The sequence below is a fragment of the Juglans regia genome, chromosome 10 (assembly GCF_001411555.2).
Source record: "Juglans regia cultivar Chandler chromosome 10, Walnut 2.0, whole genome shotgun sequence".
NCBI classification, from domain to species: domain Eukaryota; kingdom Viridiplantae; phylum Streptophyta; class Magnoliopsida; order Fagales; family Juglandaceae; genus Juglans; species Juglans regia.
In genome coordinates this window covers 21742264-21886442 of record NC_049910.1, presented here as the reverse complement: position 1 = coordinate 21886442, position 144179 = coordinate 21742264, and the positions used below count along the sequence as shown (strand labels likewise).

The following is a 144179-nucleotide window of genomic DNA, read 5'->3' as shown; positions in this document are numbered from 1 at the left end:
AATTAACCTACCTCACAACAATAGAAACGCTATGACAGTGTTGGCACAACTCCTTTCGCTGTGACTACTTGTTTCCTTCGAAGACTCCGACTCCAAAGGGACTTGAACACTTAGTATCTCAAAAGTGATTTTAGCTTTTACTATAAGCCATTTCTAGGGCAGTATCGTCAGGTGTCCTTCTAACGTCCTTCTGACTATTGATGTGTCTGAATTGGAGCCCTTTAGTCTGAGTCATCCATCTGCAAAATGACAAAGACAGACAAGTGGGACAACACACACACGTCTCTATGGCTTGCCTTGCATATAATCCATAGTCCTTCCAAAGTGGCCTTCCACCAGGCGTTGGGCCATACTTCTAAGTTTAGAAGATAAAGCCTGCAGAGGTGTACCCTTTCCCTGCAGATCCACTCCAGATGTGACCTTTGAAATGGAGTGTGGGCTTTAGCATAATAATAGTTTTCAGGCTACCATTCAGATGGCACCCTACGAGGTATTATATAAAAGAAAATGCAGATCCCCGTTGTATTGGGATGAAGTGGGAGAAAAGAAAGTGTTAGGACCCGAGCATTTACAAGAAGTTCAAAAACAAGTAACCATGATTCAAGAAACAATGAAAGTAGCCCAGAACAGCCAAAAGAGCTATGTTGATAATCGATGAAAGAATTTGGAGTTTGCAGTAGGAGATTGGGTATACCTCAAAGTATCCATTAAAAGAGTCGTACATTTCGGTAAAAAGGAAAAGTTGAGTCCCCGATCCGTAGGACCCTATGAGGTAATCGAAAGAGTTGGTCCAGTAGCTTACAGATTGGATCTTCCAGGAGAGATGCGGGGAATACATAATGTGTTTCATGTGTCAACCTTGAAGAAGAGCCTTGCAGAAAGACGGCCAGTGGTAATGGAGCCCTGTGAGATTCGACTTCAGCCTAACTTGTCTTATAAAGAATGACCAGTGCAGATTGTGGACCGCAAAAAACAAGAGTTGAGGAATCGAAAGATACCTCTAGTGAAAGTACTTTGGAATAACCCAGATTTTGAAGAAGCAACTTGGGAATGGGAGGATACACTGAGAAGTGAATACCATCATTTGTTTGTATCTTAGCACTCTTGATGTATGCATGAAGTTTTTGATATATATATATATATATATATAAATACATATATGTATGTGTGAATGTTTTGTTCTATGTGAAATATGTTTGTTCCATGTTAGTTTAAGTGTGGTAACCTTGTGTGCACCTACCACCAAACCCTTGGAACAGGGGAGGGAACGATCTAGAAGGACCCCACGTATGTCTATTTCTTCAGTGGTGCAATTGAGAGAACGAAGAGAACGTCATATCAGAGACCACCTCAGGAGAAAGCAACAACTGATAGAGAACAATCAAGACAGATGGAGATTTTTTAGCATCATCGCACTCATGTGATCGATGCGGATTCTCGAGGAAGGCTTCATTTTCGACGAGCATTACCACATGAGGAGCGGCAACCGTGATGTAGCTTGAAGGAAGCAAAAAGAAGAAATATGCGCAATTTTGATCTAGAGGCAGAATCGAGTCGCACAACATAAGAACGCGCAAGTAGGTTTATACCTTGTGAGACCTCGGACACGTCTGTGAATCGTTTCTTTTCCATGAAGAAGGTCAATCAATCGAGGATACAGAGCTCGAGATAGAGCATAGGTTGAACGAGATGCGGGTCAAGATGTATTTTGATTACGACTTGGAAGCAATATTATGCTTTTCACAGGATTCTGTGCCATAAAGGGCTAATGAAGTACCCTCATCCTCAACATCGTCCGAGAAGTCTACGGCCGCTTATGGAAGAGGTAGTAGCCTGGTATTTCTTCTTACAAATGTTTTGATTGATGGTTGTGGTGCTGATTTCAAGGACGAAATCTTTTTCTACTGAGGGGAGGATGTGATGATCCAAGTTTTTCTAAACATGGCCCATAGAATTCATTCTTGGTTGCCATAGCATTTTAAGAGCCTTAGTTACTTTTGGAAGGCCTTAGAGTCTTTGATTTAGTGATTTGAGCCCAAGAAGGGAGTGACCCTAGATTGCTTTGTAATTTTCGGCCCTATTTAGAAACTCAGGCCCAATGACTTTATGCCCATGACCCAAACCTTAGTCACTAGTGCCATGTGTCATACATATGTTGTACTATAAATCTGATCTTAATAGTGGGCTAAGGGGGAGAGAGAAGTGTAGGAAAACACCAAAAGGTGGCTTGCACGCCTACCCTAGAGGATTTGCCACTTGTCAACATGCTAGAAACCTTCTAGAAAAATCAAGGTACAAAAGGAACCTAGAAAGATTAAAGGATTTTCAGCCAAGCCATTTTCCCACACGCCTAGAACCTTGTTTTGGCCTTATTTCGAGTTTCAATGTAAATTTCATGGAAATGGAAGCCTAGGAAAGAGGAAGGAAGTTTCTCTAGAAATGATGCATGGGAAACTGAAGGGGCACATGGGATTTCGGAGTTTTGTCAGAATTTTCCAAGTGTCAAGCATGTGTTTTGCTTCTAGAAGATTAGATGGAGGTGTTTTGACCTAAAAACCCAAAAGGCCGAATGATTTGAGATCAAGTGATGCCCTATAAATCCTCACACACTCAAGAACACAAAATAAGATTTTTATAGGCACTTTCTAATGAAGCACATTCGGATTTACAACTTGCTAGTATTTTCTTACGTAAATTTTTGTAAGTATACATTCAACTTACTCTTGGTTAATACTTGTATATATTTATGTAAATCATTTCATTGTTATGTTTGCTTTGTTTGCTATTTCTTGTTTGTTTGTTTGAATATGCTTATGTGATATTGGATTACGAATACTACATGAATGGTATGTTTGGTTTAAGATGAAAATGGCAAGAATGTTCTAAGCATGTTTCGATTTTAAGGAAAACATTGTGGTTGACTTGTGATACTTGATGATTCGGCTATACCATGTTTTGGAAGCTTCGGATCTTGGCCAAATACCATGATTTTACGTTTCATTTCCTCTGTCCACTCTAGAATGTTTAAGAATAGAGTGGTAACCTCTTGGTCGACAAAGTATCATCGACGAGCCTCGAATGGATTCTTTTCAAAGAATGCCGGAGCGAGGAAGCGCCTAACGCTAGTGGGTGCACAGGGCATGTAACCCACGAAGTAAGGTCAAGTTAATATGAATCTTTGTTTATGACGTATTCATCACATTGTACGGACTATTGATGGTGCGGTAACTAGCAGGAGCACGTTGTGCTAAGGGGAACCGTGTTGTGTCCACCCTCTGAATAAGGATAAGAACTTATGTGATAACGATCACTTTATGTGAATCTCATGATATGATAAGGATTACTTAATGCAAATCTTGTGATATGTTCTGATAAGGCTAATTCTGATTAAGATCACGTGAATAAGAAAAGTTAAGAAGTTTTTATGAAAAGTCAAGTTTCTGTTACAAGTCTTTTGAAAATGGTCAAGTCATATGTCAAGTACATGTCCATGCACGCATTTCACGATGTACCTCTTGTATGCTTGTGTTAACTGTGGTATGTTATGTGATTACTTGCTGAGATTTCTTGAAATCTCATTGTGGTAGTTTTCACTACCATTCCCAAACTAGAATGGTAGAAGTTGTTACAGGTATAGTAGACGACACCCATGACCAAGAGGAAAAGAACGGCACCTCCTCCTTCGGAGAGAGGATCATGCCTATGATGGCTGCAAGTCGGCCTAAGCCCTCCATCCTGAAGTGACTCGAGGCCATCGACCGGGAGATCTCTAGAATGCTTGAACTCATTATGAAATTCAGATGGCGTAACAATCGGGATAAAGATAGGACCTTGGAAAAGCGTGTAAAGCCCAAACCCTCTTGAAAAAAACAGGAACATAAGTTACTTTGTGGAAAAAAAAAATAAGAAGAGACTTATGGTTTAGATCTCAACTTTTGTAGAACTATGTTTTTAGGAGGTCCCGTGTTTTGGGAGATTTAAACTATACTCTATGCTTTTGAGATGCTATATCATTATGATACATGTTTATGTTTTGGACAATGTTGGGATATGATGTTAGTACAGTGCCATATGCTTTGCAATTGCTTATTGCATTGCTTAGATTATCCGACCTTTACTATTTTTCCGCTACTATGTTATTACATACTGCTAATGTACTTAGGTGCATAACATAATATATGTCATGTACGAAGGGTTTGTAACCTTGTGTTACATGTCCCGGCATTTCAGTCACCGTGCAATCCTAAGCGGTGGTTGAGGGCGCCACATCAACAGAATCAAAACCAAACATAATATGCAATTACAAACCAGTTTTAAATGCTTAAACACCACTTATATGCAATACAAGAAAACCATTTCAATTGAAGCTCAAATCCGTCTCATTCATTCTCCACTACATAACCTATGCAAAACATGTACTTTATGCCCATAGGTTACACACATTAATGAAACAGCTCAAGTTATTGAATAGGCAATTTGGTAATCAAGAGAGAGGGCTTTCTAAAAGTTTATCAAGTGTTGCATAGCTGAAGGAGAGTGGTGGAGTACTAGTTGTAGCTCCTACTCCTTTTGAGGTAGAGTTTCTTGGTACAATGCCAAGGCATCAATTTTTGTGAGAGCTTGGGACACAGATGATGAATTAGAAATTGAAAAGGAACTTCAAGAACCAAGGTTGGGAGATGTTGCTGCCACCTACCTTTTGGGCTAGTTCTATGCCTACTTAAAACATAAATGGTAGCTAAGTGGTTCCTTTAGTACCTTGGGTGAAGCATCTAACTATTATTTGATAGAAGGGAAATGACATGGTCAAAGGCTTGGATAAATAGATATTGTTGCAATTTTTCTACTACTGTTGCAGTTGCTGATGCACTATGATTTTCTGCTTATGCTTTGTGTTGTTGTCCACCTCAGTTTCAGCTACCTAGAGCATGCTTTGGTTTGATATTTTAAGTTCATTTGGTACTCATAATTACACATATTGAGGTTAAGTTGAAAGGATGAAATAAAGGCAAACTAAGGGACTAAAACTTAAGAGGAATCAAGAGTTAAAGTTGCTTAAATTTTTCTGCACTAGTAGGACAGCCAAGAGCTTGTGTATTTTCTTGTCTTCCCCATTTCTAATACATTCTTAATTACACAAGCAAGGATTTAGTAGGAGGATCTACAATGTGATACCCCAGCCCCCACTTGGGATGGGATGGTGACAAAAACGTCAGGAAATGTAACTCAAAGCTACGTACTCTCATAATAGGTAAGATGCAATGCTCCTAGCGTATCAGTATGCAATAAATTGCAGGAAAATTCATATGAATCTAAGTAAGATTGAGAGCAATTTTTCAAAACTGACATGTACTTGGGACTCTTTTCTTTCATGAGCAACTTGAACATGTAGATATCATGTACTATGTAATCATGATATGTTATGAAGCAACACACCAAAGAATTTTCCGTTACGGCTTGAAAATATTAGAACATGCAATTCACTTATCACGAAACATGGGCAATAACAATCGATTCTCAACATGGCAAGAGACAATTTCTTCATCATCCAAGTACATATGGCAAAAACCGAATACAAAACTGAATACAAAACATGCCATATTATAGATTGCATTTATTCAATCGATATAAATGATATCAACAATAATTCAAAGTTCACACCTCATATACAAACATTATCTGAAGCAAAATACACGATCAAGCAAGCTGAAAATATAATGTAAACCATTAGACTTTGTGACAACACAAAACCCTAATCTGAGTTTGTAATTATGTGTGGTGTGTTTTGGGTTTACTCCCACACGGTTGTGAAACCTATTCCACGGCTAGAATGGCTCTCCATGTACTCGGCCTAGAAGAGGTTGCCCTAGGCTGAATGTTGATCATGTTTCCTAATAAGGCTTGGTCATGACGTGTGAGGGATGGCATAGCTGTGTGTGATCTTCACTCTTATGGCCAAAACTCTATAGAGAATGGAACCCTAGCTTGGACTCAAATGGTGTTCGTGGTTCTTTCTTCCCCTCAAAGGTTTCTTGCTCATGTGTACATGCTAGTGGTGATTAGGTCTTCCTCTTGAGGACAACTCTAGCTTCTTCATGGTCTTAAAAATAATCAAACGAAATCCTCCAATCTCCTTCAAGCCTCGAGATGGAGTGTGTCTCCCTTCACTCAAATCAAACCCTTTCTTCCCCAAGCGAATCCTCGTGAACATGTGTGTTTCAATGAAATGAACATGTAGAGATATAGTCGTTGTTACCGTGCGGGTCTCCTCTCAACATGGGCTCCTTGCTCCTCTTTTCCACCATGTGGTTAGATGGATGGAGATGGTAGAGTATAGATAGCAGTTTTTTGGAGAGAAAATGGAAGAGAAATACTTATTCTATGGTGGACAAGCTAGAGAGAAAATGGAGGTGAGAGGTTCATGCAAAATAACAAAATGACCTTTGGGTGTCTTCTTTGGGGGTGTAGGCACCGGCCTCCTAAAAGAAAGCCCTTATATACTTCGCATTTTCTCACTCACTCTCTCTCTCACTCTCTCTCCTATCATTCTTTTCTGACATTGGAAACCCAAAAGCCTCTGTGCATGAGCGCCTTGTGGTAAGCCCTTTTTCTTCTTGGCCAAAACCTTTCATTTCCCTTCTAATCATTGTTTTTCTTGAGAAGACCAAAAGACTCTGTGACATGTGGTGTGCTTATGCCTTAAACCAAACCCTAAAGTCCTTTTTGCACCCTCCTTTTGTGTCTAGGTTCAATGAATCTTCCGGGCATACAAGTATTTTCACAAAAATCCTATACCATATCCTAGGGTTGGGCATGTGCATGTTATCCATGTGGCAAGTGGCGTGTGTGTATTTGTGCCCCTTTCCCATGCAAATCCTTCATCTTCCTCATCATCACTTTCTTCTAGAAAGCCCCAATTTCTAGTGTATGCATGACACTTGGCCAAGTGTTAGTTGGTCTCCCCTATGTAGGTGTGAACCCCTTAGCTGAAACCCTAAGGCCTCTTGGGAACTTGTGTGTGTGGCTCTTGGCATTTCCCATGCGCCTCTTCCCCTTCTCCCACTTTTGAGTCTAGTTTCATTGCACCTAATGAATGAACTTGCATGTGTGCCAAGTGGCATGTGAGTGGGTGAGTGGGGCGTGTGCCCTAGGTGTGCTGACCCTTCCATACTCTTCTCTTCCTTTGGCTTCTTCTAGAATGGTGGTAACAAGGTGCTTAACAAGAATGACTCTTCCTTAGAAATAATGAGATTCCTAGGGAAAGAGAAAAACAACCCTTCCTCTTCCAAGTTGGCACCACATTGCCTTAAACCCTAACCCTTCGCCGATTACCACCTAACCCTTTGGGCCTCTACTGGGCTTAGACGCCTAGGCTATTAGGCCCAAGTGATCCCTTCAAGACTCTAGCTTGTCAAACATTGGGCCAAAAGTTCTAATCAAACTAAAATTAAAATAAAATAACAAGCGAAGGTTTTTGGTAAAAAAAATCAGATCGTCACACACGGCGGTTCAATTTCGGTTGTAGGTGGTGCAAGGCAATGTCCCCTTGGTGGTTGGCCGAGATCCTCACTCTCTGAGGTGGTGGTTTACAGTTGGGTAGGGTTGTTTCATTTGGCTAGAAACAAAGGAGGTAGGGCTGGACACAGAGGGTTTGGCTCTCAATTTTGCATAGCTAGCCACGAACAATGGAGAGAGAGGTCGTGGGTGTGCTGCCTTGGCCTGAAAGCTCTTGAGCTTGGTGACGATGGAGCTAATGGTGGTGAAGGACAGTGGCTTCTCATGATAGCTGGCATCTGAGTGATAAGAAAAACATAGATGGTTATGATCGAAGAGGGAGATAGAGGGGGTGATCACCGGCTACGTACGGCACTGGAGCGTTGTGGACTGCAGAGAGTAGAGGTTGGGAAAGAGAGAGTTCATACTAGATAGAAAGGAGATCTAAGAGAGGGAGAGTGAAACCAAGAGGGGGTAGTCACAGAGAGGTGTGGTGGCGGAGGTGGTTGGTAGTGGAGCTAGAATGCAGGGGCTAAGGTCGAGATGAGAGAAACAGAGCAGGAGAGAAAGACATAGGGGCATGACAGTGGGTTGTTGGGCTAGTGTGGGTTGCTACATCGATGACTAGAGGCAGTGTTGCCAATTAAGGAGGACGAGAGAGAAATTTGGGATTGGGAGAGGGAGACGGCATAGGTATGGGGGAGAAGAGAAGAGAGAAAAGAGAGAGTTAGGATTTTTGTGCAAAACCAATCCCAGCCCAAGAACTTGGGGTTCCTAGCTTTAATCAATTAGGATGACAAATGAAAAAAGTGCAAAGTAACTCAAACTCTATTTTTCTTGATCCAAAAATAATATTTTTTATCATAAAATAAAATGATAAGTTTAATAAATATTTCTTAGAAGAAATAAAATCATCTAAATAAGTAGAGTTTTTAACATAAAATTAGATGATGAATATTAAATAATATTCCTAAAGAAATTAAATCATTTAAATAAAATGATTTTCTAAAATATATTATTTTCGGGGCTCCAAAATTAAAGAGGCTTACTTGAAAATTAGGCTTGGTCCAATAATACTAAATACTCCCATTAAGATAATTTTGGACTTATAAAAATATTTAGAAGATTTTAAATTTCTTAATTTATAAAAAAATAATCCGCTAAATTTAAAAAAAAAAAAAAAGATTCGAAATTTATAACGTATAGGTGAGACTCGTGACCAATTGAGAGGAAAAATGAGCGGTTGGTCACAACTAGGATACTAGAGACCACAACCAAGGCACACGGCAGAAGAAGAAGACGGAGGAGAAACGAGGAGTCATCTCATGTATCGACTTCAAATGATGAAGGTCGGACTTCTGACACAATTGAAGGAAAGCCCCATCTATGATTGGAAGCTACTGAAGTCATTGACGGGTCCCCATGTCTGGACTCATCTCCCTTGAGAGGACCAGACAAGGGAGAGCACTCACAGAATTTTGAAAACATAATTCTTTATAAGGAAAGGAGGATGTGAGGGTACTACCTAACGTGAAAAGGGACAGACCATTTATGGAGTTGAAGGAAATGCACAAAAGAGAAACGCTCCAATGGTCTTAGGCATCAGCAGGAGGAGACATTGAGTGCAGCTAGTCCAACATTTGGGCAAGCAACCTCGTGAGAATCCGGCTGGCATTTCCTAGAGCAAGGTAGAGATGTGTAACTCGGCCACGGCAAACGAGCTAGAAAATTCGTCTCCCATGAGGATGAGAATGAGGAGCTAAAGGGATTGATGAGCTTGAGCGAGTTACGAACTACTCGCCCAAGGCGAGAAATGATCACTCACCAAAGAGAAGTTATGATCAAAGACTGACACAACCAGACATTGGAACTTTCCGAGATAGCACGGAAGAGTTCAGAGAAGTGTCAACAACGTGCGCAAAAGCCCACACTCCATCTAAGATCACATCCAGAGTGGCTCTACAATGATAGGTGAAAGTAAAACAAGTCGTGTCATCATAACCCGTAAGTATGGCATGGTGCCATGTAGAGGACCCTCGTTTAAAGAAGAACTGAGGAGTTGTAGACCGTAGGGTGTGCAGACCATGCCTTGGTCATTTATCTCTGTCATCCTACAGTATGACAGGATAAGGATGAAAGACTCATATCCAAGCATATATGGAGTCAGTGATACATCATAAAAGATATTGATATGAACCCGCGGGAAAGGAATCCCTTGAACCCACAGTCAATTTGAAAACTCCCCAAGAAAGCCAAATTCAAGTCAACGGATGGAGAATCGAGACCCGATGAGAACTCATTTTAAGAACCTAGATTATATTAAAATCTAGACCCTTTGAAGAACCCGTCTCAAGAACCCAGATTACAAGGGAGGAAGCCACAAAGGTTGTGATTTACCTTTGATAAGTTCAAAAGTTCAATTAAGAACAAGAGGAGATAAACTCAACTCACAATGAATAAATTCATCAAATTTCATAAACTTCATCATCATCACTAGCATCATCCAACTCGGGCACCTCATCACTATCATCCTCACTCTTAGTCATTACCTCCCCATTGTCACGCATAATCATCACCCTCCTATTTGGACATTGAGAAGCAATGTGCCCTGAACCCAAACACTCAAAACATTTGATATCTCTATTCCGTGAAGGTTGGGATTCTACCTTGGGTTTGTTGCTAGTTCCCTCATCTTTTCCCTTAGGTGGTTCGGTCTTTCTCTTTGCTTCAGCTGGATCATTCCTATCCCATTGTGATTTCCAAGTAGTGCTAGAAACTGAAGTGTACCTTGCTGTCCCTTTTCTCTTTAATTGCCTCTCCACCTTCATAGCCATGTGCACCATGTCCTCTATCTCCACATAATGCTGCAATTCAATTACATTGGCTATGTCCCTATTCAAACCACTCAAAAATCTAGCCATGGTGGCCTCTCGGTCCTCCTCTACATTAGCCCGAATCATCGCCACCTCCATCTCCTTATGGTAATCCTCCACACTCCTAGACCCTTGTGTAAGATTTTATAATTTCTGGTAAAGGTCTCTATAGTAATGGCTAGGAACAAATCTCCGCCTCATGAGAGCTTTCAACTCTCCCCATGTCTCTATAGGCCTCTCATAATTCCTCCTCCTATTGGTCACTAATTGATCCCACCAAATAATAGCATAATCAGTGAATTCAATTACCGCCAACTTTACTTTCTTCTCCTCAGAGTAATTATGGCAATCAAACACCAACTCTATTTTTTTCTCCCACTCTAGATAAACCTCAGGGTCAGTTCTACCTTGGAAATGTGGTATTTTCATTTTGATGCTACCAAGGTCTCTATCTACACCATCCCGACCCCTTAGATTCCCCTCAAATCCTCTTTCATGCCTAACTCTTCTATTTCTACCCGACCCAACGTCAGATGCTAAGTCTTCCTCATCCTCACCATCTCCTTCATTCTCATACTGATTTTTAACTCTATGCTCACGTCGCCTCCTGTCCCTCCCACCTTGTAGATTTCTAATCGCTGCTTCTTGATGATCCATCCTATCCCTCACTTCACCCAACACCAAGTTCAACCGCTCAAACTGTTGTTGCATGGCTTGCAACACAAATGATGAGTTATCTGCTCTCCCCCTTGGTGATGCACTACTCCGATGAGACATTATCAGGCGCTACACAAAAGAATATTAGTGGCAAAAAAAAAAAGTAAACCTCACACACTCTCTCACATGTTTACACTCAAATAATGACACTCCACTCATGTTTCACTCTTAATTGGCTTTTTTCGATAATAGTCTCACACTCCTTGCCTTTTACCTCGAGAGTTTTCCCACTCAAGTTCTTTAAGAACTAATTAACTCAATCAAGACAAAGCAACCTTCTTTTATCCCAACTAGTAATTAGGTCCAAGAAACAAGAACAAGAGAAACACGGAAGGAATGAAAAAAAAATGGCACGTGAATCAAAGAAATTATACGAATGAAACAGTAACAATAAGACAAGATACCAACTAGAATCACCCCCTTTGATGATAAGGCTCAAGAAAAAAAAATCTCGAATTTTTTTTTTTTTCTCACGATTTTTTTTTCCTTTCTTTTCTTTTCTTTTCCTTTCACCAACTGATTTGATCACAATCAAGAATAAGCAGTTGAGAAAAACCCTAACAATAACTCAAAAACCCTTGGGCAAGTGATATACGGCAGCCCCTAGAACAAGAGATTTCAGCCAACACAAACCCTAGAACAATGAATTTCAGCAACCCTAACAATAGTGAAGAAATCTGCTAACCACCACTATTTTTTTTTGTAATCAATCCTAGAACAATGACGCCCTAGAATTAAATATGCAAGAAATAAAAGATAGAATAAGACCTGATTGGAAACCTTGCTCTGAATACCAAATGATATGAACCCGTGGGAATGAATTCCCTTGAACCCACAATCAATTTGAAAACTCCCAAGAAAGCCAAAAATCAAGTCAAGGATGGAGAATCTAGACCCGATGAGAACTCGTTTCAAGAACCTAGATTATATTAAAATCTAGACCCGTTGAAGAACCCGTCTCAAGAACCCAGATTATAAAGGAGGAACGCCAGCCACAAAGGTTGTGATATACCTTTGATAAGTTCAAGAGTTCAATCAAGAACAAGAGAAGAAAATTCAACTCACAAATAAAATTCAATATTATCTAATCTATCAAATGAGGCTACTAAGAGTATTTAAACCAAAACCTAATTAAAACCCTAGATAAAATAAAATCCCATCTTCCAAAAATACCCCTGAGTGAACAGTGCCGCGGCTACAGTACGGCGTTACAGTAACTCGGCTACAGTAACCCTAACCTTAGTTCAATAAAATAATAACTTTCCCAACATGCCCTTTCATAGGCATAAACCCAATTATTCTATACAAATAAAATAGGTCCTTGAAATTAATTAAATAAGTTGAAAGCTTTCAAGTGTCCAAAGCCTATAAGTCATGTTGTTGCCCATTCCATAGCTTATTAAATGAATCAAAGCATAATCTTCATCGTTTAAGCCCTTGAACTTGTATTTGGCCCATCTGGAACTTGCAACATATCTTTAAGATTAGGCCCACCTTGGTTCCCATCAGATATCTAACATTCTCATTCTATTTAAAAGACCATGACATGGGACAATATCTTACTTTTGAGACCTTACTTACTAAAGAGTTCTAGAAGGTGATTGATGTGGAAAGCAAGAAGCAGAGAGGCAACGAGTGAACTTCCGATATAGAAAAGTAGGTTAGCTTCTAAGAGAATGCTAGGTAATGTGGGGGGTGAATGTTGTGTGTGAGAGGCATTGCATTACTTCTATAATCTTCTCCCCATTTTCTACAAGCATGAATAAACATCTCAAGCACTATGTTTCTAAACTATATTTACTCTTTAATTTCTTATGCTTTGAATGTTTGCAATGTTATAAGGCTACGTTTGGATGTTGATGTGATCTCAGATGATGTGTTTATCTATGAATAATAGTATTTTGTGGGTCCTATTGAGATGTGTTTGAATGTAAATATGTTGAATTTGTGTTTGAATATATGAAAAAGTAGTGGGTTCCCATCAATGATTGGTTTAAAATGGGTTGAGGTAGGCTTGCCAACTAAACACAACCTAATTGTTCTACTTCCAATGTGACATCTTGAATGGGGAACCTTGGATGCCAGTGTGTGTGAGTGTGTGCGTATAAGTGTCTGTAGAGTTAGTAAGAGTCGATATTCATGGTGAGGGATAGAGAATTCCCCGAGACCATTCCTCTAAGCGTTGTCGTGTACATCAGACGAGAAGGAGAATGCCTCATGGGGAGTGAGGTGGAATGACGTCGTACTTGACCTCACCTGATAGTCAGGATATGGGATCTCCCAGCATAGCATGTTGGTGTCTTCGAGTTGGTTGCGGTCAGGTAGAGTAACATCCCCAAGGCAACAAGTTTCAATGTGTGCCTATGAGCAAGCGTGTGTGTGCTTATGAGCAAGTGTGTGCCTATGGGTAAGTGTGGGAATGTATGCCTATGAGCAAAGAACAATACTTGACTCACTACTAGTTTTTACTGGTTTTCTATCATATGGAGGTGGGTAACTCCCCCACCATAATAGTACTATTCAGCTTTTATCTATTTTGCATAAAGAGAGGGCTACGTCCCAAGAGGGTAATTCCTCGTCATGCCTATATATGTATGTGTGTGTGTGTGTGTGTGTGTGTTTTCACTGAGATGGTGATTCCTTGCCAGGTTTTTAGGATCCACGTAGTTGCAAGAGAAATGGTGATACCTCCCCACACATATATGTTCTATATTTACATGAAATATTTTCATTGCATCTTCGATAACATTATCTTTCATTAACGGTCTTATCATAGCTGCCTAACCTACCTATGGTTTCATTCTCGGGATCATACACTTTGATGCAGGTTCAAATCCTAGCATGACACTTAAGGAAGAGGAGTCAATCCTACCCAAGTCCTGACCAAGGAGATTAGGACCCATCTTAGCACAAGTACCCGTCATAGCTACCATATGATTTTGTAGAATGTACATTTCTAAGCCGAGTGCTCATTTGTTATTTAGTCGGCCGCCTATGGTGACTAACTCTATGTATCCTGAATAATGTAATGTTTTGAGGTTATGAAGAACGAGAAGCCACCTTTTGTATGAAGTTTAGTTTCTGCTACATATATGTTTACATTGTAACTACAACGTGTTCCGTTTATATTTTCGTTGTGTTTTCATAACCGAATTTCATACACGTGTACTTCCCTTGTGATTACTACACGCCCAATAAATCTTTTGGGTGTTGACCAATCAGCCAGTATCTTTGGCACCACGGAATCTCACCAAATCTTTCATGAGAGACGGAGTGTCATAACATGTCCATTAAGGAAATAGAAAATAAAATGGCCATTTATTAGATGAAATGCTTTGCTTCAAGATCTTTTTCATTATTCCTTTTTTTTTTTTTTTTACTATTGGTTAGTGTTTTCCGGTGAAGTAATGGCCAGATTTGGTTTGACAAATATTTTCAATTTTTTTTTAAAATCAAACCAAATATCTTTATACATTAAATTTTTCTAGTTTAACTTTTCAACATTTTCATCCACTCATTACTCAATAAATATTTGAAAATAAAAATCAATACAACTTTTACAAATTACAAAAGAAAAATACACTTAAAAAATTATTTAAGTAACTTTTCAACTCTTCTTATTCACCCTCACAAATTTCAATAAATCTATTTAAAAATAGTTTCAGTTTTTTCTCTTTTCTCAAGTTCAAAATATTTCATATTTAAACATGCAAAATGGTTCTCAATTGAGTTTTTTATACTGATGATGGAATATAACCAGTGCTATGAAAGTTCATTTTTACTGTGTAGTTTTTAAAGTTTTAACTTAAAAACTTTTTTTTTTGGATTATTCAAGTTAGAAAATCATTTTGTGACCACAGTATTTTATTGGCAAAATCATGTGTAACTACATGCTTGGGTTTTTTCCAAATTTTGTCCTATGGAGATTTATTAGAAAGGGTTGAAAAAAACATATTAGGTTTGAGGTGGGTGAATGAGCAAGCACCCGCTTTTGGTTCGATGCTTGGAGTGGGGAGAGCTCTCTTTCCCTTGTTTTTCCAGTTGTATTTAACTTGGCTGGAAATTAGCAAGCTGCAATTTCAGAATTGTTGTGTCGTGCCAATGGGAAGTAACTTGAAATGTCACTTTTACTAGAAATGCTCAGGATTGGGAACTTGATGAGATGGAAAATTTTTATAGCCACTTGTATTCAGCAAAGTTAGGAGGAAGGCATATGTTGTGGATTTACATAGGGAGAAAAAAGTTTACTGTTAAATCTTTTTACAAGGCTTTGACAGTCCATAACCTACATTCTTTCCGTGGAAGAGTATTTGGAAGGTCTTAGTATTTTCTAAAGTTGCATTTTTTACTTAGACAATTGTACTTGGGAAGATTTTGACAGTTGATAATTTGAGGAAACGGGGTATGGTGGTCACGGAGTGGTGCTACATGTGCAAAAGGAATGGAGAATCGATAGATCATTTGCTTTTACATTGTGAGATGGCTAGGGAGTTCTAGGATGGTATCCTTAATAGAGCTGGGCTGAGTTGGGTTATGCCTAAGAGTGTGATGGAACTATTAGCATGTTGGAACATGAGGCATAATAGCGCTCAACTAGTAGCAGTGTGGCGAATGATACCGTTGTGCTTAATGTGGTGTCTATGGTCGAAAAGGAATGATAGGTGTTTTAACAAGAAGGAACGTGCAGTGGGAGAAATCTGAATTTTTTTTATATTCTCCCTTTTACAATGATTTTCTAATATTGTATTGAAGGGTGGGAATGTCCATAAGTTTTTATCTTCTTTTCAGCTCACTAGAATGTAATTAGGTGTCTCATTTTGTATACTTCATGTGTACTTGAGTTTTGTCTAGTTTCATTATATTCAATAAAGATACCTATTTACTTATAAAAAAAAAAGAATTATAAAACAAAAATAAATAAATGAATGGCCCAAGTATGTTAGAGAAAAAGCCTACTATATATGTTTTCAAGGAAAAGAAATAAATAAACTCAGGTCAAGTCGAAAATTGCCGGTTTTCAAAATATATTGGGATCAGAGATTTCATTTCAAAACTCAGCTATGTATGGTGATAAAGAGATGCTGATCTTAGAGTGCCTTCAACAGACCTATTCTCTCTGTTACAGACGCTCTATCCATGTGGATGGTGTAGCAAATTAACCCTATGGTATTCATAAAAGGGAAAAGAAAAGCTAAATTGAATAGAAAATCTTGTAGCCGCCTATCCGCTCCCCCCTTAAAAACACCCTCTAGTCAAAACTCGCCACGTCATCCACCCATGATGAGATGAAGCATGAGGCGCACAATACAAAAACTCATTTTAATCACAGACCCTCTCCTTCTAATTCAAAACCCATCCCTCGGCACTCGAGGAAATCTACTCTGAAGCTGGTTCAAGACCACACCCCATCTGCCAACGTGTAATTTTTTTCAAAGCCAAACAGCCATCTTACACAGATCCAAGTTTTCACCCTCATTTCACGCAGATCAAGTTTTCACCCAATGCATTATGAAATTCTAGGAAGCCGAACATACGCTAGCAGTTCACATTTCAATGTTGTTTCAGCAACCCCAGTTTCAACGTAGTTTGATGTTCTAATCAGTGACTCGAGTTGACATGGATTTAGAGAAAATCCCAAGAGAATGTCGTAAAATTGAAATCTCACCTTTAAACCATTAATCCTCTTACTCATTTTCACAAAACAATGGAAATATTCTAACAGATTTTGAGTTTAGAGAACGTAAATAAGAAGAAACCAGAACCAATCCTTTTCTCCCCTTTTGTGATCTAGCCGTACTCTTTTTTGCAAGATAAAGTCTATAGAAAGTAATATTCAACCTAAGTTAATTTGCAAGACGGAAGAACAAAGGGGGAGAGAGAGTCGAACTTGACTGGGGGGAGAGAGAATAGAGTGACCCAAAGACTTTTCCATTCCAAAATTACAAATGAAGAAACGAATTCAACTTCAAGATCTGCAGACGGAAGAAGACAGGGTGGGGTGGGGAAGGGGGAGGAGAGAGAGAGAGAGAGAAACTCGCAGGGGGAGAGAGAACAGAGTGACAAATCTTTTGTCCCTTTTCTAAGCGAAAAATGCTTGTTGCAAGCGCCGGGTGCAAGCGGCGTGCAAACGGGTGACGTGGCATCAAACAAAACGATTCGTTTTGCTCGGTTCAAAACTTGAAATCCGAAACCCGTTTCTTCTCCCCTTATAGTTCAGCTCACATTTTCAGTCTCACATTTTCAGTTTCCCTCCCCATTCTCCCTCTCTGTGTTTCCCTCCGCACGAAGCTCCCTTCCTCAACTCGTCGGGACAACTACTGCTCTCTTTCGGCACAACTGCTGCTCCTTTTCAATGGTGTTCCGTAAAGGCTCAAACTAACCAAGAAACAAATACTTCATATATGGCAAATTCAGGACCAGCTTCTTCACGCACATGTCCATCAAAAGCTCCTTATACTCCTTTGCCACTCGTTCCCACGCCTCTGTCTCAATCTTCACCTGCCTCCTCCTTAGAACTCGCATAGCCTCTAGGACAAAACCCACTAATTCCAAAACTTGGCCTCCATATAAAGTCCTCATGTGAAAAAAACATGTGATGTTGATGATAACCCATTTCCGAAAACTCATTATCCCAGCAAGCATTAAGCTCAGAGGGCCTAAATCTGAATTCTGCAGGGAAGACCGGGTCCTGGGTATGACCCAGAAAGCTATGAACCCGTCTGAGGTAGTGGGAATTGAGGACAAAACTCTGGGACTTTGAAATAGCTCATTTGGCAATATTGCTCCACATGCCAGTGGAAATCCTTGAAGGGTTTAAAGGAAAATTTGTTTATTTACAAAAGGGAAGAAGAGTATTGATTTTGCTGCAGAGATTTGTAGAGACCATAGGGGTTTAACTACTTAAGATCAATTTGAATCAAAATTTGACGACAATGAAATTGATGGGATGGAGTGGGACTGGGATGCGATTGTGATTAGAAGAAATGGGTCGTAAAAGAAGGAAAAACACCAGCCGAAGAGGAGATTGAGGTCGAGCACCAAAGAGGAAATCCAAAAAGAGTTTTGTTCTTTTTTTTTTTTTTTTAAATATCAGCTGACGTCAGCCGTTTACTCACTGTTACATTCGGCGCCTGTACCTAGCAAGTGTGTTTCTGAGCTAAGCCAAACCATCCGGTCTATTGATTTTATCTTCAGACCATAATGAGGTATGCGGTGTGCGACCTTGAACCAACTTCAGAGTAGATTTTCTCCTTGGCACCCTCTCTCCCTCGCAAAACCATTATGACCCATGAAACATGGAGCCAGCCATCGCAACAAAACAAATCGCACCCTCGGCACCCTTTTTCCCCTGCTTACCGACGTGACTGCAGTGACCCACAGACCAAAGCCAACCACCCTTTCTCCATTGCCCTCTCTCCCTGTCGTCACCGTCATGACTCTCTTCTAATATCCATTCTAAAAGCCAATGACGACCCTCGGCGGAGGAAATTTTCTATGAATATAGCTTTGTTGGCCATTTCCTAGACCTAGATTGGCATCTAGGTATATATAAAAGTTTGATCTAACAATTATGCCCACCCCAAAATGATTGTCTTCGAAACCCGCTACTAATATATTTGCAAGATCCAGTACATAGTCAGGTGTTAGAAATTTTATGTTAGTGAAATTCATAGTAATAAAATGAAAAATTCAAACTAAACCAACTTGGACTGAGGTACGGAAATCTCGCTCTCTTTAAAGAGATTCAAACCCTCTGCGGTATGTAAAATTTCAATTGAACCGGTGCAGCAGATCTTCTCTTGACTTGTCTCCTCCCAGGATACAATAGCTCAACTGATCATCATATAGCTCAAATAAACTCTGTACAAGATATGGAGCTCAAAGCTCCTCAAAAAATAACACCTCTTTTATCTGAAAACTTTTAATATCTTAAGACACTATCTTATTTTTTTCTTTTCTCTTTATACGTAGCAAGTTTGAAAGACGGCTTCAAGCCTTTTTTTTTTTTTTTTTTTTTTTCTTCCCCCTATCGTCGTGCAACCTCTGCCACCTTTATAAAGAATTTTTTTAAAAAGTAAAAATTGAACGTTGGTGACTTATGGTACGTTTGGATCATCAACTCATCTCACTCATCATTACAATTTTTTTAAATTCCAATATAAAATATAATAAATACTTAAACTTTTTCAAATTCTAAAATAATAATAATATTAAAAAATAATATTCTAATAATATTTTATCATCTCAACTCAACTCAACTCAACTCATTTCAACATCCAAACACAGTATTAGTCTTCTGAATAACAACCATTACGGAACCTACTAGCAGAAGTGCATTCCAAAATAGGCCCCTAGATTTTAGAAACTGACGAGATACAAAACGGCTAATTGTTAAAACCAATTTGACTAGGATAAGACTCTCAAGTACGGGGTTGAATGGGTCAAAGATAGTCTTTCAAAACCGAACGTAAGAAACAAACAAAAAGAGACTGCTAAAAGACAAAACTAATATTATTCATTAAAAAATATCAACATTCCTCCACTATTTTTTAATGATAAAATAAATAAATAAGAGAGATAATTACAGACAAAGAAGGATTATTATGTATCATGAAGGTATGCACTACATTGAACCCTCACTTAGTGAAACAATAATTTTAACTCCAGAATTAGTAGTAGTCTCAGACTTGAACTATAACTTCTAAAGAGAAATAAAAAATTATTGCTCATACATAACAGTCCAGGTGTTGACATGAGCTTTATTAACTGACACATTACGGCCTTGTGCTATTTCCGATTTCATGAGTGTATTTGAGAACAAGTCCAATTCTCATAGAATGCGGCATCACTCCCACACTCACATAGGTGAAATCTGTCAAGAATGCTCCTGTAATTCTGACAACCTACTCATAAGAGCTACAGATTTTCATTAAAAGTATTTAAAACAACTCATCATCTCAATCATTACAGAATAAATGCACTTATACCATAGGAATGGAAAAATTCTCAATTAAAATAAATTGTGCATTTCTTACAACCACCAAATGATTTGTTCTTCCCATTGAACCCATTTCTCAGGATCTCTGATCTCTAGGTTGGGTATCCTCATATGTGGTTCATGACTGTATGGACTTTAATCCCATTCCCCTCGATGTATTCCAGACTTTTTCTCTTGTTAAGGCCTTGGTCAGTGGATCTGCTAGATTATCACATGATTTAACATAATCCACGTTAATGACACCACTACTCAAATAGGATCTCACAGTACTGTGTTTTCTTCTTATTGGTCCGGATTTATCATTGTAATAGCAATTTTGTACTCTACCAATAGTAGCAGTACTATCAAAATGAATTAATATGGGTGGAACTGGTTTTTTCCACAATGGAATCTCATGTAGTAGATCTCTCAACCAATTTGCTTCCTCACTCATTGAAGCCAAAGCTATAAGCTCGGCTTCCATAGTTAAGTTAGCAATAATAGTTTGTTTGTTAGACTTCCAACATAGAGCACCACCACCCAAAGTAAAAATAAAACCAGTAGTTGAAAGGGAATCACCTGACAAGGTATTCCAATCAGCATCACTAAAGCCTTCAAATACAGCAGGATATTTTCTATAAAACAAGCCATAATATTTTGTACCAGATAAATATTTCATTATCCGATCCATTGCATACCAATGGTTTCTTCCTGGCTTGGTAGTAAATCTACTTAGTACTCCTACTGCATAAGCAATGTCAGGTCTAGAACAATCAATCGCATAACGTAAACACCAATCATGCTAGCATATTCCTTTTGATTAATCACATCATCATCATTTTCAATAGAAAATAAATGAATACTAGGATCAAAAGGAGTAACAACATGCTTGCATCTAACATAATTAAATTTCTCTAATAATTTTTCTACGTAATGCGATTGATCAAGAAAAATACCATCACATGTTTTGGTGATTTTCACACCCAAAATAAAATTAGCCTCGCCAAGATCTTTCATATCAAAATGGTTTCTAAGCATGCTTTTTGTTTCATCTATAACATGCAAATTAGAACCAAATATCAATAAATCATCCACATATAGGCTAATAATAACATGAAAATTATCCCAAGATTTATGATAAATACATTTATCACTTTCATTTGACTAATACCCATTTTCAATCATACAAGAGTCAAATTTCTCATGCCATTGTTTAGGACCTGGTCATATAGGGATTTTGTAAACTTACACACTTTGCTTTCTTGGCTAGGCTCTACAAAGCCTTCAGGTTGATCCATATAAATTTCTTCATCTAGGTCTTCATTCAAAAAAGTTGTTTTAACATCCATTTGATGAATTTTTAAATTATAGATTGTTGCAATGACAATCAATAATCTAATGGATGTTATTCTTGTAACCGGAGAAAAAGTGTTAAAAAAATCAAGGTCAATTTTTTGTTTAAAACCTTTAGCGACAAGCCTAGCCTTGAACTTTTCAACGGTTCCATCGGTCTAAAATTTTTTCTAAGGACCCATTTACACCCTATGGTTTTGCAACCTGGTGGTAACTCAACTAATTTCCAAGTTTTATTAGAAATTAGTGAATCCATCTCATCGTTCACAGCCTTTTTCCAAAACTCAGAATCAGGCGAAAATAAAGCTTCTTGTAGAGTATTTGGGCTTTCTTCAATATTATAAATATAATAGTCGGGACCAAAATCTTTTTCAATTCTAGTTCTCTTACTCCTTAATTCAAAATTTTCTTCATTTTCTGGAAGAGTAGAAGAACTAGTTTCAGAAAAATTATTTTGTCTAAATTCTTGACCCCCACTATTTTTTATTTAAAAGGAAATTTTTCTTCATAAAAAATTGCATCGCCTGATTCCAAAATCACTTTATTTTCAATATCAAAAAATCTATAGGCTGTGCTATTTTTTGCATATTAAAAAAAGACACAAGTGGTAGTTCTAATACCCAATTTGGGCCTTTTAGGATCTGTTAGCCTCACAAATGCCAAACAGCTCCAAATTTTAAAATATCTCAAACTTGGCTTATACCCTCTCCATAATTTAAAAGGTGTAGTTTTTGAATTTTTATAAGGCACCCTATTTAAAACATGACAAACATTCAAAATTGCTTCACCCCAAAAACTTGAGGGAGCGCCTGAATCAATAAGCATAGCATTCGTCAATTCAATCAAAGTTCTATTTTTCCTTTCAGCCACACTGTTTCAAAGGAAAAATCACTTTTATTTTTTAATAAAAAAGCATACATATATTTTGAAAAATCATCAATAAAAGTGATAAAATATATGTTTCCTCCACGAGTTAAAAATTCTTCAAATTCACAAAGATCGGTGTGAATTAAATCTAACAATTTGGTATTCTTTTCAACACTTTTGTTTTGTAAGTTTTGCTTGACTACAAACTTCACATTTTTTAAAATATTTTTTAGTATGGGAATTAATCCTAAACTACTCATGATTGCAACATATCTACTATTAATATGACATAAACGTGCATGCCAAAAATTTAAAGAAGAAAGCATATAAACAGAAACATTCGATACTTTATTATCAACGTTCAATTTAAACATTCCATCACAAACATAACCTTTGCCCACAAAAACTCCATTTTTTGTAATAACATATTGATCAGATTCCATAATGTGCTTGAAGCCAGCTTTGTTGTGTAGAAAACTTGACATCAAATTTTTCCTCATAGACAGTGTATAGAGCACATCTTTGAGCATCAATATACATCCAGATGTGAATTTCAGCTCGACCTCACCACTCCCAAGGACTTTTGTTTTGCTTGAATCACCAAGCATAATAGATTTCTCTTCTTCAAAGGGAGTATACCTTTTGAACCAATCTTTATCATAGCAAACGTGTCTATTGGCACCAGAATCTACCCACCACCTTTCAACAAATTGAACCATGTTAATGTCTATAATCATTGCCACAAGTGGCTCCTCAGTTACGTTCATTTGATGATTATTTCCTCGCTTTCGAAATTTACAAATTCAAGCAAAGTGTCCACTTTTGCCATAGACAAAACATGTTTGAAATTGTAAAGAGGGTTCTTGGTTCTTATCCTTTTGATTTGAAAAATCTTTTTTGTGAGGTCTACTAAATTTTTTGAAAATTTTTCTTTGCGGCTTCAAATGACTATTTTTTGAAATCTGACCTTTGGGCAAGCCACCATTTTTAGAAATTAAATTTACCTTCGTCATGGAATTCTCATTTTCATTTTGAACCATCAAAGCATCTTGGCCTCTAGCCTCCTCCTCTACTCAAATACGGGTAATTAAGGTCTCCAGGAATGTCTCCTTTTGTTTGTGGCGCATCGATTTTGAAACTCCCTCCACGAAGGTGGTAGCTTGTCAATGATGCCACAGACAATTTGATTGTCTCCAATCTTGATTTCGGATCGAACTTTAGCTACAACCATTTGAAAATCTTGCATTTGCTCTGCGACAGACTTTCCATCTACCATTTGATATCGAAAGAAGCGACTTGCCGCATATTTCTTTCCTTCAGCTTCTTCCGTATCATATTTATTCTGTAAAGCTTTCCAAATTTTCTTCACAGAGGAATAAGTGGTATTGTAGAAATCATAAAATTGATCCGCAAGACAATTTAAAAGGTAACATCGACAGTTATACTCATCTTTGGTATATTTTTCAATCTTTTCTTCGTGAGCTTTGACTTGTGCTTCAGTCATGTTCTCGGTAGTGATCTTGTTTGGATTATTTGCAGTGAGAACATAGGAGACGTTGAGAAGGCTTAGATAGAAGAGCACATTGCACTTCCATATTTTGAAATGAGCTCCCTTGAAGCGGAAGGGCTTGTTGAGATCTCCAACGTTTTCTGTGGATTTTTCATTTGAAAGCTCCATGTTTGAATCTCCTTAAAATTGTTAAGTGAAATTCACAGTAATAAAATGAAAAATTACAATGAAATGAAAAATTCAAACGAAACTAGCTTGGACTGAGGTACGAAAATCTCACTCTCTTTAAGGAGATTCAAGCCCTCTGCGGTATGTAAAATTTCAAATGAACCGGTGCAGCAGATCTTCTCTTGACTTGTCTCCTCCAAGATATAACAGTCCAACTGATCGTCGTATAGCTTGAATAAACTCTGCACAAGATATTGAGCTCAAAACTCCTCAAAAAATAACACCTCTCTTTTGTCGGGAAACTTGTAATATCTTGAGACACTATCTTATTTTTTTCTTTTCTCTCTATACGTATCAAGTTTGAAAGACGGCTTCAAGCCTTTTTTTTTTCTTCCCCCAATCGTCGTGCAACCCCTGCCACCTTTATAAAGAGTTTTTTTAAAAAGCAAAAATTGAACGTTGGTAACTAGGCCTCATTTGTATTCGTAACTCATCTCAACCCACCTCAACTCATCTCATCTCATCTCATCATTACAAATTTTTTAAATTCCCACACAAAATATAATAAACAATTTAATTTTTTCAAATTTTAAAATAACTTTTCTAAATTTTTACATAAAATATAATAAATAATTCAACTTTTTTTTACTATTTATAAATTATTTATCCAACTATTTATTCTACTAGTAGAAGTGCATTCCAAAATAGGCTCCTAGATTTTAGAAACTGACAATATACAAAACGGCTAATTGTCCAATTGTTAAAACCAATTTGATTAGGATAAGACTCTCAAGTACGGGGTTGAATGAGTCAAAGATAGTCTTTCAAAACTGAACGTAAGAAACAAACAAAGACAAACGGCTAAAAGACAAAACTAATATTATCCATTAAAAAATATCAACATTTTACCTATGGTTGGTTATCGGAATCATTGAGCTTACTTGAGGCCTTTCAATTTATGAATTCTCATCACTATCTGTTCGCATAAAAATATATATGTAAATGCACATAATTATAACAAATAATAAAGTATTTTAAAGAAAATAGTTATCGAATCTACAGAAAATAATTATACTATTAAGTATTGAAATTGACTAAATTAATTACTATTTAGAAAATAAAAATTTAAAGAATAGTTTATCTAAATTAAATTGAAGAAAAGAACATTAAAATTAAGATTTTAAAAATAATAAAAATAGATCTAGAGCATTTGACTTTACTTAGCAAATCTCACATAGTTTATTCTCTTTTTTTTTTTAAATATTGAAAATAAAATAATTTGGAATATAAACTATGTCTTCAATGCTAAGCTACATCAAAGTTCTAGAAAATAGAATTAGTTCATAATGAAATTAAAAAGAAAAAGAATAAAACTAGTGTTTTTCATTGAAGTCAAATCAAGACTAAAACTAAAACTAATATTAAGAACCAAGACTAAAACTAAAACTAAGATTAAGAACTAAGACTTCCTATTCATCACAAAAGACGGGATTAAATAGATGTCAAAACTCAAATTTGGAAACAAAATAAATGCGGATATAATCTAACCTAAAAATCTGGAAAATAGTTTCTAAAGATAGATGTTAACATAAAAAGAAATTATCTCAAGAATATTGGAATTATCTAAAATGGAAGATTCAGTGATAGGCGGCTGGAATTGCGGCATTCGGGAGGATTTGGTCGCTAACAGATTGATTGTGGAACTTGAATTTGGTGGTCAGCAGCAGATTGATCCTGGTCGGGAGGAATTATCCCAATAAGTAGATGCCATGTGCGCTGAATATAACTGGCGTATAGGTCACAAATGAACGGACGTGGATGTCACAAGGACCACATGGCCCTCTCCTCGCCTACCGAGTGGAAAGACTCACGATTGGGATGAAAACTCATTTCGCATTTTCTAGTTATTGCCGATGATTTCGTTTAGGTTGATCGTTTAGACTAGTCGCCTAATCTAACCGCCTAGAGCCTTGTCATCAAATCTTCGCACCTTCTAGTCACTCATTTCGCAAGTTTTCTCATCTATCGAGAGGTAAGTCTTCTAGTCTTTGGGCGAGAGAAATCTCTTTGCTACCCACGAGACAAGGCTCCTTGCCCAAATCTCATTGGCTCTTTTCAGATCTCGCTGTCTCTCATCGGTCTAGATCCGTAATCTCTTTCTTTGTACCAAAATGCTCTCTCCTTTTGCATTAAATCTTCTCATTCCTTCAAATCCAAGAAAATAAATAAAAATATGTAGAAATAAAATAAAATCAATAGTATGTTAAGACCCCAATGGAAAGAATAGTAATATTGACACTAAAAGAGAACCAAGAACAAGAAGATAAAGATAATGGCTACACTTTGGAGTATTCGAGGTCTCCAATTCCTCCCAAATGAAAATACAAGTTTCAGCAATAATTTTCCAGATGCCTCTCACAGTGCCATTTCTCGCTTACATATGGAGGTAGCCCATGACTAACAAACTAATAAAATGCAACACGTGGAAAGTAAAATAGAATAGAAATAACATATTGCAACAACTATTGATCTAAACGGCAAGTTGTAGACTAGTAGCTCAGCTTTCTTTATTGGCCTTCAAAACGGTGCGGTTTGTTTACTTGGGGATCATAACAAATTCCCTCCCTTTAAAGAACCTTGTCCTCAAGGTTAAGAGTTGTGATACAATTCTTTGATCAAGTTATCAATCACTTCTAAAAGAGGCAGCTAATGGAGCCGAGGAGAATATAACTCGAAGTCCATTCCTCCCCAACGATATTCCTTGATAAGCTGCCAAGGTGTCCCAAAGCTGGTTAGACAACACTATTACCATATCTGACAATGCTTGACTTATGTGGTCTCCAATTGCCCATGCTTGAAAATGTGGATATTGATAGAAAGGACAATTTAACTTTAAAGACCCATCTTCCCCATAAAAGGTTGTATCATGCTGTGCTGCAGATGGCACATCAGTCATCTTCTCAAAATTAATGGGATATTCTGACACTTTTGTAAGTAAGCTAATATAAGTCTTAAGCTTATCAACATCTACAGGGACTTTTGCAAGTACTTCTTCTTCAGTAGCAACCCTTCCATTTGACTCACTTCCATCCCTTTCAATAGTCAAACTGAAAAATTTGTTGGACCTATTTTAGCTTCCCATTCATGACAAATTTCTGTTCTGATGGTAAGTTTTCCACAGAATTATCAAGACCCTTCCAACCTTGACCAAAGAATGACTCCTCACTAGCTTTCTCCAATTTATCCAAAGCAGACTTCACAAGCTTGTCTACGTCATCTTCCCTTACCTTCTCATTTCCAAAGTCTTCTACCTCTCCTTTGGCTTCACCATTTGGTTTTAAACTTGAACAATAAAATACGGAGAATTCATTAACTTCTAGCACCTCATCAGTGTTCCAATCACAATACACTATAATCAGTGTCGAGAATGTCATTGGGTCCATGCACCCCTTCTCAACATTATCATTTGTTGTGTCCCCTTTAACAAAACTAACAACAATTGTCCAAACAGATAACCCAAGTAAGATTGATAAGATGACCTTGTCAGGTCTTGACCTTTTCTCAAGCATTTCTTTACGAGTCACAATAATTTGTTTTGGTTGTTCTTCAACGGGTAAAGACCAGAAAATGACAATGTTGGGACTGATTGGTCTGTTACTACAGACTTTCCTTTTTCCCCATTGGTTCTTATGAATAGAGTCCAGTCCCCCATGCACCCCAAGTTCTCGGTTCTCCAAGTTGGGTTTACTTACACATTCCAAATATTTATTCAAGCTTATTGTGTACTGGCTTTTCTTTGGCTTGTAAGATATTACAAACATAGTTTGGGTTACACTTGCGTGAGATGCAGTTGCAAGCACTCCAAAGTGCATGCTCTGACTTGAAGTCGCCAATGATGGCATGCTGCTTTGTTGATAGGCAAGATGCCTCACCCCCACGCACAACTTCACTTCCTCTGCTCAGAAATACAAAGGAGTCCTCAGCAACTAATCTCTTAGATGTCACAACAACACTCCCTCCCGTACATACATCAACTAGGTCATCTCTTCCTCTCTCAAAGGGTTCAAAAATCACTTTAAGTGGCAATACATCAAACAAATAGTGAGCCAAAAAATTCTTACCTCTCAGTTTTGTCTCCTCAGATTCTTCCCCTGTCTCCCACAACAAAAGTCCAAGTTCAAAATGAAAAGAGGGGTCATGAGGATTCATCTTCAATTGGTCTTCGTCATCATCAATTATGAGGTTCTTCCTTCTTGGGCTCTCATAGGTCGGGACAAGTAAGGTGGAGCTACTACCCCCGAGCTTCAGTTGGTCAAAGAGAGTGATATTAGAGATGAGAATTTCTGTAGGAGCGTTTCGTCTCACTAGGAAAATGCTCCAGTTGCGGCCTTGTAGAGAGTCCTGATAGATTAATGGGTAAAACATGAAGAAAGAAATTAAGAGATTGGAGAATATGTGTTTGTTTCGTGGGAAAGTGTAGGGAAAGAGATGACTCTGAGCTTCCCTCATAGGCCTGAAAATTGGTTGAGGGAACAAAAAACAGATACAATGGAAATAAATTCTGCCTGGGTTGATCTCCCACCTGGTATCGCCATCCATCCCGAATGCTGGCTCTCCTACTTTAACAACCACAACGTGGTTTTTGTTAAGTGCGACCATTGAAGGAGAAGGGAGATCTGAAAGTAAAAATGAAAGCGAAAATACTTTTGGATTTCTGAGAGCAGAGGAAAGAGGGATTTCTTTGGGAACAATTTTCGTGGGCACTGCTATTATCTCTTCCACCTCCTTTGCAGCATCTTCTTCTACGCCGTCCTCCACAGTTTCTACTGCATCTTCTACAACTACAGATTTTTCTTTGGCCACCATTGCGTTCCCATTGGGGATTTCGTTGAAATCCTGTGCAATTTCACGAAGATGCTCGGGAATATGAGGGACATTTGTTTCCTCTTCTTCGTCTAAAATGACAGAATTTTTCTATTCCTTTCAAAAAAACATGCTGATTTTTGTTCCATCAACTTTTCGATCATAGAAGTCCGATTAGAAATATTGTGTTGGTTTGTCAACCAGTGAAGCAGCAAATCTCTCAACTCGTTCAAGTCGTTTTTAAGCTCCTGAAGACTCTTTTCATTAGATCTATTCCCCGTTGCAGGGCTTCTTCTTGCTGCTCAAAACATATTTCGTCCTCCATGAATCATCGGCTCTAGATACCAATTGTTAAGACCCCAATGGAAAGAATAGTAATATTGACACTAAAAGAGAACCAAGAACAAGAAGATAAAGATAATGGCTACACTTTGGAGTATTCGAGGTCTCCAATTCCTCCCAATTGAAAATACAAGTTTCAGCAATAATTTTCCAGATGCCTCTCATAGTGCCATTTCTCCCTTACAGATGGAGGTAGCCCATGACTAACAAAACTAATGAAAATGCAACACGTGGAAAGTAAAATAGAATAGAAATAACAGATTGCAACTATTGATCTAAACGGTAAGTTGTAGACTAGTAGCTCAGCTTTCTTTATTGGCCTTCAAAATGGTGCGGTTTGTTTACTTGGGGATCATAACATAGTATTGAAGGGAAAATGACATTTTTTATAATTAAAAGAATGATAAAAATCACATAAAAATAACACTTATCAACATCCGTGAATCTAATTTTTAGGACATTGGATTTTGTCGTGCGTCGTGCAGTGGTCAGAAGGGTATGTGGCAGAAATTGTTCTTCTCTAAGATGGAGTTTTGTTCTTCATGAGGGGGTGCGAAGCCGTATCGTGTTTATGTGTTTTTATGCTTTCAGACAACGTTTTCAATTTACTAAGGTGTGATGCGGCTCATAAAATTAGTGTATGGAGTGTTGAGGTGTCAAGATTTTATTGGAGGGTGTTAAACTCCTAAAAATGGCCCATCCGTTCCAAAGAGGGATTGTTAAATAAACCTCATGGTGAGAATGTTTTGGGCAATATACCGAAGGCACTTAGTTCGTATATGACCAAAATATATATCTAAGAAATGCTATTTATCATTTCCGCATCACATCATGTGATTTATCGCTTTTATCCTTCTATTTAAATACACACATCAATATATTTAAATAAAATGATAAAAATATCAATCACATTTTTATATGTGATGTAGGAGTTTATAAGTAAAATTTTTCTATGTATCTTGGAGATTTATTAAATGAACCTCGCACAAACATCCAAAATCCTAAAGCCATCCCATCCCAGATACTAATCAAAAGCACTTCCTTGCTACAAAGGGCAAGTGCTCTTTACACTAAGGAAAATTAGTGTGCCACCCAACTTGTACCGTTAGATTTGATCGGTCTCTTTTTTTTTTTTTTTTAATGTAATGGTTGAGAAAATGACTATTAATGAAATTATGTATTTTTTTAATGGTTAAGGATGTTAAAAAAATGTTTAAAAAATAAAAATAAAAAAGTTTCAAATACACTAGGGGACACGTCGAGCAATACATGTTGGGCGGCACCCTAGCATTGTCCTTGCATTAAAAGATGGTCTCTAACTTAGCTTCCTGATGAAAAATAATCAAACAAGATTAATCAACTCATAAGGATACAAACACAGAAAAGTTGTAAAATAAATTGTAATTAAAAAAATATATATAGTTAGGAGCCAACAACAAAACTCAGATTAATATCAAAACTCAGTTACTCAGATTAATCAAAATTGGAGCGCTACAAACTTCATTTGCCCGTCTTATGAAAGCTCAAGGGAATAAACCGCAACTCCATTCTGAGCAGACTCGATATGCCCCCACCTTCCCAAACGAGGTTCCTGTTGCAGGTGCATCTTATTTGTGTTAGCAATTATAAAATGTAGACACCAAATAACAATAGCAGAAACAGAATTCTATGAATTGGAAGAAAAAATGACTCGGGCTTTCATTAACATTATCAGGGCTTGTGTCTAGCTTCTTGTCCAAACTAAATCCAGAAATTTACTCTTAAAAGTTTATATTCTTTGTCCCTTGTGGAAGAATTTCTAAAAATAAAAGCCTGGAGAAGCTCTATCAGCCCCACGTGAGGTGGAAGGAATGACACCAAAGTGCTAGCGAGACTGCGAACTGGGATTCTTTTGATCCAGAAGTTCAACTTCATGATTATCTCATGAGTTTTTTAACTCTTGAATCTTTTCCTTGTATTTACTTTGAAACAAAAATCATTTTACCCCCATGATAGCACTTTTCCCCTTTACTGTGCGTCCTCTGATCTTGCTGTACCTAACCTGGGTCCTATAAATATTAATGGCAGAATCTTATTTTCCTCCTCTTAATAGAAAGAGGGCTATCCTTTTTTTAATAACAGACAATCAAGAGTTTTCCTCAAACCACATCTACACAACCTTTCAACTCCTGTAACAACTTTGTTTTAAATAGAGAGCATTTATATAAAACTTGAAATTCAAATCAGATGAGAAGTAGCCACTATTACATTGGTTGGTTGTAAAATGAGTTATAAATAGTTTTATCCATATCATTATTCTTCAGTTTAATGGAAACACTGGTTTGGTTGCAATCTTCATACTTTGACGTAATATAACCTCAGAAAGCTCAAATTAAAAGATCAGCTTTTCGTAAGTCATGCAAATTAAATCTCATAGCAATTTCAGAAAAGGATAACATAAAAAAAGATTGCAATAAAGTCAAGGATGGGATCTATAAAGGGCATTACCTTACCAACTCCAGCAACCAGGAACTGTCCAGATTTTGCGAAGGCCAAGGAATTTACAAACCCAACCTGTGGCACAAAAACTTTATAGGTAAGCAACAGTCAGAAATTTTAGGAGGCTCTCATAAACTCAATCAGACAACTGATTACATCTGAGTCCAACATCAAAAAGAACTATCAATAAGGCAAATGAAGATAGCAGAAAGAAGGAAGAAAAAGGGGGCAGGATAAGGCAGAGATGCCAACTTGAAATATAACCACATTATGGGCTGAACTCTGGCTTAAAACAATTAAAAAAAAACAAAAACAAAAAGAGAAAAAACCCGGCCCAAATTATTCCTGCCATCCACTTGTATTTGCTGACAAGACAAACAAACAACTATTTCAGGAAATTGACCTGACATTGACCTGAAAAAACAAGCAACTATCAATAGCTGCTTTTATGTTAGTTATTATTTAAAAAAATGGTATTTGTGGGACTAGAAATTTGAGTGTGTTCAATCGGGCTCTTCTTGGAAAATGGTTGTGGGCCTGTGGCAGTATAACTATGAGACAGAGGCTTTGTGGAAGATGATGATTGGTTCCAAATATGGGGGGGCATGTGGTGGGGATGGAGTACTATAGAGGAACAAGGGGCTTATGGGGTGGTATTTGGAAGCATATCAGAAGAGGATGGGGTTTTTTCTCGATACACTAGAATCATGATGGGGGACAGATCTAGAATTAAATTCTAGCATGATATCTGCCGTGGAGATAGAGCCCTCAAGGACACATTCCCTATGGTTTTCAGGGTTGCAAAAGAGTAGCATGCATAGGTGGCAGACCTATTGGAGATGTCGGGCAGATCAATTCAATGGAATGTGAACTTTATTAGGGCGGCCCATGATTAGGAAGTTGGCAGTTTCTCTGATTTCTTCAACCTCTTGTACTCCGCAAGGTTGAGGTATCGAGGGACTGACATGATGTGGTGGGTACCTGCTAGAAAAGGAACATTTTCTGTTCGTTCCTTCTACAAGGCCCTTACAAACCCACAGAACAATCCTTTTCCTTGGAAAAGCATTTGGAGAAATAAAGCACCTCTAAAGGTGGTATTTTTCACATGGACAGCTTCTTCGGGCAAGATCTTGACTATGGACAGCCTACGGAAACGCAAGGTGATTCTTATGGACTGGTGTTGTATGTGCAGGAAGAGTAGAGTGGTGAGACTGGATCATCTGCTACTCCATTGTGAGGTTGGCAGGGTGTTATGGGATGATGTCCTTCGAAGATCGGACCTAGCCTGAGTTATGCCTGCTAGTGTGATCAAGATTCTGGCCAACTGGAGGGACATTGGCGGTATTCCACAAATTACAGCTTTGTGGAAGCTCATTCATATTTGTATTCTATGGTGCATATTGAGGGAACAAAATTATCGGAATTTTGAAGATAAGGAACTATCATTGGAGGAGATTAGATTGTTCTTTGTTAATACTTTATTCCTATGGGCTAGATTTTCAGGATTTTTTTGTTTCTATGACAGTTGCACAAGAAAGCCATTGACTTTATTCCAGCCATCCAGAGCAGACTTTATCTGATGTTTCCGCACCTCTTTGCACTCCAACAGCCCAAATTCAAGTCCTAAGGAGTTCTAGGGGGCTGCAAACACTTGTGCAAACTCTAAGAGTTTTTTTTTTTTTATAAGTACCTCTAAGAGTTAAATTTGAGTTTTTATCAAGTATTATGCCCATGTTACAAAAATTCTTATGAATATTGAATTTAAGATGTTCGTTACGACTCTAGGCAGCAAAATACTTGAAACTCTACAAGTTTCAAAATCCAGTTTTGGTCAAAAAAGATTACGTGGACAGATTCTGCCACATTGATCTTCTCTAAAGAAACCCTAAAAATTGGCTTCGGTAAGAACTTGTTAATCACTCATAGAAGTGTTTTTTTTTTTAAGTATGACTCATAGAAGTGTTATGCATTAGCATATAATAATTTTTTTTTTATAAGTATGAAGATATTTTATTGATATTGAAATAGGTATAGCCCAAGTACACAGGAAGTATCCATGTGATTACATTAGCATATAATAATTAGGTAGTTCAAATCAAATTTTCTGTTATATTGAAGGGTCCAAACCCTAATAAGAAGAAAATAAATTTTCTGTGATTGGCATAAAGGAGGTGTTTTTAATTATGAGCTACATTGCATAAGTTAAGTAGTATGATCATGCCTTTCTATGAGAGTTGCAAAAAAAATTCAAATATTATGCTATGTTAATGCCCTTTCATTGTAAGCCCCTTTTTATGCACCTATGCTATGATATGACAAGCAAGTGAGGAATAATGAATGCCTTAGCATGATTCATGCAATATTTAGTATGTCATGAATGAATTTATGCTATGAATAACTATATAAATGTCACAATGTGAAAGTATGAGGTTTGTGACAATGCCCATATCATGAATGTTATGAAAAGCTTATAAAAATCAAGATAAACGCCATAATGTAGGAATGAATGGAATAAATAATATGTTTGCCATATGGGATGCTTGGTACCAATGCAAAGAGATGGATGGATATGCAAGCCACAGATTTTTTTTTTTATCAGTAAATAAAATTTTATTGATTAGAATAGGCAAAACACCAAGTACACGGGCAAAAGGTGTGGTCACTTGAGATGATTAGAACCATCAGTAGTCTAGCGGACCAATGCACGGTTAATGTCTTTTGGTTTGGCAATAAAGCAAGCGAAAGACAAACATGACAAATATGTGGTCGATGTGTGTTTGTTAATTGCCATATATGCAATGTATGCTTAATTGTGTGTATACATTTCCAAAGATAATCTGAATTTAAAATAAGTTTATTGTATGGTGTACTACTTACTAAGTATTCGACTCGGTTTGTTTGTTATTGACGTTTTAAAAGTCCTGCAATGAGGGTGAAGATAACTGGACGGACCAGATCTAGATGGTGATACTTAGTCCATTCCATAAGTAAACACGTATAGGATTAATTTTGGTCTTTTATTATGTCATGATGCCATCAAAAATCTTATTATATCAGCTATTCAAACCTTATCCTGCTATGCTATATTTGTCATCGAAAGAAATGAGTCCAGGTTTTATTTTGGATCTCTTACCCAGTGTTAAGTTATTTTTGCAGGTAGCATTCCTAACCCAATGAGAAGGGGGTGTTACAAGCTGAATCTAAACCCCACCCCAAATCCACTCTTTGACCACTAGGCTGACCAAATCTGCATTTCTAAGCTAGTCTAAAATCACAAATGATCATTTATCATTCTCGACCTTGGTAGCAGTTATTGAACAATTCATTTAAACAATCTTCCTACATAATAAATTATAGATAGCCTAAAAGTCTATAATCTTTGGTTACTACAGGTAGAAAACCATTCAATCAAAGAAATGGTGAAAGCAGATGCTATAATAAGAGGCCATATTCACACTGTTCTGTAGTTATAATCACAAAGTGAAGCTTTGTCACAATATTGCTTTGGCTTACCAACGGAAGGTCAAACAACGGTCGAATGTCTTTAGTCTCACTTTCAATAGCCCATAATCGAACAGAACCATTACCAGCTCCAGATGCAGCAAGATCACTGCTTCTACACACTGTGATCGAATTGACCCAGGAATATGCCGATAGACATCTATAACTTTCAGAACCAGAGTCACCATTTTCTACAGCATGGGAGTCAATAGCATATTATTAGAATACAGGTCAAATGAAAAATCAAAAGGAAAAAACAATTAAATTGCTCGGACGTTTCAGATTCATTGATACAAAACACTTGGTCTCCTCCCTAAAGGTGAAAGAATTTTATACAAACGTGGAAAAACCACAAATGCATGGGGAATAACAAAAGCACAGAGTAATAACAATAATTACCTAAAAATGGGTTGAGATATTTTCTTACTGACTACAAAAATATTTTCCCACATCCAAATACAGTAATACAAGAAATACAAAGATTAATATGGCCATGTGATAAACTTTAGAAGCAACTTTCATGATAAACCATATGGAAATAAAATATTGCAGTTTTACCAATATGTCCATTGGGGATTTTCCCACTATTCTTTGGTTCGAGATTCTTGTTTGCACCCAACAAAGCATGAGCATTCTTCACAATGTCAACAGGCTTCTTTCGCAACGTGCTCCAAAGCTCAATACTTCCATCATCAGAACCGGATAAGAATTCGTCATTGCTAACGAAACAACAACATTCCAGAGAAAATGCAGGGGCTCGAAATACTAAACGTGACTCCTCAGGGACCTATTTCACAAGCATAGAAGTAACGTAAAGACCAAGTATCTGACAACTGAAAAAGATATCCAACTGGTATAGCACAAATACACCACAAGCTCAATGATACTAAAAATAATAGCCATTACAAGGTTTTTTTTATTGGTAAAAGATAACCAATACAAAGACATGCACAGTATAGATTGTATAAATGTGATTTTTTTTGGCTAAATAATATAAATGTGAAATATCTTCAGTGAAAAATTGGAAATCATAGTAAGAACAAAACTTTTATAAGTTGCATGAATCTCCTTTTATCAAAGGTGGTGGCGAAGATGTAGATTAGTTGAAAACATGTCCTCTCTTGTTTTGGCTATAAATCTTTATTGAAAAAAAAAAGCAAGTGGCAGAAAATATTTTGGAGAAGTCAATCTCCTAAAAATACCACCAAATGAATTCCATGTATAGTTTGAAGCAAAAAAAATGCTTTAACTCTTCATGTCCAATTATCTTTTTGTAAGTGAACATTTTTTTCAGTCAACTCTTTACGCTTGATGGTGGATGCCAGGAAAAACCCACCATTCAATGTCCTCTCTCTCAAATGTTAGACAATTCTTACCACACAGATCAGGAAGACATCAACTACATTTTTATCGGTGAACAAGATTTTATTGAAAGAAAACACTGACTACATTTAGTATCACCAAGTACAGTGCATGGCCTAGTGATCTTCTTTGTGGGTCGACAAGAAGATTGCACCCTCATTTTGAGATTTTTTTCATAGCCCTTCCTGTGTTAGGTATCTTCATAGGTGGCCAAAAGGAGTGAAGGGAACACATACAAAACGAATGCTACCAGCATGTCCTTTCATTTTTTTTAGAAACCAGCCACACATCACCCTCTGTGCTCATGCAAAATTTCTATCATCCATATATTTCTATTTGACTGAGTAAATCTAAAGGCAGGAAATCACTAAAAGAGTGCTTACCTTAAACAACTGCATCGTTCGATCACGGCCAACAGTCAACACCCGTTCTTTACGATGGCAATCAATACTTAATATTTCATTTTGGTGACCAAATAATGTAGTTATGTATGCTCTGTCTTCTGCATTCCATATCTTGACTGTTCGATCAAATGAACCAGAGAAAAGTTCTGAAGTCCCTTGCCTGAAACTTAAACATGATACAGGTCCTCCGTGACCTTGAAAAGCCTGTCAACACACAACTAAGCAATAAGAATAGCAAATAAAATCCATATCGTCACAGGTTTTAAAGCATGGCCTTTAACAACAGGACATAGAAAATCTTATCAGATAAAAGAAATGTTCAGGCTACCAAAAAAAAGAAAAAATAAATTAATAGTCACATGAAGGGTCCCCCAGAGCTCAGCATTTTATCTGCCATTCAAGATGTCTGCCATTTGAAAAGCTTCACACCTTGTGCATGTTAATAAATGACCAGACAGGAAGATCATGTTTATCAATATGTGCATTTTATGGGTGCCAAAACATATTGGCATCTTTGCTCACAATCTAGACTAATTTTTGTAAAGTAGTTAAACTTAAATCACGATAACTTACAAACCAACACACGCAATTTCCACAACATAAGTACCAAACCAGATTTACCCTAATATGCTCTCGCGTACGGGTATCCCATAGATGAATATGCCGATCTACACCACCACTTGCCAAATACCGACCATCGGAGCTAACAGCTAGTGCTAAGACACGTTTACAATGCCTTGTGGCTGGACCTTGCGGATCCTTGGCCCCATGGGACCTTAGTACGTCACAGCTAGGCCACCGATAACTTTCATGTATCCCACTGACTACATCCCAACGCAAAATGGTTCCATCCTTCGAAGCTGAAAATCCCTTCAAGTCATCCTCAGATAGAGCCACTGCAGTGACAGGCTGTCGATGCTTAACCAAGACCCGGAACTCATCAGCACTTTCTGGTTTTTGAACCCTGCAGCACATGTATTAAACATTATAAGCATCCTAGACTAAGTTTTTTGGATCATCTCCAAACATCTAACTGTATGTACATGTTCTCCACTTCACCAAACAAACAACATTAAGTCAAAACCATGTTGTTCAAAGTCATCTTCAATATCCTGGCACTTCTAAGAAAGGTTAATACCATTAAAGAAGTCTATTTCAGGATTATACAATTGTTTACAGTATCCATGGTCGAAAATAAGCAATTTAATGCTTGAGTAGCAAGCTTCTATCTTTCCAAAAATGTAACCGGAGACTTATGCCATAATTTCCTCGTCAAAAGTAGCATCCAGTCCACACGAAAACCAATAAAAAGACTAACACCAATAAACCATCCACACAATACAATGCCATATGAGGAAGAGACGTAATACCACATGCTTGTGGCCCAAATTACGTCAAAACTCTCAACTTGAAATGCAACCCAATGCTACTCTAATCGAGTTAGAAGTAACAATACCTAGATGCAATGGCTCGGCGAACACGGCCGGTCTCCTCGAGCTGCTCCTCTTGCAAAATCCTCGCCACGAGGGCGTCCCTCTCGTCTTGCATCTCGCCTTCCCTACCTTCCTTTTCCTCGTCATCCTCCTCTTCTCTCGCCGCAATCTCTCGAACCTTATCCAAGTAAGCCCTGGCCACGCGCTGCCTCTTCTCGCCTGCAGTCTCCTCCGCCAACTCGGACTCCTCTACTCCGATTTCCCCCTCGTCCCTGTCGAAACCAACCAACCCATAGTCCTCGTCCGAGTCGCCGCTCTCTATCACGTCACCGTCATTCTCAATCTTCCGCGGTTTCTTCGGCTCCGTTATGAAAAATGGGTCCCGTGATAACCTCTTACCCTTCCTTCCTCCTCCTTTCGGAACCGGACCTTTCTTCTTCATATTCTCGAACCGTGGGAGATAATCAAGAGAGGGAGGTGGCGATTTTGATTGTTTGGGTTTTTCTCTTTACGTTTCGTTCTTTCTTTCACTAAAGCCGTGGAGCGAAACCTTAGGGTTTTTCAGAGGGCTTTGACTTTTGAGGGGTTTAGCAAGCCAACGGTGAAAGTCTTTCTTTCGTTTTTGAGTTCGGAAACGGTGTAAGGTTAGTCATTAGTAGTGAGTTGTAAAATAAAAATATTTTTATAAAATTAGGTTACTTTTATAATTTATTTTATAAAAATATTTTAAATAAAATATTTTTATACAAAATGTTATGAAAAATGATATGATGTTTTCAATTTAAATTCTTATTTCTTTCAGTATTAAAAGAAATTAATTATTTAAAAAAAGTTTTATTAATTAGATAAATTAATTTTTTAACAAAAAATAGAATTAAAAGAAAGGAAAAATAGATAAACTTCTTAAAATAAGAATTAAAATATAAAAGAATTCAAGACCAATTAAAAGACACGTTATTAACCCAAGAAATTGATAATTATAAAACTATAATTGAAAATGAAGTATGTTCTAACCTGCTCAATATTTTCTGAAATAGAAAACAACATATAGTCAAATTATCCTATGAAAACAAATTTTTAAAAAAAAATATTTCAACTAAGGCTAGACCGATTCAAATGAATAATGATATTAGAATTCTGTAAAAAAGAAATTAATGATTTATTAACAAAATGATTAATTAGAAAAAGTAATCACCATGAAGTTGTGCTGCTTTTCATGTTCAAAAACAGGCAAAATTAGAAAGAGGAGTCAATCGTCTAGTAAGCAATTATAAACCTTTAAATAATGTATTACAATGGATTAGATACTCAATTCCTAATAAAAAAAGATTTATTATCTCGACTTTATAATGTTTCGGTATTTTCAAAATTTAACATGAAAAGTAGATTTTGACAAATTCAAATTGCTGAAAAAGACTATTATAAAATAGCATTCACAGTCTCATTTGGACATTATGAATGAATATTATGCTCTTTGGGTTAAAAAATACTCCTAATGAATTTCAAAATATTATGAATGAAATATTTACGTCTTTAGTATCAGAGTCATTAATGATTATATTGTTATATTATTATATTTTATTGTTATATTGCTATTTTATTTTGCTGTTTAACTTTGGTGATTATATTGTTATTCTAGACAAGGTTATCTTATGGCCTTTGTTACTAATTAATTTTATTTTTTTCAATGAGTAATGTTAGGTACAAGCTTCAAATAGACAAGATTTATACAATCATTTGTAAAAAAATGAATCGCACTAATAAATAATAGTTTTTTCACAATTTTTTTTAGGTTGGAGTCACTTTTTTACAAGGACTTGTATGAGACTTAAAAATCATCTCTTCAAGAGTTAAAAATTTCGAGACTCAACTAAAGTACTTTGGTCGATGGCTTGCCAAGCTAAACCAAGCCATCTAAACTCGAGCAAAGTCTATAAAAACGGCTCGAGCTCTACCATTATGAGCTGAGTCGAGCTCTGACAACTCTAAATTCATCTTGACCTCGATTAAGCTTGATTACTGCTCTAAACAAATCTATATTGTGTCTATCTCCATCTGAATTATAAAATTTGGGTAAAAAAATGTAGAAAATCTTATCTGAATAAATATGATTGGTGTTGTAGCCAGAACAAGAAAGCAAGGCTTAAAAGTATGAACAAACGGCCACTCAAATGGGGGGCACTTTTTTTCAGTCCCCTCTCGTGTTTTTCTCTCTAGGGAAACTTAGAGTAGGTGGAAGTTTTACGTCTGGGGTTGGTTACGACGGCAGAGGTAGAAACTAAGTGTGAATCTCTTCGGAGCTATCGGCGATGGAGAATATGCAAGATATGTGGGGAAACCTTCAACTTAACAAAGAGGAGGGAGACGAAATCGTGTTAGAAGAAAAGACAATTTCAGTAGCCAAGAGGAAGGGTGAGAAATGCCTAATTGGGAAGCTTTGTTCAGAGCGACATATTAGCAGTAAGGTGGTGGAGTCGATGATGACAAAAATTTGGAGGCTGAGCAAACCTGCCAAATTTAAGGAGGTGAGTATGAATGTTTTTATCCTCTCTTTTGAAACTCATGCTGACAAAGCAAGAAGTCTTGGAGGAAGACCGTGGTTGTTTGATGGCTGTCTCTTAGCTATTGATCCGTTCCAAGGATTCTCACAACCAAGTAGGTGGAAGTTCGAGACTGCTGCATTTTGGGTCCAATTTCAAAACATGCCTCTGGTGGGGATGAATCGGGAATGTGGCTTAAAACTCGGAAGCACGCTGGGTGTTGTTGAGGATATTGTTGTTGATGATGATGACATAGGGTGGGGAAGTTACTTGAGAGTAAAAGTTAAACTAGACTTTATAAACCACTAGCTTGAGGAAGGGCTATAACTTTGCAAGGGATAAAGTAGTGGATCCCAGTACAATTTGAAAAGCTCCCACGGTTCTGCTTTCAATGTGGAAGAATTATGCACATGTTGGATAAGTGTAGCAATCAAACTAAGGAGGCTTCCTCCCAGTATGGGTCCTGGTTGCACGCTGACCCAGGAAAAAAGAAACAACGTGACCATGCGGAAGAAATTTTTAACCTGTGGGGTCTTCGCTCAGCCGTGAACAAGGTTGGAAGTCGATGCCAGCAGAGGAGGGAAGTCCGATGGAAGCAGCGCCGGTGATGCCTTTGGCAAATGAGACTACTGTTCCATATGTCACAGATCAAGTGGCACAAGTCTCGTGTCACGATACAAATGTCACTTTGAGTATGGGTCTGGCAACAAAGGATGGTATTGACAGGGGATGGCCCTTTGCAAACCCTCATGACTCTAATGTAGCTGCAGGCCTATCAATAGAACAAATATGGAAGCTTGAGTCAACGAGTGGTGATGGAAAGCATTGGGGGTCTACTGCCAGTAATGGAAAGGGTGGAACTTCAGGATCAAGTCCGGGATCTAGCAGTGATCAAACTTTCATTAAAGAGCACATGGCAGGGGTTTCAATTGAGGCCACTCAACAGCAGTATGGTGTTGTCAAACCTACGGGTACTGTGGAAACTGAGGTCCCTAATAGGGGTGGCATGCAAGACTTTGTCTTTCAGAATAAAGTGGCGGGAAATCAGAAAGAGAATGCTACAGAGGAAATCGGGGGCGAAAACAGCTATGGGCTGGGCCCAAGTGGATCAAATATGCAAGACCCAGAGCCAAAAGGGTGCTTAATCGACCAGGGATCCCAACATTACATTCCATCTAAGTCTGCTAGCCCCTCAAAAGGCAGAACTTGGAAAAAGAGAGCTCGTGGCCCTGGTATCATTTATGTTTCTCAACATGATCTTGTGATTAAAAAACGTAGCTGGAACAAGGAAAATGTAGACCCAACAGAAATGAAGCTAGCTAAAAAATGTAAATTGGTTCTACACAGTCCCAATGCAGATTGTAACAAGGGGGCAGAGTCCTCCGTGACACCATGAAATAGGCAGCGGCTGCCAAGCAGCCCTACCGGAAGCGATGATTCTCCTAAGTTGGAATTCCCGGAGGCTTGGGAACCCGCTGGGAATTAGAGTACTTCGTGATTTAATCCAAAGAGAAGGACCCGATATTGTATTTTTGCAAGAAACTCGACTACAAGGCAAAGTCATGGAGAAATTAAAATTTAGTATTGGTTTTACCAACTGTATGGCAGTGAACGGTGAAGGGAGCAGTAGGGGTTTGGCTTTGTACTGGAACAATACCTCCCAGCTTGAAATTCTTAATTATTCGAAGCACCACATTCATGCTTTGGTCACCAACATCGAAGGGGATGATCAGGAAGGAGTTTCATGGTACTTGACTGGAATCTATGGGCACCCGGAGGCTTCAAGAAGGCTGGAAACCTGGAACATGATTAGATCTCTAGAAGTTACTAGTAATCGAGGTTGGTTAATGATAGGTGATTTTAATGAGATCCTAAGTAACTATGAGAAAAATGGTAGTAGGATCAGACCAGAAAACCAAATGAGGGACTTTCGCCAGCTTCTGGATGACTGTGAGATGATAGACTTGGGCTTCAATGGTAACCAATTTACTTGGTGGAATGGAAGGGGACATCAGTATAGCATTTGTGAGAAATTAGATCGCTTCCTAGCTAATTTGGAGTGGAAGTCTCAGAACCTGTTGGTTGAAGTTAACCACGGCTTTGCCCCTTACTCTGATCACATTCCTATCACTCTCAAGACTCAGGTGGATAGAAGACAAATGATTAGAAAAAAAATTTTCAAGTTCGAGACCATTTGGGCAGAAGAACCAAAGTGTAAAAAGGTCATTGAGCTAGCTTGGGAAGGAGCTACGGGCCAAAGTGACTTGCCATCTATATTGGATAAAATAAAGCGGTGTGGAGAAAAACTTGATGTGTGGAACAGAGTATGTTTTGGCAATGTGAGAAGAAATATCGAGCAAGCTCGATTGAAATTAAAGAAGCTGCAACAATCAGACCCGTACTACCAAAGAAGTAATTCTCTTCGAGCTGCTAGAACCGATCTTCAGAAGTGGTTGGAAAGGGATGAACATTTGTGGAAACAAAGAGCTAAAGTTCTGTGGCTGCAAGCAGGTGATAAAAATACCCGGTTCTTCCATAGCAAATCATCTCAAAGAAGATAGAAAAATGTAATTAAAGGTGTGAAAGATGCAGCAGGTGAATGGCAGACTGGAAGTTCATAAGATCAAATTATTATAGACTACTTCAATCAGCTGTTTATAGCCACAGATCAACAAGGCCAGACTGATTTCCTAGAGGACCTTACTAGGAGAGTTTCAAATGAGATGAACTCCTCCCTTACCAGAACCTTCACGACAGTAGAGGTATCACAAGCCTTGAAACAAATGAACCCTCTTTCAGCCCCAGGACCTGGATGGCTCCCATTTTCTACCAAAAATTTTGGAGTGTTATAAGTGGAGAGGTGACTGATGCAATTTTGAAAGCACTCAATTCAGGATCCTTTCCAGTAGTTCTCAACCACACATTCATCACCTTAATTCCAAAAAAGAAAAAACCAATTGAGGTGACAGATTTTAGACCTATTAGCTTGTGCAATGTCCTTTACAAGATCATTTCAAAGGTCATTGCAAATAGGCTGAAAACCATTCTAGCTGACTTGATCTCCCCAACACAAGCTGCTTTTGTCCCAGGCAGGCTAATCACAGACAATGTGTTGGTAGCATACGAAATGGTCCACTTCCTAAGACAAAAAAGGAAAGAAAAACAAGGTTACATGTCCCTAAAGCTTGATATGAGCAAAGCATATGACTGTGTAGAGTGGAGTTTTCTTGAGAAGGTTATGCTTAAAATGGGGTTTAATGACAAGTGGGTAAAGCTAGTGATGTTTTGTACAACCTCAGTCACCTTTTCTGTTTTAGTCAATGGGGAACCTAAAGGCCCAATCTTCCCTTCTCGTGGCCTGCAGCAAGGAGATCCTATCTCCCCTTACTTATTCTTGCTATGCACAGAGGGGCTGATTTCTCTCCTTAAGAAAGCTGAGAGATCAAAGCAAATTGAAGGTTTGTGCATTTGTAGAGGTGCTCCAAGACTAAATCACCTTCTTTTTGCTGATTATAGCGTTCTGTTTTGTAAGGCTAATCTGGCCACTAATGTTCATATTGAAGTTCTGCTGGACATCTATGAAAAGGCTTCAGGTCAAAAAGTAAACAAAGATAAAACTTCTATGGTGTTTAAGCAAGAATGTTCCCTATCAACAACAACAAGAGATCCTTAGTTTTTGTGGGGTAAATCGTCATAAAAAAATATGAGAGGTACCTTGGTCTCCCTCCAATGATAGGTAGGGGAAAAAAAAGACCTTTTCAGACCTAAAGCACAAGGTATGGTCCAAACTCCAAGGATAGAAGGAAAATGTGTTGTCTCAAGGCGGCAAGGAAATATTGATAAAAGCGGTGGCTTTGTCTATTCCCTCTTACATTATGAGCTGTTTTAAGCTTCCTTCTACTCTTTGTTCCAAACTTGAAAGTATGATGGCCAACTGCTGGTGGGGTCAAAGGAAGAATGAGAAGAAAATCCAATGGATTAGCTGAAAGAAAATGTGTGAAACCAAAGGAAACGGTGGGGTGGCATTCAAGAATTTACAGATGTTTAATATAGCCTTTATCACGAAGCAGGGCTGGAGAATGATGTCTGAACAACAATCTTTGCTTCACCAAATCTTTAAAGCAAAATACTTCCCAAAGATTATGTTCCAAGAAGCCAAACTAGAAGCAAATCCCTCTTATGTCTGGAGATGAATTTTGGGAGGCTAAAGATAATCTGATGAAAGGTTGTAGATGGAGAGTCGGTGATGGGAAGTCCATAAATGTGTGGTCTGACTACTGGTTGCCATAGCACAAGCTCCTTCCTCAACATGCCAGCTTTGAAGTTATTCACCAGAATGCTACCGTCGACTCGCTAATGGACAGAGACACCAAATGGTGGGATGTTCCAAAATCCAAAGCCATTTTCTAGCTCCTCAAGCAGCAAAATTCTCAAGATACTCCTAAGCTTTGACCCTTGTCTGGATCGCTTAATCTAGAAGCAAGAAAAGAATGGGGACTACATTGTAAAAAGTGGTTACAGATTTTTCTCTTCTCTTGGAAAAAATGAACATGAGAAGAAAGCTCAAGTGCACAAATCCAAAGAATTTTTTGGCAAAAATTATGGAAAATGAATGTGCCAAATTGAGTTAGGATATTTGGCTGGACGGCGTGTGGAAATGGCTTACCCACCTTGCTGAACCTACAGTCCAGGAAAGTGGTAATAGAAACTACTTGTAGATGATGTAAGGAAGCTGAAGAAGACATCACTCATGCACTCTTAAGATGTCCAACTATTAGAGATGTGTGGTCCTCTCTATTTCCTTAATTTCCAGCGGAGGCTATGAGTTCTAGTTGGTTTTATTTTGCAATGTATGTGCAGCAAAGAGGCAACAATGGAGAATTGGAGAAGGTGTTCTTAATAGCTTGGGGATTGTGGCACAGGAGGAACAAGATGATCCATGAAGACATAGTCATACCAGCGCTATAAGCAGCTGAAACAGCTATGTCCTCCCACAAGGCTCACCTGCAGGCTCTTGCTTCTCAAGGACCTAGGAAAGCATGTCGTTGGGAGCCCCCTGAACCTGGAATTCTAAAGCTAAATGTGGGCGGGGCTGTGTTTGCAAACCAAAGAAGTGCAGGAGTGGGCCTTATTCTCAGAAACACAAAAGCTAAAGTCATCTTCTCGGCTAGTAAAAAGGAAAATGAAGTAAATGACCCTATTGAAATAGAGATGCTAGCAATTTTGAGAGGCCTCCAATTTTACTTTCCCCTTGGAATCTCGAATTTGGTGATAGAAAGTGATTCCTTACTAATGGTGAATGAAGTGCAAAGTGATACCACATCACGATCCCTCCACGGTAATCTGGTGCAGCAGATAAAGCAACTAATGCTGAGATTCCCTTGTTGCTCTATTCAACACAACAGCCGTTTAGGCAATGGTGCAGCCCATGGGTTGGCAAAACATGCATGGAATATAGATGATTTGATAACTTGGTGGGGCTCTTTTCTCGAATGTATTGCACAAGTTATTTGGTCAGATTCTATGTTGTAATCGTGTTCTTATTAATGAAAGAAGTTTCTATTATCAAAAAAAAAAAAAGTATGAACAAACATATACAAGCTCAATTTCTGACAAAAGAATAACAAATATTCTAACCTGAGCAAACTACCAAACTAGGCCCTATACTATGCAGAGTGCATACACTATGCGAAGAGCTCTAACTTTTGAAGAAGTGGGAAGTAAAAGCACAATAACTAAGAGCTGCCCTACCAAATATGTGTAAAAGATGAGAACATTTTTCACAAGTATTGATGAAGAATAAGAAAGAATGTATCGTCCTTTACCTCCCCGCTGCAGGAATGGAACATAATGGAATCTACACAGACGTACACAAAAGAACCTCCACGAAGATCCTGCCCCTCAACTTCTATCGTTCCTCTACACCACCTCACAAACCAGACCTACAAAGCATGGGGCAACAATCTCTATTGACATAATTATTTCTTTCCATACATGCACATAATCAAGACTTGCATGATTTTTGTAATTAGCTTATTTTTAGGACTCAATCAGCTTAGTCCACTTTTCTTATGTATATATTTCCTTACATGACTCTTTGTACGCCTATTTATTTGTACAAGTTCTAATACGAAAGGCACTTAGCAATTCAATATTTTCCTCTGTCTTACTTCTTAACGTGGTATCAGCCTAACCAACGATCCAACTCTTCTCTCATGGCCGACGCCAACACTCCACCCATCCCTTCCTCATATCTCCTTCACCCCTCAGATTCTCCTAGCCTCATTCTCGTCAATAGCTTTCTCACAGGTGACAACTACCCAAAATGGCAAAAAGCCATGACTAGAGCCCTTAATGCCAAGAATAAACTTGGCTTTATCGATGGCACTCTTACACCTCCTGAACCTACCAAACCAGAATATACTCAGTGGAACCAAACAAATGATATGGTCCTTACCTGGATCCTCAACTCCATCAGCCCCTCCATCGCCAACTCTCTTGAATATCATATCGATCCCCGCGCTGTTTGGCTCGACCTCTCCTCCCGTTTCTGCCATGGAAACAATGCTCGTATCTATCACTTAAAACGGGCCCTCTCCTCCCTGCACCAAACCACAAATTCTGTCCATGATTATTTCAACCAAATCAAACAGTTGTGGGATGAACTTAGTCATCTCCAAACCGCAACTGACCTCAAAGATATGCAACGACAAGCTGATGATGAACGTGTTTTTCAATTTCTCCTTGGGCTCAACGATTTCTTTGCTCCTCTTCGCACCCAAATTTTGGCCATGGATCCACTCCCTTCCATAAGCAAAGTTTTCTCCATCTTGTTTCAAGAAGAACAACAGAGGCTTCTCAATATGCAAACTCCTGCATCCAAAACCATGGCCATGGCCATTCGCACCACTGCTCGACCGCGGCCTCCTCTGAAGTGCACCGCATGCGGCAAAGACGGGCACACACGTGATCTTTGCTAGACACTCATCGGGTATCCTCCAGGCTGAGAGCCTCGCACCAACAAATCTCGGTCCTCCATCTTAGGGCCAGCACCGACGACTGCAAATCAGACCTCTCTTTCTCCTTCGTCGATTGCAAATCTAGTCTCCCTCTCTCCGGAATTGTATCAGAAGCTGCTTCATCTCCTTGCACCATCGCTGACTTCGAATGACCCATCTGCCCCATCTTTTGTTGGTAATCTCTTCTCCCCATCTGATTTCTCCTTCAATCGGCGCCTCCATTGGGTGGTGGACAGTGGTGCGAGCCACCACATCTGCCACCAACGTGATGCTTTTGCCGATCTCAAGCCCCTTGCTTCTCCTCACCATATTCGGCTCCCAACAGGACAGGACATCCCAGCCGAAGGGATCGGCTCTTGTCATCTCTCACCCTCTCTCACCTTACACAATGTTTTTTTTGTTCCCCTTATGTCCTTCAATTTACTCTCAGTTTCCCAAATTGCCCTTTATAATTCTTGTCTCATAATTTTCTCCTCTCATTCTTGTTTGTTTCAGGACTCTCCATCGATGAAGCCGATTGGAGCGGGTAATCTATGTAATGGGCTCTACGTGTATCGCCCTGAATATCCCATCATTTTTACTGCTCAAACTACTGCAAATAAGACACTATGGCATCAACGTCTAGGTCATCCCTCTAGTTTTAATATTCCCAGTCTTTTTAATTCTCACTGTACTCTTCCTGAATGTGATGTTTGTGCTCGTTCCAAACACACGAGATTACCTTTTTCCTCTTATGCCAATAAAAGTGATTCTCGTTTTAATCGCATTTTTTGTGATATTTGGGGTGGTTATCGCACAACATCTTTATGTGACGCACATTATTTTCTCACAATTGTTGATGATTTTTCTCGCACCACATGGGTATATCTTATGTGTTTTAAATCTGAGGCCTACACCCATTTAACGCACTTCCTTGCTCTTGTCCAAAATCAATTTAACACCACCGTCAAAATTATTAGAACTAATAATGGACAAGAATTTCTTTCCCATCAATTTCAAACATACCTGCACACACACGGCATCATTCATGAACGGACCTGTGTCAAAACTCCCCAACAAAACGGCGTTGCTGAGCGTAAACACCGTCACCTTCTAAATGTTGCCCGTAGTCTTCGTTTTCAAGCACACTTACCTCTACCTTTTTGGGGTGATTGTGTTCTCACTGCCACCTACCTCATCAACCGCACTCCTAGTCGCACTCTCCAAAATAAATCACCTTTTGAAATTTTGTTTAATAAAACTGCCAACTATGACCATCTTCGTGTCTTCGGTTGTCTTTGTTATGTCCAAACTCTCAGTGTTTATCGTGACAAATTTTCTCCCCGAGCCATTAAATGTGTCTTCCTTGGCTACCCAAGCACACATAAAGCCTACAAGCTCTACAATCTCCAGAATCAATCCGTTTTCTACTCCCGAGATGTCACCTTCCACGAACAAACATTTCCTTTTCAAGATCTCCATGATATTCCATCTCTCCCCACTCCTATTGTTCCTCTCCTCGTCCCTGCCCCTATTATATCTCTCGATCCTCCGGTCTCCTCTGAAACCCCTAACTCTTCTAACTCCCCTGACTCTCCTGATTCTCCAATCCCCATAACCTTGTCCAACCTCTCTCCACCAACTCCCCGTCCTCGCTGCACTATTACTAGACCTGCCTACCTTCACGACTATATTTGTCCCACCTTACATGCAGAGCCCACGGCATCCACACCTGCTTCACCGACTTCAGGTACTGCTCACCCTTTGTCTGCTTTTCTTTCATATTCCCATTTTTCTCCCTCACATATTATTTTTTTGAATGCTCTTATCTCTTGTACTGAACCCTCTTGCTATACTGATGCTATTCGCCACTCTCACTGGCGCGAGGCCATGACTGTTGAACTTTGTGCTTTAGAAGCTAATTCCATCTGGACTCTTGAGTCTCTTCCTCCTGGTAAGAAACCCATTTGGTGCAAATGGGTTTTCAAAACCAAATTCAAGGCCGACGGATCCATCGAGAGGCACAAAGCTCGACTTATTGCCAAAGGCTACACTCAGGTTGAAGGCCTTGACTACCATGAGACTTTTGCTCCAGTCGCCAAAATGACCACAGTCCGCTGCTTATTGGCCGTTGCCACTACCAAAAATTGGATCATTCATCAGCTCGACGTCAACAATGCCTTCTTGCATGGCGATCTTGTTGAAGAAGTCTACATGACCCCACCGCCCGGATATTGCCCTAAGGGGGAGACCCGCGTCTGTCACCTCAAAAAATCCCTCTATGGCCTCAAACAAGCCTCCCGGAACTGGTTTTTTAAACTAACATCTGTGCTTCTTGATGCAGGTTTTCATTCGTCTCAGGCCGATCATTCTTTATTCACTCTCACCACTTCCACCAGCATTGTTCTTGTTCTTGTTTACTTTGATGACATCCTGGTTGCTGGAAATGACCTCTCTCAGATTGAGATTTTCAAGAAAATTCTCTTCGCTCATTTCAAGACAAAGGACCTCGGTTCCCTAAAGTACTTTGTTGGACTCGAAGTGCTCGTTCTTACACAGGCATCTTTCTTAATCAGCAGAAATATGCCTTCGACATTATCTCTAACAGTGGACAACTTGGTGCACAGACTGCTCCTTTCCCTATGGAGCAACATTTGAAGCTTACCACTCAAGATGGTGACCTCCTTCCTGACCCTGGCCTTTATCGTCGCCTTGTCGGTCGCCTCATCTATTTGACCATTACCAGACCCGACTTAGTCTATGCTGTCAACACACTCAGTCAATTCATGCATGCTCCTTGGGTTCCCCACATGACTGCCGCTACCAGAGTTCTTCGCTACATCAAAGGCTGTCCCGGCCTAGGTATCTTCTTTCCCTCATCCAACAGTACCCATGTTTCAGCTTACACAAATTTTGATTGGGCCAGATGCCCCATCACCCGCCGCTCCACCATTGGCTACTTTATTCAGTTAGGCACCAGTCCGATCTCATGGCGCACCAAGAAACAGAATACAGTTTTTGCTCTTCTGCTGAAGCAGAATATCGTGCTATGGCTGTCACAACCTGTGAACTCACTTGGTTAAAACAGCTCCTCACTGATCTTGGCGTCTCTCACCCCGAGCCTTTTACTCTACATTGTGACAATCAATCTACACTGTATATTGCACACAATCCTGTGTTTCATGAGCATACCAAACACATTGAGATTAATTGCCATATCATTCGCGACAAAATTCGCTCGGGCCTCCTCAAAGCTATCCACACTCCTTCACATGAACAACTTGCGGATATCTTCACTAAAGCTTTGGGCCAAGAACTCTTCCATCATTTTTCGTGCAAGTTGGGCATTACGGATCTTCATGCGCCAACTTGAGTGGGAGTATTGACAGAATTATTTCTTTCCATACATGCACATAATCAAGACTTGCATGATTTTTGTAATTAGCTTATTTTTAGGACTCAATCAGCTTAGTCCACTTTCCTTATGTATATATTTCCTTACATGACTCTTTGTACGCCTATTTATTTGTACAAGTTCTAATACGAAAGGCACTTAGCAATTCAATATTTTCTTCTGTCTTACTTCTTAACAATCTCAGAAACGGGTGAAAACTTTCTATGCTTACAAAAATAAAAATAAAAACGTGAAATCATACAATACACATCATATATAATTGAAGTTAGCCTAGCCATTCTTTCAAAGAAAAAAAGGTTTACATGGAAAGTATACTTCTGGTTGGGGTTTACATGCGCACCATATAGAACATAATTGATAAGTAAATCAAACTCCACAGGAACTTATAAACTAAGAGAGTTAAGGACGATTTTATGAAGATACAAGAAAAACAGGCTCATCATTATGGATGCAATCTGGTACAACTGAAAGATCGTGGCACACAACGAGAAGAAGCTGGGTGCTTTAGCAATGGCTTGGAATGAGAAAAAGTCACAAAAGGGACATGGGAAATGAATTTTGATGCTGCTGTGAGGTCGAATCACTCTGTAGTTGCAAGTTTGCGAGGACCATAAGGGCGTAATTCAAAATGTTTGGGTGGAAAAGGTCAAATCGTGTATATCCCATGAAGCTGATTTAATGCGGCTAACTGGCTAGTAAGATGGCTGATATCATGGATTATATCCAAGGTCCCAAACTCAAAAAGAAAGTTATGCACTAGAAGTGATCAACTCAATTACTGAGAACAATCCACATGAAAATGGGAGGCTGACCAAAGGCATGAAGTACATCAGATCTATCCTCGGGAGCAAGACTGAATGGCAGATCGATTAGATACCTAGAACAACAAAATCCCAGGCACATGAGGTGGCAAAATGGGCGGCAACAGAGAGCACTTGTGGATGCATGAAGGGAGCTGATATTCCATGGCATATTGTAAAATGGGATAAAATTTGAAACCAAATATAAAATAGGATCTTTGACACAAGACATTACATTATTATTTCAATATGAGAAAAGACTATGGAAAATGATTTCTTATGTTATTGTGTTGAAGGCTGGTAAGACGAATAAAACACCCTCCTAGAATCTCTTGTTCCATTCATTTCTATATTCTCCACTTACTTATCTTATGTTGAGTATCTAGTCAAATTTGATTCTATTCAAATACAAAACTATTAAACCATTCTATGACATTTCAATCATGAGGTTTTTGATGCCCCGTAAAGAACATATATGTAAGCTCTTTGATAACGATATTTTACTTGGCAACTGATAAAAAAAAGATAATTTTACTTGGCAAAAAAAGAAAAACAAACAAGTGGGCATCCAAAAAAAAAATTAACTGAGACTTTTTTTTAATCGGTAAACAAAATTTTATTGATCATAGGAATCGGCAAGAGCCCAAGTATTCAGGACATATACAAGAGCAATGCTTAACATGCTAGCTAGTTTATTGATCATAGTGATAACAACTGAGACATTCTATATGCAAGAACTTCTATATTCAAAGACATAACAAGACTCGATGAGAACTTCTATATGCAATAACTGAGAAATCATCTGAACACCGAAAGCAACAAAAACTAAAGTGTTCATCCACTACTGACCGGCAAATATCAATGCGAATATAGAAATAATCACATTATATCCACACATGCTGGGAATTTTGTTAGGTATGTTGTTCTTGATCTCTCTCTTTTTTTTCTTTTTTTCTTTTTTGTTCTTTTATTGAGCAAAATAGACTTCTCTTGTTCTTAATAGTAAACCACACATTGCTTTGATTCTACTAGAGAACCACATATTTAATAAGCCATTTGGCAACTGACCTATATATTACATACTAGGAAGACCCAATAAGGTATGCAATCTGGTATTTATACAATTATAAAAGATTTAAAAACAAAAAAGGAAGCTGAAGTACTTTAACAAAAAATAAAATTTCCTCACTAAATCTGAACTGTACTCAATACTTCCCATACTACTATTTTCAAAATTTCCACTATTATTTTGACCATCCTTGAAGATGATGACCTGATTGTAAGAATCTACAAACTTAGACGCTCTTACAAATTTAGTAACAAAGATTTGGAATGAAAAAGTTAACCAAGCGGCAGAGGGGTTCGTGACATGGCAGTTTCATCCTTTCAGATCACCAAAATAACCCATTAAATTATACTAACACCAAATTTATTGATTAAAAAATACCAGTCTACAAAAAGAACAAACTAGAAAAGATACATAGCTTATGCCAAATAAAATTGATTTTACCAAAGAAAGAAACAAATAGAATTAGATAATAGAATAATGGGTAATAAACATCATAACAGGCGCCTGAACATGCAAACTTCAAGCCGCAGTTAGAGATTCGAATATTTTTTGTATCCTATTTTTTTAGGTATAAAAAAAAATGAACGTTTCTGAACTTTGATTCATCTTTGATTCATTGAAGACTAACCACTTCTGAACTTTTCTTGTAGTGCAATAACGGTTCTCAAAGAGGAAGTTGACCATTCAATACCATATGACATGGTTAGAATTTAAATAGGTAAATGACAACTCTAACATGAAATGTATAATACAACCAGAATAGGTACCTGTGTCGGATACAGCACAGCATAGATAATTGATAAAGCGTACGATGCACTTATGGTCATACTTATATAAGTGCATCGTACCTGCCTCCCATTTTCAAAATTTGAAAAAAAGAAAAGAATGGAACATTTTTCAATTGCATGATGCAGAAGCTTAACCTTAGCAGCTTGTCAAGATTCCATTGTTAATTGAAGTCTTATGAATAAGCAAAAGTTTAAAAAAAAATGATGTTGGAAATCTCAAAAAGTCGTCCGGCAAATAGACAAAGGAAATTACCTCAAATCATGAATCAACTTTAGATTTTTTTCCTGTTACAATCTGGAAAATGCGGAGGCCCCTACTAAATGCTTCATTGAAAAGAATTCTCGTCTGCATTGACTGAAAACCAGGCAACCATGACAGTAATGCCACAGGAACCATGATAATGACTCCAAAAATTATATCATATAGTCGAGCCACAGAAACAACCGAGTCCCAAAGTATAGTGTGCTGCAAAAGGGGCCGGCATACTTGGGCAATCAATAATTCAATATCATGCCCCCACCCCGTGAGGACGAATGCCAACAAACTAGTGAAAATATCAATAAATGTGAAATCAGTGAATTCCAGCAGGGCAATTATCACAAGTATCGCAAGTATAATCACAAGGTGTAAGAAATTAGACCAAAGAGAAGGTTCTTCTATTCACTCAATGAATTGTTACAATACAGCTTTGCTGTATATATATATATACAAGTATCACTCTAAGTAAGGAAATTACAAGGTATTCAAAATGAGAAGATTACAATAAACAAAAGAAGGAAAGTGTACAAACATAACTAGGAAAGAATAAAAAAGGAAATAATAAACTAAATCAATTGTTGTCAACTAACATACTGATCATCGTGATCTGTCTTTCCAAGAATGTAGACGGCTGTCAATGCCATTAGTTAAGACACTAGTTAAGGCTCCATTGCCTTCATTGTCCAGCTGTATATGGCCTTGAGTGAGGCCATTAGTCAAGCCTCCATCTGAGGCTGAAGATACTCTAGATACTTTAACATCCCCCTGCAAGCTGATGGGTGAAGCTATCACTTTCAGCTTGTCTCTTAATAACAAGAATCGAGCTGAGGTGAGTCCTTTAGTAAAAATGTCTACAACTTGATCAATGGTTGAAAGATATCTAGTGGTGATATCTTTGTTGACAACCTTTTCTTTGATGAAGTGATAATCCACTTCTATGTGCTTTGTTCTTGCATGGAAAATGGGATTGGTTGCCAAAGACAATGCCCTTAAATTGTCACACCAGAGGGTAGGGGCAATAGTGATAGGTACCTTGAGCTCTTGAAGAAGCATTCGAATCCAATATAGTTCAGCAGTAGTGAGTGCAAGTGATCTGTACTCAGCTTCTGTGCTGGATTTGCTTACCACAGTTTGCTTCTTTGCACTCCAGCTGATGAGACATGGCCCAAGGTATATGGCATAGCCTGTTATAGACCTCCTATCATCTGGGTTCCTTGCCCAATCTGAGTCACTATAAGCATTGAGTGTGAGAGATCCTTTAGTGAACATGAGACCATGATTAAGTGAGCCTTTGAGATATCTCAAAACTCTTTTAGCTGTTGTCCAGTGTGTAGATGTGGGGTTGTGCATGAATTGACACAGCTGATTGACTGAGAAACTGATGTCTGGTCTTATTAAAGTGAGGTATTGTAATGCCCCAACAAGCTGCCTATACTCAGTAGCATTCTCCAAGGGATCCCCATGCTGTTGTGACAGTTGAGAGCCTGCTGGAAGGGGTGTTTTTGCAGGTTTAGCTTCTTTCATCTTGAACCGAGAGAGTAGGTCTAGTGTGTACTTGGACTGTGATAGCAACATGCCATTGGTCATATATTGGGCATGAATACCAAGGAAGAAGTTGAGGGAGCCAAGGTCTTTCATAGTAAAGTGTTGCTGGAGACAGTGAACCAATTGTGTCATAGCTGGAACATTGTTGCCTGTAAGAATGTTATCTACATAGATAACATTTTGTCATCTACATAGATCAGTAGAAACAAGTGAATGTTATTGATGAAAGACAAACAATGAGTAGTCCACTTTGGATTCTTGAAAACTGAGAGCAAGGAGAGTGTTTGCAAGCTTGTTAAACCAGGCTCGAAGTGCCTGTTTTAGTCCATAGATGGATTTTTGCAGCTTGCAAACATGGTGAGGATATCTTTGATCCACAAAACCAGATGGTTGTTCCATGTAGACTTCTTCTTCAAGTGTGCCATTGAGGAAAGCATTGGAAACATCAAGCTATCTCAAGGGCCAATTGAAATGGACAACAATAGCCAAGATGGTTCTAATAGTTGACACTTTAACCACTGGACTGAATGTCTCAGTGTAATCAATTCCATCTCTTTGTTCATACCCCTTAGCTACTAGTCTAGCTTTGAACTTGTCAAAAGAACCATCAGCCTTTTGCTTGACTTTGAAAACCCACTTATTATGAATAACATTCTTGTGAGAAGGTCTTGGGCATAAGGTCTAGGTTTGGTTGGTTAAAAGAGCCTCAAATTCTTCTTTCATGGCCTTTGTCCAGTGGGGTGATTTAATAGCTTGATAAGGTGTGGTTGGCAATGAAATATCTGAAGCTAATGTATGCAATGCCATGAGAGGATGTTTAGTGGCTGTGTAAACTTTGTAATCTGAAAAGCTTTTGGGTTTCCTAGAACCATCCATAGACCTAGTTGTCATAGGATGTATAGGCACTGTTGTGGGTTCAGGAGGAGGTACAGCAGTGGTTGTTGTGTCCTCTGCTTGAGATGGCTCAGGTATGAAAGAGACTACTGGCTCTTCTTCTTGTGATGGTTCTAGAAGGGAGATGTTGGATATATGATTCTGTGGTGAAGCTAAATTCTGTGCAGCAATGGCAGCATTTTCAGAAGCTGAAATTTGTGTTGATGCAGTGTGGTGTAAAGGTAAATTAACATCATTAAAGTGCAAAGGACTAACCTGTTGAGGAGGCTCTCTTGTAGTAGACACAAGTAAAGATGGTTTCCAGTCCTGGGCAGGAAAAGACTGCTCATCAAACACCACATTTCTGCTGATTAAAATTTTCCCTGTCAAGGGGTCAAGGCACCTATACCCTCTATAATTTGAGTAGTAACCCAAGAAGATGCATTTCTTGGATCTGTACATGAGCTTGTGAGTGTTATAAGGCTTGAGAATGGGATAACAGGCACAACCAAAGACTTTAAGAAAAGAGTAATCAGGGGCCCTGTTGAGTAGCTTGAAGTAGGGACAACTATTGTTCAGCACAGGACTGGGAAGTCTGTTTATGAGGTACACCAAGGTGTTAAAAGCATCAACCCAGTATATATTTGGAAGTTTAGACTGAGCAAGGAGGGAAAGTCCCATCTCAACTATGTGCCTATGTTTTCTTTCTGCAAGACCATTTTGTTGAGCAGTGTAAGGGCATGATATACGATGGGTTATGCCATTAGAAAGGAGGAATTCTTTGAACTGGTTGGAGAGAAATTCACCTCCACCATCAGATTGAAAGGCCTTTATTTTTCTTGACAGCAAATTTTCTGCTAAACATTTGAACTTGACAAAACATTCAAAGGTTTCACACTTGGTTTTGAGAGGATAGATCCAAGTGAATCTAGAGAAGTTATCAATAAATGCAACATAGTATTTGAAACCATTGGTAGAAATAATAGACGAGGTCCATAAGTTAGAATGTATTATTTCCAATAGTTCCAATGTTACATTAGCAGATTCTGAGAAAGGAAAAGTTTTTGCCTTGGCCAATTGACAAGCCTCACACATGACAACATTTTTATTGGACTCAATGACAGGAATATGAGCATCTTCTTTGATTTTATTCAAGATAGGAGAAGCTGGATGTCCTAGTCTACGATGCCAAACAGTGGCATTGGCTGAAATTCCAAGAAAACTTATAAATTTCTTGACTTTATTGGTTGCCTTGGAGAGTTGAATAGGATAGAGCCCATCTCTACTTTGCCCTTGCATAAGAGTCTGCCCTGTGAGGTTGTCCATCACAAAGAAATGACTGTTAGTTAGCTTAAACCAACACTTGTTATAAGCACAAAATTTTTGAATGGAAATTAGATTTGCTGCTGCATTTGGATAGTGCAAAATGTTATTGAGCTTAAAAGGTTTGTGGGAATGAAAGAAAGTTGATGAGCCAATGTTTAGAATGGGTAAACCTGAACCATTGCCCACAGCCACTTCTTCATCACCCTTGAATGGCTCTTGAAGTGTGAGATTGTCCAAAAGCAGCAGTAACATGGTTGTTGGCACCACTGTTAGCAAACCAAGGTTGCTCATCAGATTCATCATTTGTAGTGTTCATCCTGGCAGCCATTGCAGCCAACTGAGAGGGAGGATGTCTTCCTTGATATGAATAGTTCATTCTGTGATAACAGTCCAATGCTTGGTGTCCTAACTCCCACAAATTTGACAAGGTCCTCTCTGAGAGTTGAATTTATTTGTCTCAGTTTTAGGTCTCTATCCTTCAGATTTCTTATAGGGAAAGGTGTGCCTTTGTTGTCCCTGCCCAGTGTTCTTCCCTTTGTAATTAGAAGATTTAGGCTTTTGAGTGTAGAGGGTAAAATTTCCTGACTCACTGGCAAAATTTCCTGACTCACTGGTCTGTTGGTTGTGTTGATTTCCTAGAAGGATCTCATGGTTAAGCAACTCAGCTTGAAAGTCTTCAAAAGACATGACTGACTCTCTAGTGGCAAAATGAAAGGAAGTGATAAATGCAGTATAGTTTGGGCTAAGGCTACTCAAAATATAGGAGATCAAGTCATCATCATCAACTGCTTTTCCTGCTGCAGTGAGTTGGTCAGCTAGAATCTTGGCTTGACCAAGGTATTGAGTGCAGGTTTGTGAGCCTTGACTCAAGGACTGAAGCTGTCGCTTCAAATAGGCCACTCTGGACCTGGATTGTGAGGCAAACCTTGTTGCCAAAGAGTTCCACACTAGCCTAGAGGTATGTAGGCCATAGACAGATGATAACACACTGTCAGACAGGGTGGTATTAAACCAACTAAGAAGGTATTGATCCTTCTTTTGTCATAACAAAAAATTGGGATTGACTGCAGTTGTCAAATTCCCTGATTCATTAGAGAGAAATTTTGGTGGGCATGGCTCAGTGCCATCCACAATGCCCATTAAATCATGGCTGTGCAACACAGGTAGGATTGTGATACCCAGTTCAAATAGTTGTTACTATCTAGTTTGATAGAGATAAAGTGAGTGATACTAGGTAGAGAGAGAGTGGAAGACTGACTAGAAATCGACATAGTAACTAGAAACAAGAAATAGAGAAAGGTATTAACCCCAGAGGGGCTCTGATACCATGTAAGAAATTAGACCAAAGAGAAGGTTCTTCTATTCACTCAATGAATTGTTACAATACAGCTTTGCTGTATATATATATATATATATATATATATATATATATATATATATATATATATATACAAGTATAACTCTAAGTAAGGAAATTACAAGGTATTCAAACTGAGAAGATTACAATAAACAAAATAAGGAAAGTGTACAAACATAACTAGGAAAGAATAAAAAAAGGAAATAATAAACTAAATCAATTGTTGTCAACTAACACACTGATCATCGTGAACTGTCTTTCCAAGAATGTAGACTGCTGTCAATGCCATTAGTTAAGGCATTAGTTAAAGCTCCATTGCCTTCATTGTCCAGCTGTATATGGCCTTGAGTGAGGCCATTAGTCAAGCCTCCATCTGAGGCTGAAGATACTCTAGATACTTTAACACAAGGAACTGGACTAGACGATAGTAAATGTGTTCTTTTGCTGCATATTTATCCCGAGCATATACTATTACCATGTAAATCCCAAAAGCCACGAACACATAGATCCAAGACAACAAGTAAACAGCAATACTGGTACTCCCGGCAGCAATATTTAATTGGTATACTATCCCGTACTGGAAAAAGAAAAATCGAAGGTCTAAGATAATTTCCAGTATCTTTCCCCAAAAGCCAGTCGTCCTAAGATGATCCTGCTCCTCATACCACCATCTTTCCCAGCTCTGTTCAGATTTTGCAAACACGCTGCCATAGTACCAAATCCAGTTCATAAAGTCATCAAAATCATAAACAGTCTTCAACCAATCAAATCCAGAAGGCTTAAACACAAATGGGGTCATAATCCATGATACAACCAGGAACCAACTTGCGATGTGATAAGAACTCGATCAAATATAGAGAGAGTTTGAGAGCTGATGGAAAAGGAAGGAATACTGAATTGTATTGAGGAATTAATGAATAGAAGCTATTAACTAAGTCTGCTATTACATCATACTTATACTGAAAATGTAAACTAACAGAATTAACTAATTACATTGTATTGACTATTTTAGCCTTAGCCTTTTCTACTTTGGACTTTAATTCCATATTATCTATATGTGATGCAATACTCCAACACCCCACCTCAAGATGAACATGAATGTTAAGAATGTTCATCTTGCGAAGAACATGGTGAAAAGGAAATGATCCAAGTGGCTTTGTAAGTATGTCTGCCAGCTGTAGCCGGGAAGGAATGTAAAATAACTTGATGAGCTTTTCCTGCAGCTTCTCTCGAACTAAATGGCAATCAATTTGTATGTTCTTAGTTCTCTCATGTTGTACTAGATTTATGGCAATGGACATAGCAGATTTGCTGTCTGTATACAAGAGTGTTGGTTGAGAGTGATCAATCTGTAAGTCTTTTAGTGCATAGATTAACCATTGTATCTCACAAGTTGTAGTTGCAAGAGCTCTGTACTCTGCTTCAACAGAGGATCTGCTAATGGTGGCCTACTTTTTCGACTTCCATGAGATCAAAGAATTTCCCAAGAACACTGCAAAACCTGTTATGCTCTTCCTGGTATCATTGCAGCCTGCCTAGTCACTATCTGAGAAAGCTTTCAACTGAAGTTCTGAGGATGAAGGGAAGAATAAACCTTGTCCAGGAGTAGCCTTTAAGTATCTGAGAACCCTCACTATTGCTTTGTGGTGATTGACTGTCAGTTTTGCCAGAAATTGGCTCAAGACTTGGACATAATAGGCAAGATCTTGTCTGGTAATTATTAAGTATAACAATCTGCCAACTAGTTTTCTATATGCTGTTGGATCTTCATATGGTTCTGAATCATCAATAGTCAGTTTAAGATTTGATTCCATAGGAAATGCTGCAGGTTTTGAACCAATGTGGTCAGTATCTTGTAGTATGTCCAATGCATACTTTCGTTGGCAAAGAGAGATCCCAGTTTGAGATCTTGCTACCTCTAGTCCAAGAAAATATTTTAATGGCCCCAAGTCTTTAATTGTAAATTGATCATCGAGAAATTTCTTTAACAGTTCAATATCTTGTAAACTATTACTGGCTAATAGTACATCATCAACATATACTATCAATGCCATAAAGGATGTTGCTGACTTTTTGATGAATAATGAACAATCAGAGTTACCTTGAGAGAAACCATAGTTGATAAGAGAGGTAGACAGTTTTTCAAACTATTGTCTAGAGGCTTGCTTAAGACCATATAGACTTTTTAAAAGTCTGCAAACTTTGTTGTTCTGATTTGGCAGTCCAGGAGGTAAATCCATGTAAACCTCTTCATGTAGTTCACCATGTAAAAATGCATTGTTCACATCTAATTGATAAATATGCCAATTCTTAATTGCAACAACAGCAAGTAGAAGTCTAATGGAAGTAATCTTAGCAACAGGTGAGAATGTCTCAAAGAAATCTAAACCTTCTTGTTGATTGTAACATTTTGCTACTAATCTTGCTTTGTGTCTCTCTATTGTTCCATCAGCTTTGTATTTGATTCTAAACACCCATTTGCAACCAATGGTCTGTTTATGTTTAGGTAAAGTAACAAGCTCCCATGTTTTGTTTAACTCTAAAGCATCAAGTTCATTTTTCATAGATTTTTGCCATTCTGGAAATTGAGCAGCCTGTTTATATGTTTTGGGTTCTAATGAAGTTGTGATAGAAGCAAGAAAGGCCTTATGAGATAATGAGAGTCTATTTGCAGAATGGAAAGGGGAAATGGAATAGAAATTACCTTTGCTAGAACCATCAGTAGAAGAAGTTGAAGGAGTTGCATTTGAAGAAACTTGACTACAATAATAATTCTGCAGAAAATGAGGTGCTTGTTTAAGTCGAGTGGATTTTCTGAGTTGTTGAGGATTATTGGAAATCTGATTATTCTTAGGTATCGAAGGATTTTGATGGTCATCATCAATATATGAGGTTGATGACATAGGTGGATTAGTAACTGGATTGCTATGGAATTATCACAGCTGTATGAATTTTCTGATGGAGGAAATAGAAAAGAATGACTTTGAGGATCAGTTGGTACAACTGTAAAAGGAAGAATATTTTCATGAAATATAACATTTATGGAAATGAAGACTTTCTTAGTATGGAGATCCATTACTTTGTAGCCTTTTATATCAGAGGGATACCCGAGAAATATGCATTTGACAGCTCTAGGATCAAATTTGTGTCTATGATGTTGAAGTGTTGAATCAAAGCAAAGGCAACCAAATACTTTTAGATGAGCAAGCTTTGGTATTTTATTGAAAATCATTTCATAGGGAGTTTTATTTTTAAGAATGGGTGTAGGAATCCTATTGATAATATGAGCTGCTGTGAGAACACAGTCACTCCAAAAAGATAATGGAATATTTGCTTGAAACATTAAAGCCCTAGCTGTACTTAGCAAATGTTGATGTTTTCTTTCAACTATGCCATTTTGTTGTGGGGTTTTTACACAACTTCTTTGGTGTAAAATTCCATTTTTATGATAGAAATCTGTGAGAATGAATTCAGGTCCATTATCTGATCTTATGACTTTGACAGCAATGTCAAACTGTGTTTTAATCATTTTACAAAAAGTTTTAAGTAGGAATGGAACTTCAGATTTTGTTTTAAGCATATAAACCCAAGTACAACGTGTAAAGTCATCAACAATTGTTAAAAAAAATCTATAACCTGAGTAAGAAATAGTTCCAAATGGACCCCATATGTCACAATGAACCAAATCAAACATTTTATTAGACTTGCTATGTGATACAGGAAATGTTAGTTTTCTTTGCTTTGCTAAGGGACAAATATCACATACATTTTGACAATCCATAGAGATAGAAGAATCAAGGTGTTTAAGAGAAGAGAGTCTAGAAAGGGACATATGTCCTAATCTGTAATGCCATAAGTCCAATGACTTTTGAGAGGCAGCAGAAAAATGAGTGAAACTAGTCTTAGAGTTTGCACAAGCAGGATTGAAGTAGTATAAGCCTTGTTTCTCAAATGCAATCCCAATCATCTTCTTCATTGATTGGTCCTGTAAAAGACAATGAGTACGAAAGAAAGACAAGGAAATATTAGAATCTTTGGTTAGCTTAGAAATAGATAGAAGATTAAAGGCAAAGCATGGTACACATAAGACATTTTGCAAGAAAAGATTATTAGAAATGCAAATTGTTCCTATATGTGTAGCTGGTATAATCTGTCCATTGGGCAGATTTATAGATGCATTTATTTGTTTAGGAGGAAAACAATAGAACAAGGGTGAACAGATCATATGATCTGTTGCACCAGTATCTAATATCCAAGAACATTTGGATTTTGAATTGGAAGAAACTGAGTTGCAAGAAGAATTACCAGAAAATTGAGATGAAGTGGCAAGATTGCAAGCTAATGTATTCTGGGTGTTTGAGGAATTTTGAGATGATTGTAATGACTGAGAGGAATTGGCAATAGCTAGTAGTTTATTAAAATCTTCAGAAGTCAAAGAAACCATGTGAGACTCATTACTGTTTTGATTACAAACTTCATCAATTGCAATTGCAGCACGGGCAGCAGAATGAGTTCTTTTTCTTTTAGGTCCAGTCCACCCAGGAGGGTATCCATGAAGCTGGAAGCACTTGTCCACCATATGTCCATTGTATCCACAATGCGTACAATGAAGAGTAGATTTCTTGGATTTTTCTTTTGAAAATCTGTATTGGTTTGCTGCAGGATTCGACTGTTTAACCATCAATGCATGAGTTTCAGTATGAACTGAGTTGGTCAATTGTCTTTAGCTTTCTTCTTGGAGTAATAAGCAAAAGACCTTGGCCATAGGTGGTAATGGAATTGAAAGAAGCAACTGACTTCTTATGGATGCAAAAGAATCATTTAAACCAACCAGAAACTTTAGAACATAATCTGCTTGTTGCCTTTGTAGCATAAAAGAGAAAAGATCACATGTACATCTTGACATTTTTCCACAAGTACATGTTGGTAAGGGACGAAAACTGACATATTCATCCCATAAAGTCTTGAAGGCACAGAAATACTCAGTGATAGAGGAAGAACCCTGGTTGATGCAACTCAAAGATTTTTCAAGGTGAAAAACCCTTGGTCCATCACTTTTTAAGTACCGAGTCTTTAATTCATTCCAAAGATCAAGAGATGAATTTACATAAAGCAAAATGTTTCGAATATCTTTGGAAATGGAGTTTATAAGCCAAGAAAGTACCAAGTTATTAGCCCTCAACCAAGCTGTGTGAAGAATAGATTCAGAAATGTTTGGAGGTCGAATTGAACCATCAATGAATGCCACTTTATTCTTGACAGATAGAGCAATGGTGATCAAGTGGCTCCAAGCAACATAGTTATCTCCAGTAAAGATTTTTTAGACAAGAAGTGCACCTGGATTATCACTTGGATGCAGATAGTATGGACTTGATGAGATATCTGATGGATTTGTGATGACAGAATCGGTAGAACTTTCAGTAGGCATTTCAAGAACGAAAGATTAAGAATCACAGACTTCAAGAAAAGAGGCCGTGCAGAAAAATCACTACAAAATCTTGAAGAAGTTGTAATGCAGAGAAGAAAGAAGAAAAAAATATAGAAAATGATCAAAAGATGGAAGGGAATGAATCGAATTCCAGAAAGAAAAAAAAAAAAAATCTGTGCGGAATTTCTAATCTGATACCATGATAAGAACTCGATCAAATATAGAGAGAGTTTAAGAGCTGATGGAAAAGGAAGGAGTACTGAATTGTATTGAGGAATTAATGAATAGAAGCTATTAACTAAGTCTGCTATTACATCATACTTATACTGAAAATGTAAACTAACAGAATTAACTAATTACATTGTATTGACTATTTTAGCCTTAGCCTTTTCTACGTTGGACTTTAATTCCATATTATCTATATGTGATGCAATACTCCAACACGATGGTCATGGCTATGTAAACAAATGAATTTCCAGCTACAGGACTGTGTGATGCATAAACTATCAGTATCAGTCCAAGTTCAATGGCCTTCACAAAATGGCTACGAGCATAGAGTCTAGAATTCTCAGCAAAACTTTTCTGCTGCACAACAAAACCACGCCCAGTGGCCCGATATTTTGCACCACCATGAAGAATAGTCCGGCCAAAGTAGTGGGCACGTTCCCATAGAGAATGTGTAAAAAACAGATGACAGCTGTAGCTGCATTGTCAGGAAATCCCAAATAGCGTTCAGGAACCCATGCTCAAGAGAGTTCTCCACTAGCATTGGAAGGGCAGTGAACAGACCAAGTTGGATGATGAACTGCTGGTTCAAGACCGTAACAAGTGCTGCATTGCTCTTTGTGTCATCTGCCAAAACAGAATCCTCAAAACCACTAAGAGCCAGATAGAGTCGTCCCCATAGAAATGCAAATACTGTAAGAACCACCATCATTGTGTTGAAAAAGAATCCCACAGTAGTGTAAAAGAATGACAGCATCCTGAAGAAGTCCAACCTATGACCCAACCTGTAGACATCTCTGCTGAGAACTTGCTCGCCATTTCCGCTAGCAACCTTGGCCTCAAACATGGATACTTGATTCAACCCAACATCCCTTCCCTTGCCAACCTGGATATATTCATGGTGGGTAACATTGCCTCCACGCAACGTGCAAACCCAGCAAAAATGTCCTCACTGATGTTAATCACTCTGGAAGCTTTACTGATGCCACCACAAGTCAAGAACCAAACCGTCAAAAACATCTGGATGGCCATAATGCATTCTAATTCAAAGGGTTTGCCAAAACACGCTGTCCCAAAGTGAGAAAACTCGTTTCCTGAGCTGACATAAACCAAGCAAGAGATGAAACAGAACCAGTAAAAATGTGCTCCCTAACTCCCAATATAGTAGGCTTCCGGATGCCATAATTGCGCCTGAATTCTTCCAATAGATTACGCATTTTGAGTGCCTCCTCAAAATAGTTGTCTTGATTCATATCAATAGTCTGAACAGCATCACCACGGGTGAAGATGATGGCATGATTTTGATTCTCCGGCTTTCCCTCTCCAAGCTTTAAGGGGCCAGGCAACTTTATCCGGTAGATTTCCACTTCCTTCTGCAATTGGTGATCGTACTTCACAAGGACAGAGTAGTACTCCTTCCCGTCCCTCCCAGTGGAAACCTCATCGACTTAGGCAACTCGAAGGGCCTCGTTGTCTTTCACAAGAGACAAGATTTCATCAGCATGAGGATCTTTTTTGCCTTTTGTGTAACATCCCGTATTTTAGTATATTTTTAATTGAAAGATTATTTGTTATTAATTTAAAAATTTATTCTCTTATTTTAAAATTGGTGGGATTTTTAGTAGGTTTATTTTTATGATTTAATTTTGTGAAAATTATATTTTGAAGTGCTTTCTTATTATTAATTATTGTTATACGTTTAAAACCTCTTTATTCTAAATTAATTACTGTCGGATTTAATTATTTCAATTTCACTTTACCATTATGTTTGAATTATTTTATTTTACTTACTGTTTTAAAATCGTTTCCGTTGGATCATTTTTGTGACCCAAGATGTGAGGATTGTACCTCATTTCTTTCCCTACATTTTCTCTTTCCTCTTTTCTTTTTCTTCTTTTCTTCTTTTCCTTTCTTTCTTTTTCTTTTTTCTTCCCCTGCTTTCCCGCACGCCGCAAACCCCCCTCCCTCTCTCCGTCCGTTTCTCTTCCCCCCAGCCAGCCACCATGCGCCGGCAGTGACCGACACCGCCCCTCCCTCTCACCTCCCCTTCGACCGGCGACCACCTTCCTGTAATTTCAACCCTCCTCGCACCACCGTTAGCCCCCACGCACCACACCAAGCCGCGGCACTCCTTGAGCCGCTGCGCCGCCGTCACACCGCCTCCGGCCACCATCTTCTCACCACATCATCATCGACCTCCTAGCAACCCTTTGGCCCAACCCCACCTTCGATCTGTCACCGGTGAAGCACTTCCAACTCTATTTCCATTTTGGGTGTTTTTGCACTTCAACCGCCTTTTGCGCCGCCACCCACGGCCAACCACCACCACCACTAGCTTCACCGACATCCCTAAGCCATACCCTATCAATCTCGGGTCTTCGTTTACACCCGTTCAAAAGTGAATTTTTGAGACACACGGCCACAGTGCTTTTGGCACTGTTTTGTTGCTGCGTTGCCGCTTCTAGCACCTCCGTGATCTTTCAAAAATTATATTATAGCATTGTAAGTATTTTTTCCAAAGAACTTTTGAGATTTAAATGTATTTCTGCGCTAAGTCATATTTACTGTGAATTTGTTGGTTGTGCCGGACTGAGTCCGATGAGTAAGGGAGTTGATTGGATTGAATGATGGAGTTGTTTGTGTGAGATTGGTTTATGCTATGAAATTTGTTGGCTGTTTCGAGTTTAAATATTGGTGTTTTGAGTTTGACGTTGATCATGATGAATATTGGTGATTTTTAGGAAGTGATGATATATTTTGAGATTATTGAGGGTTGTAAGTTTTGAGATATTAAAATAGGTTATTTTAGAAGTTTAGGCTTAAATATCGAAATCCGTGATTGATTGAAAACTTATGGAAATTATGTGATTATTTTTTATAGGTGACGATTTATATTTGACTCGACATTTTTTAGAAAAATTCTGAAAAGCTAAGTTGTCCAGGTAAGCGGAGTTCCAATGCTAGGCTTTACAAGAATTATTGAGACTGAGGTTGATTTTCTGAAAACTTTGCATATTTTTGTTATGAAATGAGAACTTGGGAAAAACAAAACCAACCTCGGTCGTTTATTTGCGTACTCATGAAATCTGTGTGGAAAAGGAAAAAAAATATGTTCTGACATGCATTGTGTAGACATGAGCTAAATTCAGTCATGTGGTTTCTAAAATCTGAAAAAAAAAATGAGCGATATTGAGAATATAAAAAGTTGTGCATTTATTTGGAAAGATATTCTGGCTTTTGTGTTCGTTGTGTGTAAACTGGCTGATTCTGTTTTGGTACTCTGTGTTATTTTGATATAACATCTGAAAACCTTTGGCATGGTGTATTGGAATTTGTATCTGACTCTGTCTTTACTCTGCTCTACTCTGTTATGCTCTGCTCTGTTTGGGTTGGTACCAACTTCTTTGTCTCTGAGTGCACCCACTTTAGAAACAAAGTGGTTTTATTGTGGTCTTTCCTATGTGCACACTCGGGGTTTCGAGAAGAATAAAGGAAAGATTTCACCTCTGTCTCTACCTGGTTTGGCCACCGGGGTTAGCACAACCCTACCACGGGGGTGAAACATGGTCTCTGCTCTGTTTGATGCTTTGTTTTGATCTGATGATGATACTCAGTTTATGTTATGCCAAAGTATTATGGGTTTTACATGTCTTAAAATTATCGTTCTGTTACTTTTGAAAATATGTTCTGCTCTGCATGATAACTCTGGAAAATATTTTGTTCTGCATGCTACACTTTGTAAATGCTCATGTTTGCACGCTAGCATATGTCATCTGCTTACTGAGTTGTTGATAACTCACCCACTATCTTCATAATATTTTTCAGATGATGTGGAGAGTCCAACTGAGGACCTGGATTAGATTGGTGAGCATGATTAAGCTGGGAGATGATGTTAGAAGAATGAATTCTGATGTCATATAGTTTTAATGTCTTTTAGATTTAATTATATCTTGGGCTTGGGTTTAGTAAGACTTTTGAAGTTATTAGTTTGGTTTGTTATGACTACCAGGAGATTTTGGACTCCTTAGTTTATTTTGCTGCAGTAATGACTTTGTAGAGTTTCAATGTGGTTATTTAGAGTACTTGAGATTGAGTTTTGCTAATAAAGTTTTTGGAGTTCTATTTTAGTTGTGTTGAGAAACATGTTCTTAAGTGACAGGTAATAATTCTCCAGGCCAACCGGGTTTGGGGCGTTACATTTTGAGTCTCATATATCTGGCAGGCAACCACGTAAGTGAACTTCAACAAAGCAGTCCCATACTCATGTCCTTTAAATAACAAATTGACTGAACTGCTTGTTCTACCCAAACTCCTGGAGGAATGTGACCTTTCCGAGCTGTAACCATCCAACTCATCTCGCCTCATTGAACCAAGTTCTCGTGATCCTTCCCGGATGTCCATTTCTGATGCAGAATCTAGAAATGCCAGCATCTTAAGGGCCCGATAGTAATACATCATTTCTCTTATAGTGCGGGCAAGTGGCTGGCCTCTGTATGATGCCCAAAGCCTAAGATCTCTTAGCCTCGTTGTCCATAATTCTTCCTCTTTCACCATTCCTTCTCGGCGCATCCTCTCTATAAAATTTGTCCACTCATCAGCATAAATTGTCTGCAAATAGTACGTGATAGAAACCCCATCTTCGTTCTCCGTTCTAAGTTGTTCTTTACCAAAGAGTACTTCTTCACTGTAGTAAGGGGTCAGAACACTAAAGGCCATCATTTTCTCAACTTGGGGTGCATGGGGCATGTTCATGAAAAGGGAGTTACTGAAGAAGGCAATTCGGCGTCTTGCCTCAAGATTTACTGGGATATTATGCATAGAGTCCCGAGAGGAAAGAATTGTGTGCAACCGCCGAACCTGCCGATAGAAAGTCTCGTTATTGGGATCAAGCAAGTTGACATCATTCTCAAAAAGCAGCCCCTGAGTGGAAGCTGGACTATGGGGAGCCAAACCATCCTCCCTCAGCTATTCAATGCTCTTCTTCTCCTTGAAAAGATCCCGTTTAGCAATCTCATATAGGGCCTGCAGTGTATTCACCACCTGGCTAGGATCTTTCTTAGGCTTGTTCAATAGCTGAACAAGTTTGATCAGCTGGCATAGCAGGGCAGCGGTGCCCCGCCCCGATCACCCTGTCAAGCAGATGCGGGGGGCGGGGCCACCCGTCCACATCTGGGCCAACCTCCAGGGGTGGGGGCTGGATGGGGGCAACCCCTGCCCCGAATATACCCCGTCCTGCCCCGCATGGATTTATATATATATATATATGTTTATATATTTACATCGTTTCATACCTGGGTTTATAACAAAACCAACCCCCAGCCCCCCCTCCCAACCTTCATCTTCCTGGACCCTCGCTCACTTCTCCCTCGCTCTCAGTCTCTCCCTCTCTCTGAGTTCCCGACGTCCTGCACCCGATCCCTCTCTCTACATCGCCATCCCCGCCACTGTCATCATCGCACGACTCGCACCCAGTCCCTCTCTCTTCATCTCCATCACGGAAGGTCCGAAGGTAAGAAACCCTAAATTCAAAATTTAATTTTTTTTGTGATTTATATATTTAATGGAGATTGGAGAAAGGATGAGGTTTATCGGAGATGGAGAATGAGATTTTGTGAATTGTGTGCTGTGGAGCTTAGATTGTGCATGTGGTTTGAACTTGGAATGACTCCCGTGAGTCCGGTCCTTTTTTTTTTTTTTTTTTGCATTATGTAATATGTGTGAATCATTGAATCATAATATTATTTGTGTCTAATTAATTCGGATTAGAACCCTAAATTAATTTAGGGCTTTAATCTGCCCTAAATTAATTTAGGGGTTTCAAATATTAGAGACCCTAAATTAATTTAGGGGTTTGAAAGAAAAAAATTGCTATGCAGTGATTTATTTCCTTGAGACCCTGGATTTGCTGATGAATGTGAAAGTGAGGTTTCCTCATGTAATGCCTCGACCCCAAGGGTCCGTAGACTTAACTCACATAACCTGAATATCAACTCCAACAATACCAATATAATTCCAAAACTAAGAATATATTCTTCCAAATCTTCAAAACAAGGTAAACACTTAAATTAATAAATCATTCATATTCACATATCAAATCCTCAATATCACAACCCAAATAAAATATCAATTTTTCTTCATATCTCAAACAATAAACTAAAATAAACTAAAAATTGACATAAGTCCCATAAACTGTCTAAATCCATTGAAATCAACAATAAACAAATAATATCCAATAGCTATACTAATATTGCGAGATATCCAAACTATTCACAGCTAATCTTGTCCACAGACTCTAATACTGATCCCCAGCAGAACCATCAATGTCATCTGAAAATATTATGAAGATTAAGGGGTGAGTTATCAACAACTCAGCAAGCAGAGAACATATACTAGCATGTAAACATGAGCATTTCTAACGTTCGGTATGCAAACAAAATATTTACTGGTACAAAAACGTTAGAGCGAAATTTCCAGAAAGACAAACTTATTCCTAAAAAAAAAAAAAAATTCATTGGCATATCCAAACTGAAACATTATATTCATATCATCTCAAAGCATCACATTAGGCCGAATACCATATTTCACCCCCGTGATAGGGTTATAAACCATCATTATACCCGTAGTTGGGCCGTATACCATATTTCACCCCCGTGGTAGGGTTATAAACCACCATTATACCCATGGTTGGGCCGTATTCCATGTTTCACCCCCGTGGTAAGGTTATAAACCACCATTATACCCGTGGCTGGGCCGTATACCATGTTTCACCCTGTGGTAGGGTTATAAACCACTATTATACCCGTGGCTGGGCCTTAACAGAAAACAGAACAGATATCGTCGGAATCATATCACAATCATATACAGAATCAGAACTTCATGCCAAGGTTTTCAGCTGACACATCATATCAAAACAAAATATTGAATACCTTTAGACCACTTCACATGTTCGAAATAAACAGAATCAAAATATTTTCATTTATTCATAACAAAACTTTTAGATTTTCATATTCGCTTTTTTTTCACAGTTCAGAAATAGAATGTTAAAAATCAGCTCATATCTACACCAGTCATGACAGAAAATACTTTCTCTTATATTGAATTTATGCATATGCAGAATATACATCTGAGGTTGTTTTCATATCATTTCTTTTCAAAAACAAACATGCTTATTTTCAAAGTCAACTTCTTTTCATTTCTTTTATGCAAAACTAGTATATGAACCCTGCTTACCTGACTTCCTTGTATTATCTACATCTTGAGTCAGAACTCTAGTAGTAACACCACCTAAACAAAACATATACCCAACATTTAATAACCAATCTAGTAAGCTACTATTTATTGAGTAATAAATCAAAACAGCCCATTTTAACTCAATAACTATCATAAAATTTAAACCCGAACAATCTCCTTCTCACACCGTTAGCATTTAAACCCCAAAACAGCCAACTTTTATTAACACCAAACCAACCATAAAAATTTCCAAAACCAACAACAGCAACTCCAATGCTTAAAACATAACACAAACCATACGTCAACTCCAACCTTCAAATAAAAACTTCAGCACAAGTATCATATATTTTAGTCATTCAACAATTCAAGACTTGGGTACCTGCGCCACTCATAAAAAAATACCCAATACAACCAGCTCAAAACACCCATTGCACACACAATCCATAAACCACCCCGAGCAGCCCTCAAACACTTCTATACGCAACACATCATCCCAAAACACCACACCTTAGCATAAAAATCAAAATAATTAAACTTAAAAAAAATAAAAGGAGAGAGTAACAAAGTTTACCAGTGTTGGACTCTATAACAACAATTGACAAACATAAGGGGGCACTGCTCCAAGGAGGGAAAAAAAAAACTCAATGAAGACGAGAGGAAAATTAAAATGATTGTGTGCGCAGTGAACTAAAACAAAGAGTGTGCGAAAATAAGCCGAAGAAAATACCGTACAAGAAGGTCTGTGTGTGTGCGAAAATCAGGGAATAAAAGTAAAAGTTTAGAAGTGGGATCAGTGAATGGAGGAAACTCGACAACGGCACAAGATTTAGAGACCCACGAAGTTGCTGTACCGTGCCAAAAACCCAAAGAAAACTCATGAAAACGTCTGTGAAGCAAAAGGAAAACAGAGAGAGAGGGAAAAAAGAAAGAGATGGCTCACCGTTGCGGAGGCCAGCCAACGACGACGAGGTTCGACGACCCATGGAAGAACTCGCAGCACTCGCAAAGGACTATCTGGAATTTGCGCAAGAGGAGTAGTTCAAAATGTGGTGAGGGAAATTTCTGTGTGAGAAATTGAAAACATAACCGAAGGAACGTGGGAAGAGACCCACGGAATGGGAGGTTTGCGGAACTGCAGAGCAAAAGAAAGCAAAAACTCACGGAGAAGAGAAACAGTGCAGCAAAAAGGGGAAGAAAAACACTCACCAAACGACGTCGTTCGAGTCTCCCTTCAAGTGATCACCATGGACTGGGCTTCGTGCGATCGAGCTGGCTTCAACAGAAACTGGGCTTAGAGCCCGCATATTACACCTCAGGCTTTAATTTGTTAGGGAACTATGTGATTGGTTGCATATGATAATATTTCACACTAAATTTGCATTGCATTTAGCTTTACATCTTAGAGCATCATTCAAGAAGGTTTATGAGATCAATCATAAGCTACATCTGCAGAAACCCTTGTTGGTGATATTGATTCAACAAACCTTTTGTTGAACATAAACCTGGCCGAGCAATATGCACTAGGGGTTTAAAAAATTAATTTAGGGGTTTAAAAACAGAATTTCATATTCCCTACCAAAATGAACAAAACAAAAATAGAATGCACTAGGGTATTTCGAAATACAATATAATTATTAAGATGATATATATATATATATATATATATATCTATGAATGTCAAGTGATACTTTTTTTTATTCTACTTTTTTTATGTTCATTATATAGTTGATATGCTTATAGTCTTTGAATGACTCCCGTGAGTCTCGTCCGTTTTTTTTTTTTTTTTGCATTATGTAATGTATGTGAATCACTGAATCATGATATTATTTGCGTCTAATTAATTTGGATTGGAACTCTATTTAGGGTTTCGGATTAGAGCCCTAAATTAATTTAGGGGTTTCAAAGATTAACCTAAATTAATTTAGGGTATTTCGAATTTGAAAGAAAAAAATTGCTATGCACTAGGGGTTTAAAAAATTAATTTAGGGGTTTAAAAATAGAATTTCATGTTCCCTACCAAATTGAACAAAAACAAAAAAAAAATAGAATGCACTAGGGTATTTCAAAATACAATATAATTAATTAAGATGATATATATATATATATGAATGTCAAGTGATACTTTTTTTTATTCTACTTTTTTTTATGTTCATTATATAGTTGATATGCTTATAGTCTTTCAAGTCTACGAAACTATCTTGTTAATATCCTTTACTACATATATAACCAAAGTACTCAATATTTTTTATTTTTTTTTATCGTGTTTTCGTAGTAGTTCTGATCCATTCAATCATGATATTTTTTATTTTTTTTATCGTGTCCGAAATTAAAGATCATCAGGATGTTAATTGTTTGGCATGTTACTATGTTTTCTATAATTTCAAATTTCTTGTTTGCTTGAGTTCATGGATATGCCAACAGATTCTAGTACGAGCTCTCATTTTCAGGCCAAAGGCACCCCTACACCTACACCTACACCTACACCTACACCTACCCCTCCTACTCATACCCCTACCCCTAGCCCTACAGTACCTTGCCCCACCCCCAAGCCTAGCAAGAAACCTGCTTCAATAGTTTAGAGTCATTTCACCAAACTAGAGGGTGGTGACCCAAGTAACCCCCAAGCCAAGTGTAACCATTGTGGAAAAATTTATGGATGTCACTATAGGAAACATGGCACCTCACAATTAAAGGTGCACTTAGAAAAGCAATGCAAAAAAATTCCAATATTAAGATCATTATAAGAGAAAAACCAATCTAGGCTAGAAATTGGACTTCAAAAAATGGCGGATGAGACTAGTGGGGGTGCAACTTTGATGGGGTATACCAAGTATGATCCCAATGAGTGTAGAAGACACCTAGCTCGTATAGTCATCATGGAAGAGCTACATTTTCAACTTGTTGATGGGAAAGGGTTCCAAGTGTATTCTCACTACTTGGAACCAAGGTTTAATATTCATTCTCGCCACACGATGGCAAAGGATGTAAAAAAATATTTTTACATTGAAAATGAGAAGTTGAGGGGTCAATTGGTGGATTAATTTGTTTGTGCCACAACTAACACTTGGACATCGATCCTAATTATATGTCTTTGACTGTGCATTTTATTGATTTTCATTGGACATTGCAAAAGAAAATTATAAAATTTTGTAAAATCACCGATCATAAGAGTGAGACAATTGAAAAGGCATTGGAGGCCTCAATAAAGGAGTGGAGGTTGACCCAAGTTGTTACAGTCACAGTCGATAATACATCGTCTAATGATGTTGCATTGGGACATATGAAGACCTATCTTACAGAGGCAAATAGGACACTCATTAGTGGTGAGTGTCTGCATGTGAGATGTGCGGCACATATTCTGAATCTGATTGTCATTGATGGTTTGAGGGATCTTCATGACTCAATTGCTCGGGTTAGGATTGTTGTGAGATGGATGGGATCTTCTCCTTTGAGGTTGAAGAAATTCAAGGTTGCTGCGAGATATGCGGGCCTAACATCTAAGAATAGTCTTTGTACTGATATGCCTACACGATGGAAGTCAACATTTTTTATGTTGGAGGCGGCCCAAGAATATAAGCTAACATTTGCATTATTGGGTGACGAAGACATCCAATATGTTAAATATTTTGATGATCACGGGAGATTGGGGAAACCCGTAGATGATGATTGAGAAATTGTAGATATTTTTGTAGAGTTTTTTAGGCTTTTTTACTATATCACCACCAGGCTATCTGGAACTTTGTACCCTATATCTAATGTTGTATGACAACAAATATGTAGGGTAAAAGAAGAATTAGATGACATGGTCGCGGGTGGTCACATTAGGCTACGAGAGATGACATTGATTATGAGGACAAAGTACGATAAGTATTGGAGAGATTTAACTAGGGCTGATATATTGTTATATGTAGCTGTCGTCTTTGACCTGAGGTATAAGTTGGATAACATGATATTTAGATTGGGCCTTGCGTACGGGCAAGTATGGGCTGAGCTTATTGCAGCAAGGGTTCGGAAAATCCTTGGTAGATTATTTGATGAGTTTTCCACCCTGCGGGGTGGTAATATTGCGGCACCTACACCTACCCCCTCAGCCTCAGGCTCACAGTTTCCTGAAGTCAAGGTTGGAAAAAGACGTACATTGGAGTGGGGTGAGAGGTATGAGCAGACCACTTTCCTTCGGAGTTCTGTAGAGGCTCAATCAGAGATAGACAGATACTTAGCAGCAGAGATTCTACCATTTTCATGAGATTTCGATATATTAAGTTGGTGGAAAGTGAATGTCGTGAAGTATCCCATCTTTGGAGAGATAGCCCGCACACTTTTGGCCATCCTTGTTAGTACCATAGCCTCAAAGTCGGCCGTTAGCGCTGGAAGGCATGTATTAGATTCATTTCGGAGTTCATTAGCTTCTGCCACTGTGGAGGCTTTGATTTGCATGCAGAATTGGATTAATGGAACTCCAATTCATGTTCCGGATGTTCTTGAGTATGAGGAGGCCGACGCGAGGAGGAGGGTGATGATTGGCCTGGATCTGGTATTTATTTTAATTTCATTTTCTAATTTTTTATTTTTATTTATTTATTTTCATTTAATTGGTGATATGAACCCGTGGAAAATGAATCCCTTGAACCCACAGTCAATTTGAAAACTCCCCAAGAAAGCCAAAATCAAGTCAACGGATGGAGAACCTAGACCCAATAAGAACTTGTTTCAAGAACCTAGATTATATGAAAATCTAGACCCGTTGAAGAACTCATCTCAAGAACCCAGATTACAAAGGAAGAATGCCACAAAGGTTGTGATTTACCTTTGATAAGTTCAAAAGTTCAATTAAGAACAAGAGGAGTAAAACTCAACTCACAATGAATAAATTCATCAAATTTCATAAACTTCATAAACTTCTAAAAATGAGGCTACAAAGAGTATTTAAACCAAAACCTAATTAAAACCCTAGATAAAATAAAACCCCATCTTCCAAAAATACTCCTGAGTGAACAGTGCCGCGGCTACAGAATGACACTACATTAACTCGGCTACAGTAACCCTAACCCTAGTTCAATAAAATAATAACTTTCCCAACATGCCCTTTCATAGGCATAAACCCAATTATTCTAAGCAAATAAAATAGATCCTTGAAATTAATTAAATAAGTTGAAAGCCTTCAAGTGTCCAAAGCCTATAAGTCATGTTGTTGCCATTTCCATAGCTTATGAAATGAATCAAAACATAATCTTCATCGTTTAAGCCCTTGAACTTGTATTTGGCCCATCTGGAACTTGCAACATATCTTTAAGACTAGGCCCACCTTGGTTCCCATCATTCCCCATCTCCTCAAAAGGATTCGACCTCGAATCTCCACCTGGATCAAAGGAAAAAATGTTAGTAACATTATCATTGATTTCATATGCATTGTCATTAATTCCTTCAAGAATTTGAGAACATCCATCCAAGCTACTCATGTTGTCAACAGATAAAGACATGAAATCTAAAGGAGTAAATAGATTAAGTTTATAAACAATTTCAAAAGGAGAATATAAAGTGGATCTTCCAGGTGAGTATAAAGCTTCTGCAACTTTCAATGTTTCTGATCTTTCTCCTTTTGATGTAGGTGAAGATTCGAAGTCGAATCATTTTGAGGAGAGGGGGAATGATAGGAACCATGGTGGGCCTACTCTTAAAAATCATTTGCAAGTTCCAGATGGGCCAATTACAAGATCAAGGGCCAAGAAGATCAAGGAAGCAATGTAAGGATTGGTGCAATCCACTTGGGATGAAGCCAGCAAGAGCCCAACACTGAAGATGGGTCTGAAAGAAGAAGAACCAGCTTTGATCCACTTTATTCAAGCTGTGGAAGACATGACTTAGAGATATGGCCTATTGTTATTAGAGGCTTCTAATTTGGTTAAATGATTTATTTTATTAGTTTAGAATAAGTGGGCTTGAAGATGCTTGGCTCACATGTCTTATTTCTTATGAACTATGTTTTTTGGGAAGGCCTTATATTTTGGCCAATGGCTTATTTGGAAAGTTACATTTTAGGAGCTAGGGTTTCATCAATTTATTGTAGGGGTTACTGTAGCCGCGCGTACTGTAGCCGGTACTGTTCATCAAGGGTAATTTTGGGTAAAATGGGCTTTATTTTGGCTAGGGTTTTGATTAGGTTTGGGTTTAAAAACTCTTTGTAGCCTCATTTGAGAGATCAGACAATATTGAATTTTATTTGTGAGTTGAGTTTTCTCCTCTTGTTCTTGATTGAACTCTTAAACTTATCAAAGATAAATCACAACTTTTGTGGCGTTCCTCCTTTGTAATCTGGGTTCTTGAGACGGGTTCTTCAACGGGTCTAGATTTTAATATAATCTAGGTTCTTGAAACGAGTTCTCATCGGGTTTAGATTCTCCATTCTTGACTTGATTTTTGGCCCATCTGGAACTTGCAACATATCTTTAAGACTAGGCCCACCTTGGTTCCCATCAATTGGTATTTATTAATTTGATTTCAAATTTAATCTTTATAGTGATACATGAGACGGTGTCTACGGCTACCTTCGATACAGTATGACTTTCTATTGGACCCACCATTGCCATGGTTTGCACAATTTCTCCCTTAATTATTTTTTGCATTTAAAATTTTATTTCATCTTTATAACTTTTTAATTCTAATTTGTTTTATTTTCAACTTATTAATATTTCAGGTTTTATAACTTATTAACTTTTATGATCTTGATTTTCAGTCTCACAACAGTCGACACAACTCACCACTCAGTGAACTCATTGTTATGGCTCCACCCCAAAATCAAATTGATCAAATTAAAAAATTATGATTTTGTTAATTTACAATTAATTGTAATGTTGCTACAATAGTTAATTATACAATTTGTAATATTTATTTTTTTTAGAGGAGTTTGTAATAGTTTTATTAGTTCTCTTAATTTTTATAATTGTAAACTACTTATTTTAACTTAGTGCCTTAGTGATAATTATTACTTAATTAGTGAATAGTTGAAAGTTAATATCTACTTAATAGTTCAATCTATATATATATATATATATATATTATTTCTTTTCAGCTTTTAAATCTATATATTTTTTAAGTTAAATTATGGGTTTAAAGTGGTCCAAAAACTGATTATGGGCCCAAAGTGGCCCAAAAACCGATTATGGGCCATTTAGGGCCCAGAAAACTGTACTGAGCCGAAGGCCCAATAGGGGATGCGGGGGTGCAGACGGATAGATGTCCACCCCCGCACCCCGACCAGCAGGCGAGGTACGGGGAAAAATTTCTCACCCCCGTATATGGGCAGGGGAGTGGTGGCCCAGCCCCGTAGGGGGCGAGTATCACCCTTATGCTGGAAGGCTATAAGAGTAGTCCCGATGGTGTTCCTTCAAGTTTTTAATTTACTTATTTCTCTTTGGATATAGGAAATCTTTATTTAAAAATCTGTCTCAATGAATTCTTTATTCAAACCTAATAAATCAACTGCTAGTATCCACATAGAACCTGATAACATTAACCAAGAAGATTATAGTATAATAGATATATCAATAAATTTATAAGATTGGACAATTCCTAATGTTATAAAAAATCAAATATACAAATACTCTACTTTTTCTTCTAAATTATCATTTGTTACAAATTATACTATTAAAACAGTAGAAAAAACCATTAGTTTAAATAATGATTATGAATCGTTACAATTATTAACAAATGAACCTATTAAACATTACAAAGAATAGAAATATTATTTCATACATATGACTAGTACAAGTACCTATAAAATCACTCATTAGAAATTGATTAAATACCTCAGTATTACTCTATTTAAGATATAGAAGACACTATAATTTTCATGATTCATTACTTGGAATGGTAGAATCAAGCTTGTTCCATAGTCCAGTTTATTTTAATTTTTATCCCAATTATTATCTTTTTTTATTCGATACTAATATTTTACATGCTTTAATATTAAATATTAAAAAAACCGGTTATCAAATGATGAAAGGATCACATCCTTTAACAGTAGTATATATGATCCATCATAAACTGATGAAAATAATATTAGAACCACAAACTCTTATTACCAGTCAAAAGGATATACATTATTGTTACAATCTAGTAAACAAAACTCTATTGTACAAATTCCTAAACAAATTAATTGGAATCAAATTACTCACCCTAATGAATAGCAATTAGAGAACATTACTCTATTACCTAAAGTAGAAAATAATTCTAAAGATGATCTTGAATATATAGATAAAAAAATGGACAGAACAGTCCAAATAACTTTTCAACCTTTTAGAAGATTTCTATCACATTATTCTTCTTCAGCACCATCAAGTTATCATACACCCAGATCTGTTCTTACGTCAATATCTCGGAATAAATCTTAAAATTTTGACACCAGATCTCAGAGTCTAGACACAGATTCAGAGAATTACTCCTGAAAATATTATTGATGTCTAAATATATATCCTGAATGAAGAAGAATTTAAAATTAACAAAAAATATCTTAAACAATATTATATGAAGGCAGAAAATAGTCACAAAAGATTAGTATTTTTCTCAACTTTTACAAAAATAGAAAGAGATTATATTCAAGAAAAATATTATAAGTATCTAGAGAAAATACAGATTAATATACATTTTACTACATGGTTTGAAATTCATAAATCAAATTAATTGTCTACCATAAATAGGACTACAAACCAATGGATTAAAGAAGAGAATAATCAAATCGTTAATGAAAAACATTCGCTTTTGAAACTATCAAGTTTAATCAGAGAGATACTAAAATATTGACATCACTAATAAAAAAACACAATAATACAATATAAGGTAAAAACACTGATAAAAACATTGATAATATAATCCAATAAAAAAATTACATCAATTTATATCTAAAAATCATGAGTAAACAATTAGAAAGAATTGAAACTCAAATTTCTCCTATTAATTCTACTATTAAAGAAGCAAAAGAAACCCTTTTATTTGTTCCCCATGAAATATTATCTCATCTAAAAACTATTTTTTCTAAAAATGAAAATGACTTATTGGAACAAATCTCTAACAAATTAAAAAAATTAACCATTAGTAATACTGTATATACTTCAAAACAATTTCATATTAATGTATTAAGACAAACTCACATGTATTATCTTATTCTGAAATTAGTAATTTTGAAAATCAATTTAAAAATTTAGATTTATAAATAAATAAGATTAGAAGAGATCATGTTAATAGTTTTTCAGTTAGGGATTCTAAACATCATGTTTCTATTACTCGTAATTGGTATCCTAGGCCTACTCTACCGGATATGCAATTCGAAGAAATAAATCATATAACAAGATCTATTTTTGCACCAGATGTATTACATGAATGGAATATAGATGGATTATTTGAATATGAAATATTAAATTATTTTCAAGAAATGATTATGCTGGCTAACGTTTATAAAAGTAATAGAAAAACTGATCACCAAGTAGCACATATTATTGTTACAATTTTTACTGGCCAATTAAAAGGCTGGTGGGATCATTACATTTCAAATAAACAAAAGAGACAAATATTAACTGCATATAAACATGATGAAAACATGCAAGTTATTAAAACAGAAAATGGTTTACCATTAGAAGATGCTGTAAATACTTTAATATATGTATTAATTAAATACTTTGTTGGTGATCATGTTCAATTCAAAGAAAGAACTGGTGATTTACTAATTAATCTAAAATGTCCTCAATTATCTGATTTTCGTTGGTATAAATATGTATTTCTAACCAAAGTTATGATCAGAAATGACTGCCAGCAACCATACTGGAAGTAAAAATTCATAGCCGAACTTCTATATTATTTCGCCCAAAAGGTACGAGAATCATTAGTCGAGACAGATAGTACTATTGATTTTTATAATCTCACATTTGGTGATATAATAACCACTATTAATAAAACTGGTTTAACTATGTGTAACGATTTAAGATTAAAAAAAAATGGACAAGGAAAATAAATTTGCTAAAAAATAATTAGGTATCTTTTGTGAATAGTTATTCTCCATTATTAGCTCATTCAAGAAGACATAAAAAGGGAGAAAGAATTTATAAGAATTATTATAACAAAAAATGAAAAAAAAAATAAAACCTATAAAAAAATAAAAAATAAACAAATATATAATAAACCAATAAAGAATTCTAAAAAGACTAATAAAAAGAAAAAACAAATTGTTTGTTATAAAAGTGAAAAAGTTGGACATTATAAATCAAATTTTAAAGTCAAACAACAAATTAATGAACTAGATATATATGAAACATTAAAAGAAAAATTATTAAACATTTTTATAATACATTCAAGTGAAGAGAATGATGAAAGTTCTTCTTCAGAAGAAGAAATTTATCAATTAAAAAAATCAAGTTTTTCATAGCAATTTCTGATTGTGAATATGAAGAAGATGAGGTACAAGTCTACAATTGTTTATATAAGAATAATTGTATTTGTAATAAAACAATTAATGTACTTTCAAAAGAAAATGATATTATATTAGAATTAATAGACAAAATTAGTAATCCTCAATAAAGAAAAAATTATTTAGAAAAATTAAAAGATACTTTTAATAGTTAAAACACTTCATTAACATCTTCAGTACCTTACAATTTTTCAAAAATAGTGGAAAATGTTTAAAACAGAAAAATAAAAAAATTACAATACAAGATCTACAACAAGAAATGAGATAAAACAAGATATTAGAAATTTTGAAAACATTCAATCTTAAACTAGAAGTTTCAAATGAACAATTATTACAAGAAATTATATTATTAAAAATAGATAAAAATGTAAATAATCTCCATAATAAAAAACATAACAAAGAATAAGGAGATTGTTCAACAATAGTTTTAAAAGACGAAATAGATAATTTCTAGATAGTTTTATTAATATTCTTGATAAGATAAATTTTTAGAAATGGTATATAGAAGTAACAGTCTCAATTGATCAAGAATTTTCTTGTACCACAATTGTCCTATTAGACATAAGAGCAGATTTAAATTGTATATAAGAGGGATTAATACCTTCTAAATATTTTGAAAAAATAAAACAGACATTATCTCAAATAGAACAAAATTAAAAATGAATTATAAATTATTAATGCACATATTTGTAATAATGGAATTTATTTTAAAACAATATTTATTTTAGTAAAAAATATTAATACAAAAGTAATATTAGGAAATCATTTCCTTACCTTACTTTACCATTTCTCTGTAATAGAAGAAAGAATCTCTACTAAAATACTTAGACAAAAAATTCAATTTAAATTCTTATTTCCTCCTGTATCAAAAGAAATTAATTCTTTAAAGGAAGTTTAATTAACCAGAGAAATTAATATTTTAACAAAAAATAAAATTAAAACAAAGGAAAAACAGATAAGTTTCTTAAAACAAGAATTCAAATATAAAAGAATTCAAAAACAATTAAAAGACTCGTTATTAATCTAAAAAATTGATAATTTTAAAACTATAATTGAAAATGAAGTATGCTCTAACTTACCCAGTCTGGAATAGAAAACAACATATAGTCGAATTACCCTATGAAAAATAATTTTCTGAAAAAAATATTCCAACTAAGGTTAGATCGATTCAAATGAATAATGAATTATTAGAATTTTTTAAAAAAAAAAATTAATGATTTACTAACAAAATGATTAATTAGGAAAAGTAAGTCACCATGGAGTTGTGCTACCTTTAATGTTAAAAAACAGACAGAATTAGAAAGAGGAGTTCCTCATCTAGTCATCAATTATAAACCTTTAAATAAGGTATTACAATGGAATAGATACTCAATTCATAATAAAAAAGATTTATTATCCTGACTTTATAATGCTTCGGCATTTTTAAAATTTGACATGAAAATTGAGTTTTGACAAATCCAAATTGCTGAAAAAGACCACTATAAAACAACATTTGAAGTCCCCTTTGGACATTATGAATGTAATGTTATGTCATTTGGATTAAAAAATGCTCCTAGTGAATTTCAAAATATTATGAATGAAATATTTACTCATTTCACTTATTTTTCGATAGTTTATATAGATGATGTATTAATATTTTCCTCCTCTATTGAATAACATTGGAAAGATCTAAATATTTTTGTCCAAATTATTAAATAAAATGGATTAGTCGTTTCATCACAAAAAATAAAATTATTTCAAGACAAATTTATATTTCTTGGATATGAAATATATCAAGGAACTATTACACCAATTAGTAAAGTAATAGAATTTGTTGATAAATTTTTAGATGAAATAAAAGATAAGCAACAACTACAAAGATTTTTAGGAAATCTCAATTATGTTGCAGATTTTTATCAATCTCTCTGGCCATTATGTAAACCATTATTTAAAATATTAAAAAAGAATCTACCCCTGTGGATAGAAAAATATACAAATATTATAAAACAAATTAAGGCTCACGTTAAAAAATTATCTTGCTTAGAACTCTCATATACTCATACTTTAAAAATTGTTGAAACAGATGTCTCTGATCTTGGTTATGGAGGAATTATGAAACAAAAATTATCAACTGATTCGAAACAGATTGTTCGATTCCATTCAGGATGTTGGAATCCTGCCCAAAAGAATTATAGTACTATTAAAAAAGAAATCTTAGCTATTGTATTATGTATTTCTAAATTTTAAGATGATTTGCTGAACCAAAAATTTTTACTTAGAATAGATTTTAAGTTAACCAAAAAAGTTTTGATTAAAGATGTGAAAATTTTGACTACTAAACAAATATTTGCTAGATGGCAAGTTATATTATGTATTTTTTTATTTTGATATTGAACATATTAAAGGAGAATCTAATTCTCTTCCTGATTCTCTATCTCGAGAATTCTTACGGGGAAAATCATGTCATCCTCAAAGTCTAAAATAAAGTCTAAATCTTCTTACACACGACCACCATCTCCTCATATCTTCCACCCTGTCCTTCTACAACTCTAAAACCATATACCGTACTAGGGTCATTACCACAAAATATTAGATCATCTTATAATTCATTCTCACCATTAGCTTCTCTAAAATTACCAGCATACTCCAAATATGTTTCCTCTTCTTATTCTCAAATTATTAATCATCCATTACTATATCAATCTTCTACATATTTTATTATTATTAAATCTCACTGGCACCCAGTCTTTTCCATCGAATCTGAAATTCAACACATGTCTGACCTCCAACTCCAAGACCATATACAGTATTGGGGTCATTACTACAAAATATTAGACCCCCATTACAATTTATTCTCACCATTAGCTTTTCTAAAATTACCAACATACTCCAAAGCTGTTTCTTCTTCTTGTTCTTCTCATTCTCAAATTATTAATCATCTATGTGTGAGTAATCGTATCGTGTGTCAATAATCATGGACATGAGGATAATCCCCCAGACCATTCCTATGGTGTCTCACCACGAGCTTCATATAGGTAGAGAGAGTTCTTGTGATGATTGGGGTGGGGTAGTATCGTGTTGGCTTCACCTGATAGATGGGACGAAGAATCCCTCGGCGTATCACATGTGGTGTTTTCAAGTTGGTTGGTTGGGTATATATTTCCTAGTGCAACATGTATATCTCCTTGTGAGAGTCGATCTGTGTTGGGGACATGTGAGTCGACTTGCATCACTTTGGTCGGGTGGGAGTGATTTCCCGATTCTGAATGGTGGAGTGGCTCTCCCCCTATTGGCCCATCAGGCAATAGATGTCTAAGTAATTAATATCTATGTGAAAATTATGAACGATTATGTGATTGACATGACGAGTTTTACGTACTTGAAAAGAGGGTGATTTCTCGCCTTTGCAACACACACACACACACACACATATATATATATATATATATATATGTATTGAATTTTGCACATAGGGTAATTTCTCAGAGGGCAATTCCTCGCCATATTTATAGATGTGTTTTATTGAGATGGTGATTCCTCGCAATGTTTACGAATACATGTGTTTTTGCCTGAGAGTATGATTCATTGCCACACACTAATACATGCGTTCACCCATTTCATTACATAAAACTGTTCATTACATATCCACAAACATTGTTTCTCATTACTATTCTTATCATAACTGCCTAAACCTACCTATGGTTTCGTGTCTGAACTATAGACTTTAATGCAAATGTAGATTCAAGAGTGATACTCGAGGAGGAAGAGCCAACTCATCCCAAGCAATAGGCGTGTAGGCTTTCTTTCATTGTAGAACCGGTCCACTTATGGGAGATGTAGTTGTAATTATCAGTCAGACGACAATATGTGTTTGGTCGACCTTATTTTGGGGGTACAAATCATACAACTGGATATGTGTATAATTATTTAAGAAATAAAGTGACTTGTGGATATTGTGAGAATGTATCTATGATTTGTAGACTTCTAATACTATAACATTTAGCCTTCAGATTAAACCTTTACTTTTCCACTGCAAACCATATTTCCATTTCCTTACACATGTACTTCATAGTGAACATTGCATGCCTAACCAAATTTGAAACTTGGGTGTTGCTGATTGATTGACACCATTGTCACCATAGATCATCACCAGATCCTTTACCTACGAACGGGCACCAAATCCCAAGTTCTAGGTATATATATGTATGTGTGTATATATACGTGTGTATATATATTCCAAATTTTCTTTTACTTTGTGGTCTCTAGAAAATACTTAAATGTACTTCAACAAGCCAAAATCTAATTTCTATCACATGGGAAGACGAAGGCTGGATCAAGAGGATCCCTATTTTTCCTCTTCTTGTGTTTTTTAATTTTTGTTTTCTTTGAAGAGATACTAATGTAGTGAACATTGTTCACATAAAAACATTTTAAGACATCGTTTGGTGCAAAGATTCATTGAAGATGAATGGACGGAAGAATCAACTGATCAAGTTGACAAATCTAAAAAGTGAGGCCAATTAAATATTGTTTTAAAATAAGGGAATCTTTCGTAAATGGATTTAAGAGCAAGGATAATTTAATATATATATATATATATATATTTAATTTACTTTTTTACCTAGTGACGATGGGGCATCCTAGATTGCCAAAAGTGTTACACTCGTGGAACAAGGAAAAAACGTAGAAGCAAAATGAGATACAGCAAGTTAGGGCATATTTAGATTTCATTTGGATAGTAAAAATATTTCATCTTATTTCATTTCGTTATTATAATTTTTTAAATTTTGATATAAAATATAATAAACAATTTAATATTTTCAAATTCTAAAATAATAATAATATTAAAAAATAATTATATTCTCATAATATTTTATTCAACTTTCAACTTTCATCTAAAAATATCCCATCTCATCTTACTATCCAAACCACACCTTAGTTTTACAATTTTTGAGAAAATCTTGATAATTTTTTAAAAGATTTTGAAATGCGTTGTTTATTGAGTTTTGTGAAATGTGGGAGAAAATATTAAATAATTTGTTGTGAAGTATGTTATGTATTGTGGTATATGAAAAGCAGATGGTAAGATTAAAAGATTATTTGAATATAATTTTTTAAGATTAGTTCTTATTTTGAATTTTTATAAAAGATGTTTTAATTTTTGGGTTTGGATAATAATTGGATAAGAAGTTGAATATTTGAAATATATTTTATATATTTTTTTAAAAATTTGAAGACGTTGGTTTGATCTTGAATATTTTTTGTTTCAAAATTTTTGAGAAAAGGTGAAAGCCAAACATGCATGAAAAAATAAGTTATTGATTTGGTCCATTCACTTTTTAACTAAACATTTTTTGCGATATTTGTTGTAATTTTTATGTGAAATTTTATATATAATATATATATTCATATATGAAATAATTTCTTATTATAATTTATAAATTATTACATAAAATGTTAATACTAAATCACTAAAAGTTTATAACTAATACTAATATATAACTTATAACTATACCAATAGTCTAATATTAATACTATTATATAGTCTAATATATTAATAAAAATATAAAACAATTTTTTTTAAACCAATTTTTTTTTTATAAACAAATTTTTAATAAAAAATTATGAAATTTACATTTTTAAAAAATAGGAAAACCGGACCGGGCCGGACTGGAAACCGATAAAACCGGAAGTACCGGTTTAGGAGGGTAACCGGTGCGTAATCGGTTTTGAAAAATACAAAACCAATACATACCAGTTTGGTTTTAGATTTTATAAAAAATCGGACCGGACCGGACCGGTTACACCCGTAATCTTAACACAAATTCTCAAAATTCTTGAATATTTATATATTTTTGATATCTAAACATGGCCTAGACGGTAGATGGGCCTAGATGATCCAAACAGAATGGCTCACTACACGGAAGCCTGGTGCTATAAACCTATTGAGATAACTTGTAGTTTTTACCACGTGAAAGCCCAACACAACCGTTTCTCCTCGCAGAGATGGAACACACGCTTCTCCTTCCGCCTCTTTGAATGAAGAAAGCGAGGGATTTGCTTCAAACCTCCTACAGGCGCTTCCTCTCTCTCCCAAATCCTAAAATACCCAAGGTCCTCTCTCTCTCTCCCTCTCTCTCTCTCTCTATATATATATATATATATATATAGACACTCACACAAATGTGCTTTTCTAAACTGGTAGCCGAACGTCTTTGTGTACAGATGGAGGATATATCGGAGCGATACTGTTACAACCCGATTTTGCGATGGAATCCTCAGGTTGAGGAGTACTTCGTCAAGGCCTATGGAGCCGACCATTTCTCGCGCGTTTCCGATGCCCTAACGTACTGTATCTCTACTGCAATTCTTTCTCTTTTCATACTATAATGTTAATGTTTATCCATTCATTGTCCTAAAAACTATCAAAACCCTCGCATGTAATCCCAACAAAATGTTTGATCTCCATGGCTTTTTGAATTAACCAATCTGACACCCTCGGATGAAACGAGTTCAATGGAGTAGGTTCTGTCCCTTCAACAGAGCACCTGCCCCTCACTTCGTCCTCCCCCCCTTCGACCATCATCTCCACTCCACTTGTAGACTCACATACTACCAAAGTCCCTTCCATTGCAACTTCCTCTGAGTTACCCAGCATTCCCACAATGTCAGGGTCAACAAAAGTGGGTTTTTCGGCAGCTGAAGAGGATTCTGGCACCATACACGGTTTCTGGGCAACTGAGGACAGTACTGACGGCCCAGAAGTTACCGCTGGCAAGTTCTGTGGCTTCTCACAATGTTCCAACCCTCCCAACAGCTCGCCCGTCCTCTCCTCTGTAAGATCTTGCGGTAGCATAAGATCTGCAGGCACTGGTGACGTCGTTATCGCAACCGTGATGGCTGGAGGCAGCCCAGAAAAGTCCGTCGCACCCTTCTGTGCCTCTCCACTGGTCATAGACCCTCCCGATGACACAGACTCCTTAGAGAGCACCCTTCCTGTGCCTCTCCACAATTACCTCCCTTCAACAAAGCACCGACGAGTTCAATTACCTCCTTTAACATTAAGTATAGCTTAATAAATATGTATAATATTAGGGCTGAGCACCGACTTACATTATATATTAAGTATAACTTAATGAAAATTCAACTCCGACTTACATAGGAAAATTCAACTCCAACACTAATAAAATGGATCAGAGTTAGTGCGGAGTCAGATTTAAGCAATTTAAGCAAAATGTCATTCCAACCAATTGATATCAAATCGAATTGCATATAGAATTCAATACAAAGATTCTTTAACTTTAAGCTTTTCTATTTATAGCTTACGGTATACTACTCAAATATGCACTCTACCTGACCATCAATTGAATCCTCAAGCATTTTAACTAACCATCAAATCTTATCATGTTATCCTTAGCAAGTTTAATCCACCAATCTAGGTCCATAACTCATGCAACTCACTCAAAAATCGTTGTTCCTAAATTCATCTTAGACAACCCGTGACGTGTGCAGCCTATGCAGTTTCCTTCTTGTGTTAGCATCAATGCTGCCGAATTATCTCCTCTTAACACTTATGAAATTCATAGCCTTATGCACATGCATTATTGCATGTAATTCCATGTTGCTATTTCCTTAATGCATAAATCTATGTTCAAACCTACAAGTTATGATAAACCTGTGACTATCCATTGGCTCTATGTGTTCAAGCTCGTCCTTAAAACTTCATACCTTATCTAACCCATGCATGTGTATGCAAATAAATGCAATATATTCTCATATCATCCTTAACCCAAATGTGATCATAACATGTGTATACCTCATTTCTACATGTGGCCAAATTACACATTAGTCATAGCTTCATCCTCCTTATATTTTTGTCAACCTTTGTGATCCTCTGCTATAAATCCATGGGAATAGCACCTATTTTCTTTCATCCCTGAACTCCTAATGTTATCAACCGAATACTCTATAAAAGAAAGAAGAAAATATGTTACCTAGAATAGAAGCTTGGTCCAAAGGGCGGGTTGGTGTGCTTAGGGCTTGTGTGTTGCGTTAAGGAGGAGGTTAGATTGTAGTGTTTCGGTATTGGGCAGAAAATAGTGAGGGAGTGCATGAAGAAGGCTTTTTAAAGAGGGTAATTAGGGCTTCATGGAGGCGGCAACTCTAGGGTTTTTGTGTAGGAAAGGAATTGGGTGTTGATTAGAGTTGTGGTTGCCATATGAATTGTGTTTAGAGTAGGAAATTCATGGGCTTCTTGTGGGCTTGGCAAGTAAAATCCTTGGGCTTGCTCATCATTTCATGGGCCTATGGGCTGGGCCTCTTAATGGGTCCTTAATGGGCCGGCTTCGATTCTGTTAAAAGCCTAAGTTCATACTCTCATTCTAACTAGCTCTTCTAAAAATAGAAATTCTATGGCATTGAGTGATTATTCTAATTATTTAAGTTTGGTTTATGCTTTTCTTTGTATGTGCTATTAGTTTGTTTTCTTGGCTTTAATAATTTTTCCTTTTATTTGTTTCTATTTCAATGCTCATATTCTTGGATTAGGCGCCCGTCTTGCTACTCTTGTATACGTGTGAATACCCTACAATCAACTAGCGATGCTGTTATTCAGAAGTTAGTGGCAATTATGAATGATACAGGGCATGGCGATACCAATGATAACATAAGCAAATGTGATGCCAATTTTGATGCTGATACAGGTCTGAAACAAACTAATGTTCCCCAGAACTTGAGCGACTGGAGTAAGGTGGAAGAGGCTCTGAAAGAAGACATACAAACTGGTTCCGTATCTAAGTGTCAGATTCCTGGGTTAGATTATGTGGTGTTTGTTAAGGGTTCGGGACCCCACATGATTGATTATGGTCATACACATGATAGACCCTCTAAGGAGGTAATTGTGAGTCGTAAATGTGCCGAGGCAGTGCTGAGGGGTGCTCAGGTTAGCACAATATTTCATTTCTAACATTGGAGGAGTATATTTTTGCAGCTATATTTGCATTGCAGCTCATGTAATATTTTAATTTGACATGTACCAAATTCCTGGCCATTAAGATTAATTTTCTCTTTTGTGCCTAGAGTTGGCTGATTGTATGTTTAAAATCTTCAAACATTACCTCTTCTTCTATGTGTTTTCTCTCCCACTCCCCCCTCTCTTTCTGTCGTTGAAAATCTTAAGTCCAAATCCTTTTCCCTTGTACTTTTGGGCTTATGTAAGATTTAGGTGTTCAAATAAATTCATAGAGATCTATAATGGGCAATTAATATGATCTCCATTCAATAATTACTTGTTCCGTAAGCTTAAATTAATGGAAAAGGTGAAATTAATAACTTAATCAATGTTCTAAAACTCCTTACGTGTGGATCAAACTCGACCTTTATAAGTGAGCACACGGAGTAGATTATTTAACTAACATGGTGTAAGAACTTGAAGCATGGTATGTGAACCAATGACTCAAGTTCTGACACCATGCTAGATACCAATTATTCAAAGGTTTAAGCTCATGAAAGAAGTGAATTTACTATGTAATTAATGTTCTAATAATCTAGATATTTAGTAATCTAATAATATTTTTTTATTGAACCTTGGAAATAATTTGCGACAGATTCCATTACTTTTTTTTTTCCTTATTTTTATTTTTATTTAACTCTCTCTCTCTCTCTCTCTCTCTCATCAAATAATGAGTGGTGGGGTTGAGGAGTACATTGTGAATCAGGAACAGATTATTTTGTAGATCCGGGATCTAATTGTAATTTACCTTTAGGTCTATGTTCCTGGTGTAATGGCTTGCAGTGCTCATGTTGAGAAAGGGGATAGGATTGCAGTTTCAGCTGCTGTCGAGCAGCCTGGTCTGGATGGTGGATGGGGTATTGGTATAACACGTGGGAGTGTTCTGCAGGGCTTGGAGACAGGCAAGTGCACACATTCTCTTGGACTTCATCTCGTATCCTTATGCATAAACACTTCACCATTTATTCTTTTAACAAGTACTTTTAATAAATTGATCATGACTTCACTAGGCGGGTGTGTTGCATTTTCTGAAGTTCCCTGCTCAATTTACATAGAAATTCAGTGGGTTGTTAGAATGAAAAGTATTATTGGATTTGGAGTTTATAAGTAAATAAGCCATTTTTTTATTTTACATAAAAAAGTAAACAAGCTGTTTGAAGCAATAGTGACTTGGTAATCATCAAATCAAACTATTACTTCCTTGGAACTGCTCTCTCTTATTGCTGCACTGCAAATTAAGCATAGGAAACATTAGGTCCAAAGTGTTAAGAGGTTTCAGATTTAGAGTGCACAGAAATGGTCCCTTTGTGGATTCAGATACCTTGTTTTCTCATGCAAAAGGCATATTGTTATTGTAGACACTTATGGAGGGAAAATACTTCACATTACTTATTCATTGATGTACAACAACATATATATACTACATACAATTGACGATTATACCCTCACAAGTTACACTTATTACAACCATGTCCTCTAATACTCCCTCTCAAGCTGGGACATATATATCACATAAACCCAGCTTGAAACAAATAATCTTTAACTGATTCCAACACAAGGACTTGGTAAACATATTTGCGAATTGATCGGCAGACTTCACAAAAGGTGTAGAAATGCCACCACTTAGTATCTTATCTTGAATGAAGTGACAATCAATCTCTTTGTGTTTAGTCCTGTCATGGAACACGGGATTAGAGGCAATATGCACTGCAACTTGATTATCACAGAATAACTGAAGAGGGACAGGAGCTGGAAACTCAATCTCTTGAAGGAAATGTTACAATCATAAGGACTCGCTTAAGATAACGAAGAATATGAATTATAACATCCCAATGTGAGACCCTAGGCGTTTGTGAAAATTGACTGTAACACCCCTTCTCTTAGGTTAGGAATATTACGAACATTCATAACATGATGCTTGGTGAAGATATTCATATCCTGAAATAACTAATTTATTGAAACATCAACTAAACTAAACATAATTGTTTTTCAACATGAAACTGAAAATGTAAAGTAAAAACATAAACTAGACTAATTCTTGTGTACATAACACTTATTCCTTTCTAAGTCTTTACACTAGGTCTATTTCTGTCCCTCCAGCTCTGCGTCCTCACACTCATCATCCGTGACAGTTAAACATAGAAGAAAATAGAGAAACAAACAAACATAAGTCGAATACTTAGTAAATAACATATCATACCATAAAATATATCTTAGCTTAGCATAGACTTAATTTTTCAAAGACTCTTCATAACATACATACATCATCACAGATTCACAATTATACTGTAAACATAACTTAATTTAACATAGGCTTAATTTCTGAAAAACTTTACATGCATACATATATCATCACATATTCACATAACATATCTATTCATCATTAACATGAGTGGAATCATACATAATCATGACAAGCATGTAACGTGAATGCATAAATGACCGACTTCATGCATTTTCTAACAATCATACATGACTTGTTTATCTTGTCTTTCACTTATCATACGGTGACCCACGCTTGAGTCCGAGGCACCGCATAACTTGCCATAACATGGAGTGAAACACGCTTGAGTCCATGTTTCACCTAACATATGGTGAACCACGCTTATGTTAACTTGTGGTGAACACGCTTAGGTCCGTGTCACCCTTTAACATATCATGGAGTGAAACACGCTTAGGTCTGTGTTTCACTTAACCTATGGTGAACCATGCTTAGGTTTGTGACACCGCTTATCATAGCTCGTGGTGAACACGCTTAGGTCTGTGTCACCCTTTAACATATCATAGAGTGAAACACGCTTAAGTCTGTGTTTCACTTAACATGTGGTGAACCACGCTTAGGTCCGTGGCACCGCTTATCATAGCTTGTAGTGAACACGCTTAGGTCTGTGTCATCCTTTAACATATCATAGAGCGAAACATGCTTAGGTCCTGTTTCACTTAACATATAGTGAACCACGCTTAGGTCCGTGGCACCTCTTATCATAACTTGTGGTGAACACGCTTAGATCCGTGTCACCCTTTTAACATATCATAGAGTGAAACACGCTTAGGTTCGTGTTTTACTTAACATATGGTGCACCACACTTAGGTCCGTGACACCACTTATCATAACTTGTGATGAACACGTTTAGGTCCGTGTCACTCTTAACATCTTATCTTTCTTAATGTATGAGAAGTTTGTTGGACGTCATGAACTTTTCTAGCATGACATATACTTGTACATAGCATAACATAACATGACATGACATAATGTGATTTGAACATAAACATTCCATGGCATACATGATCTGAGAACTACATGAACATTACATGACTTATATGATCTAAATACTTCATGACATTACATTGCATGGCATACATGTGATTTTCATGACATATCATCCATCGAATCGCAATCCATAATAGCATAACATACATAAGCTCACTTACATGCATATCATTATAATTCATCGAAGATCATTAAAGGGATCTAACCTTGACTTAGCTCGTAGCGTAGCGTAGACAAACATCACATTTTCATATACGATTAGAACATTTACAGTATACATGTAATTATATGATCATACTAATTATCTCTTTGCACTGCTTTCACAATCTCACGTTGTAGCTCGTGACCTATATAAGGAACTAATTGTCACTAACGTTTCTTGAACAACTTGTCGTAACATGCTAATTACTTAAAATCATCCCACCGGGATAATTTAATACATGTTCAGTTATACTAGGGTTAATAGATATTAATATTATTAAAACTCATAAAATATTCCTTGATTTTCTATTTAAAGTATAACATAATAATTTTATTAAAATCCGACTAAATAGACAAAGGGAATATTAACTGAAATAATAGGCTCAATAGTATACTTTAAAATATATTTCAAAATCTTTTATACATTTTCTTATAAAAATTAGTTTATGACTAATATATTAATTTAAGTAAAAACTTTGGCCTACTTAATTATCAGTTCAGCCTCAATTAAAGAAAACAACCCATTTAGCCTATTATGATAGTTTCTGAAATATAATAACTCATGGCAGGTCTTTTCATGATTTCCTTGTATCTTTAAACTAGACATAAACTTGTTCATGTATATGTCCCGTATACTTGGGCATTTTTGTCTCTCTTTTGATCAATAAAAATTTGTTTACCAATTAAAAAAAAAAAAAGAAATATAATAACTCCAGTCCACCAGATTTAAACACCCATCAAGTTAAAACTAAGTCTAGCCCCAACAAAACTCAGTCCACAATTAAGGCAAGTCCAATTTAAAATCATATGCTTAATTGACCTCACCCAGCCCACCTAGGAAATCGGCCTGCATAATGTACAGGTTTAAAACATGAAATCTTCTATAGACACTGTACGCTACAAATGTAATTGCTCTGAAAGGTTTCTTCAAGAGGATTTACGGGAGCCTACAAAACAAGGGTTTTAAGGGCATTTGTGTAAAACTTATGGTAATCCATGGGCTTTTTAGGAAGGCTGAAACAAAAGAAATAAAAGTGGGAAGACATGCTTACATGAGAGGAGGGTGGTGCGATGCTCACCGAGAGAGGGAGAAGGCCACTGGGACGGTGGGTCTGGTGGCTGGCCGAGGTTCACGGTGGAGTAGCTAGAGGGTCCTCCTGACTATGGGGATGTAACACCTACTTCCCGTAGGATAGAGATATTACTAACATTCATAACATAATTCCCGGTAAAGAGATTCATACCCTGAGATACCTCATTTATTGAAATTCATCAAAATATTAAACGTAACATAAAAGAACATACCCAAACTAATCCCTTGAATGATATAAAAGAAATCTAATTCTTGTGTGAATATAACTTATTCTAATTCTTGTGTGAATATCACTTATTCCTTCTTAAGTCTTTATACTAGATTTATTCCTGGCCATCCAGCTCTGCGTCATCATAGACACCATCTGCGAGAATTAAACATGGAAGAGAACAAGAAGGCAAACAAAAATGAGTCGAATACTCAGTAAGTAGTATATCATACTGTAAAATATAATCTGGCCTAGCTTGGACTTAATTTCTGAAGACTCTTCACAACATACATACAACGTCACAGATTCACAATCATACACATAACATAACTTTTTGAAAACTTTGCATATATACACATATCGTCACAAATTCACATGGTATATATATATATATATATATATATATATATATATATATATTCATCATTAACATGAGCAGAAGCATACATAATCATGGCAAATATGTAACGTGAATGCATAATAACTTGTTTATCTTGTTTTAACATGGAGTGAAATACGCTTGGTTTCGTGTTTCATTTTACTTGCATAGCATGGAGTGAAACACACTTGGGTCCGTGTTCCACTTAACTGAATCATGGAGTGAAACAAGCTTGGGTCCGTGTTTCACTTAACTGAATAACATGGAGTGAAACACACTTGGGTCCGTGTTTCACTTAACTGAATCATGGAGTGAAACACGCTTGGGTTTGTGTTTCACTTTACTTGTGGTTAACCACGCTTGAGTTCGTGGCACTGTCTTAAAACTTCTTATCTTTCTTAATGCATGAGAATTCATTAAGCTTCATGAACTTCCTTAACACGGCATGTTCTTGTACTTGGCATAGCATAACATGGCATTTTCTTTTACATGACATAGTATAACATGGCATTTTCTTGTAGATGACATAGTATAACATGACATAACATAACATGATCTGAACATTTTATGACATTCCATGGCATACATGATCTAAGTACTACATGGCATACATGATCTAAGTATTACATGACAATGAGAATTCATTAAGCTTCATGAACTTTCTTAACACGGTATGTTCTTGTACTTGGCATAGCATAACATGGCATTTTCTTGTACATAGTATAGCATAACATGACACAATCATAACAGGATCTGAACATTTTATAACATTCCATGGCATACATGATCTAAGTACTACATGAACATGGCATACATGATCTAAGTGTTACATGAGCATGGCTTGCATAATTTGGCTATTTTATTACATGGCATACTTGACTTGAATTACTACATAAACATCTCATGAATTTCATATGATCTTAGTAACATTCAATCAATCAAACAAATTCATTCATTCAAGCATAATCTTATATTTCATCAAGATCGTGAAAGGAATCTAACCTTGACTTGTCTCTTAGCGTAACGTAGATAACCATCATAAGCACATCATATTTTCATACATAACAATAATATTCACAGTACGCATGCATTTGTATGATCATACTATTTACCTCTTAGCACTGCTTCCTGATTTCTAACTTGTAGCGCGTTACCTATAGGAGGTACTAGATGTTACTAATTCCCTAGCAAAACGTGTCGTAATGCTCTACGTAATTAAATACGTATAATGGAATTTAACTAAAATAATAGGCTCCATAATATACTTTAAAATCCTTTAAATACCCTTTATAACAATTGTGTCTATAGGCTCATAATAGGGAAGGAAATCACTAATTTACCGCTAGCATATTTCCTAAGATGATAATAGAAGTAAATTAAATAAATGTAAAATCTAATAAAATTTTTAATAATAATAATCATAATTATATGAAAAATACATAAAACTTATCTTATGGCCTAATCTTAGGATCGGGTTGTTACAGAGGAAATGTCAGACGGAAAACGATGGAGAGGCAAGGAGGATTCCGGCGTGGGCTTACTGGGAAGGTGTGGGTTCGATGGAACTTGGCTGGTTGGCGATCTCCGTTGCTGCCAAGTGGTGGTTCAACGTTCTCTACAGTCGACGGTGGGTTGAGCAGAACACACAAGCTTGTTTGGTTGTTGCCAGTGGAGAGAGAGCGATGGAGGGGGGTTTAGGACTCAACGCATGTCTTGAGGGGAGGAAGACTTCCCGGCGGTGTCTTCTGTGGTGGTTTCCGGCGAGGTGGTTGACTTGGTATGAAGAGAAGTGCTACGGTGGCTGTTGGGAAGTGGTTTCTCGATTTCTACTATGTAGCAATGGTTTGAAGTGTGGGAGAAAATCTTGATTTTGTTGGGGGGTTCTGGCCGTGAGGTATTGTGGGTTTGGTGATGGGAATATTGTGAGGAAGAAGAGAGAATTTATGGAATGATTTTTGACGTGAGTTGGTCTCCCATTAGGAAACTTATTCAACTAGGAGATAAATGCTGAGAGATAAACACTAAGGCATATGGGCTTGAAGGGTGGAAGAATCCCACTAAACACAGACTCTATCCCAACATATCCAATAATAGTCATACTACTACTACTAATAATAATACTAGTAAAAATAATAAAAATTTTAAATTATAAAATTTTAGTTTAGGACCCATATGTTACATTGACTCATTACACTTGCTGCATAAGAGATGTCCGTTCTAGTGATAGTGAGATTATTCAACTTCCCAACAAGTCTTTGATGCCTTTCTGGATCTCCAAACAACTCCCCTCTCTCTTTTAAGAATTTACTATTTGGGTCTATAGGGGTGTTAATAGGTCGAACATGCCGGTTTCATTAAGAAGGTCAAGTACATATTTCCTATGAGATAGGTTGATACATTTTTTAGATCTACTAACTTCAATCCCAAGGAAATATCAAAACTTGCCCAAGTCTTTTGTCTGAAACTGATCATGTAAAAATTGTTTTAGCCTAACAATTCTAGCAGTCACTCCCAATAATTACATTGTCGTCCACATATACAACCAACAAAATGTGACCTGCATCACTATGTAGGTGAAATACAAAATGGTCTTTTTGGCATCTATGAAGACTAAATGCCAATATAACATCAGAAAACTTCCCAAACCAAGAGGAGATTGTTTCAAATCATATGATACTTTTTTTAACTTACATACAATACCTCGATACTTCCCCTGAGCAACAAACCCAGGTGGTTGCTCCATATAAACTTCCTCATGCAGATGCGTAAATGCATTCTTAACATCCAGTTGAAATATGGGCCAGTCTAAATTAGTAGCAAGAGAGATCAACACTCGAACAAAGGAGATTTTGGCAACTGGAAAGAAAGTCTCATTGTAACCAATGACATATATTTGAGTGTAACCCTTAGCAACCAAGCGGGCTTTCAGACATTCCACCGAACCATCAGGATGAAATTTGATTGTTTTGTTTTTTATAAGTAATAATCTATATCGAATAGAATGAAACTAAGTAATGTCCAAGTACACAGGAATTATACAAAGTGAGACACCAAATTACATTCTAGTAAGCTGAAAAGAAGACAGAAACTCATGAACATTCTCACCCTTCAATACAATAGCAGAAAACCACTGTAAATGAGAGAATACAAATAAATTCCAGATTTCCCCCATTGCACGCTCCTTCTTGTTAAAACACCTATAATTTCTTTCCGACCATAAACACCACATTAAGCACAAATGTATCATTCTCCACATTGCTGCTAGTTGAGCTCTATTATGTCTCTTGTTCCAGCATGCTAGTAGTTCCACCATACTCTTAGGCATTACCCAACTTAGCCCGACTCTACTTAGGATCCCAACCCATAATTTCCCAGCCACCTCACAATGTAAAAGCAAATGATCTATCGATTCTTTATTCCTATTACACATGAAGCACCACTCCGTGACCACCATACCGCGCTTCTTTAGATTATCAACCGTCAAAATCTTCCCAAGTACAGTTGTCCAACTAAAAAACGCAACTTTAGACAGCACTAAAACCTTCCAAATACTCTTTCACGGAAAGAATGTGGGTTGTTGGACTGTCAAGGCCTTGTAAAAAGATTTAATAGTAAACTCTTTTCTCCTCATGTGAATCCACAACATACGGTCACCCTCATGACCTCCTAGCTTTGCTAAATACAAGTAGCTATAAAAATCTGGCAGCTCTTCAAGTTTCTAATCTTGCGCATTTCTAGTAAAAGTGACATTCCAAGTACATCCAAGAAACCCTAAGGAGACCGCTGCCATCCACCATTGCCAGCGAGTGACCCCTCACCGCCGTCACAGACAAAGCCGACAGGCCCTGACGACTTTGTTGAGGGCCGTTCGGTGTTGGTCCTGAGGAGAGAGAAATTCCTACGAAGTGAGAAAACCCTAGATCTGCCGCCACCCACCCTTGCCGGCGAGAGATACTGCACCCTTCGTCATAGATAAAGCTGACGGACTCCGACGACTTCCCTGAGGGCCATCCGGCGTCGATCCACCCTCCGGCGACCTAGATTTCTCTGTGTCGTCTCTCAGAGTACTCCGGCGACCCCCACGACGGCTCCGTTGGTCTTGTTGGCGACACAAAACAACTCGACGTTTTTCGGCGAGTCTTTTGGGAGTACTCCGGCGTCAAGCAGTGGTCTTCAGCCGTAGTCTGCACCTGTCGTCTTCAGTCGTGTCCCTGTGTTGCAGATTTTGATTCTTTGAGATGACGAATGGTTGTTGAAGGGGGGAGTTGGTCAGTATGGTTTCTTCTATGGAGTTGGTCATAGAATCTAAATCCCTTACATTGGTGAAGGAGGAGAGCATGTTGGTCATCACTAAAAGGAATTGAAGGGTGATATCTATGTTGGTTCTGGGTTTAACAACAATACAGTGGCTGGCCAAGGCTATGGAAGCGTGCACAAAAGATGAGAAACAAGATTTTTTCTCTATTGTTCGAGAAGGTAGATGCAATTTCACGGTGCATCGCTGCTCCAATGCTCGAGAATGTTATATGGCGGTGGAGGAGTATGGAGGTGGAGGGAGGAGGAATTTTATTTTCATTCCTGAGGAGGGGGGTAGTGGTTGGAGAAGGATGGGGGAGCTGTAGGACATGGCTCTGTTAGGGAGCTGCGTAGCTGACATGTAGATGGCGTGGCAGAGAGGGAGAACTTGGAGGTGCATAAAGACCCAAGTACATCCTCGGTGGTGAGGCGATCCTATGATGTAGCTCTAAGGACGGGTCAGGCTTCGGGGGTTCAGAGTGAGGGGGGTCTACAAATCATGCCTTAGGACCAGCTTGTCGAGATGCACAATTCTTTAAACGAGATGGAAACTCAACTTGGCGAGTTGAAGGCAGAGATAACTATCTTGTCTATGAAAATAGACTGGCTTTCAGTTGGAGGCAACATGGTTGTAAGTAACAAGATAGGCCCGAATCCTTTAAACTCATAAAAAGGAAAATGGAAGATCGGATTCGGCCCTATACCTATAACCAGATCCAAGAGAGTATGGCGGGTCAAAAGGAAATTTGGATTATTTGAAGCAGGGTCTACATCAGGTATCGGTGTAGAGACATAAGTGAAATGTCATTTATCTAATGTAACATAGGATGGACCGATGGTCGGTATTACACCCTTGATCCCCGAAAAAACTTTGGCTCCCTCATCAGAGTTGAAGGAAAATGGTGTACAGTCGAGGTCTGAAGGAGATGTAGGATCCACTATCACCCTAGAGGTGTAGGGACTTGCTGTCACCCCAGAATTTCCAATGGAGAGAACCAATGGAGTTGCTGGAGAACCTATGGGTTCGGAGTTGTGCCTTGTGTAGAGTTAGGTGTGCAGTTGGATACTGTGTCTGAGGATAACATTGCTCCCCTGGTCTCTCATCCTCCAATAACGGATTGGATTTTGCCTAAAGTTAACGAGATTCAGCAATTTGTGGGAATCTCACATGGAGGATGTGAAGATCAATTTACAGAACTAATTACTGCGATTGAGGCAAGTCACGCGCTTGAAACCAAATCAAGTTTCAAGAAAAGTAGGGAGTTACAACGTCTTTTTTGGGCAATCAACTACGACGCTATGGTTGTAGCTCAACTAGAGGGAAGTCTAAAGAGAGGACATTGTGAAGATGAGAATCAAGGGGTTGGGTGTTCAGGTAAAGTTTTAGTTCTACGGGAAACAAGGGGTTGGAGTTGGGTTTGGTGTATTTTTGGTTTTTTTTCCACGTGCTTTTTGGGTCAAGAGGGGCTTTTTGGGTCATTTTGGGCAAGATGTTTTCTTGTATACATTTGGTGTACTTAGTTTTTCCTTTTAATGTATATAAATTTTTACTTATATATAAAAAAAGTGACATTTCAAGTTACCGTCCCATTTGCACGACACAACAATTCTAAAATTGCAACTTGTTGATTTCCAGCCATGTTAAATACAACTGGAAAACAGTGGAAAGATGGCTCTCCCCACTACAAACATCGAACCCAAAGCGAGTTCTTGCTCCATCACCAACCTCAAACTTAGGCTAGGTTTGGATAATAAAACCATCTCTACCCATTTTATCTCATCTTATCTAATCATTACAATTTTCACAAATTTTCACATAAAATACAATAAATAATTTAACTTTTTCAAATCCTAAGACATTAACAATATTAAAAAAAATATTCTAATAATATTTTATTCAACTTTCAACTTTCATCTAAAACTATTCATCTCATCTCACTATCCAAACCTCACCTTAATATGTTTTTCAAAAGTATTCCACCACTTTCTAATAAATTTCTATATGCTTACTTTATAAGACCCCCTACCTTCCTTAGAATACCATCCCCTCGACGTAGTACCATACTTGTGATCAATAATCTCTCTCCACAACGAGTTCCCTTCCATTTGGTACCTCCACAACCACTTTACAGCCAATAGGTTGTTTACTAGGTGGTAGTGGAACAACATCACATCTCCCGTTATGGTGAAGGGCATCCATTTCATTTTTTATAGCTAGCATCCATCTCAGATCAAATAAAATATCTTGAACTGTCTTAGGAATAGAAATTTTTCAAAGTTGAGAAGTAAAACAGGAGAATGAAGGAGATAAGGCATGATATGAGACAAATTGACAAATCAGATGTTGAGTAACACAAATTGACAAATTGACAAAACCTGGGCCAAGATTATGAATATAGCAAACATACCCAAAGATTTTTGGAGGAAGGGAAAATGGTGGAGATGAAGGAAACAAGATGGAGAAGGGAGAGGAACCATCGAGAACTGATGAAGGCATATGGTTAATAAGGTGACAAGCAGTAAGAACACCATCACTCCAAAATCGTTTAGGAACATTCGTGTGCAGTAAAAGTGCTTGGGTTACATCTAACAAATGACGATTTTTGTGTTCAGCCACCCCATTTTGTTGGGGTGTATAAAAACTTGAGTTTGATAAACAATTCTTTTGTTACTTAAGTAAGTAGTAGAGGCTTACTTAACCCCAATTCTTTTGTTGGGGTCGGGTCTGATGTACTTTGGGTTAGTTTTTTATGGGCTTTTTGGGTCATTAGGGGCTTGTTGGGTCATTTTGGATAAGGTGTTTTCTTGTATACATTCAGTGTACTTGGTTTCTTCTTTTGATATATACAATATTTTTACTTATAAAAAAAAAAAAAGTAGTAGAGGCACTAGATTGATATTCTCTAGCATTATCAGAATGCAAAACTTGAACCTTTTTGTGAAATTGAGTTTTTTCTTTCCAAAATACTTTGAATATGGAAAGAAGTTTAGATCTTGCTTTCATCAGAAACTCCCATGTCACACGAGAGTAGTCATCAATAAATGTGACAAAATACTGAAACTTGTTTGATTTAGGCCTCGTTTGTTTTCAGAAATGAGATGAGATGAGTTGAGATTAAAGTTAAAAAGTTGAATAAAATATTGTTAGAATATATTTTTTAATATTATTTTTGTTTTAGAATTTGAAAAAGTTGAATTGTTTATTTTATTTTGTATGGGGATTTGGAAAAGTTGTAATGATGAGATGTAAGGTTTTTAAAGTTTCCAAAGTTTTATGTTTTATCTTTGAAAGCAAACCAACCTTTAATGTTGATTGGTCTCCATATATCAGAGCGAACCAATTAAAAAGGAATCGATGCTCGTTTATCAACTTGAGGTACAAAAGACATACGATAATGTTTACTAAGTTGACATGCTTCACAAGAAAATGGAGACACATTTCCTAGATTCCTAACTTGACGCTTCAAAAGGGAAAGAGAGGGGTGACCAAGGCGACAATGCCATTCATCAATAAGCAGATGATGAGGAGGATGTAAGGGCTCGAGTGGGTGACTGTTTAACATCAATATAATTTAAACCACTAGCTTCATGCCCCGTACCAATTTTGTTTTCCTGTCTTGAGATCCTGAAAGACACATGAAGAGGGATAAAAGTTCACTAAACATTAAAGACTTTAAGTAATCTTACTAATGGACATCAACCTAAAGGGAAAACTAGGAGCATATAGAACAAATGACAAGGATATAGAGTCAATGAGTTTAGTGGATCCAATGCCTGTAACTTTAGCAAAAGAACCATTAGTGAGAGTAACACTTTTTGAAGATGTCAGGTATCTAACTTAGAGAAAACAGAGGACAAACCAGTTAGATATTCATTAGCTCCTGAATTAATGACCATGGATCTTTAGTGGATGAGACAAGACATGTGGACGCTGTACCTGAGTGGGCAAGAATAGTTTGCAAATGACTTGATTAGCGGATCCAGATGGTTTACCATATAGATCCTAACAATAGTCTACCGAGTGGCTAGTGTGACCACAATGGGTGCACTTACGAGATTCTCAACCTCGAGTGCCATTACTTTGGCATAATGTCCCCCACGTGGACCTTTACCACCTCGGCCTCCATGCCCACCAGGGTGAAGATCATTGAGGAATCAGGGTGAAGATCATGTTGAGGAGTTGATGCATGGTTATCATAGATAAAGGAAGGATTGCTGATTCAATTTAGGACAGGTAGAGCCATTATAATAAGTAGTTTCATGAGTTTGAACATGTCTGTCGATAAGCTTTGTAATGTTCATTCTAGAATCTAGACTGCTAGTAGTTATATCGATTTTATGCTGGACTTAAGTCTCATGTTTTTTCTTAATGTCGGTTTTTGTTTATTAATAGGTATAACTTATCAAAAAAAATTTTATGAATAGGTTTAAGTATTGCTGTATATGTTCTCTCGTCTTTTGCATGCTTTAGGTTTGAAAACTTAAAACTTTAGTTAAGTTACATTGTGCAAAGTTGTTCAATATTGTGGGCTAACACATGCTATTATTATCATTGCAGATGCATATTATATGGAACGAAATGGCCTGTATATCGGCCAAGGAAGAGCGATGATGTCAAGGGCTGGGATGTTCCGTGCTTTAGAAGGAATCGCTGTGGATATGAGTGATAGAGTATTTAAACTGCCTTCCTTTCATGGTATAATAGTTCATTCCTTACAAAACTTTTTACATATTTTTCCATATAATAAAATAATTGGGTGTGTTTGGTTGAGGAAAAATTTGAGAATGTTTGAATTTTTTTAGAATATCTTTGAAAAATGTTTAGATGTGTTTTTGTTCAGTTTTACTTATATAAAAAAAAAATGTTTAGATGTGTTTTTATTGGGTTTTGGGAAAAGTAGATAGAAAAAACTGAATACAAGATTTTTATGAGATATGATTTATATTGGGGTTTGGGAAAGTGGGTAGGTAGAGTTGAAAAGTTGTTTGAATATAATTTTATTCAGGGCAGTTATTTTTGGTTTTTGTAAAATCCTGTTTGGTTTTTGTGTTTTTGACTTTTCATTGAAATCTGGGCAAATGATTAGATGAAAAGTTGAAGTAGAGAAATTCTTTAAGATTGGAAGATGTTTGGATTGAAGGTGATTTTTTGTTTTTTAATTTTTTTTTGATAAAACCCTTAACCAAACTGGGCTATTTATTGTTAGCTTGGACAAGATGATTTGGCTCCCTTTTCCTTTTAAAATATATTTGTCATGTCTTCTTGGGTGTATATACACATCCTTTGACAGTATAAACTATAAACTTTACTAAAAGTTTCTTGCTTTTCTTCTTGTTGTATAGATATATTTTTGATAATTCAGTTTGTATTTAGATGTCTATCTATATTCCCTTCTACCAATTCAATGTCCTCTTAACTAAAGTTCCGAACAAGGGAATACCATTTTGCATTCCCTCCAAACTAAACTCCCAAATAAGGGAAATGATAGAATATTAAAAAAAAAAAAAAATCTCTTTTTTCCATTCCATTCCCTCCTCCTAAACAAGCCAAGGATGCCTAGGATTGCGAATGAGCAGGAGGCTTCAATGACTGAGTTAATGGAAATTTTTAATGGTCCATGATGGTGGAATGTCAGCTTCATACCCATGATTGGGAACCTGGGGCCATCACAAAAGCTTTCAATTTGCTGTACTCATCAGTAGTTAGTAATTCCGAGGTGAAGGATTTCCTCTCAAGTTCCCGCCACATTTATAGCTCTCATTCCTAAGAAGATTGGGCTTTTGAGGTGAAGGATTTCTAGCCTATCAGCCTTGTGAATGAGATATATAAGATTATTTCTAAGGTGTTTGCCAATCGTCTAGGAGAGGTTTTGGGAAGGATCATTACAAAACCCCAAAATGCTTTTGTTAAAGATAAGGCAAATTCTGGATTCAGTTCTCATTCCTAATGAATGCCTAGACAGTAGGCTAAAATCTGGTCAGCTGGGAATCCTATGCAAGTTAGATATGGAGAAGGCGTATGATCATGTAAACTGGGAGTTCTTACTATATGTGCTTGGGAGGTGCGGTTTTGGGGAGAAATGGTGCTCGTGGATTAGATAATGTATTTCTACAGTGAGGTTTTTAGTATTTCTGAATGGTTGCCCAAATGGTTACTTTAATAGCTCTCGGGGCCCAAGACAAGGAGATCTTTTGTCCCGGCTCCTATTCCTTCTTGTCATGGAGGCACTTAGCAAAATGATTCTAGCCTTGGTGAACAATGGTTTTATTGAGGGATTCTTGGTGGATGATCCTAATAGGGGCACTATTAACCTATCTCATTTATTGTTTGTAGATGATACACTTATTTTTTGTGAGGCAGAACAAAGCCAAGTTCGAATCAAACATTGAGGGCATTATTACTTTGTTTTGAAGCGGTATCCGGCTTGAAATTGAACTTTGATAAATTAGACATGGTGCCGGTGGGCAATGTTCGTAATATCAGGCAACTGGTTAGTATCCTTGGATGTAAAGTTTTCTCGCTTCCCATGAACTACCTTAGTCTTCCTTTGGGGGCAGTTGCAAGATTTATATCAATTTGGGATACAATGGTGGAGAAAATTGAACGCAGATTGGCAGGTTGGAAGAGGTTATGGCCTTATTTGTTTTCACAACTCCTCTCATCTAATCATTATAATTTTTTCTAATTCTTACACAAAATAAAATAAGCAATTCAACTTTTTCAAATCTCAAAACAAAAATAATATTAAAAAAATATATTCTAACAATATTTTATTTAACTTTTAACTTTAATCTCAACTCAACTCAACTTATTTCATCTCATCTGCGAAAATAAATGAGGCCTATATCTCTCGAAAGGTGGTAAGATTACCCTTATTAAAAGTACTCTTTTTAATCTACTAACGTATTTTTATCTGTATTCCCAATTTCAGGAAGTGTGGCAAACCGTATTGAGAAGCTGTATCGTGACTTTCTTTGGGGGTGGGATAGGAGAAGAATTCAAGTATCATCTAGTCAGGTGGGACAATATATGTTCTCTAGTCTCTTTGGATGGGTTGGCCATTAGAAATTTGAGGATCTTCAATCAAGCCTTGCTTGGGAAGTGGTTATGGAGATATAATATGGAATCGGAAGCCCTATGGAAGTTAGTGATCAATTGCAAATATGGAGGCATGTGGGAGGGATGATGCACTAGGGAGGTTCACTGGGGGGAGTGAGAGTTTGGAAACACATTCGAAGGGGGTGGGGGGATCCTTAATCGGCATACTAGAATGGTGTTGGGCGATGGATCTAAGAATAAAATTCTGGACTGACCTATGGTGTGGGGACCAAGCATTAAAGGATTCATTTCCAGTAGTCTTTATGATGGACCTAGTCTAGTGGAACATGAATTTCACTAGAGCCGCCCAAGATTGGGAAGTTGGTAGCATTGAAGAGTTCTTTGCTCTTCCATACTCCATGAGGCCGAGAATCCAAGGAGTAGACAATATGTGGTGGATTCCCACCAGTAAAGGTACATTCTCGGTTCGCTCTTTCTATGTCTCTTACACAACCACATAATACGGAATTCCCAAGGTGAAAGATATGGAGAAACAAGATGCCTCTCAAAGTGACATTTTTTGTATGGACAACAACATTAGGTAAGATCTTGACAACGGATAATCTACGAAGACGAGGTGATCATGGTAGATTGGTGTTGCATGTGTAGGAAAAATGGTGAAATTGTGGATCATTTGTTGTTGCATTGTGAGGTGGCTGGAACGTTATGGAATAAAGTGTTTAATAGAATGGACTTAGCTTGGGTTATGCCAGTCACGGTGACAGAGTTCATGGCCAGCTAGATAAATCTACTAGGTCTCCCACAAATCGTAGCGGTGTGGAAAATGGTCTCGAGTTGTATCACGTGGTGTTTGTGGAAGGAGCGAAATGACCGGACATTTGAAGACAAAGAGCGCTTACTAGTATAACTTAGATTATTTTTTGTTAGCACTCTTTTTCTTTGGGCCATAGCTATAGATTTTTGTGGCCTCGATTTTCATGATTTTCTTGTCTCTATTACTTCTCTCTAAATAGGTGTGACCTTTTGTATACCATCTTGTGTACTTGAGCCTATTAATATCAATATAATTGTTTACTTATAAAAAAAAGTAATGAAGAGGTAGACACAATGCTTCGAATTTCCTCTAGGAAAGCGAAATTCTGTGTGAAAGATGGCTTCCATTTGCCTACTAGGGTGCATTTGGATGGAAAGGAACGATTAGAGATTTGAAGATTTCTTTTTTGATTGGTATCGAGTGTCCAGGAACAGCGTTCCGACTAATCCCGGGGGTGCACATGCCCTCGACAAGGAGTTCCCGCAAGTGCACCTTGGGTAATTCAAGGGAAAAATCCCTTAGTCTGATGGCCCCTAGAAATTGTTTGCACTCAAGGGGATTTGAACATTAGACCTGGGGGGGAGCATATACCTAAGCCCAAGGCCTTCACCACTTGAGCCAACCCCTAGGAGTTAATTATAGATTTGAAGATTGGGAACGCTCTTTGGATGATCTTAAAAGTTTCTTCTTCAATGCATTATTTCTTTGGCTTATAGCTATAGACTTCAATGGACTCAGTTTTCATGACTTCCTACTATCTATTTCTTGCTCCTAATAGGGTGCATCTTTTGTTTGTTTATGTTCAACTCTTTAATTCTTATTCTCTTATATACATCTTGTGAACGTAGGCTATGCCTTATTTTCGTATTGATAAAGTTTGTCTCAACTATAAAAGAATTGATTTTTTTTCCTTTGATCGTGAGTGGAGTTATTAGTAGATTTTTTTATAGTATTTTAAATTTCATTTACACTCACCCTCGGGATTAGTCGGGAATTTATTTCGGCAACTTGGTGCCAATAAAAAAGAAAGTCAATTAACACTAGAAAGGGGCAACCCAAGTACAAAAAGGTAACACACTAGAATATGGAGGTACTAGCCTCCAAGCTTCCATGTTGCAGTGACCTGGATTCTGACTCCTCCAAACAGCAAATAACTTCAATGCCAAAAATATTGGACATCAAGGCCTGAACTTCTCTGGCTACCTAACAGTGCAGCAATAAGTAATCAGCTGTTTCCCTGCTTACACATGCAACACCAATCCATTATTGATATTACGTTCTTCTCAGATTTTCATAGTAAGGATTCTCCCTTGCACACCAATAATAATTACGAACAGTGAAATGCATTTTCTATAAAATAAGCTTATAACAATGAGAGTTTGGTTGGAACCTACAATTATAAAGAATCTTTTTGTTTTCATAAGCACAAAATTATAAAGCATCTGTAACAATGGAAGGGTAAATCTAAAATTATATTCAGCATCTCCAAAATAATCAATGTTCGGAGCTTCATGCTGTACTAATCCAGCCCCCCAAATAAAAATTCCTAGCTCTGTCATTGGGAAGTGCCCTTTGTCTTAACTTCCTTGTGTAATGCAGGATATGGTTTTGGCTTGAAAACATAAGGGGGTTATCCGTGCATGTTTGTACAGCTTCATGCAACTACTACCTTCTCTATCAAGCGTTTGAGCTCAATTTGTATGGCAAATGAACAAGTTTAACTGAAATACTGTAGTGCCTCCTGCCTTTTTCATCTCCTAGAAATTTTAAATTGTTATAATGTCTAATATAATTTCCTGGAATGGTATACTAGCTTTCAAGCCATAAACAACTTGTTTTCAAATCGTTTTAATCCTAAAATTCCGCTTCCATAGTTGAAAGACCCTTATTTTCTGAGCCTTGGCCACCGTCAACTTATCAACTTACATCTCTAGAGCTGTCCTACAATTATTTGCCAACATAGTAAGGATGGGAAAATGAAGTATATGTCTCCGATAATAAATATGTATCTCCCTTCTCGCATCCTGCACTAGTTCTTGTAGACATCACTTAGGGTTATCTTCTTTTTCCCTTTCCACTTCAGCATTACCGTGTGATCATTTATCACCTCCTTACAAGATGTTCTAAAGTACTATTCTTTTCCCCTTTACCGTGTACTTGTATTTCTAATAGATTGTTACTTTCAAGGTTTACTTTGTCTTTTCCTGGAATCACTATTTGTTCTTAGTTTTAGACATGCTGATGTTGTTTTGTTTTGATCCCCAGATGTGCTCGAGGGTGAAATTTTTCTTCAAAATCTTCCGAGCATTGTTGCTGCTCATGCCCTAGGTACCATGTCAAATTTATCTAAAGTGATTTGTTTGCCATTTTGTGATTCTCGGTATAGGATTTTTGGCGTTCATCTTCTAACTTGTTTCATATAACAAGGATATTATACTTATAAAAAAAATATAACAAGGATATGAGGTGTGTAGCTCAAAACTTGCCTATTAATAGTGAAGTACTACAATGGTCGCTTCATATATGGTTTAGAAATTAGTCACTGAAGAAACATTATGCTAATTGATTTAGTAATAAGAATTTGAATCTAAGATGAAACTGACCTATTCTGGGAAAAAAAAAAAAAAAAAAATACAACCGTTGTAGTTTCAAAAGACCCAATATTAGATCAACAAAAAAAGACCCAAGATTTTTTTTTTATAAGTAAAAAGAGTGGGGAATTGGTAGATCACTTGCTCTTACATTGTGAGGTGGCTGGGGAGTTATGGGCTGGTATTCTTAGTAGAGCTGGGCTGAGTTGGGCTATGCCCAAGAGTGTGGTGGATCTATTAGCATGCTGGAATAGATCTCATAGTAGCGTCCAACTAGCAGCCGTGTGGCGGATGATTCCTTTGTGCTTAATGTGGTGTTTATGGTAGGAAAGGAATGATAGGTGCTTTAATAACAAGGAGCATGCAGCGGGGGAAATCTGGAACTTTTTTGTATTCTCTCTTTTCTAGTGGTTTTCTGCTATTGTATTGAAGGGAGGGAATGCTCATGAGTTTTTATCTTCTTTCTAGCCTACTAGATGTAATTAGGTGTCTGACTTTGTATACTTCCTGTGTACTTTGGGCATTGCCTAGTTTCATTCACATCAATAAAGATTATTATTTATCAAAAAAAGTAAAGACCCAAGAAAAATTTCAGACCTTTATTTCCATCAGAGGAAAATGGCTGTGCATTCAATGACTCTTTAAGTGGCCATAGAAATTCTCAAGTCTCATTGAATGTATTACAATAATTTTAGCCATCCAGGCCCAGCCCTTCATCATACATAAAACAAACTACTCTCATCACATCCCTACAGCATTTAGCTTTTACGTGATGCTCACGCTTACTTTTAATGGACTCTTTTAAATTTTTCTTTCTATGTTTTAGATCCCCAGAAAGGTGAGCGAATACTAGACATGTGTGCGGCACCAGGAGGGAAAACAACTGCAATTGCAATCCTCATGAAGGATGAAGGAGAGGTTGTTGCAGTTGATAGATCTCACAATAAGGTACATATTTTGAACGAGATTTTTCATTGCAAATGCTATCATGTCTGTCCTTATCATATGATAACTAATAGGCACTAGGTTGTTGCAGTTGAAGGAGAGGCTGTTGCATTAAAAAAGAAATGCTATATTAATAGGCTGTAAATAAATATGATAACTTGATACAAGACCTTTGAATGCAACCCCAAAGAGCTTTGACCAGATTTCAATGCTTTGACGAATTGAGTTCAATCGGTATATATGGACTACTTTTATTTATACAAGTAAATAAGCAAATTTTATTAAAGAGCCCGTAGGGGCCAAGTACACATGGCTTATACAAATGAGAGCACCCGATTAAGGAGAAGAACAAAAATCCATAATTACATAAAAAAAAAAGACAAGCTATTATTGTTATTGGTGGCCTTCTGTTTATAGAGATTTAACCAAGAGATTTTTAACACTAGCTGGTCTCTCTTGATCTTTAAAGTTGTGAGCATTGTGTTGCCTCCCCAAATAGCCAATCTGAAACATCCCATCCCCTCTAGGGTTAGGAATGCTACTAACATTAAAAAACAAAAAAAGAATAACATACAAGGCAGGTAGAAAAGATCACATAAAAAAAATCAAACTTTGTTAAATAAAAGAGAGTTTTTATTGCTCGGGTCTTGCACTAATTCTCATAATCACTTATTAACGAAATAAACTTTGGAATAAGTCTAGGCTCGTACTATACTTAACTAAGCTTTTCCCTTAAATCATCATGCATAAATTAAACATAAATATTTTAGGCATTTTCGATGTATATTCCCGGTGTACTTGGGCTATGCCTTTTACTATCAATAAAGTTTTACTTTTACTTAAAAAAACATAAAGATTTATCATACATTCGTTACATACAATCCATCAGTCATACAATTACCTCATGTGGACAAGGGTTGGCAATCTTGACGATGATGATTCCACCCAAGCCTCAGGTGAAATCCTGTAAAAACTGATATGGACATCGCTAGGTGCACAACTAGTGAGCCATTTCAGCGTTGCCATCCGCCCCGTTATCCATCATTAGTTATCCATTATCGGTCATCATTCATCATGCAATTATTTAGTCACTTTCTGTTTTGTTTCTTTTTCATTTCCTTTTCCTTCTCTTTCTTTCATTCCTTCAATAATATTACTACATATACAAGTCATGACAAAATGGAAGCATACAATCATATCCATTTACATTCACATGCTTTTATGATAAAGGGTATATCGATGCGGCTATCAAGGAATAGGCTTTGCATATAATAATACTTAAAGATATGATTTGAGCAATGAGCCTTTCATTTATTAAAAAAAAGCACATTCATAATCATGTAATTTAGACGTAAAGCAATTTCAAAAGAGCGTGATTGTATTCACATATATAATTTGGAAAATATGTGTTTTGAAGTGATCATAATTACTTGCCTTGTAGCTTTGAGCAGTGATTATTCTGTTAGATAATTGCCTATTTCAACGTACACATAATATCACAGCTCGAATTAGTCGGTAAAAATGATTGATAATAGTATATGATATACATACCATGTAGAAAAGTATAACCTTAATTTTATTGATAAGTAATCGAAGATGTTATTAAAAAGAACTCAGCCTGAGTACATAGAAATTATATATATGCTGTCCAAAGGAGCAGATTCTTGAAGGAAAAAGTTAGCTCTTCCATCATGCGCTTGTGATCTTCAAAATCATTCATGTCCCTCCTGATGCATCACACTATAACCGTATAACTAATCTTTAATTGATAGAGAGGTCTACTATCCCTCTGTTGTACATAACCCAAGTGAATTGGGCTGGTGAAGTCTAGGGCTGAGCACTGACCAAGTCAAAGTTGGTATGCCCATCCTCCGACTCCGACTTGTTGAATCCGACCTCCGACCCGTGACCTCCAACTCCGACTCCGACTCCGACTCCGAGATACTCATCCTCCGCTCCGGCTCCGACTCCGACTTGACGGAGTGAAGTCGGATTTTGGGCTGTTTTCAACTTCATATTTGGCACGCTTTTAAAAAAAGAATTTTGTGTGAACTTTTAAATTTAATTTTTTTTTCAAAAGTTACAATCTAAAGTAAATTCACTTTTGCTTTAATTTTACTAAAAACATAACAAAAAATAAAACTAAATAAAAATAAGTACCATACTAACATGCTTCAAAAAATTAAAAAAAAAATTAAAAAGAACTAACCACTACAATAAACATCCACTCCCATCATCCATCATCCACATCCAACTAAGCACTACAATAAACATCCACACCCATCATCCGTCAACCACATCCAAAATCATCCACACCCATCATCCACATCAATCATAATAATATTTTCTTGCAACGACTACAACAAAACATTTAGGGCTCGTTTGTTTTCGTAGATGAGTTAAGATTAAAGTTAAAAAGTTAAATATAGTATTGTTAGAATATATTTTTTAATATTATTTTTGTTTTGAAATTTGAAAAAATTGAATTGTTTATTTTATTTTGTATTGGACGTTGGGAAAATTGTAATGATAAGAACAGATCAGATGTTTTCTGAAAACAAACGATGCCTTAAGTTCCAATTTTGACAAAAAGAGAAACCCAACATTTTCTAAGTGCCACCAAATTAAATTTTCCCAACAACAAATTAAATGTTCCAAGTTCTAAGTTGTGCCTAAAAAATAAATATGAAAAAATTTTAGTTAGAAAAATATCTTTGGACCTACATAATATATCAATACAGGAACAAGGACGCATTGGATCAATTGTCTCCCACTACTGGAAGATCATGAAGTGGTGGAAAACACTTACTGCTAGCTTTTGCATGATTGATCAGTTGCTTGTAGTCTTCTACAAAGAAGCTAGCTAGCTAGGATACAAAGAGGACAAGGAAATAATGGTTATAAAAAAATTTAGAAAAAAAAACTGAGACAATATTATTAATGTATGATTTACAATTACTAAAACAGTTTGTGTAGGTTCACAAACTGGACCTACACAAATTGGACCTACTGAAATTATACAAAAAAGTTTTTACAAAAACACAGTTACACAGCCCCAAAAGCACAATACAAACTCATTAACTCAACTTGGGGCTGTTTTACAATCACTAAAACAGCCCACATGTTCACAAACTGGACCTACACAAAATGGACCTACTGAAATACAATAGCCATCCATCATGACGAGGTGCCCATAGATGAGACTGACATCAAACCCCTTTTTTATGTTGGAGACTGACAGATGAATAAATTGAACATAAGGTGTAAGCAGAAAAATTCCTTAATTTTCAAGGGAAAAAAAAAGTTAAAAGGAAAAAGTGCCAAAACACCTAAAAGTTATCCACCAACCATCCAGAATTCCAGATGTTTACAGAGATTCTATGAGTTTCCTATATTCTCATTAATAATAAACTATAAAAAAGTACAAAACAACAAGGCCTGCCTGTTTTATTATCTAAAGGTTAAAGATATTGTGAAGAACACAGATTCACCAATACAGCCCCACTCCAGCCTAATACAGCCCCATGCCAACTCAAATTTACACACAAACAGCACCACATAATACAAGTTCGAACCACAAAAATCACCATTCACAAAAATTTATGTATCATGTACGTTTGTACATAAAAAGTTAAAAATAACCCCAACTATAAAACAATGATAATATAATAAGTGTAATGCTATATACAGTCGTGGAATGCGCAAACGCCGTGCAGTCGCTTTGAAAAAGAGTGGAGTCTACTATTAAAAAATTAATTTCTTTTTATGTGGGTCTCATATTTATTCACTTTTTTCAAAGCGACTGCACGGCGCTTGCACACTCATGACTGCAAGTATCATTTCTCATATAATAAAATCAGTCACATAAAATCAAACAGCAAAAATTGACAACACACAAACAAGGCTGCTCCACAGATCAGTCACATAAAATCAACCAAAATCAGAACATGCAATAAACCAAAATCAATGCCAAATCAACAAGGTGCTGAGTAGGTACTTACTGTGGTGAGTGTGGTGAACCAAAATCTTAGTTCTTGGAGCTTCGTTAGCCTCGAGACCTTGTAAAATTTTATGAAAAATAAAAAATCAAAAGAAAAGAGAGATAGAACACGACGGGGTCACAGACTCACGGGAGAAGAGATAGGTGATGAAGGGAGAAGAGAGAGATAGGGGCTTACGCCTCTTACCAGAAGAGAGAGAGAGGTCTTGTGGTGGGACTCTGAGAGAGAGGCCATGCGGTTGCTGGTGGGATTTTGAGAGAGTGGCTGTGTGGGGAGAAGGGGGGGGGGGGAAGTCGCACCTAGGGTTAGAAACTTAGAACTGAAGAAGAAGTGAAGAAGAAATGAAAGATTTTGGGGAAAGGAGGGCGAATTCAAAAGCTTTTAGGGCTTTAACGTAAAATGGTACCGTTTCATCATATAAAAACGACTAGGGGTGTAATCGGTCCGGTCCGGTTTTGGACAAAATCTAGGACCGAACCGGTATGTACCGGTTTTGTATTTTTCAAAATCAATTACGCACTGGTTACCCTCCTAAACTGGTACTTCCGGTTTTACAGGTTTCCGGTCCGGTCCGGTTTTCGGGTTTTTTTAAGGATAGTGTATAGATTCTATGGTGTGTACTATAATCAGATTTAGAATATGTTCTTCAAGGATAGTGTATGAGTTATTATAAGGCTCAAACGTAGGATATTTAGGTCCAATTCATTTTCTCGCAGATTGATAGTTCCTGGGTTTGGACCTCTTAAGTAGATTCTGGCTTTTGTTTTTGGTTGGCTATTAGTTCAGTCAGGGACTTGAGCTTGTGATAGACCGAGCATGCTAAAACATGGGTTCATCACACGTACAGAATACACACATACAGAAATTCAAATAGAGAATACACACATGACACAATGCAAGAAACATTGTAATGATTTAAGAACACACAAGAAAACCAAACCAGTAGAATCACTGATTGACATCCATGCGACCCAATCACAAAACCCTAATATCACAAACACAATAAAAAACACAATCACAAAAAATCCTAAATTTCGGATTCAAAAACCCTACCCTAATATCACAAAACCCAATTAACCCAATCGACAATAAAGATTCACAAAAATCTCAATATCACAAAACCTAATCACAAAAACCCTAATATCACAAAACCCAATCACAAAAATCATAGTAGGCTAGTTTGTAATTTAAAAAAAAAAAAACTTACCGTGGGGGCATATCGGCAGAGAGACTGAGACAGGGGCCGAGAGAGTTGAGAGAAGAGAGATTGAGAGGCGACATCACGACATGCGAGAGAGTTGAGAGACGAAAAGAATTAATTATAAACCCTAAAATTATATCATCTATTAATAGTTTAATAGTCTATATTAGACGATTTAATTTATTCACGAAAAGAATAGTCTATATTAAACTATTAATATTAGTTAAATACTTATAGACTTATATATTAGTATATTTAATATTAGCCTATTAGTATAGTTATATATTAGTATTAGTTATAAACTATATATTAGTATTAATTATAAATTTTTAGTGATTTAGTATAGCTATATTAGTATAAGTATAATTATAGTCTATATAAGACTATTAGTATAGTTATATATTAGTATTAGTTATAAAATATATATTTAATATTAGTATTAGTTATAAATTTTTAGTAAAAACTTTTAGTATTAATTATAACTATAGTCTATAGTCTATACTAGACTATTAGTATTAGTTAAATAGTCTATAACTATTAGTTATAGACTTATATATTAGTATAGCTAAATAATATATTAGACTATATAATAGTATTAATATTAAACTATTGGTATAGTTATAAGTTATATATTAGTATTAGTTATAAACTATATATTTAATATTAGTATTAGTTATAAACTTCTAAACTTTTAGTAAAAACTTGTAATATTAATTATAAGTATAACTATAATCATTAGTCTATATTAGACTATTAGTATTAGACTATTAGTTATAAACTTTTAGTGATTTAGTATTAACATTTTATGTAATAATTTATAAATTATAATAAGAAACTATTTCATATATGAATATATATAATTATATATATTATATATAAAAATTTCACATAAAAATTTATAATTATACATAATATATAAAACTTATATATATTAATATATATAATATTTTGTATAAAGCTTATATATACAATAATACAAATATTATTTTATATATATATTTTTTATCAACCAGTCCTGTCCCAAAAATCCTAAAATCGGAACCGGCCGGTTTTCACATTCTAAGAACTGGTCCCGGACCAGTTTTCCGGTTTAAATTTATACCCCTAAAAACGACGCTCTTTTACATGAACTGCGGACTAGGCTGACGTTTTGGCTCTTTTGGGCTGGGCTGTTGGGGTATTTTTTTTTTCTTTCTAAACCCTAATTCAAACCCTAAAGGCCTAATCTAAATCCTAAATCAATTTTAATCTATGTTTGAAGCCTAATTATATATAGTTTTTATAATTCTTTTATCACTTAATTTTAATTGTTAGTATTTATTATTAACAATTATTATACTATAGTATTACATGTTATTAACTCAATATAATATTTTTTACTAATTCATAACTTATAAGTTATTCCTATAGTATTTAATAGGCTATTATTATTATAGACTTGTACTTTAGTATTTAATTACATATTGTTCTACTAAAGGATTACATATTATTATATTAGTTTCTAACTTAATTATATACTAGACTTAGTATTCTATATTTAATGTTATTATACTAGTGATTATACATTAGTTATTATATATTAGTATTACATGTTATTATATATTGGACCATTAGTTATTATACATTACTATTATATGTTATTATACTTTTGTTATTATACATTAGTATTACATGTTATTATAAATTTATATATTAGTGTTTATCCATTTGTATTACATTTATTATACATTAGTATTTACACGTTATTATGCATTTTAGTGTTTATACATTAGTATTACATGTTATTATATTTATACATTAGTAATTTAGTGTTAGTGTTACATGGTAGTAATATTGTAATAGTATAATGTTTACACATACTAAAGTAACTAAACTATTATTAGTTAGTTTAGTCTATATATATTATTGTATAAATATATTATTTTATAATAATTAGCTCATGTAGAATAGCATTGAATCTAATTAACTAAATAAGATATAGTTATATAAAAGTTTCATGTTATTATATTTTAGTTATTATACATAATAATTACATGTTATTATAAATTTATATATTAGTGTTTGTCCATTTGTATTACATGTTGTTATACATTAGTATTACATGTTATTATATTTATACATTAGTAATTTAGTGTTACATGGTAATAATATTGTAATAGTATGATCCATATATATTAAACTATTATTAGTTAATTTAGTCTATATATATTATAGTATAAATATATTATTTTATAATAATGAGCTCATGCTAGTATAGTATGATTAATATATAGAAAAACACATACTTTTATAAAATATATACAATATCGGTGTCGGAGTTGGAGTTGGTGAATCGAGTCGGATCAGAGTGGAGTCAGAGTCGGTTCAACTCCACAAGTGTGCCAGCAAAGGGCGTTTCAACGTCGTCACAAATAGGGTCGTTGGATGCTGGCATCTTTGTCCATGCCAGTGTCACAATGCCCCTTGAGGGTGCTGTAGGGCCTCAGGCACCAAATGCAGATGGGGTTGGTACTTCTATCCAGGGTTCATCTTTAGTTGAAAACGGGGGACCCTCCAGGGTCTCTAGTACTTTGGAAGAAACAGTGAAGCCTCTTTTGGAAGATGCAAAGGGGGTTACAGAAGGTAGTGCTTCCCATACCTGTTCTATGGAGGGAGCAGTAGGGTTAGACAAAGTGGCATGACAAGGATTGTCGGGGGGTGGTGCAAAGTCAAGCAATGTTGATGGAGGGGAGGAACCTGTAATGGTGACAGAAACAATGGACAACAACCATATATCTGTCAAGCAACAATATGGCAGGAAAGGAACTAGCAGTTTGTCGTTGGTGCCTCATGTGGGCGAAGGTTTAGAATCAGGAGTGCAGTTGGGTACTGTGGCTGGGGATAATGTTGTTCCCTTGGTTTCTCTTACTCCGTTAAACGATATAGCGGGTTCACCATCAAATTGGGTTCTGAATAAAGTTAACGGGCTTCAGCAAATCCTAGGGCTTTCATAGGGAGAACAAGGAGAATATGAAGACCAATCTAAAGCTCTACTCACTGCGATTGAGGCGAGTCACGCGCTTGAAACCAAATCACATTTTAAGAAAAGCAGGGAGTTAAAGCATCTTTCATGTGCAATCAACTACGATGCTAGCGGAGATAGCTCAAGTCGAGGGAAGAATAAAGGGAAGGCATTGTGAAGACGATCTTGTAGTGGGATGTTCGGGTAGAAGATTAGTTTTATGGAAACAAGGGGCTGGGGTTGGGGAGGTGTGTTACATTCCAATTTGGGCTTGGTGTATTTTGGGTAGGTTTCGTTGGATTTTTGGGTCATTAGGGGCTCTCTTGTATGGGCTAGGTGTTTTCTTGTATACGTCCAGTGTACTTGGTTACTCCTATTGATATATATATATATATATAATATTTTACTTACAAAAAAAAAAAGATTCCTCAACTGTGGTGAGATGCAATTTTCAGTGAGGTGCAATAAAACATTAGATCTTGCAATGAAATTAAATTGGTTCCAAGTGAGGAATGGAGCCACAGATTTCTTTTCTTCCTTCAGCTTCCTGCTTCTTGCTGATACATAGTAACCCATTAATTACGTGGATCCACCTTAAACTTGTGATACCCTGTTTCCAGTCTTATCAGCCACGGTCATCAGTCTTCAGAAGAGCATATCCCTCTGTCTGTGTTGATTCTGGTGTAAGGGTTTATTACACTTATTTAAATTCTAGGCTTTCCTATTATACTTTGTAAAGGCTCAATGGCTTAATGCTACAGTTCCCTTTACATTAGAGTTCTTTTTTATTATTCTTACTACTTGCATTAAATTTGTATCCATGCATTTCATGATTACATAAAAGTTGTAATCAGATCAATAGGTGGGTCCTTGAAAAAATAATAGAAACATGGCTTTTGCTTTAATGGTGGCCTGCTTTTGAAGGAGTAGATTGGTTTTCTTTGCAGTTCTTGCTGATAGACAAATTTAGCTTCCTCCTTTATATTCCCATTGTCCAAATGATATTTATTTTTTTAGTGGTGAAAATGTCAACCATCTATTTTCTTTCCCATTTTTGTTTCATGGTTTGATTAATTTTAACTTTTCTTCTTTTGTGGTTAACTTATAAGGTCCTAGTTATTCAGAAATTGGCTGCTGAAATGGGTTTGAATTGTATAACCACATATAAGCTTGATGCTCTTAAAGCTGTTTCTCGAAGAAATGATTCCTATACAACAACTGATCTCTGTTGCAATGAGAAGAATAATGGTGTTACTATTCAAAGTTCTGACTTGCCAAGTTTGCATTTGGAGAGAGAGTTGACGGAAGGGATGAATGCTGACAAGAGTTGTGAAAATGGCAGGTACATTTTCCCTTATGCTCGATTTACTGAGCTTATTGACATCCAAAAACCCTAGAGAACAATAAGCACCAACTTTTCATAAATATCTTAATTCGTGATGTTTTGTTGCTTCTCTGACTTCTAATCATTGATATATTGAAATCATTTTCTTAAATCCTTGGAAAGATAGCAAATACTACTTGTTGAAATGATTGTCTGTGCTTAACGTGAACTCTATGGCCATTCCTTTACCGTGGATTCATGGTTGGACTGTGCGTAAATTGCATACACTGTCAGTCAACTCCATAGGCAGTTGTTGGGTTGTGACCAGATTGTTTCCTTTTGAGGTGTAAAAACTCAAGCATAATAAATGATCATGGAGGATTGCAACTGAAAAAAATGCACATGATATGTTGCTTTGAATTATGCATTATGCTTCTAGAGTTTGGATTCTGCAGAGTATTACAATGCATATTACCTTGACTTTTGTTATGAACATGTGCAATGTTTCTCTATGGAATTTTTTTTTTATAAGTAAATTTCTCTATGGAAATTATGAATTCATCTCTAATGAACTCACATCCTAGTTAGGAATTGCAATAAAACAGTGAATGAGAGAACTTATGTAAGCAAAGCTGAAATTAGAAAGAATATACGAAGAATGCGGAATGGGCCAGGAAGAAATCAGTGCAGTGGTGGTAGGGCTCAGAATTCGAAAGGTTTCTCTCCTCACAGCTTTGATAGAGTCCTTCTTGATGCTCCGTGCTCTGCCCTTGGTTTGAGACCTCGGCTGTTTGCTGCAGAGGTAGGAAAATCTAATCCAGTCCCAATTTACTTATTATTGTTTTGTGGATTCTCTGTAGTTTTGTTGCCCTGAGTTCTTATGGGTTCGTCATAGCTTCAAGGATTGCTAGAAAGTTTTTGTGAATATGGTGTTGCAAGAAATCATTGGATGGTGACCCAACATGGTGTTGCTCTTTCTATTTCTACTTTTTAGCTCTTTTCTTTTTTTCTATTTATGTGGATCTCTCCTATACTTCTTGTGTGCTGGGTATGACACTTTTTTCTCATTAATAATAATAAAATCTCTATTCTACTTATCAAAAAATAATTGCACCGTTTGCTGAAAAGGAATAATTATATTCTGTTACAAATCGTGGAGAAATGATATAATTATCATTGGGGTGTAGCCTGGGTCATGCATCTTGTTGGAGCATACTTACCCTTGAGCCTTGGCTCAGTGGATAAGATTGTGTGGTCAGTATGAGAAAGGTGTTAGGTTCAAGTTTTATCAATCAAAAGACGAAATAAAAGGACAAAAGGATGGTGAGGTTAGGTGTGGCAGGTAGGTCTGAGGCAGGAGAGTATTTGACATTAGGATTATTCGGCTTGCCCTGACCTGGTTTTTCAGAGAAACATTCTTCCCTAATCTTAGGTTTCAGCTGTGTTCCATAGTGGTAGAAAAGATATTTCTGGCCCTGCTTTTCTAGCTTCTTTCTTCTCAAATGCAAATTCAATCACACGGATTCATTGAGGGCGTATTGTTCTTTGTAATTTTTTTTTTGATCGGTAAACAAATTTTTATTGATCTAAAGAGTAACCAAGAGCCCAAGTATACAGGACATATACAAGAGCAATGCCTAAGCGTGCTAGTTTAGTGAAAGGCTTGATTTTGCAGCCCATCCTTTGTTGCCTTTTTGGATGGTCTTCACGTGTTTTACGTGGAGAAGAAGGTGGCTTTAGTGGGTCATCTGAAGATGCGACAAGAGTTGTTAAATGGGGGATCAGACACTTGGTCTAGATGCATTCGTGATGGTGCGTTTCTAGACATGCTGGTGTATGGTTAGAAAGGATGCTTGAAATAGTTTTTGTGGCTATAGAATTCTGACCAACTAGCTTGTATTTTTCCCTATTCTGTTTCTTTCTTTCTTTTTTGGGTCCCGGGGGTCGGGTGCTGGGATTATTGAATCTATTGAGTCTTGAAGGTGTAACTCTCTTAAATTACGACTGGGTTTGTCAGATGTACACATCCTTGATTTACTTTTCAAATAGATAGTTTGACTACGTTGAAATCTTTGATCTAGAGGCTGATATGTGTGCTAGACAATAATGAAGATGATGATTACTCTCCTAAGGAAAGTGTATGCCTTTTTAAACCCTCTTCAGGCAACATAAAAAGAAGGCATATCAATTTTACTACAACAAATTAGTTTCCAAAACATCTTATTGCCCCCCTGCTTGAAAGAAAATTAGACTATGTGCTAGGGTTCTGTGACTGAAGCCTTCCATCTTTTGATGATTCCAAATAAAATGTTTTATTAAAAAATGTTTTAGTAAAATTTAATTAGATTTTTTGAGTACTTGCCATTCACTATATTATAACATTTAATTTATGTTAGTATTAGGTTATATGTGTTGTAGAGTTTTATTTTCTTTTTAACAATAGCTGGAGAAAATTTAATTTTTTCGTTTTGTCAGGAAACAATTCAATCCTTAAGAAACCATGCAAAGTATCAGAGAAGAATGTTTGACCAGGCTGTTCAGTTAGCTCGCCCGGGTGGAGTAATCGTGTATTCAACGTTAGTATGCTTTTGTCTCATTCATTGTATTAATGGACTATAGGTTGACCCACTTATAAGCTGATAATACTCGGGTGTAATGTTCTTCATCTCAGTAACTAGGATTCCTTAATTAGTTTTAGTACTTGTCAATGTCTATAAGCATGTACTTGTCAATGCAAATAGTGGTTCCCAGTTTCTTACACAATCCACACTCAGCCCACTTTTTGGGGACATTGGTTACACAGTCAATTGCTTGCATATGATTTTCCTAGGGATATATTAACGAAATCTCTTGCTTTATTTATCAAACTAGGTGTATTACATATTATTGGAAACATTAAGTTTGTTGTATGTGTCTCATCTTACCATGACCGAAATGTTTACACTGCGGTTGAATTGCTAGATGTACAATAAATCCTGGTGAGAATGAAGTATTGGTGCGATATGCTTTGGATACATACAAATTTCTCTCCCTGGCGCAACAGGTTAGATTCCAATTCTACTTCTATTTTTAAGGATTCTAGAGATGATGACTGGAGTTAGATTTGATTGTTACAGAATTGACAAATATATTTCTGGGAGAAAGATGACACTGATTTTTCAATCCCTGGAAAAAAAAAAAAGGTTTTGAATATGATATTACACTACATATCCCTTAAACCATCAGTTTAAATGTGATATATATATCATACAGTCATACCAATTGCGTTAGAACCTCTAGTAGAAAATGCGTCATTGTTGTAAAGAAAATAGCAGTAGCATTTTGTACACGAGGGCTTCTATGTGTGATTTTGTAATACCTTTCAGCATCCAAGCATTGGAGGACCTGGCCTTCTTGGTGGTTGTGAATTTCCTGATGGATATATTGAGTAAGTACTTTTGTCCAGTCATATTTTGGTGTGAATGCTCATTCAGGAATGTTTTCTTTTGTGTAGATTGACCTTCTATTAATTTGCTCTTCTTGTGGACAAATTATAAGGATGTCTGCCAGTTTTTCTTTTCTTTTACTCCTACACCACTTAATCGCATGGTGATAACAGGAACTTTTGGTGAAAGGTAATGAACTTTGTATGACTAGTTGCACTGCTTGACTGCAGGGAGTGGCTAAGACCAGGTGAGGAAACGCTCGTGCAGAGGTTTGATCCATCAGGTCCACTTGATACAATTGGGTTTTTCATAGCCAAGTTTATTGTTGGCTCTAAAGACAGCTGATCTCGGGGAAATTCTGCCAACTCTGTGAGGTCATAAACTGCTAGGGTATGTCGTATATGATTAAACTGGCGGACGTGCGTGCACTTTGTGATGTAGTCATGTAGCAGTTTGCTGTGTCTTTTGGACTGACTATCAAGTCCAAATTATCTGTGAGCAACCCTGAAGGTTTTTGAAACACATTGCCTCAGGTTTAGGTGTCATTTTGAAACTAGAACAATCTTGTCGAATGTCAACATTGGAACTAGTAGTAGCGATTGAGTTATGTATAAGCTGAACTATCATTTTGTAGCTTTGAATAATGTGGATGGTTTCTTATAATGTAATATCTTTAATTATTAACCACTTTTTTTTTTGGCAATGGTATACTTGCTCCTCTCTTGGTAGTGGGAGTTAAAACAGAGAGAATAATGACGATGACAATAATAATAATAATAATAATAATAATAATAATAATAATAATAATAAAAGGTTTAAATACAAAATTAGGTGTGAACTTGTGGTTTGTCCCAAAATCAAATTATTCTGTGTTTTTCTATACCTACAAAAGAAATTAGTGTTTTTAGTTTATTTAACTTTTTACTTCCTGTGCTTCTCTCAGAAATTTGTTATTAAGCCGTTAAAAGCGGACAAGTGATCATTAACAAGCCATGTGTTCATATTTGTTTAAAAGAAATCTAACTATGATATAAAATATAAAAAATTACTTAAACCTCGAATACAAAACAAATAAGCATAACAAATAAAAGTCGTCCAGAGTAGTCCGCTCAATTTGAATATGATTGTTAGGCTAAATTTAACATTTTATTTTTTTCCAATTTTTTAGTTCATATTTTTTATCATTTTAAAATATTTTTAAAAAATATAAAAAAATATCAATACATAAATTGTCACTTTCTTAATAATTAAATAAAAAATTTTGAAAAAAATTAAAATACATTTAAGTATCAAAATAAAGGAATAAAATAAATAGACAAAGTAGCATTTTTCTAAATGAAAATCGGAAAGAATCAAAAAGCGAAAAGCACAAATAAACTAATTCAAAAAAATCGTGCTGGGAGTAGAATTGCGAGGAACCTTCCACTCCTACTCCCTTCCTAGGTGTGCTGAGTGGCCCGTACCCGGCTTGTCGGGAACATCTACCCGTTTCGCTAGGGGTTGGTCGATGGCACGGTCATCAGAACTTGGTTACACGAGTTTGTCCCCTCAAAATTATATTTTATTTTTTTTTTATTTTTCTTAATAATTAAAAAAAATAATTATTAGTGAAATTATATATTTTTTATTTTTAAAATTTTTTTAAAAATGTTTAAAAAATATTTGAAAGAAAGAGAAAAAAAAAAGTTCAATTACACTAGTGGTAAGTTTGAGGGGGCAAATTCATGGGACTAAGTAGGAGCACCCTTTAATGACAAAGAACTGCTGCTATGCCGCCGAGTGGAGACCGCTCGGTGTGCCCCTTAGGCCAAATGCCACTTTTATTTAATTTTTTTATTTTTTACTTTTTTAAATATTTTTAAATATTTTAAAAAATAAAAAATACACCAATATATTAATAGTCACTTTTTTAGCTATTAAATAATAAAATAAATAAATACATGAACGATCAAATGAAAAAATAAAATCATGAAGCATAGTATCATTTTTCATAATGAAATGTTGGAGGGGGTGGGTGGGGTTATCCATCTTTTCAATTTGGGTGCGGCTTGGGTCCTATTACAAAAATAACAGGAAATCTCCTGTTAAGCAAACCAATGCCGTGTAGTGGTATGCTGGCCAAACTGATGTCGTGTAGATATCTCTTGTTTTTCTTATACGTTGGCAACTGATGACTGAATAGATATCTCCTATTTTTCCTATATGTTGGCCACTGAACTCATTTGGAACACTCTGTTAAGAACCAACAGCAAAAACATGGATTGACAAATGTGAATAATCTACTCTTACTACATTATTTATGTTAAGGAAAGAGTGCAGTTGTTAGTGGAGACCACTTGCTTGATACTTCCAGCGAAGGACACCAATAAACAACATTGGTTGTAAAACCAAAAGAGACAACAATAACAACCAGAACAAAAAGTAGTGCAACTATGAGTTCCCAACAAGAGAGAAGAATTTAAGAAAACATTACAGTATTTTCATGATGTTTGTAATATGGTGTTCTTTATGAAATAGTCTATTGTATTTGTCGATCTAGTTGAAACTGCAGAATAGGTGTTTGTAAAAAGTTCCTACAACTACATGAAACATTGTTTTCCAAAGAATTCCAAATGACTGTACGATCTTTAGGCTTCCCATATATTGAGACTACGTATTCATGAGACGAGTCTCTTTCACTATGTTTTTTAACAAAAGCTCATTGAAACTCTTTATATTGCTTTTGAAATTTAAAAAATAATTGAAAAAGATATGTATTTGTTGCTTGCATCAATCAACATAGGTGATGCAATCTTAACTGTTGATAACTTTTGCCTCAAATTTTACTTTGCTTGCAACTCTTTGTAGTGTTTAGCATTAGTGACCTTTCAAAATGTGTGAAGAATTTTACAATATCATAATCACTGTAAATAATTCTTCAGGTTAGAGTTCAAACTATCACTCAATTGTGTGGAAGCCATTCTTGCAGAAAATGACATCTTCACATATTCTTTTGCCCATTTTTCTTTCAATTCAAACAAATGTTGTAGCCAAGAATTGTCACATACATTGTACTTATGAAGCTTAGAATCCCAAGCACTGGATAACTCTTCTCCCTCTTCAAAAATCTCAAAACATGCACTGAGATCAATTCTAAAGCCATCTCACCTCTCAATAAATGACCAACATGTTTCATAGCATTTTGGATTAATGCCACTTACAAAGCCAATGATAGGTGCTTGGCATTACTATTGAGATAGCTTTTGCCATTGTTGTATCTTGATCAGTAAATATGCTCTTTGGTTTCTTTCCTGACATTGCTTCTAAGAAAGTTTCAAACAACCAATTAAATGACTCTAGGGTCTCATCATAAAGAAGTGGAGCACCAAATATCACAATCTCTCTGTGATGATTAAACCCAACAAACATTGCAAATGGTTGATACTCCTTAATGTTAGTATCGAAAGAAACTACACCACCAAATAAATTATAATCGACAATCATTTGGGCATCTGCCTAAAAGATATTTGTTGTGTTCTGCAGCATGTAATTGTACATCATTATAAAAGGAAAGATTCTCTGGTTTTTCTTTTGGAAGTGTCTCAATAAACTCCACGCCTCGCCATATTTTTGCTCTCATTGTCGTTTGTTGTGAAGGTAATTCTTCTGATCTTACTTAGTAACCATGAGCATCTTTCCCACCAACTTGCCTACCAATGAACTCATAGGAATCCTTCAATTTTATATCACCATCATCTGTCAAATCAATTTCCAATGCTTGTGCTTTTGAGACTTTTCGTTGTGATGGCATCATGTGAGCACATTGTAGAATATGGAGAGAATGATTCTGAAAGAGCTCCATACTATGTGTATGTAATATTTTTTTTTCCTTTATCATGTCGAATTATCATTTGTGCTTTGTAACCTGTCCTATTTTTTGCCCATCTCTCTTCCATTGGGCTCTAAACCTCTCTTTACAACACAAATTTTCTTGAAGTCACCAAGCAATCTACTTTTCTTTTATTATACCAGTCTCTTCGAATTCTAAATCCATAGTTCTGTCCATACTCATTATAGAAGTTATGTGCCTCTTGTTCAGAATCAAACTCAATTCCAATCTCTGGTGTGTGTTCAATAACCAAAGTTTGATCATTATTCTCCATGCATATTATGGTCTCTGAAAAATTACAATAAGCACATGAACTTTGAGATTCATATCAAGTCCTTGAAAGTGACAAATTCTACTTGAGAAAAAAAATAGAAGCAACTAAAAATAGCAAAAACTATGTCTACACATTAGAATGGCATATTGGCAAGCACAAGCGATAGAAATATAGTCAACAAAAAAGGGCAAGAGCAAGTGACAAGAAAACCAAAATGTACTGCAGAAAAAAGTTGTTTTACGAAGACTTTGATCAACATATATAATAAAAGGGTGAAAAATGCAGAACAAAGTAGATTTACAATAACCAATCTAAGTTTTTGTTGTTGGTTCTTCTCCGTGCAAGCATGTATTTACCATAAAAAAAAAATGATTTTTATGAGTATATGTTAAACCAGAGTGCTCCAAAGGAGTTCAGGGCAAGCATATAAGAAAAATAGTAAATATATATGTTCAGTGGCCAGAGTATCCAAAATTTTTTCATTTTCACGCCAAAAAAGGAGATATCTACAGGATGTCGGTTTGGCCAGCATACCATTACACAACGTCGGTTTGCTTGACAAGAGATTTCCTGTTATTTTTGTAAAAAGACCCAACCCGCGCCCTTTGGATTTTCACTAGCTTGCTTGTATGTAACACACATCAGGGCGGCTCAATAGATTTTGAGGCGTAAGGCAAGAAGTTAACACGGAGCCTTTTTCTTGTATCAAATTAATTAGGTTATATCTAAATATATTTTTATTTAAAAATTATTCTTCTTGCCTTTTGAGATGCAAAAATACTAATTAAATTTTTATATTCAAAATTTTCTAATATCTCATTCTCAATTGATAATAAGGCTAGTCCATTTAATCTTTTCTGTGACATTATTGATCTTAGATAATATTTTAACAATTTTAATTTTGAAAAACTTCTTTCTGCAGGGCAATAGTAATAAGTATTATCAATAAAATTCTGTAAGCGATACATGCATTTGGAAAAGAATCAAATCTTTTATATAATCAAGCCTTTTTGGGATTCAATCAATTTTTCTATTCTTTTATTTTTTTTAAGTTTCTCATATCTAGATGCATATTTTCAGTTAAACATATTTGCTAGTAGAAAAGAACAATATCTAGTATATAAAATCTTACTATGCTAATGAATATCTAAAATAAAATAAATATTAACATAAAACAATATAACCTGATTTAGCAAATGAGATTCACTTTTATATAACAAATGACCTTCACGTTTATATAAAATTGTTAATCTGCACAATTAAATAAAATATCTTAATGTTAATATCCAAAATCAAGAAATAAAGTATACACTAGAAGAACTGAAAGAGAAAGAAACAAAGTTTGAAAAATAGTCCAGGAATAGGTGGCCCGTGGGCCATGTGAATTGTGAAAGCTATGATCGATTGAAGTCTTGAACAAGAAGATAAAAAATAACCAATGATGTTCTAGAAAACAAGTCATTCACGTGACTCTTTTATTGCCACAAAACTTCACTGTATATATATAAAACAAAAACTTCATTGTATATACAAACTATAGATCAAATTAATCTGTTTTACTTATTTTACCTTCGTCACCAAAGCAAAGTAGAACTGCTCAATGTCGGCCGGTGCGATTGGAGACAATGGAGAGACTGCCAGTGCCAAATATGAGCAAGATAGATGCAAGAGAGAGATTAGAGAATGGAGACATGAGTACAAAAGTGATGAAATAAAATTTATTGATTTCAGGTATAAAATGAGAGTTTTTGAGATGTTTTGTTGGGTTTTTTTTAGACTTTGTACAGATAGATTGGAACCATTGAATTTACAATCATTATTGTGACTTTTGGCAGTTGCAGAGTCTATGTAATTAAATAACAATTTATATTTTTTTTATAATTGTTAGCATCTTTTTTTTTTTTTTACTGTGGAGTTGAGAATTGATTTTTTCAATTTTCAATGTTAATGTCTCTTTGTTTAGTTTAGATAATTTATTTTTAAAACTTTTTTTAACTAATATTTTTTTTTAGTATTTTCTGAGGCCTTCTTCCACTGTGGGGCCTTAGGCAACCGCCTAACTCACCTTATGAGAGAGCTGACCCTGACACACATATAAGCCTGAAAAACTGAACATATTTCATAAATTTCTTCTCTCTTTCCTTTACCCCTATTCTTCATTTTTTCTCTCTCTACCTCTTTCTTCTCCATTTTGTTAAATGTTCTTTCTTCCTTTTTTTGGTTCTTCTTCTTCCTCCTCTTCTCTTTATGTTTTCTCTTCTACTTCCCTCTCCCCACTTCATTCTCATGCAATTATTATATTATATACGATTGTTTTGACTTTTGAGACCTATCATCATGTCCATGGATCTCATAAGTTTTAAGATCCTATGTATTTGAGACCTTTTAAATATGGAAGATCTTATGCGATGGATCTAATGTGGTGATTTGTGATGTGGTTGTTTGTATGTAATCTAATGTATATTTTGATGTGGTTATTGGTGATGGGTTGAATGTGGCATGTTGTATTTTCTAGATCTTACAGTCACATGAGGTGATCGTTTGGTGGTGGTACCAATCCACCCATTCATTCAGCGAGGGTGGATGGACAATAGGTATGAGGAGGCAGGGGAGGTTGGCTACCCAATTTGCATTGGGCGGGTAGCACCCCTATGAATCCTCCCCCCACCTAAGCCACCTCTAGGTTACCCAACCATGCGGCGGTCCAATTGAGGGTCAACACAGAGTTGGTTCATGATGGCCACCTTGTAGCCATATTGAGATCTTTGTTATTAGATGAATTTTTAGTTAAGTGTATCTATACGTGATACTAGGAATTTTGTTGAGCTAAAATATTGAAGGAAATGAAGTTGAATTTTTCAAACTTACAAGAATAGTGATTTTTAACCATAAAAGGATTTTGGTATTTAATTGATGGTTACATTATGTAGTGGAATACTTGAACATGATGTGCTATATAAGTCATCTAGCAGTTATTTGTGATTTACGAGGTGATTCAGAAGTTTCAACTTTTGGGCAGAACAAACTAGATAGATGAATATGTCTGAATTAAACTACATTGGCCCATTTCAATTTTCATATTATATGTTAAGGTTTTTTATTCAAGTCACAAGCAACAAGTAGAAAAGCAGCTAAGCACGTGGCATACAAGAATGATTTATGTGGGTCAAAAGCTATAAAATAAAAGAAACAATAGAATAAGAACAATGCGAAATAAAAAAATAGATAATCCTAGATACAACTTGACTAGGGGTAGAGGATGCTACTCGATTCTATAATCACGGGATCACTCGACAAGACCAAGCCACAAGCATGATTGAAAGGGATATCCTAGGATGCCGCTCGATCAGGGAATAACTAAAGCCACTTGACTCTATCTAATCATGGACGTCACTTGTAACGGCCCGCTAGAAATTCAATGGTAAAATTTCTATAGGCTTTAGGAATCTCGTGAAAATTCAGTAATTTTTCAGGAATCGACCAATTACGTAGGTTTTTATTTGTCACTATAGTCAGTGTTATCACTCATTATGGTGTTAGAAGCACAAAGTTTCCCAGATCGACATATATGACGGATCTTGGGACCCTGTAGATCACTTGGAGAATTTTAAAGCACACATGATTCTCCACGGCTTCCCAAGAGAGATAGCTTGTCATGTTTTCCCGTTAACATTAAAAGGAATAGCATAGGACTAGTTTGGAACTTTACGACCAAGATCTATTAACAATTTTGAAGAGTTGGCTAAGCAATTCTTAACACAATTTATGGCGAGTAGGAGACGTCGGCAGCCCTCCGCTTATCTTCTCACCATTAGGCAAAGGGAAGATGAGATTTCAAAAGCGTATTTGACCCGATTCAACAAGGAGAAATTAATCACAAATGATCAGGATAAGAAGATCACGCTAGCCACCCTTCTGGGATGTGTATGGCCTCGAAGTCTAGTCATGATCAAATTGGACAGGAAAAGCCCCTCGACTCTTAAGGAAATTCATGGACAAGGCTGATGATTATGTTAACGTGGAGGATACGTTACAAGCCTTTTTAGAACCCTGGAAGCAAGAGGTGAAGTCAAAAGCTAAGAACTCGAACAGTGTGAGATACAGGAAGACTGGCCCAAGTCATCAAGACAGGCAACAAGAAATGTACCCCACCCAGCGAGACCAAGGGTCTCGGCTCATCCACAACAATCCGAGTGTACAAGAAAATGCAAAAATCGCAAGTAAAAAGAAGCGAAGATCAGTTCTGGTGCAAATGACGAATGAACGAGACTTTGTTCATGGGTGGTCTCAATATAAGTATATGAATGAATCATGTCCTAGTGCAAAAGAGGAATGAGCGAAACTTCGTTCATGGGTGGGCATGAGAGGGACGGGTTATTGAGGAGTGTAGTTTCAGAATCTTTCGGTAGACTAAAGATTTTTCCCTGTATGAAGAACCTTCCATGGCGGCCCATTGGATTTTTTGTCGGGGTGGCTGATGTATTTGTATCGTCGGGATTGCCTTCAAATCTTGGCTACCATATTTGGTAGATACATGGGTACTGATAATGCAACGTTGAATAGGAGTCAGGCTACTGGTGCTTGGATTTGTGTGGAGGTAGATTTATCTACTAATTTGGTACAAGGGTTTTTTATCATGGTGGCTAACAAGAAACATTGGCAAGCTGTTCATTTTGAGAAGTTGAGGTTCTATTGCTCGAAGTGTCGGCGACAAGGTCATACTGAAGTGGTGTGTAGAATGGGGCAGACAGAGCCTAGACATGGGATAGAAAAAAAGGAGGGTGGGAAGCAGGTTTCTAATAAGGAGGTGTGGAGTGAAAAAATTGTTTCAAAAAATTCAAAGTCTATGGTTGCTCAGGTCGTTGAGGATGCTCCTCCTGCGATGGCTCAACTTATGGTGAATCTAGCTCGGGTGACTCAACCGGCAGAAAATGAGGTGTCTCAACTTGGGGTGAATGCGGATGTTGTCATATTGGAGGAACATATAGGGGAGAAACAATTAAGTGTAGAGGAGGTGGTGGAGCCAGATCAGAATGTTGTGAGAAATCCAGAGGCTGTATTGACAAATTTGAATGGAAAGAGGGATGAAGGGTCAGTTGGGGTTCTTGGGAAGGAGAATTTATTGCTTGGTGAGGGGGGAAAAAGCATAATGGTTGAAGATGGAAGGTTGGCATAGACGGGGGAGGGTTCACCACTGGTGGATTTTTTATTGGTTGATTTGGAAAACCGAATGGCCGAGATGGTGGAGGATCATCGGGAATGATTGATAATGTTCTGGAAATAGAAGGAATGAGTGTTGTGCATGAGGTTGACAGTAGAGATGCTCATCTTTCGGATTGTGTGGATGAAGAGTCAATGAATTAGCTTATTGTTGATAGAGGATATGAATCTAATGTCGAAGTTGGATTGGGAAAGTCTTCAAATGGCCGGTCAAAAAATAAAATTGTTGTGGGGTTGCGACAATCTTAGCGGGTCTTATCCCGCCCCTCCAAATTTAATTTATGATGAATTCGGTTCTAGTGTGGAATGTGCGTGGGATAAGGACATCACAGAAGAAACTTAAGAGATTAATAAAGAAATGGAATGTGACTATTTTGGCTATTTCGGAACCATTTGCAGGTGATGATAAGTTGCTTCTTCTGGCAAGTTTTCTTGGTTTTCAGTTTTATTGCTCAAATGAGGTGGTAGGGGGAAAAGTGTGGCTGTTGTGGCAGTACGATTTTGAAATTAATATTGTTGATATGCCGGATCAATTTTTGACCAAGTGTTTTGAGTATGCAAATCAGAAGTTGTATTTAACTTTTGTTTACGCCAAATGTAACTATCTACAGAGGAAGGATATTTGGCATGCTCTGGATGGTCATGATGGTGATGTTCCTTGGCTGGTTGTGGGTGATTTTAATATTATTAGAGAAGATGGTGAAAGAATTGGCAACAATACGAGGTCTTTGGTGGCCATGGAGGGTTTTACCAATTGTTTAAATTCTTGTGGTCTCTTGGAGCTTCCAGTGAGGGGTCAAAGATTTTCATGGTGTAGTGGCCAATCGGGTGGTGCTAGAAGTTGGGTTGGATTGGATCAGGCGGTTATGAATGATAGTTTCTTGTTGCTTCCGTTTGGCATCCATGGAATATTTTTCTTGGAAGACATCGGATCATATGCCTATGCTAATTAGGAGCTCGTTGATGGAGGAGAAATATGGTCCCGCTCCTTTCCGTTTTCAAAATATGTGGATTAATCAATTTTCTTTTCAGGCGTGTGTGGCTGCGGTTTGGAGGGAGCTAGTGATGGAAAGAGGTTTGTTTAGACTTGCAGCAAAGCTTAAAAAATTGAAGGTAGTGTTGCAAACATGGAATAAAAATGTGTTTGGTCATGTTAGTAACACTATGTCGGAGTTGGAGGAAAGAATTGAGAAGATGGAGGTCCAGCTTCAAGATGACTACCAACAAGAATTGGAGATGGAGCTGTTGGTGTCAAAGGCTGAATTGTCTTACTGGGAGCAAAACGTAGAGGCTCGTTTGGGGCAAATGGCAAAAAAAAAATTGGCTTAATGAAGGTGACCAAAACACAAATTTTTTTCATGTTGTTGCTAGCATGAGAAAACGGAAGATGATTATTTCATCCATGTCTCTAGTGGATGGAATGGTGTTACGTTCGCCAAAGGAGGTCCATTTGGGTGCTGTCTTGTAATGCCCGTCCTTGTGGTGGGGTTTTTTTATAAAATGATTTTAGAAAAGATGACGGGAATTATTGTTCGATTTAAAAACTTTTTACTTCCATACCCAGGGTGCAAGACTCTATGTTATAAAATAAAATGTGCTTTGAGAATAAAAGAGGTTTACATCGGAAAACATTAATCTTTAAATAAAAAGGCCTCTCATACAATTAACTCTCATGCCTAGACTTCCGTGCTCTTTCCCATGGGCCGTGTCCGTCCTGACGCATACTGCTCATTCGTTTCCTATGGGGGGAGGAGCATGCATAAAAACTAAAATGAGTCGATGACTCGTAAGCATCACTTCATACAGTTAAAATATAATAACATAGGTTTTCATTCATGCATTCATCATTCTATACATACTATACATACATGCATACATGCATTCCTTTGAAAAGATTAATGGACGGGATTTTTCTTTAAAAAGGGTTTTCTCTTCGTAAAGCGTATCTTCCGTCAGTGCCTTCACTTCTTCAAGAGTTCAATGCATTCATGCATTCATACATTCTTTCTTATCACTTTCATTGGCCGGTACACACTATTATGTCCTGTGTGTTGGGGTTAGCGGTCTTCCTTTGTACCTGGACTCTGCCCGTGGCCACTGGTTGGGAATCCCTTTCATGGGGGGTAGCACTGGGTGTACTACCAGTATTACTTATCCGGCATTGCAATCTGCCCATTCCTTCGGTACCCTTTTCATTCATTCATATGGCCGTTACGTATTTTCATACATTAAACGTTCAATCCTTTCTTTCAGTTCAGTTCAGTCCTTTTCATTTAACAGTTCATTCATGGAAAAACATCATTTTAAAGCATGGGCTTAAACATAATCTTTCATGGCATCCATAAAGCATCAGTTCATGGCATCCTTAAAACATCAGTTCATAGGGGCATCTTAACATTAGTTCATAGGGACCCTTTTAAAACACTTTCTTCGCGTCGTTTAAAGTATCAGTTAGAGCATCAACATTTTCTTTTATTGAAAAATTCAGACAATAGATACAGCGTATAGTCATCCATTCACATGTGTATAATTAATACTTTTGGATGCGTAAAAATGGGTTGCCAAGGAGGGTCGTACATACGTATACCTTTGAACACTTATGCTTAGCATGTTCTCGTAAGACATTTTTCATGTCATTTCGTAAAGCATCGTAAAGGAAAAGCGTTTCATTTCCATTTTCGTGTATTTTAGAAAACTCTAGAAAAGCATGAACGTAATACTTACCTGGACTCCATGCTACTTTCATATCATGCGGTCCATTCATGTGCGTGTCAGATGGCAACCTACATGCATACACATAATTTTGATGTCATTCTTTATCTAATGCATAAGCAACTTAAACTAGAAATAGAACTATGTTTCACTTTGAACACTCTCTTTTTATCATGTGCTCTTACGTGCCCTTTGCGGTCCATTCATGTGCGTGATGGCAACCTACATGCATACACATAACCTTGACGTCATTCTCTATCTAATGCATAAGCAACTTAAACTAGAAATAGAACTATGTTTCACTTGGAACACTCTCCTTCTATCATGTGCTCTTACGTGCCCTTTACTATCATATCATGCTACTTTCATATCATGCGGTCCATTCATGTGCATGTCAGATGGCAACCTACATGCATACACATAACCTTGACGTCATTATCTATCTAATGCATAAGCAACTTAAACTAGAAATAGAACTATGCTTCACTTGGAACACTCTCCTTCTATCATGTGCTCTTACGTGCCCTTTACTACGCTAAAACCTTCGGGATCTATTCACGGTCACTACCTCTTCCAAACTCAACGCTCTACTTCGAGTGCTTATCCCTTAAGGTGAACCCATGATTCACCTTAGGATTAAGACACTAAGACATTCGTCTTACTCTTCTTATTAATCACATTTCAATGCACGATTTCGACCGATGAAATCAAGCATCTCAATCCTAGACAATTCACCCATCACTATCTTCATGCACCTTAGCTCACACTAAATCCTCATTCCTATCCATACACGACACACAGCTCTAAGCCAACTCTGAGGCTTCAGCACTATGGAACTATATTTTGGACAGATTACTCATTACATATGGTGAATCCATCCGGCACATGTGTCTAACCAGATTACACACGTACCTTACCCCTTATCACTTAAGACCAACATATAATACGTTGATCACCTACTTGTGTAAACAAGTACCATACTCTGATACCAACCTTTTCTTAACCCGGCTAGCATGACTCTTCATGCTACTCGTCTCCTTTGACAGTTTATCCCAACACTTAACACGACAAGACTCCATTCACCACTACTCCTTACGTCACGTCATATAGCTTGAGACTACTCCCAAGCTACACCGTGACTGTGTCACGTCACTTGACATCCTGCTACGTCATTTCTACGCCAATCTCCTAACTCATCACGAGTACGGTCCCTCATGTACTCCTATCATATCGTGACATCTCGTCATGTTCCTGCTTCGCCATTCCTACACTAGCTTCTCACACATCACAAGCACGACTGCTGGTAACCATGTCACTTCGTGACATTCCCCAATCATTTTTCCGCTGCGCACTCTTACACTTATTCTGTCACTTCGCACTTACTCCCAACCATAAGTCAATTACGGTGACACTTGTCACTTCAGACTACATGCCACATCATAGCTACTCCAGGACACTGTTCCATAGTTCCCGACACTACTCACCACACTCTACGCCCATCAACTACACAACCATCCTTATCTCTGTGATATGCCACACAGTGTATTACTTCACCTCATAGAGTACACTCCTCGTTTACTCCCTTCACACACACTATGACACATCACCACTACGGCATACACGCCATATGGTGCATCACTCCACCACATGGAGTACACTCCACGTGTACTCCATTCACATTACGCTACACCATACAAAGTACACTCCACGTGTACTCCTCTCAATCCACACAACGCCACATCATCACTACAACACACACTTCACAACCACACTTCATAGCACAATCCACAAGACTACACAACAGACTACACAGATACGCCCAACACTTCACATACACAACACATCACATCTCCATACTACACAACAACTCCACAATACTAATAGCACAATCCATAACCTAACCAACTAATTAAAATCTAACATAAATAATGAGGGAATAGAGGGTTGTACCATCGACATGATAACCCGTGCGTTGCTCGCTGATTGTCACTGTTGATGATGTTGGAAGGGTCGTACGTGGCGGCTAACCACGTACAGTAGCTTTCCACCACGTAAAGTGGCAGTTTGGGCTTAGGGCTAGGCTTGGGAAGGCCAAGGGAGGCTGAGGGTGGTCTCATGGTGGCCTCGTGGTGGCGGTGAGGGGCGGAACACGGCGGAGTCATGGGTTTCCAAGGGAACCCATGTGCCTCAAGGCATGGAAATGGAAGGGGGAGGCTTGGCTGGTCGTGGCTGGCCATGGAGGAGCTGAGGGATGTGCAGTGGAACTCGTGGTGGTGCTAGGGTGGCGCCACGGTGGTCTACGATGACAGATCGAGGCTGTGAAGTGGAGAGGAGCTGTGGGAAAGTGAGGGTGAGTGGACATACGTCAGGGGTAGATCGAGGCTATAGGTGGTTGGGGCAGGCCGATGGTGGCCAGAGGAAGCTCAAGATGGTGATTGGTCGCCGTGGTGGAAGGAGGAGAACCCGTGCATGAGGGAGAGGAGAAGCCCATGTGTGCGAGGGAGGCTATGGGCCTCGGGTCAAGTGGAGGAGGGAGGGGGAAGGAAGAGGGAGCTCATGGCGGTGCTCGATGGCCTTGGGTGGCCACGTACGACGGTGGAAAGGGCTGCGCACGGTGAAATTTCACCGTATGTGAGAGGCTGTGTGCATGCGTGGGAGAGAGTGGCCGTGTGGTGGAGGCTTGCTTCGACGTTGGGAGGTCGCCGACGTGAGCGGGGGCTGTTGGTGGTGGAGGTGAGATCGGGCGGCGCACGGCGGCGTCGGTCTAGAGGAGGAAGAATTGGGTGAGAGGGAGAGAGGCATACGTCGTACGCTGGGGAGAGGGAGGAGAGAGAGAGGGGAGGGAAAAGTGAGGGAGAAAGAGAGGGGGATGGGTTTTTAACCTTGATCCCTTCATCTTGGGATCCTCAAAACGATCTAATGATGAGAGATTAAAACACTAATTTGAAAATGTGTAAACATTAACTTAATTAAAAGTACTAAGAAGAATTAATGTAGAATATTATTTAAACTAAAATTTAGTTTATAAAATAATATTCCTTCGTCATTAATAAAATGATGAAGTCTTATTTAATATATTTAAAGAATAAAATCATTTAATTTAATTAGAGTTTTAAACATAATTTTAAATCACATAATATTTTAAATAACTGGAATCATTTTAATAAATGATATTAAAATGATTTTCGACAATTATAATATTTTTGGAACTCTTTAAAAATATTATAATTGTCTTATTTAAAATCAAGGTTAGTTCAATAACACTGGAAACACCTCATATAAATATTTTCAGTGCATTTAAAACACTGGGCATACTGTAGAAATCACATAATATCTTTTGGAACACACCATCGAGGTTCGGCACGCATAACAAGGCTCGCAGTCGCTAGAGAGAAGGGGCGGACTGTTACATAATTTCCGTCATCGAAATTTGCTTACATCAGAAAGAATGAATGTACGTAAGAAAGAATGAGCAGGGTGTTACATGTCCAGTATTTCCAAAAATTTTTGGGAGAGAGGAATGATTCTTTGCAGGTGGTTTTGTCGTCGTTGATTGGGAATGAGATTTCCTTGGAAGATAATGAGGAGCTTTGTCGGGCACCATCAGAAGAGGAGGTTAAATAGGCTTTGGTATCTATTCCAAAGTTAAGTAGTCTTGGACCTGATGGTTTTGGCTTGTCTTTTTATTTATCTTGTTGGGAGATTGTTAAGGAGGATGTGGTGGAGGCAGCAAGGGATTTCTTTTCTGGAAGTGATTTGCCGAGATTTTATTCGTCTTCTTTTATTGTTTTAATTCCTAAAGTTCAGGAGCTGAAGAGTTTTGAAAAGTTCAGACCTATCAGTTTTTCTCCGTGGCCTATAAGATTCTTTCAAAGATCTTAGTAAGGAGAATGACTTCTTTTCTCCCTTGGATTATTTCTCATGAGCAAGGTACTTTTGTTTCGGGGAGGAGTATTTTTGAGAATATTTATCTGGCTCAGGAGATGGTGAAATCTATTAATAAGAAAAATATTGGTGGCAATGTTATGATGAAGATTGATATGGCTAAAGTATATGATTGGGTGGTTTGAAATTTTCTCTTAAATGTTGTGGCAAGTTTTGGCTTCTAAGAAAAATTTTGTGACTTGATTAAGTTTTGCATTCAATCTTCTTGGTTCTCGATTATGATGAATGAGACCTATAAGGGTTTTTTCAAACCTTGCAAGGGTTGAGACATGGAGATCCTTTATCGCTATATTTGTTTATTATTGAAGAGATTCTTTCTCGATTATTGAAGGAGTTTGATTCGGGGAGAATTGAGAGTTTTTTCCATCCTCTGGGGGCTCCTTTAATTTCACATTTGTTGCATGTAGATGATTTATTGATCTTTACTAATGGTGAGAGAAAGTCCTTGAAGGCGCTCCAGGATGCTTTGAATACATATGTGCTATGGTCGAGGCAAAAAATCAATAAAGAAAAGTCGGCATTATTTTTTTTGGAGAAATCGGAGAAAATTCAATTCGCTAGAAGGTCGTCTCTTCTTCGGCTAACGGGTTTTGTCAAGGGAAAGTTTCCAACTTGTTATTTAAGTGCGCCGCTTGCTATTGGGAGGGTGAATGCGAGACTATTGGAACCGTTAGTCATGAAATTTCAAAACAAAGTGGTTGGTTGGAAGTTTAAGTTGTTATCTCAAGGTAGGATGTTGATTCTTCTCAAGCATGTACTAGTGAGTATGGCATCTCACTTGGAGGTTTTGGTAGTTGCGATGTACAGCAAAAATGCAGGGAAGGTATAATACAGTGGATATAATTTGGATGTCGATTAAATTTTGGTTGCAGAATTTTTTTGCTAAAACGTTGAAGGTTAGCTCTCTTTCTCACATCGATCGCTGTGTTCTTGCGGAATTGGGAATTTCTGTGCGGGATACTATAGTAAAGACGCCGAAGTTAGTTGTATGGACTAAACCGAGGGATGGTTGGGTGAAATTAAATGTGGATGGATCTTGTAGGGGTAATCCAGGTAGTTGCGGTGGGGGTGGGGTTGTAAGGGATGATAGAGGAAAATTTTTGGCAGCTTTTTTTACTAAGTTTGGATTTGAGACTAATAATGAAGCAGAACTTAGGGCACTCATTTGTGGGTTATCGCTTTGTAGGGAGTTGGGGTTGCAGAATATTATGATTGAATGTGATTCAGCTTTGGTGATTCATTGGACTAGAAAGAAGTCCTGCACAGTTTGGTATTATGAGATTATTGGGATGAATTTGTGCTAGTGATTTTTGAGTTTAATTACACAATGACTCATCAATTTAGAGAGGGAATAAAGTGGCGGACTTTTTAGCAAGACATAGAGAGGAGGGGTTAAACTGTATATATAGGAACTCTAATTACTTGCCCCTTCGTGTTAAAGGTTTGCTCTGTGTGGACCGTCTTGGTTTGCCTAGCTTTAGGCCGTGACTATGGTAAAGCTTTAGTTTTTTTAGTTTATTTGTTTATTTGGGTAAGTTATTGTATAGGTGGTCTATTAAAGTTTTTTTCTTTATTTGCTAGATGGTTTTTTGTGATTATTTGTAAATCTTAAGTGTTCTATTTATTACGGTTTTCCTCTGTCATAAGTGAAGGTAATCAATAAAATTAGAGTATCGTTCTCTTCTTAAAAAAAAGAAAAAAGAAAAAAATTATCTTTAGGTATTATTTATAGGAGTATAAAGGTATTGATAACGGCTAGTTTCAAAATTTATTTTAGATAACCCTTAAATAAATTGGTAGGATAGTTTTTCTTATTCATTAGTGGCGTTATCTATTCTCAATGTTATCCACCACTTGTCCATAGATTCAATTTCTGAACTTACAGATCAGTCCTAATTCTTGAGACCTCATACTTGAGCCTTCCAATACATGACCTTATCCCTAAATATCCTTTCCAAATTGGAAGAAATTCTAACAGCATTACAAGACCGCAAGTCTACGTGGCCGCCTTCATCGCAATGATGCTTTTCTTTGTTAAAATGGAAAATCATTACCATTCGATAGACAGGATAAGAGTATTCCTTTCGTTTGACTGCCAGCATTTCCACGAGGAAAGTGGCACTAGTCTGCTGTGTAATCTTGCTCAAGCCCTCCAAACATTTCTACATTAAAATATTTTAAATTATCAAAATATTTTAGCAACATTAAATTAGAAAATTAATTTATTGTTGATGTGAAATGTTAAATACTTGTATTAGCCAAACATGATTTTCTCTTGTTTGGTATGATATAAAAACTTTGTTACCTCCCCCTAAACTTCATAGGTAACGTGAGCTGAAATATCTAACTATATATGAAGTTCCATCAAATCTATCTTGAAATTTTTTTATAAAATTTCCAAAATATTATCAAAATTGATGTTTACTGAACTTCAGACTTAAATTTAGACTGTATTTAGATGTTGAATTGAGTTAAATTGAGATGATAAAATATTATTAGAATATTATTTTTTAATATTATTATTATTCTAGAATTTAAAAAAATTGAATTATTTATTATATTTTGTGTTAAAATTAAAAAAAATTATAATAATAAATTAAGATAAGTTTGAGATCTAAATGTATCCTAAAATAATCTGATGTCTCTGTGTTCATTATTTAAAAATTATAAAAAATAATTTTTATATAAAATTTTTTTCTGAGTAATTCTA

At 36.7% G+C, this 144179-nt stretch overlaps 4 protein-coding genes, 1 non-coding gene and 1 pseudogene across 5 annotated transcripts; 3 read left to right on the top strand and 3 right to left on the bottom strand.

Moving 5' to 3' along the window:
• Positions 1–30538: 30538 nt before the first annotated feature.
• Positions 30539–38961, bottom strand: LOC109003896 (U3 snoRNP-associated protein-like EMB2271). Its single transcript, XM_018982234.2, has 7 exons — positions 38366–38961; positions 37531–37873; positions 36889–37113; positions 35702–35930; positions 35156–35334; positions 31652–31717; positions 30539–30755 (listed from the first exon to the last, which is right to left on the bottom strand). The coding sequence occupies exons 1-7, from the start codon at positions 38782–38784 to the stop codon at positions 30678–30680; spliced, it is 1539 nt and encodes a 512-aa protein (XP_018837779.1). The 5' UTR covers positions 38785–38961; the 3' UTR covers positions 30539–30677.
• A 3354-nt stretch (positions 38962–42315) lies between these two features.
• Positions 42316–43443, top strand: LOC109003893. The gene has a single exon (XM_018982232.1). The coding sequence runs from the start codon at positions 42316–42318 to the stop codon at positions 43441–43443; it is 1128 nt and encodes a 375-aa protein (XP_018837777.1).
• A 3257-nt stretch (positions 43444–46700) lies between these two features.
• On the bottom strand, positions 46701–70304 carry LOC109019905 (annotated as a pseudogene).
• Positions 47221–47862, top strand: LOC118349669. The gene has a single exon (XM_035695187.1). The coding sequence runs from the start codon at positions 47221–47223 to the stop codon at positions 47860–47862; it is 642 nt and encodes a 213-aa protein (XP_035551080.1).
• Positions 69354–69434, bottom strand: LOC118349748. The gene has a single exon (XR_004802667.1). It is a non-coding gene; the product is annotated as a small nucleolar RNA J33 (small nucleolar RNA).
• Positions 70305–88615: 18311 nt separating the features above from the next.
• Positions 88616–126135, top strand: LOC109005606 (tRNA (cytosine(72)-C(5))-methyltransferase NSUN6-like). The gene is made up of 13 exons (XM_018984614.2): positions 88616–88744; positions 88856–88977; positions 91178–91571; positions 92395–92542; positions 105647–105784; positions 111228–111290; positions 112380–112501; positions 121811–122043; positions 122614–122827; positions 124501–124601; positions 124987–125068; positions 125391–125452; positions 125681–126135. Exons 1-13 carry the CDS (start codon positions 88670–88672, stop codon positions 125793–125795), a joined length of 1869 nt encoding a protein of 622 aa, XP_018840159.1. The 5' UTR covers positions 88616–88669; the 3' UTR covers positions 125796–126135.
• Positions 126136–144179: the final 18044 nt, after the last annotated feature.

Coding starts and splice junctions, on each gene's coding strand:
- LOC109003896 (XM_018982234.2), bottom strand. CDS start 38,784: ATGAAGAAGAAAGGTCCGGTTCCGAAAGGAGGAGGAAGGAAGGGTAAG. Junction 37,114..37,530: donor GTACGCGAGAGCATATTAGG/GTAAATCTGGTT, acceptor GTGTGTTGACAG/GCTTTTCAAGGTCACGGAGG. Junction 35,335..35,701: donor AATCCCCAATGGACATATTG/GTAAAACTGCAA, acceptor CCCATGCTGTAG/AAAATGGTGACTCTGGTTCT.
- LOC109003893 (XM_018982232.1), top strand. CDS start 42,316: ATGATTCTCCTAAGTTGGAATTCCCGGAGGCTTGGGAACCCGCTGGGA.
- LOC118349669 (XM_035695187.1), top strand. CDS start 47,221: ATGACTAGAGCCCTTAATGCCAAGAATAAACTTGGCTTTATCGATGGC.
- LOC109005606 (XM_018984614.2), top strand. CDS start 88,670: ATGAAGAAAGCGAGGGATTTGCTTCAAACCTCCTACAGGCGCTTCCTC. Junction 91,572..92,394: donor CAGTGCTGAGGGGTGCTCAG/GTTAGCACAATA, acceptor ATTTACCTTTAG/GTCTATGTTCCTGGTGTAAT. Junction 105,785..111,227: donor TAAACTGCCTTCCTTTCATG/GTATAATAGTTC, acceptor TTTGATCCCCAG/ATGTGCTCGAGGGTGAAATT.